Source organism: Ascaphus truei, chromosome 10, assembly GCF_040206685.1.
Source record: "Ascaphus truei isolate aAscTru1 chromosome 10, aAscTru1.hap1, whole genome shotgun sequence".
Lineage (NCBI taxonomy): Eukaryota > Metazoa > Chordata > Amphibia > Anura > Ascaphidae > Ascaphus > Ascaphus truei.
Window position 1 is genome coordinate 12,482,753 of NC_134492.1, and position 130,988 is coordinate 12,613,740.

The 130,988-nt window shown below is 44.5% G+C and overlaps 3 protein-coding genes and 1 long non-coding RNA gene across 11 annotated transcripts; 2 read left to right on the forward strand and 2 right to left on the reverse strand.

Annotated features, from left to right (window-relative positions):
• Positions 1–15,619: 15,619 nt before the first annotated feature.
• Positions 15,620–23,888, reverse strand: LOC142503360 (uncharacterized). Its single transcript, XR_012803976.1, has 3 exons — positions 23,830–23,888; positions 22,319–22,402; positions 15,620–15,731 (listed from the first exon to the last, which is right to left on the reverse strand). It is a non-coding gene; the product is annotated as an uncharacterized LOC142503360 (long non-coding RNA).
• A 9,654-nt stretch (positions 23,889–33,542) lies between these two features.
• Positions 33,543–52,590, forward strand: DEPDC1 (DEP domain containing 1). 2 transcript variants are annotated; one of them, XM_075615843.1, is made up of 12 exons: positions 33,543–33,701; positions 39,033–39,298; positions 43,260–43,416; positions 43,557–43,675; positions 45,629–45,759; positions 46,491–46,538; positions 47,063–47,200; positions 47,851–48,654; positions 49,655–49,827; positions 50,378–50,554; positions 50,928–51,101; positions 51,609–52,590. In XM_075615843.1, exons 1-12 carry the CDS (start codon positions 33,654–33,656, stop codon positions 51,747–51,749), a joined length of 2,376 nt encoding a protein of 791 aa, XP_075471958.1. In that variant the 5' UTR covers positions 33,543–33,653; the 3' UTR covers positions 51,750–52,590. The 2 variants fall into 2 exon arrangements, with proteins under 2 accessions (XP_075471958.1, XP_075471959.1); XM_075615844.1 differs by lacking the exon at positions 47,851–48,654.
• On the reverse strand, positions 46,613–112,877 carry LOC142503520 (biotin-dependent 3-methylcrotonyl-coenzyme A carboxylase beta1 subunit-like). Of its 7 annotated transcripts, XM_075615845.1 has the most exons (16): positions 112,526–112,877; positions 93,910–94,106; positions 91,403–91,581; positions 91,228–91,308; positions 89,387–89,565; positions 88,411–88,603; positions 87,099–87,190; positions 82,214–82,370; positions 80,587–80,709; positions 79,016–79,206; positions 77,033–77,114; positions 76,410–76,489; positions 76,188–76,284; positions 53,032–53,290; positions 50,369–50,598; positions 46,613–48,219 (listed from the first exon to the last, which is right to left on the reverse strand). In XM_075615845.1, the coding sequence occupies exons 1-13, from the start codon at positions 112,816–112,818 to the stop codon at positions 76,251–76,253; spliced, it is 1,881 nt and encodes a 626-aa protein (XP_075471960.1). In that variant the 5' UTR covers positions 112,819–112,877; the 3' UTR covers positions 46,613–48,219; positions 50,369–50,598; positions 53,032–53,290; positions 76,188–76,250. The 7 variants fall into 7 exon arrangements, with proteins under 7 accessions (XP_075471960.1, XP_075471965.1, XP_075471966.1 ...); XM_075615850.1 differs by lacking the exons at positions 46,613–48,219; positions 50,369–50,598 and having other exon boundaries at positions 52,241–53,290; positions 112,721–112,874; XM_075615851.1 differs by lacking the exons at positions 46,613–48,219; positions 50,369–50,598; positions 112,526–112,877 and adding an exon at positions 108,376–108,638 and having other exon boundaries at positions 52,241–53,290.
• RPE65 (retinoid isomerohydrolase RPE65) lies at positions 54,510–70,026 on the forward strand. The gene is given in 15 exon segments (XM_075615852.1): positions 54,510–54,665; positions 55,522–55,604; positions 58,705–58,855; positions 60,632–60,739; positions 60,843–60,984; positions 61,580–61,727; positions 62,924–63,005; positions 65,485–65,617; positions 66,585–66,724; positions 67,201–67,330; positions 68,145–68,259; positions 68,348–68,442; positions 68,568–68,679; positions 69,611–69,729; positions 69,732–70,026. Coding segments are annotated over 15 exon segments (1,803 nt in total). The 5' UTR covers positions 54,510–54,591; the 3' UTR covers positions 69,903–70,026.
• Positions 112,878–130,988: the final 18,111 nt, after the last annotated feature.

A 130,988-nucleotide genomic window follows, 5' to 3' on the forward strand; every position in this document is an offset into this window, starting at 1 on the left:
GTCCGCCGGGTCCCCCGGAACCCCCTGCCGCTGTCCCGCGATCGCGGGACACCAGGGCTCCCTCGGGGAGCCCCTGGACGCGCGTGCAGGGGGCGCACGCTCCCGAAGACGCGTGACCGCGCGTCTATGACGCGCGGCACGCCGAGGGGCGGCCACTAGCAAGCCGGGAAATCTCCCGGCTTGCGGATCTGGCCGCAGTGTAATAAACTGTGTCGCCAGTGTACAAGATGGCGATCATCTGATGGATAGAGCACATAGAGCCTTAGGTCAGATTTGATGACCCTAAAAATGAAGCAGAGATGTGGTTCTAAGACTCCACGAATACGCAACCAAGGACAGGATTATAAAAGGCTGCAGAAACAGAGGCTCCATTGTATTTGAAAACAACCCCGTCCAGATTTTCCAGGATCTGTCCAGGGTGGCAATTGAGAGGAGGAGAGGAGAGAAGGAGTGGCTTAGTGAGTAAAGACACTGACTGGCACTGAGAGTTTGGAACCTGGTTCAATTCCTGGTGTCGGCTCCTTGTGACCTTGGACAAGTCGCTTTATCTCCCTGTGTCTCAGGCACCAAAAACATAGATTGTAAGCTCCATGAGGCAGGGACAGTGCCTGCAAAATGTCTCTGTAAAGCGTACGTAAAAATAACTATACCAGAACATGCAAAAAAAGAGAGGGCTGCAACCTGTAACGACTGTAAACTTGATAAAGTGCATAACCTGCATGAAACGCGTAGGAGGGCTGCAACCCCCCATTTTTATGCCTTCTCAATAAAGTAGTTATTTTTGTCAGACCTGCGTCTCTCTCTCGCTGTGCGCTGCACACACATTGTTTTGGAACCTTTGGATTTGGACACAGCTGCACGCTCAAGGAAGACTGCTGGGGACTACGTGAGTACTCATACCTAAGGGCCAACCTAATGAGGAGGGGAGGGGTATCTGCATGCCCACCCCCTACCTTCAGGGTGCTATAGAGCCTTTTTATATAGGTTTAGAGTGTGACTGAAATCACTGTTTCATTGGCTATATACCCAGCGTGTTTCTCCTTTTCATGAATGGACTATATTATGGGGACAGGACCAAGCACTCGAGCATCACCTCACCTCTACATGTAAAATATTATATAGCCTCTCATTTCAAACAAATGGTTTATTGGCACTCAGGGACCAATGCTTGGGTGGATCTGGAAAGCTCATTTAAATACCCGGTTGGCCTACCTACTTTACTGTGGTGGAACCCCAGGAGTGGGCTTGGGAGACAGCCGGAGCCGGCGGTAATCGGGTTTACTCTGAAAATCTGGCAGCTGGCAAAAAAAAGAAATATAAGATTATGTCAACTCCCTCTAGACTTACGCCCCTGTTCGGTAATCCTGGGTTTTTGCCGGAGTTTCAGGGTCGGGACTTTGAAACCCGGAGACAGAGGAATTCTAGAGATGGGAGATTTATTAGAAATAGATAATGTGCACAGTTACAAAGGAGAATATTTACACAATGTTACTCCGCTGGTATTACACCCCCAAAAGGTTAAAGCAAATGTTTCCGGAGGCGACCGATAGATGTTGGAGGGGATGCGGACAGGTGGGGGACTTGGCACATATATGGCGGTTCTGCCCAGTCACGCAGACACATTGGAGGACAGTTTTGAAATTAATAGAAGATGCGTCGGGAATCGAGGTTCAGATAGACCCAATTTGAATCATTTTGGCTAAGTCTATGGAAGATATAAATCATTACTCAGCTAAATTAATTATGCATATATTAATGGCGGCTAGGTGCGCGGTACAGCAGCGTGGAAAAAAACACTGCCGCCCTCCAGAAGAGGAGGTTATTAGAAGGGTTAATGAAGAGACACCTCATTTTTTTTGATAGAGCCTGGGATCCCTGGGATGTTGGATAGGGGGGAGGCCCCAATAGGATAGAGGATCGGGTAGTGATTAGTGTAGGATATGTCGCTGATAAAATGTTATAAAATTCTGTATGAACTATAACGTGATTATTGTCGATTGTAAGAATTCTGATCGAAAATGGTTGTTCCCCCCCCCCCTTTTTTTATGTGCCCCTCCCCTTCCCATTTATGTTTGAAAATCTTAATAAAAATATAAGTTTAAAAATAAAATACACACAGTCCCCTAGTGCAGGGTTCTCAACTCCAGTCTTCAAGTACCCCCCCCCCCCCCCAACAGGTCAGGTTTTAAGTATATCTCGGCTTCAGCACAGGTGGCTCAATCAGAGGCTCAGTTGAAGACGGAATCTCTGATTGAGCCACCTGTGTTGAACCAGGGACTGATTAATCCACCTGTGCTGAAGCTGGGATATCCTGAAAGCCTGACCTGCTGGGGTCTTGAGGATTGGAGTTGAGCCCCCTGCCCTTGTTTTGATCACAGAACAGAATAACATCACAGATTTCTTGCTCAGAATTCCTCAATTTATAAACAAAAAGCAATTTGCTTAAAAAAAAAAAAAACCTGTTTTTGTTTTAGTTACCGTGAGTGTTGGTATGTGCCAAGATATAATTAATGGTTACCATAATAACAGGGAAGCACACATCTCTTTATACAAACATACACAGTGGAACCTGCAATTATTTTCTAAAAATAAATATATATATATATATATATATATATATATATATATATATATATATATATATATATAGCATAACCAATAGAAAAAAAGATAAGAAAAGTGCTCGGACTCTGTTATCTTAAAGGAGCATTCCAAGAAATATCCTACCTGTGGTTTTTTTTTTTTAAATAAATCCGTTCTGTAGTATTAGATAATACTTACTACGTTTTTTTTTTTTTTTCAAATTCAACTTTTAATGCCATTTTTAATGAGTTTTAATATATTGAGCACACTTTAGCAAGTTTTATTTACCTCCCCAGCAGTGCAAGATCTTTGTAACACTTTCCGGTTTGTGATAATTTGTTGCCAATATTCTCAGCAGTTTAAGTTGCAAACTGTAACAATAGATCATTTTATTTTAGTAATATAAGAATACATTGTAGCTGTTGAGTTACACTGACTGAAGAATTGATTGAAACGGAATTGATCGGCAGTTTAGGAAATTAGTTTTCAATAAAGGTAATCAAATGACGGATATATTAAACAAAAAAAAGATTTATTTTTTTAAGCTGCTTGAATTGTCTCTTTCAAACATAAAAATGGCACAAAATTGAGACTAGAACATACATTAGTCCTGCAGATTGAAATACAAACATGGGAATCCGTGAAGACAGCAGTGAAGAGAAATAGGAAAAAAATATATATATATATAAATATATATATATATATATATATATATATATATATATATATATATATACTGCTAATTAAGGGACAAACTCACATTTCAGATTCAGACCAGTTCAAAGTTCTGCTAGCTGTATTAATCCTGGAGAAAGGCAGCTTTAATGTATCTGCAGGGATATTAGCGGGCTTCATAGATACCATTATAGTGGGCAGAGCTTTAAAAAAACTCATGGGTTTCTTCAACTTGAAAACTGTAGTAGAAGAGGAGGGAGGGAGTAAATGGTGTGATAACCTTTATTGGACCATCAAGTAGTTGATAGGTTACAACAGGGGTAGCCAACTTCAGTCCTCAATGGCCACCAACAGGTCAGGTGGTCAGGATATCCCTGCTTCAGCACAGGTGGCTCAATCCGTGGCTTAGCCTACAACTGAAGCAGTGATATCCTGACAACCTGAGCTATTGAGGACGGGAGTTGGCCACCCCTGGGTTACAAGCTTTCGAACCTCCCAAAAGAAGGACCCTGACCGGTTCAAAAGCTTGTAACATATAAACTACTTGTTGGTCCAATAAAAAGTATCATACCCCCTCCTCCCTCTGCCTCCTGTGTTACGACATGGAAGGACCAACATGCCCCCCACCCTTCTCAACTTGAAAAAGTAACCTATGAGGTTTCCAAAGCTCCGTACAGTATATCTCATGTGTGAAGAACTCGAATGTTGATCTGTTAAAAGGTGCCACAACCGGCAATGAATCTGCATAGTCAGACTAGAACCTGTTCAGCAGAGAAATAACACAAACCTTTTAGTACAAACAGCTACCATTACTTTGTGAAGCGGTCATGGACCGTCAGGAAAGGTCTCAGCTCCACTCACATGATGAAGCTTCACTGCGTATTCAACAGGGAGCAGTGTTCTCAAATACAAATATATACTGTATGTAACGCCAGATACACAAAATAAAAAATGGCGTATAAAAACGCTGTGGAAGTGAAAGAAAGCAAATAATAAAAACGTTGGCGCGTTTCTAAGCTACTCGCTGCTTCCTCGGGGCGATGGGATACTCTATTATAAAATAAATGTTTTAATATAAAACGTTGCCCTGGCACACAGGATGATCTAGGGGCTTGCTCTATCCTAAATGCATTGAGTCTTGGTCTTCTAATCTCTAACGTTGCGGTGAGGGACTGCAAGGAGAGTTTCTGCTGATTGTGCAAAAGTAATAATTGCTTCACTTGTATAAGACTCCAGAGACTCCAGTCGAAATTCATCACCGAACCTCTTCCCCCAATCTCTGCGTATTGAGCACTGACACAGGGTCACATGTAATAGAGAACTATGGGGAATTCCTTTCTCTTACAGCACATGGCAACATGTTCTATATTAAGTATGTCAAATGCAATCATCCTTTGGCGTTTTTGGAGTAAGGATAAACTTTTTCACTTGAAATTAGAAACATTCATTTTTGGTGACGTTTACAAAGTTGCCAATTTTTGTTCTGTGTAGGAGGGAGAGTAAATATGTTTGTTTTTTAGACTAAAAAAAAAAAAACCAGACTAGACTGAAAGAAGAATTTCATTACTAATTCATTTTCAGGAGTTAAGGAAATGAAAATGTGTGTTACAGTAAAACTGAGTAAAGATTTCATTTATATCTTTTGTCGCAGATAAATTGTTACTGCTTGTCAATTTGTGCCCGAATATACTAGTCATAAACTGCAGAATTTAATGGGAAGCAGGCTACATATCCTATTACATATCCTAGGACTGCTCATCTACTTCTCTAGAGTAGGGGTCCACAACTCCAGTCCTCAAGACCCCGCAACATGTCAGCTTTTCAGGAGATCCCACCTTCAGCACAGGTGGCTCAACCAGTGGCTCAGTATCCTTAAAACCTGACCTGTTGGGGGGTATTTAGAATCAGAATGAATGACAGAGATTAAAATGGGTCAATAGATTGCATGACACCAAGAAGCTTTTCAGTGGCTCCTGAAGGTGTCTGGCATGGTTATGCACTGGTAGATAACTGATAACGATAGGTGTTGTACTGCCCAGAATATTCTCTGTGGTTAGTGTATCCACCTTCAGTCCGTGGCTCTTATTATTATCTCATTGATGGATGTTTGGAATCTATGGAGTTCCAACGTTTCACTAGACTGAGAACAGTCTCTGTGTTTCATCAATGTGTGAATAGCGATGTATGATTACATTACCTCGCCAATTGTTACCCGATACAATGACAACATTGGGGCGGGGGGGGGGGTTGGCCATGGTAATCAATTAACTCCATTCTTTGGTTGAAACAAACTATTTATTATTTTGGATTCAAATGTAGTTTATCAATTAGGAGAGTGCCAGTTTGTGGATTATTTAAAGCAAGGTAACACTCGTTCCCTCTCACTCAATATACATGCAGTAACAAATGAGGGAGAGGGAGTGGGGGATATGATACCAGTTATTGGACCCACAAGTAGTTGATGTTACAAGCTTTCCAATCTCTCAGGGTCCTTCATCGGGCTGCCCTGACCCTGAGAGGTGGGAAAGCTTGTAACAGGTCCACTACTGGTGGGTCCAATAACCGGTATCATATCCCCTACTCCCTCTCTTGTTACTACATGGAAGAAAGGACCAACACAGCTCCCCACCCTTCTTTGCTCAATATACATGATATTCTGTTCCCATTACAGCTGCTGAGAAAAATCTTAACCTCTTCCGTGCCACACACGCCAGCATCACTCTGGCAGTTTTCAGATTAAATTCCAATTTCCTACATTTCTGAGACTTTTCCCTCCACACAGAACAGGCTGCCCCACTTCTTAGTATTTATTAGAAACCCTTCTGTCTCCTCATTTAAATATGCATTGAAATAACCTCAGAAAGCAGCAGCCCTCGTGCCTGGAACGTCGCATGTGACCCCATAATATTTTCAAACCTTGGCACATCTGCCAACACGCGGATACAAATTAATTGTTTTACGTGGCATGAAAGCATAATGCACTCTGAAAATAAATGATTGTTCACATCAATTCCCTGAAGCAGCCTTGCTTGTTTCAGCATACTCAGAACAAAGCCAATGTTGGCAATTCCCACTTTTATCATTTTCTAAAGGAAAATATCAAATATATGAGAAATTGGTTTCAAAGCATGTCCTCTGGAACCTGCAAACACAAAAATCAGTCACATTTGAAGGTTCTAGACAAGGAGTGGCCAACTCCAGTCCTCAAGGGTCACTAACAGGTCAGGTTGTGGGGATATCCCTGCTTCAGCACAGGTAGCTCAATCAGTGGCTCAGTCTTTGAAAGCTCAGTGTTTGGCAAAGACTGAGCCACTGATTGAGCTACCTGTGCTGAAGCAGGGATATCCTTAAAACCTGACCTGTTGGTGGTCCTTGAGGATTGCATTATTGCATAGCCTGCATTAAAGTCTGTGAGATGGCAAATACTGAAAATCAGTGATACTGACATCAAAATAAGTGAGATAGAGAGAAAATCAGTTGTTGTGTAGGCAATTAATTGATAACGAACTGATATTTAGAAACGTTGGCCCATACCAAGGAGAAGGGGAGTATGAAAAGGAAGAGGGGTGGATGGTGGATCATGATTGCACTATTAGCAATTGAGATTGGATACGTAAAGGCACAGCTCAGCTGTGATTAATTAGCCTGCTGCAAAAGCCAGGACCGGCATTGCTACTCCCCTCACTTAGGGCCTCATGCAGAGAGCAGCGCTATTTAAAATCTCGCCATTTTCCGGAGAAAATCGCGCAAAAAACAGCTGAAAATGGCGAGGTAGGAAAAATTTTCTATTTGAAAATCTCGCCGCGCGGCTGGCGAGAAACAACATCTCGCCAGTCTGAAAAATATCCGAATTCAGAAAGGCGCGCTCGCCATCTAGCGGCTGTTTTTGGCACGATTTTCTTCAATTTTCTCCGCCAACTAAAGTTGGCAAGAAGCAGGAGCTCGCCAGCTATAGGGGAAAAAAATGCGCGATTTTTTTCTTCCCTTTCAGCTGCGCGCATCTCCTCATTTACAATTCTCCACATGCAGTAATGCTAAAAATAGCGGATTTCGCCCATTTCTGCATATGGAGAATAAAACTCTCCATTAAACCTACTTTTTATTCCCCTCTCCAATTTTAAATAGCGCTGCTCTCTGCATGAGGCCCTAAAAGACTGGTTTAGTTTTATATATGTATTATTAGGATCGCTGTTTGAATTTGTTTGCGACAGACATCTATGAAATCCTTCCATCCAATAGCAGTGACATGTTTAAGGTTGTGTGCTGTACCTGGCTACACAATTTAACAAATGAATTCAACATCTACTAATATTTTTAATTCTGTTGCCAACGTTTAATGGTAAATGTGGTGAGCTGAAACTTGTTTGTGCTCCTCCCTTTTGTGTGATGTCGCTGTGTGTTAAGCAAGACTTGTCCTCTTAATACACAGCGAAAGTACCCTCCCCTTATATGAACGTTGCACTGGCAGGGACTGGGTGTGCGAAGGAGAACCCTTCATTGACATGCACTCTGCTTTTAACACTCCTAGTTGTAGTGAAAATATCTTAATATCCAACTAAAGTTAATTGCTTCCAGGATTATTTGGGGGTGGGAGGGGAGAGTGGTAGGGGTGGCTGCACTGTAAGGAAAACAGCTGTGCTCCCTCTCCCCTGCACAAAGTGATGGACAAGTAGTATGACTACAGGTCACACTTCTCCTGCCTCCAGCTGTTACTCAGCAGTAAAGTTTCAGGTGCACCTCTAACGGTTTAAATGCTTATTACAATCTGCTTAATTGGTTCATCCTCTGGTCTTCCAGAAACACTGCCATCCTAATTTTGTTTCATGTCGTGTGCCAATCAATCTCTTGTGTTGTTCACATTCTGCATTTCCAACAGTTGTTTAGTTCACCACATTGTTTTTGAAAAAGAAATGTAATAAAATCAAATTAGACCACGCTTGTGTCATTCTTCATTTAGCTCCGTCTCATTTCAGGAATATCGGTTGTAAGGTGCTCCTAAAACCGCCAAGGTGATTGCATGTGATTACTCTAGTCTAACATTTTTTTGTCTGCTTATTTTTACATGGCTATTTGTTTACAGTCCTCTGCTATTTAATACTTACTGAATGTACACCCAGGGAAGCGAGAATACTATGTTATTTTGTACCGTGCACATATCCATGGATAACCGGCCAGTACAAAAGATGCATAGTCCTTCTCCACTATTATTTTAAATAAATATTAAGGCAATAGAACACGGACTATGACATACCATATGTGGCTTCAATGAAAAAGGCAAAAAAGCATAGGTACCAATAGACAAGTCAAATTGGCATTTACTAATATCGAGTAATACAATAAGACATTACTAGATACTAAAAAATGTTAAAAAAAAAATAATACTCTGCTATTAAATTAATGCAGAAGCACATTTAGGTAATAAAGCGACAAAAAGTGCAATTAGCTTCCAAAATGATGCAGAGGGACAATTAACTACTAAAAATGCAAAGGGCCTTTTACTACTAAAATGTAATGTTTGCAATCTGTCTCTCATTAATAGCGAAGTTAGTTCTGTGCTTTTTATGGTTATAAATAGTTAGGAAATGCTTTACTACATTACAGCCACAACCTTTCCATGGTGGACACACACACACACACATACACGCACACACACACACACACACACACACACACACACACACACACACACACGTACACGTACACACACACACGTGTTAATCTAATGCCTATCGACCAAAGAGATTAACCAAATCTTAAACCAGTGTCAGGACCGCAAACACAGGGGAGAGATGGGACTGGTGGCGTCCGGCTGCCAGGGCCTCTGTTTAATGCGGGCCCCAGCTGTGGCAGCGCTCCGTTCCCGGCCGGTCGGCACCGGAAGTTGGGCCCAATAATTTATTTCTAAAAATCACTATAAAAAAAAACTGTATAAACTGGCAGCGCAATATAATAAAAATTAATATTATATAGTCCAGGGGCGCTCAACTCCAAGCCCCCCCCCCCCCAACCAACAGGCCAGGTTTTCAGGATATCCGTGCTGCAGCACGAGTGGCTTAGTCTTCGACTGAGTTTCTGAGCCACCTGTGCTGAAGCTGAGATATCCTGAAAACCTGACCTGTTGGTGGGGCTTGAGTACCGAGTTGAATACCCCTGATCTAGTCCACACCTCCTGATGGGTAAAGGCAGGTTAACACGTTTTTTTTGCTGGCGTTGAAGGAAATGGTTAAAATAGCAATGTCCTTGTAACCCTAATGAGACAATAAAAGTGAAGGAATTGAGGACGTTCCTGTGTCTAGATCCTTTGTAGAGAATCCTCAAACAATGAAAGAAAATGACATTGCTAGATTAGAAAGTAGAAAGCACAGTAGTTTCAAAAGCAATTGACAAAGACATTTGTTTTTTGAGCTGCACTGCGAGCGCTTTGACTTGATCGCGGCAGTGGAGTACAGACTGCTTATCCATACATTATTCATTAGATCTTTCAGATTAATTTCATGTACAATGCGTGTGTGCTGCAAGTTCTCTGCGTAATACCTTATCTATGGATTGATTATTTACATCGTATGGAGCTGTCAGAGTAATATTCCAGATGGAACGCTGCATTAGGAAGACGCGCCCTGTTCATCTGAAGTGAAGTGTAAAGGAATAATGACATTGTAAAAGTGAACTGACAACAGAATCTGTTGTTGATGCTATTTTTGATGCATGTGGCACTGTAGCTGCTGGTTAAGGTGAGATGGCTCTTTCGCCTGCTGTTAGAGAAGGGTAAGGACGTGATCTTAGTCACTTAACCCCTGCAGTGCCAGAGATGCGTTCAACATATTGTTTTGCAATACATTGAACGCTGCTTTTTGTGCCAGGGGAGTTCTGCCACATTTTTAAAGTAGTGATGCAAAAGGCTGAGAGATTGCGTTGGGTATTATTAATAAATAGATATACCTTGCCATTGACCTGCATTGCCTTCACATATTTCAAGCAGAAAACAGAACTCATGAGGGGGCTTTAAAGCTGCATTTCATGTAATATTCTACATGTGTATTTTTTTTTAAATAAATCTGTTCTGTACTATGAGAAAATACTTGTAGCATTTAAAAAATATATATATTTAATGTATTATAATGTTACAAGCATTTTTTTATTTCTATAGCAACCATTTACAAAGTCACATCCCCTTCCTCTTCTGAAACAGGCTCTGGCACACCCTTTTTTGAGCCCTGACCTCTCTCTAGTAGTGCACCAATTGTATCTAGTGACTGCCTGGTCACATGATGCCCCCAGGGGCTCAGCGCGGAGCGTCCGCACAGCTCAGCGCGGCCTGTCCTTCTATGGACTCGGCCTTACACTGCAGAGAACTGCAATACCTGCACCCCCTTTGGAGGCAAGTATCTAGAAACAGGGGGTCCCCGGAGCTGCAATTAATGGGATTTATCTCCGTTTCCTTCGATCCTTTATTTAAAAAAAATTAATGGATTGCTCCTTTAATTGTCAATAGCCAATGTAATCTTACATATGTTTGTGGGGTTTTTGCTACTTAAGATCATGTAGATGATTATAATTTTTGTGGAATGTTTTTGGCGGTCCTAAACTTCAGTAAATCCATCTCTCTATAGTTTCAAATGCTGCCACCCTTTACGTATGTATTGCTGCCACCCTTTACGTATGTATTGCTGCCACCCTTTACGTATGTATTGCTGCCACCCCAATACGTATGTATTGCTGCCACCCTTTATGGATGTGTTGCTGCCACCCCAATACGCATGTATTGCTGCCACCCTTTATGGATGTGTTGCTGCCACCCCAATACGTATGTATTGCTGCCACCCCAATACGTATGTATTGCTGCCACCCCAATACGTATGTATTGTTGCCACCCTTTACGCATGTATTTCTGCCACCCTTTACGCATGTGTTACTGCCACCCTTTACGTATGTGTTGCTGCAACCCTTTACGTATGTGTTGCTGCCACCCTTTACGTATGTGTTGCTGCCACCCTTTACGTATGTGTTGCTGCCACCCTTTACATATGTGTTGCTGCCACCCTTTACGTGTGTGTTGCTGCCACCCTTTACGTATGTGTTACTGCCACCCTTTACGTATGTGTTGCTGCCACCCTTTACGTATGTGTTGCTGCCACCCTTTACGTATGTGTTGCTGCCACCCTTTACGTATGTGTTGCTGCCACCCTTTTACATATGTGTTGCTGCCACCCCAATACGTGTGTATTGCTGCCACCCCAATACGTATGTATTGCTGCCACCCCAATACGTATGTATTGCTGCCACCCTTTACGCATGTATTGCTGCCACCCTTTACGCATGTATTGCTGCCACCCTTTACGTATGTATTGCTGCCACCCTTTACGTATGTGTTACTGCCACCCTTTACGTATGTGTTGCTGCCACCCTTTACGTATGTGTTGCTGCCACCCTTTACGTATGTGTTGCTGCCACCCTTTACGTATGTGTACTGCCACCCTTTACGTATGTGTTACTGCCACCCTTTACGTATGTATTGCTGCGACCCTTTACGTATGTGTTGCTGCCACCCTTTACGTATGTGTTGCTGCCACCCTTTACGTATGTGTTGCTGCCACCCTTTACGTATGTATTGCTGCCACCCTTTACGTATGTATTGCTGCCACCCTTTACGTATGTATTGCTGCCACCCCAATACGTATGTATTGTTGCCACCCTTTACGCATGTATTTCTGCCACCCTTTACGCATGTGTTACTGCCACCCTTTACGTATGTGTTGCTGCAACCCTTTACGCATGTGTTACTGCCACCATTTACGTATGTGTTGCTGCAACCCTTTACGTATGTGTTGCTGCCACCCTTTACGTATGTGTTGCTGCCACCCTTTACGTATGTGTACTGCCACCCTTTACGTATGTGTTACTGCCACCCTTTACGTATGTGTTACTGCCACCCTTTACGTATGTGTTGCTGCCACCCTTTACATATGTGTTGCTGCCACCCTTTACGTATGTGTTGCTGCCACCCTTTACGTATGTATTGCTGCCACCCTTTACGTATGTATTGCTGCCACCCTTTACGCATGTATTGCTGCCACCCCAATACGTATGTATTTGTACTAGTTGTTCTCTCTGTGGGTCCTTTTATTTCATGGCTTTTATTCCATTTTTGGCTGTGCGACACTTTGCTACTCCTTGCTGTGCATTGCTCTCTGTGTTTAGAGACGTTGCTTATTCTTTGGGCGGGTACCGGGTATGCTTGTACACACCACATTTTGTGATTTTTTTTTTACTTGACTATAAATATGGGATCTCGGTGTTGAATGGATCACTCCTGGGGACGGAAATGTCGAATTTCCATCATGTTGTCGCCTGCATTGTAATAAACCTTTTGTTTTATGTTTTCTCCTGTGCCAGTTATGTTACAGATTTCTTTTTTGGATTATATCTCTATAGTTACTACTATTATTTTTTACCATGCACGGAACTGTCTCCAGAACATTATTATCTTATTCTCAAAAACAATACCTCTTACCCCATCTATCTCTCTGCATGTTGCCAACTCTCCTGCCCTTTGCCTCCAGACTCCTTAAACTCCTTGTATTCTCTCACATCGACTATTTCCTTCACTCCTACGTTCTTATAGGCAATCTGGTTTCCGCTGTACTCACTCCACTGAAACCGTAGCTAATGACCTTCATGTTGCCAAAGACCAAGGTCATTACACCCTACTTATACATTACTCAGCCTATCTGCTACTTTTGGTACTGTGGGCCACCCTCTTCTCCTTCCCATTCTCCATATTCTTGGTATCCGTAACAAGCTCTATCCTGGATCTCCTCTTACTTCGCCCATTGTACTTTCAGTGTCTCTTTTGCTAACACCTCCTCATCCTCTGTTGATCAATGTGGCTGTAAACTAGGTGTCTGCTCTGTGACCTTTTTCCTTTCTACAAATTCTCTAGGTGACCGTATCACATCTTTTGCTTTCAAATGTCACCTTTATGTTGACACACAACGTTACTTTTTAACCCCATATGGTACACCTGCTCTCTAGACCAAAGTGTCTGAATGTGTCTCCACAATATTATCCTGTATGGCCCTCTAATGATTCAAATTTAACACGTCACAGAGAGCTCCTCATACCTCCTCCCAAGCCTGGCCCTATGTGTTCCTTCTCCATTACTGTCTGTATGTATCACATTTTACTCTATTACATTCATGCTGTCGCTAAAACCTGTCTATTTTTCCTCCATAATACTAAGAAACGCCCTTTTCTCTGTCTCTCCACTGCCAAAAAATTTCACATGCTCCCATTCTCTGCCCATTTTAACTATTGTAATGTTCTACTCTCTGGCCTTCCTGCCTCTCACCTTTCTCTCCTAGATCTCCAAAATGCTGCTGCTAAAGTCCCCACACTATCTCCTAATTCTGTCTCTGCTTGTCTCCTGCTGTAATCTCTTTCAAGGTTTCTCATTAAGTGCCATATTACATACACAATTATTCTCCTTTCTGGCTGTACACTTTGTCTCCCCTCCCACCACACCCCTTATATCGCATTACTATTTTCCCGCTGCTTGTATCGTGCTTTCTGCTGAAGGATTTCTTTGGTCCTACCCCTTTTGTATCCAAATCCCTGTCCCGCCTAAAATCTTTCTGCCCCACGCTTCTGAAATACTTTTCCCCTCAATTTCCACCAAGAACCTTCACTCTCTCCTTTCAAGTCACATCTCAAAACTCAACTCAAAGTATTTCAGTAGCTCCAAAATACTCCTCCATTGCATATATACCGTACTCACCAGAACACCTTCCTAATATCTCCGCAGGTTCACCGTACTCACCAGAACACCTTCCTAATATCTCCACAGGTTCACCGTACTCACCAGAACACCTTCCTAATATCTCCGCAGGTTCACCGTACCCACCAGAACACCTTCCTAATATCTCCGCAGGTTCACCGTACTCACCAGAACACCTTCCTAATATCTCCGCAGGTTCACCGTACTCACCAGAACACCTTCCTAATATCTCCGCAGGTTCACCGTACCCACCAGAACACCTTCCTAATATCTCCGCAGGTTCACCGTACTCACCAGAACACCTTCCTAATATCTCCGCAGGTTCACCGGACTCACCAGAACACCTTCCTAATATCTCCGCAGGTTCACCGTACTCACCAGAACACCTTCCTAATATCTCTGCAGGTTCACCCGACTCACCAGAACACCTTCCTAATATCTCCGCAGGTTCACCGGACTCACCAGAACACCTTCCTAATATCTCCGCAGGTTCACCGGACTCACCAGAACACCTTCCTAATATCTAATATCTCTAATATCTCCGCAGGTTCACCGTACTCACCAGAACACCTTCCTAATATCTCCGCAGGTTCTCCGTACTCACCAGAACACCTTCCTAATATCTCCGCAGGTTCACCGTACTCACCAGAACACCTTCCTAATATCTCCGCAGGTTCACCGTACTCACCAGAACACCTTCCTAATATCTCCGCAGGTTCACCGGACTCATCAGAACACCTTCCTAATATCTCCGCAGGTTCACAGTACTCACCAGAACACCTTCCTAATATCTCCGCAGGTTCTCCGTACTCACCAGAACACCTTCCTAATATCTCCGCAGGTTCACCGTACTCACCAGAACACCTTCCTAATATCTCCGCAGGTTCACCATACTCACCAGAACAGCTTCCTAATATCTCCGCAGGTTCACCCGACTCACCAGAACACCTTCCTAATATCTCCGCAGGTTCTCCGTACTCACCAGAACACCTTCCTAATATCTCCGCAGGTTCACCGTACTCACCAGAACACCTTCCTAATATCTCCGCTGGTTCACCGTACTCACCAGAACACCTTCCTAATATCTCTGCAGGTTCTCAGTACTCACCAGAACACCTTCCTAATATCTCCGCAGGTTCACCGTACTCACCAGAACACCTTCCTAATATCTCCGCTGGTTCACCGTACTCACCAGAACACCTTCCTAATATCTCCGCAGGTTCACCGTACTCACCAGAACACCTTCCTAATATCTCCACAGGTTCACCGGACTCACCAGAACACCTTCCTAATATCTCCGCAGGTTCACCGGACTCACCAGAACACCTTCCTAATATCTCCGCAGGTTCTCCCTACATATCACTTAGATTGTACATTTGTCAGGACCAAGACTCTTCTCCTAATGTTCACTTTAATGTTTGAAGCTCATATTCCCAATTTTGCGTTACATCTCATTCTATTTAGTTGTGTCTATTACCGCTGTGAAGTAGTGTGTACACACGATATGGCGCTAAACAAATATAGGCATACATACATCTGGATTTTGTGTGCTTCCACAACCATATTCTATAACTAGCAAAATATTACCTGCGTCCAGTCCTCCGGGGGGGTAATTTGCACATCTCCAGTGTGCGGCATACTCTGTATCTTCAGTCTCCTAGTAACCTCATGTCTTGTGATACATTCCCTTTCTCTGCAGCTGTGGAGAATTTGTTCAACAAAACACTTCAGCCTAAACACACTAAGCTCTGCAAAGTCAGGGAAAACATCACAGTGTTACCTAAAATAGGATCGGACGTTATGCTACCGGATTTTAACATGGTATTCACAAAGCTAATTGTTTGCAAAAGCAGCGTTCGAAATGCATCTCATTAGAATAGGGAAACGTCACGTTTATTGTAGGATACGGTCCAGTTATCTTCCAGTAATATGATGGCAGTCTTCACGTTACTCCTGGATCTCACATACTTCCTGTTGTCATATATTGTTAGGCTCTAGGTTTGGTGCACATCAGCTTAAATTAATAACAGCTGTTCAAGAGAAGGAGATCCAACAGAAGCAGAACGCTTTAAGGCAGGGGTGCTCGAATTCAGTCCTCAAGGGCCACCAGCAAGGTCAGGTTTTCACGATATCCCTGCTTCAGCACAGGTGGCTCAGTCAAAGACTGGAGCAGGGATATCCTTAAAGTTTGACATTGAGGACTGAAGGTGGCTCAGTCAGTGGCTCCCTGCGTCAGCACAGGTGGCTCAATCAGTGGCTCAGTCTTTGACTGAGCCACCTGTGCTGAAGCAGGGAGTTGGCCACCCCTGCTTTAAAGTGTGTCCAAATAAGAAAGCTTCTGATTTCCCAATACCTTTGTAATCATAGTGCCATCAAAATTGAATTGACCCAGAATTGTCTTTCCTTTCTTCCACTAAAAAATGACCCCTTGCTCTAGATTACACAGTATGAGAATAGGTCACTGTCTGTAGTTTTTTATACATAACATCCCTGTACACTGAAACAATATTGAAAATTAGATTAACCCATTCACTGCAACACAATGTGTTCCTAGGGATGCCATACAGTACATACATACATACATACATACATACATACATACATACATACATACATACATACATACATACAAATACATACATACATACATACAAATACATACATACATACATACATACATACATACATACATACATACATACATACATACATACAAATACATACATACATACACAGGGATTGTCCCTTATTTCATTGACTTGTCCCGGAAATGTCTTTCGGGTGCAGAATTGTCCAGTATGTTAGCACCTTGATGTGAAATGCATGAACTTACAATTATTGTATCTAAAGCCCTCTCCTGCCTTAAACCTCTCACTGACTGCCCCACACCCCTGGAACGCCCTTCCCCCGCAATATCTGACTAGCACCCTCTCTATCCACCTTTAAGACCCATCTTAAAACACACCTCCTAAACAAAGCGTATGGGTAGCTCCGTGGCTGATACTATACACCTCATACATCGATCTTGGCCCCTTGCAGATGCACTTACCTTAACACCCTCCTACTGTCTGTTTGTTCTTCCTACTTACCAATTAGATTGTAAGCTCTTCGGGGCAGGGACTCCTTTTCCTAAATGTTACTTTTATGTCTGAAGCACTTCTTTGTATTATTTGTTATCTATATGATTACCATGTGTATTACTGCTGTGAAGTGCTATGTACATTAATGGCGCTATATAAATAAAGATATACATACATACTGCAATGAACTCATAAAAATGTAATGGATTTCTACTTCAGTGTAATAGTTCCCTTTTCCGATCGATGTCGCCTTCCTAAAGTAATAAAGTTAGGACACTCTCTGGCCATCTCCTAACACCTTGACACCCACCCCTATAGGCGTTACGTTTTCTCCCGCCGCCACTCGTTAGTTTCGCGCACGTTTTTCCCCACCTGGCCAAGCGCAGTGACGATAAAAACCAGAGAATATGGCGGTCACGCGGGAGATACCATTCAGCTCGAAGCGTTTGCACATCATTCATCACATCACACTTTCAAACGGAATTTATGCGTTCCGTATTATAAAAAATTAAATGTGGCTATATAAAGACTTAAAGACTGTAAAATATGTATAATGATTTCCGACTCCGCTGCCATCAAAGAGGTTAAAATGAATGGTTAAAATGTTTTGGTTTTCAAACACCAACCCACAGTTAAGGCTGCATTAAAATCATACCAACAAATATTCTGCTTTGGCATAATCAAGGCATAGATAATATAAAAATTGCAGCAAAATAACTCTTGGGGTTCGACGCTACAATCTTTAAATGAACCCAGGCAGATTAGTAGAAATATTTAGTAGCTGCCGCAATTACCAGTAAAACATTATTGTTTTGTATTTTACGTATTTGCATGTTTCTCAACGACGCGTTTTTTCTTTTACGCCTCTAACCACGCGGCTTTTACGAAATACATTGCGCAAGCTTTTCGTGGGGTTTTTTCCCTGTGCACATTGCTAGGATACAATTACTACAGCCTGTAATAAATGTTTAGATTATTGGATGTTGGGAATATCAAAATGTATGCTTTTGGTGAATTAATATTTTATAGCTTATAGGCCCTGTGTGGGCTGACTGCTCCAGTGGAATGCTCAAGAAACCATGGAAACGCAGAGATATTTTCTCTTAATTGCATGAATGGTTGGCAGATAACAGTACAGAACCATGGAATTAAACTCCTATATCAAATGAATTATAATACATCTGCAATCACGGTGTTTGTTGCTTTATTGGTATCTAAGTTTATTGCTGTAAGCGTGTGCGCAAAATTTAAAACATATAAGTATAAACACCAAGTTAGACACTGTAATCATGATTTGATTAAAAAAACGCTTCTCAAATAATGTGTTTTATACCCTTGCTACCTCTTCGGCCATTGAATAAAATAAACCTGGGTTTCAGTGCTGCAGAATCCTGCAACATTGGCAGCAAATGTATTCTTTATTCAGTACATTAAATAATGACATTGACAGAACACCTCCAGTGCACTGCAGGCTCTTGCAGCTACAACAGCAGAGTAAATAGTGCATGTTACTGCAAAATGTGAGTATGTTTTGCTTTGTTGCCTAGGAAAACTGTATGCAACAATTAATTGTGCCAAAATATTAATTTCTATATGCTTAATGGGAGCAATATCTTTTTCATTAGATAACATTGTTTAATGCTAATGCAGAATAATATTCTGTATACCAAAATATATTGGATTTGGTTCAGATATGTAGAGAACACGCTGCATGGGAAAGGATTGAAGAATGTAAGAATGCAAAGACATGTTATTTATGGGGAAAATAACTTCCTATCTTGGATTTCTTTAATAAGTTTCCCTCTTGGGATTTCTGCTCCCCAACATTCTGTATGATGTAGAAGTAGACAACCCCCTGCTGGTGGCAAACAGAACACACGCACAATGGAGACTCCACTATGCTCAATGTTGTCTTCACTGAAACCAAGACCTTCATTGTGTTAGGTGGCGTCCATGCTGCAGAAGACCGCACGGAGGTGTGCTCGCGCGGTGCGATCAAATTGCCTAAAGGCAAGGATCGCGCCAATAGACTGCGTGTGCGACAGCAGGAGGGGTTCAAACTGATTCCTTGGTGCGACAGCCAGGTCACGTGAGCGGTTCGCCCAATGAGGGCGAACCAGCTCCGTGACATCCCAGACACGCCCCTAGACATGCCCCCCACATCGCATCTACCTTGGCCAGAAGACTCTCCCGCTAGACGCGAGTGATGTCGCGCACGCCACAGCGCGGTCTTCTGCTGCATGGACGCAGCCTTAAGGAGCAGAAGCTAGGCTGTAAACCAGGGCTCTCAAACTCAGTCCTCAAGGGACACCGACCGGCCAGGTTTTATGGATATCCCTGCTTCAGCACAGGTGGCTCAGTCAAAGAGTGAGCCACTGATTGAGCCACCTGTGCTAAAGCAGGAATCCATAAAACCTGACCTGTCGGTGGCCGCTGAGGACTGAGTTGGAGACCCCTTCTGTAAACCATCATTTGGATCCCTATAGGCATACCCTAATTGGGTTATTTCTATAAAGTCCGAAGTTGCCGATCGGACCGTTTTGGGGGGGGAAGGAAATCCATATTACAGCCAAACGGGTCTTTCGGCAGAAACCGGCCTGACCAGCTGCTTTGGACGTTATAGAATAAGGCCCTATGATGGTCATGGAGACTCACGTCACCACTGACTATTCCTCCTTTTACTAGTGACTGATTTACATTTTGCATGTGTTCTTCGTTAGAAAGTTATTCCGTCCAACTACCATAGGGGTGGCCAACTCCAGTCCTCAAGGTCAGGTTAAGGGTATCGCTGAAGCAGGGATAGCCTTACAACCAGACCTAGTAGTGCTCCTTGAGGACTGGGGTTGGCCTCTCCTGACTTACCACATTCTCATTGCAACATGTATTTGCCACGACCCCCACCCAGATTCATTGCAATATTGGGGACATATAACACGCAATATAATAAGATCGCTGTGGGCCCAAAGTCTCAAACCCAGGTCTGCGATAACTAAAAAATCATTCATATCGGTAAACAAAAGTCGCCACTTGCAGCAACTACAAACTAAGAGCCACACTGACCGAAAAGAAGACATACAAAGAGCGTTCGGCAACAGCCCAGCGAATGAATTTAATCTTCAAAATAATGGACACAAATGCGATTCAAGCGATGAAGTGGACACACAGAGAAACAATGTTGGGTTTCCAAACTTCTACTTGCAAGTTTTGCATATGCCCTTTGGCAATATGTATCAAAAGAAAAAAGAGCATTCCCAGTAACAGATTAAATTGCTAATCTTATTATTCACCTAAATACATCTTGCATAATACCGAAAAGGGTGAAGTCTAATTCATACCGTGTAATAAAACCAGCCATCTGTGCTCACAGTAGATTGGCATTTTATTTTTCCTTTTCAGCCAGAAGCAAACACTGATCTAGCCGAAGACATTCAGATAATATTCTACAAGATAAATTAATTTCTGTGTTGATGTTAGATTACGTTTCCTGTGGGTTTTTTTTTTAACACGAGAAGGCATTATTAATCTTTATGGTGTGTAACTTCTAAAGTTCTCTTTTTATGCGTAAAATAAAAATGAATATGCAGTGTTATTAAACTATGCCGAATTGAGTCAACCTTCAAATATTCCGATATGTTTGTCAAACAGATATATTTGTTTTGTCTTTGTAATTTGAGCACAAGAGGTTGAATCCCCAAAAATATGAGAATTGTGGTTCAGCTGCCTTCCCGACATCTAAGGACACCAGTTCATGAGATAATTGTAGTTTTTTAATGCCAGTCTCTGACACAGACATGGTGTGACGGCTTCCTATTGGCTGTCAGAGTGAGGCTGACCCATGCAGCCATTTTGTCTCCACCGTACAAGTATTGTTTCTAGACTTTCAATAATTTGAATATGTGCCTGGTTTTTTTTGCGTGTGCTTTTCTCTACTAGTCATTTAGTTATTTATTGAGAAATTTCCAAGCAGGTAAAGCCTCATGTCAGAAACATACAACTGCAATAAAATAATAGAGATAAAATGTATGGTAACCACAAGTGCTATGTATGTATGTATGTATGTATGTATGTATGTATGTATGTGTGTGTGTATTTGTATAGCGCCATTGATGTACATAGCACTTCACTGTAGTAATATACATGGTAATCATATAAATAACAAATAATATAAAACATGAATAGGAGATGGTTGTATTATGTAGTCATATAGTACATGAAACAAACAGTTACAGTTCTATATTTATTTATTGTCAACATATATAAAAATGTTAAAAAAAACAGACAAAGAACAGAAACAAGAGTAACAGCCAGGATCCGAGGATCAGAGGTGCCAGTCCATATTATTTATCAAGATAGAGAAAATGGCAAAAGCGCTCAAATGCCAGGCCAATAATAATATAATGTCAGAACCCCCATCCAAAGGAATCCGTAATCACAAATATAAAATAGTGATAATGCAACAACAATAATGGGTACTGTCCTCCTGAAGACTGATGGTGGGTAGTACAAGCCCACCCACAAACAGTCTCATTGGCAGGTTCCCCTAAGTTGGTAGAAGTACTCACTTTTCCTTGGTGTGGCTGACTGGCTGTGCTGCTTCCAATGGTGATATGCAGAAGTAAAAAGTAGCCTTGATAAAGAACGCTGTGTCGTTCGAAACGCGTTGGATGGGTCTCATGACACATTAAAGTACCTTTTTACATATTTTGATTCTGGGTCCTTTCCTGCTCCTATTTGGTCTGTGCGCTCCTCCTACTTTTTACTTCTGCGTATTATTTATCAAAAATGTCAAGAGGCAAAAAGATTGGCAAGCCTGAGATGGTAATACATTTACTCTGTTTATGACACCAGAATGAAATGTGTCGCACACAATAAAAATAGAAATCTCCCATTTGACACAGACAATACAGAGCAGGACAGTTATTGACAGCTTGCTGCATAGTGTTAATAGAGTCAGACTTTAAAAGAAGACTATTCCGTTGACAGAGGGATATCTAAGAAAAGAGGCAATCAGATACTCTTAACTAAACCACAGGGATAGATCATGTGTGGACAGATGAGTTAAAGAGCTCACCCAGTGTGCGTGTTTAGAGAAAGAAGGGAAGAGGTCCAAAACCCTGGGTTTCCAACAGAAAGATGAAAGGAAATTGGGGAGGAATTTGGAAAATAAAACACAGATCTGCATTAATGTTCCCCCATGTACCCTCACCTTTGGAAAGATGGGGTCTCATGGATTAGAGGAGCTGGTGGAGCGGTCCCTAGCACCATGCACCTGGAAGGTCTGCAGCAGCGCCTGAAAAAAAAGCAAACCTTTACCAAGGGGTTGGAGCGAAGGGGTTAAGGAAGGGGAGGTAGAGACAAGCCTTTTACAGCTCTCTGAATACAGAAAGAAGCAGGCTTGACTAGACACCATGCTGATGCAACCCTTGAACTGCCAAGGGTCACATATTGAGAGAGAAGGTGGGGAGGTAGATAGAAATAAGGGGAGTGAGCGAGAGTGAAGGGGTGAGCGTGGAGGTGGGGGAGGCAGGGAGAATGGGGAAGAGAGAGGGAGAATGGGGGGAGAGAGGGATAGGGAGGGAAGAGAAGGGGAGAGGGAGTGAGAATGGGAGAGAGAGGAAGGGAGAGAGGAGGGGTGGGGGACAGAGAGAGGAGGGGGGAGAGAAGGGGAGAAGAGTATGAAAATGGGAGTGAAGGGGGAAGAGAGAACTATGAAAATGTGACAGAGGAAAAAGTGACAGCTGTCTCTTATTTTCTGTTGCAGAGCAACGAGTTCTCTACTAGTAAAAATAAAAGGGGGGGCGCGGCTCAGGGCAGTAACACGGCCCCATAAACAGGTGTATGAAGCTCTGGTCGTAATCTCTCATTAACAGACATTTCTGTCTGTACTGATGGGCCACCCATACATTCACTGCACTGGCAAACGATTGCAGGACAGGCCATACGCTCTGAGGTTAGGGCTACCACATGAAAGGATGGATTTGCTGTGGTTGAGGACACCTGCTGCCAACGTTTTACGCGTTTGAGGGGAGGCATAGAAGGTCAGATGTAGTGCTCCCCACGTTGAGGGCCAGATTGGGGGGGGGGGGGGTGTAAACGTGGTCCAAAATGATATCAAAAGGTTGTGGCATTATGCTTGCAGCTGGGTTGCAATGGATAGCGCTAAGGCCGAGCTCATGGTGGCGGCGCGGGCGCGTGCTACCGCGTGCACTCCTGCAGCCCCAGCGATGTGTACACTAGGCTGAAGGAGATTGGGGAGGCAAACGGGGGTGTGGCGAACGCATCACGGACGTGTCACAAAGCTGGTTCGCCCTCATTGGCTGAACCAGCTCATGTGATGCTGACGTCACGCGACTGCAGCCCGAAATCTCAAATTTACTTGTCGGCCCAAAATGTAGCAGCGTCGACGCGCTAAAGCGCCGCAGGCACCTGAGGAACTTACAATAGGAACACAGGTAAGAGTCCTGGACGTGTGTGCGAACGTAGCGACGCCGCCACCGTGTGCGCGGCCTAAGAAAAAAGGGAACCAAGCCGTGGCGGTAGAATGGTACAGCATGGGGGCATAGATGCAGAAAGCTATATACAGCTTGCACCTATTGGCATATTTCCTGGACATATTCAATGCCAACCTACAAGGGGACTTGGCATAACCCTAGTAAAGATCACAGCTGGGAGCTAGGGGTGGGGTTTCGGTTCAATTTAAGTGGTCTTAATTGGTACCTCTTTAGTGGCAGAACTGTTGGTCCAGCTTGATGGGGATTCGCTGTTACTGTAAATGGGAAAAGATTGTCAGGCAAGGGACACCAGCTGGACAGCCAGGCCTGTCTAGGCACACAGAAACAAATTGCTAGGTAGGGGCGCTGGCTGTATGGGTGGGAAGAACAGTGGGTGATAGGCAGGGGCTAGGCAGCTGCCAGGGTCGGTCCGATGCCCAAAACTGCAGTCCTTGTGGTGATTTTCCCTGGTTTTATATTGGCCGGCTCAGGCTCTTTTATTGGGGTACGGGTACAGGGCAGGAGTCGTCGAGGCTGGGCAGTTTTTAATTGTGGGTAGAGTTATTTTCACAGGCTCTGCACACAGCCGAGTAATGCCATGCTCCGTTTGGTCCAATGCATATACAGCGCTATACTCTTAGACTGACATACATTATTTATGAGCAATGTTTTGCTTGAATGGAATGTGCAGCTTGCGAAGACTTGACAAAAAATATGATTAAGTGGGGAAATTGACTGAGTGGAACCATTGCCCAAACCAATTTTTTTTTATATCTTCCAGTGGAATATAGAGATATTTAGCTAGTAACAAGGTCAGATCCCTTTCCAACAAGCTGGGATAGTTCCCAGTCTGTTGGTAAAACAACGTTCCCCCCATGTTGTTGTTTTTAGGATCTATTCATTTAAATGCAACAGAAACCCAATGACTTCAACCAGTTTAAATGCTCTAAGCACTTTTATTTTATTTTTTACAGTTTAAATTATTTTTTTAATCTATTTTTTTTTCTTTACCACTGTCATCTTTTATTTCTTAGTTGATATATGGGAGCTGTATTGCATTACTGATTTTAAAGAATTGTTAGTATAAATATTATCAACACTTATCAGCAAATTCTTCCCTAATGCCTGTGGCAAAACAGCTGGCAATCTTTGATTAATTCCAGCACAGCAGCTCTGCTTCCTTTTGATTACATATAGCGTCTGTACAGTTAGTATGGAGGATGTAAAAAGCAATAGCTCCATCTAGTGCCAGTTTGTTAAAATTGCAGTAATCGTTTCAACTAAGGCCGAGTCCATAGAAGGACAGGCCGCGCTGAGCCGTGCGGACGCTCAGCGCAGAGCCCCTGCATCCTCAATGAGGATGCCTTGAGAGGGGGATCACGCGAGCGTCCGCAGGCGTGCTGAGGCTTTGTAATTTTCAGCCGACAGCCAAGCTGTTTTTCAGCGCGCTGTCGGCTGAAAACATCCAATCAGCCTGAAGCAGCGTCAACGTCACGGCGCCGTGACGTTGACGTCAGTGCGTTGCGGGCGATTGGCCCAGCGACGTCACTGCCCCTCCTCCAACCACCTCCCCCCCCCGGCTCCCTTCGCGCACGCTGGCTCGCCTGCAAGTCCATGGAATCGCGCTGATTTCAGCAGGCGAGCCTCAGCGTCAGCACGGTTCGGAACTCCTCACCCCTCTATGGCCCCAGCCTAAGCCAGGGATGGGCAACTCCAGTCCTCAAGGGCCACCAACAGGTCAGGTTTTCAGAATATCTCTGCTTCAACACAGGTGGCTCACTATGTCTCAGCTTCAGCATAGATGGCTCAAATCAGTGGCTCAGTCTCTGAAGCAGGGATTTCCTGAAAACCTGACCTGGTGGTGGACTGGAGTTGCCCTCCTCGGAACTAAACGATTGGTTCGCTGCACTAAAGTTCCCGCAATTTTTTTCAAGCATTTCACGAAACAGGTAAACATTTAAGCCAAGGCTGTTTGTTGACTTGCAAAGTTTTTTTTTTTTTTTTTTAAAGCGTTTTATTATGCAACCATTAGCACAATTTGCAAATATTCACTAATATTCAACGTTTTGTACATGCGTTAAATCGCTTTTTAAGTAAAATGTTTGCGGGTGGTGTTTTTTATTGTTGAACGTTCATATCTTTTCCACTTTCACTAAACTGGGCAAAGGTTTTATACATTCCGATACAATAAGTATATCACTGTATTGACTTAACAACAGTAATTAAAAAATGTAGAGGGGTGAAGTGGTATTATATGCTTAATCCAGGGTTGTGCAAACTTTTCTGTTTGTGCCCCCCTGTCTGCTCTCCCCTCCTTACCAGCTCTCTGGCAAACACCCCCTCCTCCCCCCCCCAAAAAAAAATCCTGTGCCCCCCAGTTTGCACACCCCTGGCTTAATCAATGAACACGCAGGCTCGGAGTAATCAATCAAGCTGATTCTAATGTAAAGCTAAGTACTGAAGCATTGATGGTAGATAGCATAACCACATGGGGAAAGAGAAGCTGTGGGTAACTACAGGCGAGTATGTGGGGCTAAGGGCAGTATAGGCTAGGATAGGTAGTGAAATTCACTAGAGGAATGAGAAATCCAGGTTTGCCTATAGCAACACATACATACATACATACATACATACATACATACATACATACATACATACATACATCACAGCCACTGGTAGTACATGTGGTATACACAGTATCAGCCTGCATACAGTGTAGAAACAGTACAGGACTGTGCTTGATTTGAAAAGGATCAGCTGATTAGCTGTAACATGGAAATCCCAAGTATGTAGGGAGGGTAGTGAGCAGAAATGAGGACGTGCCAGGTAAAATCAGAGCAATACTGATAGACCAAGGCTACACTAATTTCTAACCTGACTAAGATATCCCTCTTGCTAGTCCCTACAGCTATATCCAACTCCCACCCAGAAATTCTAATACAGAATCAGCAAATGGTCCAAAACAGGTAGCATAATGCTAAAAGCCTCAGGTTCATTTCCCTCCTGCAAGGGAGATTAGTCATGTACATAACTATCCCCCCTGGCAAATAACTAACCCCCTGGCACACAACTACTACTCCCAGCCCCCCAGGCCATACCTTCTGTCCCCCCCACATCCCATTGGGACCCATAGTGCTCTGTGGGTATTAGCAGGTAGAGGGGGGTGGGGGGTCTGCTATCCTTATTTGTCCTGTGCCCCAATATTTATGTTGGCGGCCCTGAATGTGGTTAAGTGATGCCCTGTAGACCAACAATTTCCACTGGTTTACAAAGTAGCCTCCTAAGGGTTTCTGAAGTGTCTCCAAGGGGTTCACCCTTAAAAAATATATATAATGGTAGGTCGCAGGCAGGATTATGGGTTCCTGAGCCTGTGTGGGGACTGCACACTTAGAAAGGTGTGGGTGGTATAGTTGTGAATTACAGCAGGAGCTTCCAAAGTCGCTCCCCACAATGCTTTGCATCCGCAAAGTGTGACTTTGAAAGCTCCCGCAATATATGACAGCTAATATTACCCATGCTGCCTGCACACACTGAGGGGCAGTTTGGGGCCTTATTAAGCGTGTGTGTGTGTGTGTCCTCCCCCCAACATCTCAGGACACCATACTGATTGGGATAGGGCAAACTGTTTTGTTATCAACAGTCTGAGTAGGTAATAGGATTTATTAATTAGGGGTTTGCAGAACAAATATTTTCTAGCAGGGGGTACATAATGTAAACAAGGTTAACTGGAGAATCATTTCAGTAGACAAATACGGTTTTGTAATACTGTATGGTTTTTTTCTGCATTTACCACCTATTTTGTATCATTTCATGGGCAATTGTGTGTACTGTTGTCATGTCATCAAGTTCACCACATCCTTACCACACGGGCAATCAAAGTCCTAGTTTCTCTTACCAATGGGAATCCACCCACTCACCCAACTGCTTCTGTGGCACGTTTAACATTTCTTTAATAAATTATACAATTATTGAAAGAGAAGTTATTTATTTATTTAAAAAATATTTTACCAGGAAGTAATACATTGAGAGTTACCTCTCGTTTTCAAGTATGTCCTGGGGTTAAGTCTAACTCACAACACTGAAGTAACACATGGAACATACAATATAATAATGTCTTTGTTGGTGATTAATTATGGGCCATAAACCAACTTTGGATGGAATCCTGCTGCAATTCTAAAGTGGCAACAGAACGAATTTCAGGAAAATAATTACAATGGCTTCGTTTTGTGTAGGACCAGAAGCTGCTGTTTCACATCATTCTTCCAAGAAAATATAAAGCTGTAGACAATTTTCCAACAATGCATATGAATTCTATTAAACAAAGGGCATTTGTAATATTTATGTTTTGGGTTTCTTGGTTATGTGTTGGTGGGGTTTGGTTCTAATCCTGCCACTTTAATCTCATTCTTGCTTTCAACAAATACTTCTTCACTGCACGGATTTTCCTTCCTGTCAGGGCACATGTGTCCTTAAGCACTGGTACATATGGATGTTTTTATATCAATTAAAATGATTTTGACAGTGTATGTAGCTGTTAGCAACAATCATCACTGACATTTAGAATACCAATCCTGCATTTTTTTTAAATTCCTATGGTACTGTACAAATATTTCTTCTGCTGCTGGAGTGTTTGTGTGAACAGTAAAATGTCAACTCCTACTCACTGATACAATTATGCATGGTGTGTTCTGCCACGTTAAGCAGCTAATGTGGATTTGGCTGCCATTAGACTTTGTAATACCGTGCATTTAATAAAATGAGGTGGAGGCAGAGTTGCTGACAACGGGGGGGGGACCGTTAAGTACTCTGACACCCCGTCCCTTCCCTGCTGACAGGGGCTGCTAACAACACTAATAGGCTAACCTCCACAACTGTAATCCCTCTGCTTACAAACTGTGGGGGTGGGCCTGGAGGGAGCCCCGTACATGTATTCAGCACAAAGCTGATTTATAACTTAAGGCAGGGGTGCGCAAACCTTTTTCCCTGCTCTCCCCCACTGCTCGCACCCCCCTTACCTTGTCTCAAGTGTCAAATGACGCAGTGGGGTCGCATGTGACATCATGTCACGTGACCCTGCGGCGTCATTTGATGTCACTATGGCAACGTGTCGCCCGAAGCCGTCTGAGTCAAGGTAAGGGAACTTAGAGGCCTCGCGCGGTCCCCCCGCATTTAATTTAAATGTTTTGGGGAACAGCACAGGGCTTCTGTAAGCGCCATGCCCCCCCACCCAAAAAAAATCTCGCTCCCCCCAGTTTGCGCACCCAACTTAAGGAATGACAACGTTTACATTTCGGATAATTTTTAGGCTGTGCAAACAATGAAGGTTTAAAAAGATTTCTCTGCAGTTACAGTGTGTATCTATAGCACAGGGCCGCAGATGTGGTGCCACACTGTGTCTGTACAGTATCCCCCTTAGTGCCATTAAGAGCTATGTTATATGACTGTAATAAACCCCAACACATGTATAAACTAATATTATTTACTGCTCAACAGGGATAAGTTACTGCTAAACATATATAAAGAAAAGCATAGGAGTGATTCTTTATACTTTGCCGTCTTCTGTATCAAAAATATGTTTTACACACGTTAAACAGTATATCAAACAGTCAACATCTCATTGTGATACTTTCCATGAATAACTCATGGTTGTGTCATTTCTGTTCACCTGTCCCTAAATTAGTTGCAATTAAAACAGTTCAGAGAGAGTTTATCATAATTTATCCGCTGATAAAATACAATCTATGACAATGAGCGCAAATAAATTACTTGGAAAACAAAGTTAATAGTGTTAAATATCATTAGATACCTACTCAATCCCAAAAGTAGTTAATTGCTTTACTATTATCTAAAGCAAACCATCTCTTTGAAAAGAAACCACATGTCATACAACCAGTTTGCTAACCTTATCCGCAATGTCAATATTAATTGTGCTACAAAAACCACTGTCTGTTTATTGACATATTTGCTTAAGTTCCTCATTGTAATTTACATGTCTAACCGTTCATGTCTCTCTTCTTTATGATCTTTCTAGTGATAAATGTAACCATTACATGCATCTCCCTTTATTCAATTATTGCCTCGGTTATTGATATAATATAACTTCATATATAATAATATTAACATAATGTAACCTAATATAACCCATTGATTACTAATTCATTTAAAATAAAGGTGACGCAAACCTAAGCTATTAATATTGTATTATGATAGGATGGACGATTATTTCTTGGGATAAATATACTATGGTTCTTTCTCATCCAACTTTGAGGTGCCAGGAATAACCCAACATGATTCAATGTAACTCCGTGCAAATATTTTAGTCTTCTGCAATTGGGTAGGAGTTATTCTCAGGTACAACCCCTAATTCTGGATCTCTCATGCCCTTTACACTTTGGGGGTCATTCATTTAACTGCGATAGTTCAACGGGCGTTTAAGTGTGATAGGACCCCCGATTGCCACTATCGCATTTTAATGAATAACCCCTTTTGTTTTTTCTTAACCCCTTTTGCTGCCATTGTGATCAGTAATACTAATATTCCATCTCACTTTACTAGCATTTCTTACATTGCTTACTAAACACGTGTGGTCTGCACAGGTATGCGTTATACCTCCCTTCCCTGGTTCTCTCATTCTGTCACTGATTTGCCTTTGTGTGCCCTTCCATCATGTAACTTAGTTCTCTATCTCTAACATGCCACAAAACCCAAACAGTAGAGCTCAGGATTAATATCACATCAATCAAAAGTTCAGAACTAGGTGCAAAGCGGGTGGAATAAAGACATTTTCTGTTTTACTTAAAGGAGCGATCCCTGCAATATTCTACATGTGGGTTTTTGTTTTTTTTTTGCTTTCTTTTGTTTCAAACAGTTTTTATTTGTTTTTTGAATAACAAAGATGGGGAGTTGATAGAGAATAACAAAAGGAAGGGGGTGGGGGGTGCAACGAAATCCAAACATAAACAAAGCAACAATACCCTTAAATAATACAGTACTAATATCTTTAACAATACTAATAGAAAGTAAAAAAAAAAAAGATATATAGGGTAGGGGGTGGGGGGACAAGAGGCACTATTGGTAATAACCTTAGTCATTTTCTTCATTCTTTGGTTTTGTAATATAGTTTGGTGTATAACTTTAACAATTTTTCCCATTTTAGAAACATTTTTAATTATTTATTTTTAATATCTTCCAATCAGTTTAAATGTGTATATATCTTGTACTGATGCTATATCTTCTGGAAAGTCACTCAATCAGGGACTCCGGATTTTTTTTTTAAATCTCTCCGTGGTGTTATTTATAACTGCCGTCAGTTTTTCCATTTCTAGAACGTGTCACACCTTTTTCCTGAAGTGGTTTTTTTTTTAATAAATAATACTTACTGCATATTTTTTATTATTAGTATTCAACTATTCTGTGCCTTTTTAATGGGTTTTAATATAGTGAGCATGCTTTGATTTCTATAGCAGGTTTTAGCCCACCTCCCCAGCTGAGCAGGATGTTTGCAACACTTTCCTGTTTGTTGCCTAATATTCCCAGCAGTTTTGACGCAGCCACTGGACACAGCCACCAGCAGTTTCGCTGATAAGTTAATTTACGGGGTTCAAGAAGTTAGGGTAGGGGATTGAGGATAGGGGATTTAGGGAAGGGGTTAAGATTTATAGGGTAAGGGGAAGCACTAGTATTTGGGGTTAAGATTAGGGTTTTTGTTTTGGGTACCGGGTAAGGATAGGGACTTTCCTTGGCGACAAAATGACCGTTGGAGAGATGTCCCTGTGGTGGCTATACCCCACCTGCAATTATGTGAATAAGCCTATTAGTTCATCCTGTCTCTGTCAGGTGGCGTATATAGATAGTGGGTCACAAAAAAAAAAGGGGGTGGGGGGTCACTTGTGCAAACTTTTCATGAACACATAAAGGGAATAGCTAGAAAAATTAAAACCCCTCCTAAATCTCCTTTTACCATGATGGCAAACTAACCTATGTTAGCTATGTACATTAATGGTGCTATATAAATAAAGACATACTATACAATACAATACAACCTAAAAATGTTTCGGTTGAAAAATATTTTTTGCCGATTTTTTTTAGACAACAGAGGTGGCCACCACCTCGATTTAACCCCTTACACACGTCACGGCCAATGGTTAATTGTGGGTATAGGAAGGAATGCACCTTTATCAGGTGTTTTTAAATCTTTAGCTTGGTAACTTATTCTGCTTTATCTGTCAAGTAGGAAAGCTACAGGTCCATAGTATTATCTGTGAATGGTCTCGCTTGAAAGATCGATGTTCCAAAAATGGGCTAAAACCAATTGATATGGAAATAGTAATGTTCATCTTAAAAACAATTAAAGCTGCTTTCTAGCTAGTGCAGATCCCTCACTGGATAAGTTCTGATCGACTGGGAAAAGTCTACGGGAGGCACAGACCACTAACGTTTTATGCTACTTTGACCATTATTATGAGAGCTGTATAAAGTTTTTCCAGAAAAATAGGTTCATTAAAACATTTTTTCGCAAGGTGACATTGTGACCAATGGACAGGTAGCGTTGGTCCATGTGACCTTGCTATTTATAACTTTTTTTTTTTTTAATAATTTCCTTAAAAATACATATTTTGCACAAATTTTAGTGGAAACTGTGCAAACTCAAACTGGACAAATTCACACATCTCTAATTATTCCGATTTAACATTTTTGGGATAAACATGAAACGCTGCATTGGGCCGTTTCTATGCCTTAGGGGCTACGGCCAGGCAGGGAGCGAGTGCGCTGGCACTCATACGCAATGACGTCACGCGCTCTGCTCAGCCGGGCGATTTCTGGCCGGCTAGGTGCGCGCACAGGGGGGGGGGGCGTGCCGGGGGGCGCGGCCATGTCATGGAGGTGGTTCGTCCTCATTGGGCGAGTCGGTCACGTGACGCACCAGGGAGCGCGCAAATCATATTTGCTTCCTCTGCAAGCAGCAAAGCGCTGTGCATGCGCGGGCTCTCGCTCACGCTAGCGCCACATATTGCAGCAATGTGTTTCATTGCGGCCAGCACAAGCGGGAGCGCCCCAGCATCACTCTGGACGAGGCCTAAAACAGCAAGTCTGAACCAGGGTGTCGGGACTCTCTCTAGGGCAGGGCTGGCCAACCCCAGTCCTCAAGGGCCAACAACAGGTCTGGTTTTCAGGATATCCCTGCTTCAGCACACTGACTGAGCAACTGATTGAGCCCCTAGTGCTGCTAAAACCTGACCTGCTGGGGGTTCTTGAGGACTGGAGTGGGGAACCACTGCCCTAGGGTGTCATGGCACTTGGTCACGTGCGTGACAATAATCTATTCAATTAGAAAATAAATAGGAGGGTGACAAGAAATAAAACCCTAAAGTAAAAAAAATTAAAAAAAAGAGAACCAATAAATGTCTTTAGGTAAAAAAACAAAATAGGTGGCATAAAACAAAGCTGCATTAGAAATAACAAAGGTGTCACGTGTTTAATGTGTATTTATATTAGCTGAAGGTGCCACCCTGCACACCACTGCCAGACCTGCCCCCTGCCCACCACTGCCAGTCCTGCCCCCCTGCACACCACTGCCAGACCTGCACCCTGCACACCACTGCCAGACCTGCCCCCTGCCCACCACTGCCAGTCCTGCCCCCCTGCACACCACTGCCAGTCCTGCCCCCCTGCCCACCACTGCCAGTCCTGCCCCCCTGCCCACCACTGCCAGTCCTGCCCCCCTGCCCACCACTGCCAGTCCTGCCCCCCTGCACACCACTGCCAGACCTCTCCCCCTGCCCACCACTGCCAGACCTGCCCCCTGCCCTGACCAGAGCGCTCAAGTACCTGGCAGCTCTGCTACCTCTTTGAACAGCTACGTCTCGGCGGAGCACGCTGGTTGGTGGGGCGTGTCACGTGACAGCCCCATTCCGCCAATCACAGGTCGGAGCTCGCTTTTCAAACGCTGTTACTTGCCGTTGGGGCTCTCAGTGTGAGGGGCTCGCGCAGCCCGGAGGCGCACGGGTGTGACGGGGTAAAGGGCCGGCGCCCCCACACACAGCGCCCGGGATGGAGAGCCGCATTGTCACTCCCGGGCCGTACAGGGCCACCAAGCTGGTGAGTTCCCGGGGGTGGAAATCCGCACCGTGTGTGTTACATGCGAATAATAACCTCTTCCGTTGTGGGAGAGGGGCACGCATAGTGTCTGGGGGTGGGAGAGGGGGCACGCATAGTGTCTGGGGGTGGGAGAGGGGGCACGCATAGTGTCTGGGGGTGGGAGAGGGCACGCATAGTGTCTGGGGGTGGGAGAGGGGGCACGCGTAGTGTCTGCGGGTGGGAGAGGGGGCACGCGTAGTGTCTGGGGGTGGGAGAGGGGGCACGTGTAGTGTCTGCGGGTGGGAGAGGGGGCACGTGTAGTGTCTGCGGGTGGGAGAGGGGACACGCGTAGTGTCTGGGGGTGGGAGAGGGGGCACGCGTAGTGTCTGGGGGTGGGAGAGGGGGCACGCGTAGTGTCTGCGGGTGGGAGAGGGGGCACGCGTAGTGTCTGCGGGTGGGAGAGGGGCCACGCGTAGTGTCTGCGGGTGGGAGAGGGGCCACGCGTAGTGTCTGCGGGTGGGAGAGGGGCCACGCGTAGTGTCTGCGGGTGGGAGAGGGGGCACGCGTAGTGTCTGGGGGTGGGAGAGGGGACACGCATAGTGTCTGGGGGTGGGAGAGGGGACACGCATAGTGTCTGGGGGTGGGAGAGGGGGCACGCATAGTGTCTGGGGGTGGGAGAGGGGACACGCATAGTGTCTGCGGGTGGGAGAGGGGACACGCATAGTGTCTGCGGGTGGGAGAGGGGACACGCATAGTGTCTGCGGGTGGGAGAGGGGACACGCATAGTGTCTGCGGGTGGGAGAGGGGGCACGCATAGTGTCTGCGGGTGGGAGAGGGGGCACGCATAGTGTCTGCGGGTGGGAGAGGGGGCACGCATAGTGTCTGCGGGTGGGAGAGGGGGCACGCATAGTGTCTGCGGGTGGGAGAGGGGGCACGCATAGTGTCTGCGGGTGGGAGAGGGGACACGCATAGTGTCTGCGGGTGGTAGAGGGGGCACGCATAGCGTGTCGGGGTGGGAGAGGGGGCACGCATAGTGTCTGCGGGTGGGAGAGGAGGCACGCATAGTGTCTGCGGGTGGGAGAGGGGGCACGCATAGTGTCTGCGGGTGGGAGAGGGGGCACGCATAGTGTCTGCGGGTGGGAGAGGGGGCACGCATAGTGTCTGCGGGTGGGAGAGGGGACACGCATAGTGTCTGCGGGTGGTAGAGGGGGCACGCATAGTGTCTGGGGGTGGGAGAGGGGGCACGCATAGTGTCTGGGGGTGGGAGAGGGGGCACGCATAGTGTCTGGGGGTGGGAGAGGGGGCACGCATAGTGTCTGGGGGTGGGAGAGGGGGCACGCATAGTGTCTGGGGGTGGGAGAGGGGGCACGCATAGTGTCCTGGGGGTGGGAGAGGGGGCACGCATAGTGTCTGGGGGTGGGAGAGGGGGCACGCATAGTGTCTGCGGGTGGGAGAGGGGGCACGCATAGTGTCTGCGGGTGGGAGAGGGGCACGCATAGCGTGTCTGGGGGTGGCGGAGGGGGCACGCATAGCGTGTCTGGGCGTGGCGGAGGGGGCACGCATAGCGTGTCTGGGGGTGGCGGAGGGGGCACGCATAGCGTGTCTGGGGGTGGCGGAGGGGGCACGCATAGCGTGTCTGGGGGTGGCGGAGGGGGCACGCATAGCGTGTCTGGGCGTGGCGGAGGGGGCACGCATAGCGTGTCTGGGCGTGGCGGAGGGGGCACGCATAGCGTGTCTGGGCGTGGCGGAGGGGGCACGCATAGTGTGTCTCGCAGTGACAGTCGGCATATGTTTCTGGGGGTAGCAGAGGTGGCTTGCGTCTCGGGGGGGGGGGCAGAGTGGTCAAGAGGAAAAGAACATGAATGAAAATATTTCCATTTGTTTATTTAATTTCCAGATCTGCAATAATCTCTTTGGACATATTGTTATCGTCACCCGTCGCCCCGGCGAAAGTTATATTTCGCGCGGCGGCGCAGCTTTCCGGGCATTTGATTGGTACAAGGGCCGTCACATGAGGCGACCGCCCTTGAAAAATCTAATTTTGCCGGCTACCAGTTTTCGCATTGTCGCCATCGCGCTTACTATAAGCGCACGCGGCGGCGGCAGCAATGTGTTTGCTTTCGGGCGACGTCGCCGGCACTATAAGCCCGGCCTTATAGTGCCCGCGACGGATGCCGTTGCCACCCGCGAAAGTTGTATTTCGCTTTGCAGGAACGTCGCAAGCGTCCTGGCCATTGATTGGTTCAGAGGCTGTCCGCCTCTGAAATCAAATTTGACTGGCTTCCAAATTTCGCGCTGCCGCATCGCGCTTACTATAAGCGCACGCGACGGCGGCAATACATTTGTTTTGCCTCGCCGGCACTATAGCTGCGCTTATAGTGCCTGCCACAGCGACATCGCATCAAAACAAATGCAGTGCTTGGTCGCGATCGCTGGATGTCATCTCAATTTGATTTTTCCAGCAACCGCAGCGTGATGTCACCGTCGCTGTCTAAGTCAGTTTTATGGGACCTGTCTGTAACATGGGATTGTGCTAAAAAAATTAAACGTTTGATCGCTGCTGTATGGTGGGTATTTTCTTGTTTGTTTTTTCACCTTTTCTCGCCATAACTTGTATGCATCACTATTGAAGTGAAAGTTCTTTAGTGGCACCTACTTCTGATGGGGCAAAACTGGAGAGATGGAGACCAAATGTGAAACGGAAGTGACGTCACGGCTCCCCCCACACGTCTGCTGTCACTTCGCCGCCGCTCCCCCCACACGGCCGATGACATATGCTGTGCGGCGATAGCCGCCGACGCCGCTCCTAACGGCCACCATTCCAGCCATTCCCCCCACACGGGGGAATGAGCGGTAGTCATGGCGACGGTCACGGACCCCACGGCTCGGAGACCTCCCTGTGCTGCCGGGTGAATGAGGAGGACGGCTTTCCCCCGAGCCCGCTCTCCCCCTCCTCCCCCCCAGCCCGCTCCCAAGACTGCACGGGCACTTCCGGTGCCCGCTGCTTGCGAGCGCGCGCAGTCCTGCTGCCGTGATCTGAGGGGAGGTGCAGGGGGTGATGTGATGTGCAGGGGGGTGCGCATACGTCACACACACACGCACTGTCACACACGCACGCACACAGAGTCGCACGCACACACACACACAAGGAATTCACGCTTAGTGCAAATAGCAAATACAGGGGGGGGGGGTGCCGAGCATGCACGTTCTAAGTCAAATTTATTTGCGTTTTGTCAACTAAATTGTATTTTGATTTTTAATTAAAACATCACAAACACAAATACAATTTCTGTGACAAAATTCAAAGAAGTTTCACTTACTATGCGCATGCACAGCACACACAGGTTTCTTTTTTTTTTTTTTTTTTTTTTTTAGGAATTATTACTGAGACTTTGGTAACTGAAGAGAGAGCTAAACAATCTTTCTGGTCTGATCTCACATACACAAGCACCTTTTTTCAGCTGGTTAAATGTCATGTGACAGAAGTGAAACCCAGTGCTTACAACCTGCTGATAAACAAAACTCCTTCACTTCCCTTTTTTTTTTTTAATTTTTATGCTAGGTAAACCATTACAGTGAGTTCTATGGTGAAGAGATTGCGATCTAGTAATTGTTGCCTGTGAGGAATTGAGACAAACATATGAGTGGTGTAGTTAAAACGAACACCTTAGCTGCTGGGTTGTGTGATCTTCCCGGCAGCAGCCTCTATGGAAGCCTAGAATTGCTGCAGACAGGAGACTTCACTGTGGCAATCAGTACATGTTAGTGATGTTTCATGCCCCTTACATTATTCTTGCAGACTTCCATATTTAATTAGCCCTGATCATCAGTTTATTAAAAATACAAAATTGGCATTGCACCTGCAACAGTCAAATCCTCATTGTCCATGTATCTGCCATTTAGGAGAAAGTTGCCTGAATTGAATTTTTAGGACTTTCGTGGTCTTATCGCCAGACCATAAACTGAGACTGTTTGCAGTATGCAACTGTATTAGGAAATCTAAACAGACACAGAAGCACATTGTCTATGCTGTTAAACTTTTTTTCTACTGAACCATGAAAAGGTTTTTATATTAATCAGCAGTTATTGATTGGATATCACCGGCCCTCGAATACATCGATTTTACAGTTCTCACCTCGAGCTTCATCTCGTTGGCGTATTCAGGACACTTGCTCCCGCTAATAATTGAAGCTGCTGCTTCTTAAGGGCATGGCAATGAAATGCGGATACAATCCAACGTAACACCAACCCTGCCATGAAGCTGCTCTACTGAGTGACTTGCTGTTTGACAAGCTGTTAGGTTTGATTGAGTTACAGGACTAATGTTTCTTAATACAGTAGTAGGAATGCTAGACTGGAAAGGGTCTTTCCTACCTGGCCACTATTCAATATGCTGTTTTCCACTTTCTGGATGTGACTGGAGCTGATCTCTTCCCCAGCATGGGAATGACTGCTTAACAGTATATTGAAGAAGGATCATAGTGTGGCAGCTGGCACAAATAAAATGACTGTCCACTATGTAAAAATGACCAGTGCATGTCATTGCTTTGGCACTGTTAGGTCTGTCTTTTAAAATCCACTTTTAGCATGTACAGAAATCCCAAGATATACTGTATGGTCCTCAAAAGTTGTCCATATACCAAACCCTCTTTTCCCATTGACTTCCATTATATAACTGGAAAAAAGATTCAGCCCCAAGGAGACAAAATCCCATTTTTGTTCCTTTGGTGGATACTATATCTTTATGTACATTATTTTCCCTACCTTGAGTGCAATGTGAAAAGGGGACTGCCGTGACCTTGTCACTCTCTCTGTACCTTTGATACGTATTTCGAAGGATGCCTGTAATTTGCTCTTAAAGAAGACACAATATTGCAGCCCTTTTGGTATGCTAATCCATGTCTTCATTTTCAAGCTTTTCTATACCTGTGGGGAATCATCATGTACGAAAAGCACACTGCTGTTTTATTGTCAATTTGTCACAATTTTAAACTCGTTTTATGTTTCTTTTAATTTACTATAATAGCTCAATTTAATCTCCTCTTTGTATGTAATTTCCTTTACACTTCAATGCATCCAGAGTATGTTGCATTGATCTGTTTTTATGTTCCTTCACACACAAGTTTAACTAACATGAATTATTATTATTTTTTTTAAATCTGCAATCGCCATTGTATTGTGGATCTACTGAAATTAGTTTTTCACTTCAGTTTGATTATCTGTCAGCTCTGTCTGATGCTATGAGATTGCGTATTTCAACTGTCAATTGAACATCTGCTTCTTTGATTCTGTACTTGTGCTAACAAGTTAAGATCTATTGGATAATGTTCTTTTGCCTTTTCTGTCTTCCAGTGGAATGAAGTAACAAAGTACTTTCGGGCAGGGATGCCAGTAAGAAAACACCGACAACACTTCAAATCGTGTAGAAATTGCTTCACCGCATCAGAAGCAATAGATTGGCTCCATCAGCTGCTTAAGAGTAATACTAATTTTGGTTCTGAAGTTACAAGGCAGCAGACAATCCAGTTATTGAGAAAGTTCTTGAAGAACCATGTGATAGAAGATCTAAAAGGAAAATGGGGGTCTGAGGATCTGGATGACAATAGTAATCTCTACAGGTATTGTTGAAAGACTTGACCAGTATATTAGATTTTAAACTGGACGCTCTTTAAATGTAAATAGTAGCGCAGTAAATATGCTTGGCCTAAAACTTGTCCCAGAATGATACTGGGCACGTATTTGTACCGGGAAAATACACTTTCAGAAAACTAGATTACACAGATGCTAATCCGTATATGACTGTTTTAGCACCCTTTTTTTGTCTCGCCTCCCCCCCCCTCTCAAAAAAGTGTTTTAAGGATCAATGGTCACATGAGTTTAGTTTAGGCTATAACTAATTGCCTGACATTCCCACTTCAAAGCTACAGTTCAAGCTGTCGTTTTAAAAAATATATTTTTTTTTATTTTATTTTTTCATTCAATATGTGCATCAATACAATCTACACACTGACAAGTGATTAGCTAAGTTGCCGATCGATCCGTTCTCCTGTAATGGATGGCTGAAGATTCGGCTCGGGGTCACTAAATGCATCTTGGTTCCTATTCTGCTGCACTGACAAGGTTCTGTGAGGAAGATCATGTGACCAGGCAGGCACTAGATTCAATTGGCTCACTGCTAGAGAGGGCAGGGCTAAAAAAAAAGATGATGCTGTTTGGGAAGGTGATATGACTTTGTAAATAGTTGCTATAGGAACAAGAATGCGTTACATTAGAATACATTGAAAGTGTCTTTAATTTTTTTTAATTGCTACAAGTATATTCTCATAGTACAGAACTGATTTATTTAAAAAAAAAAATACATGTAGGATATTGCATGAACTGCAGCTTTAAAACGATTCTGTACATCTTTACAAGTGTATTAAACAAATCTGTGGATTTAATTATATTGTTGAGGCGTGGGGGCTGTTATCAAAACTTTGTAAAGGATCTGTTTTGTCATTTTATTTATGTTGACCATTGCAAGGTCTGCAGCTTCTTTGAAGCATGTCCATGTGGTTAACCAAACATCAAGTACAGATAAACCATATACAGGGTGTAAAAATAACATGGAGGTCTGATGCCAAGAATTAAGTTCGTCACCAGAAACCACTATTCGTGGCGTATATATGCTCTAGCTGCATAACAGGGGCGCCAACATAGTTGGCAGAGTAAAGCAGAAAGTTGTTAGCGTACAAACTAATAACGTTCAGCGACTAATAACTTGAAGCAAAAATTGCACTTTGAATTGTACTTCACGTGTTAACGTAGCATACATAGTTACATAGTAGATGAAGTTGAAAAAAGACATGCATTCAACCTATGCTAAATTTAGGCGACAGATACGTTGTCCTGTATCCATACTTACAGTATATTGATCCAGAGGAAGGCAAACCAAAAACCCCAGTAACGTACAGCTCAACCCCATTATAGCACGATCCGCTACAACGCGGATCAGCTTATAACCCGGTCTGGGTGTGGCTCCCGTTTTCAAAGTTGTGGGTTTTTTATTTTTTCATAACATACAAGCTCCACTCACACAGACACAGAGCATGACTACAACATACCCTGTTAGGTAACACATTGTTCCATAGCATGACACAAACTTTAATAGCAGAGAGAGAAATACATAAGTGGGAATACAGCTTTAGGCTGAAGCAGTCGTGTTTTAGGACCATGGGGAAACCTTACAGACTGCTGTCTTTGCAGACCCTCACCAAGTAGAAAAGCTGGTGGTACTGTAGTTGGAAGTGTGGGGAAAAGTGCTTTAAGTATACCGTTCATCCACCTACACCTGATAGGAAAGGTCTTTAGAATAACAAGGTAGCAATTGACACTGCCCAATAATCAGGGCAGTGTAAGAGTTAAGTTATCCAGCAGCTGCTGACCTCACTTATATTGCTGAAGCAAATGCACTGCTGGCCCCTTGGGCAGAGAAGGGGTTAGCAGCCATTTTTACAGGAGAGGCGTTTGCACCGCATAACTGTAATGCACTGCTGGCCCTTCGGGCAGAGAAGGGGTTAGCAGCCAAGGATACAGGAGGAGTTTGCACAGCATACCACCCCCATGGCTGACCCGTGGTGTCGGATCCCCTGCACCTCCGGGTAAGTCTTCTTCCCCTTTTTTTTTTTTTTCCTTCCGCGATTCCAGTTATAACGCGGTCCGTGGACCCTGAGTACCACGTTATAACTGGGTTCAGCTATATCATCCAATTACATCTCGTAAGGGAAAAATAAATTCCTCCTGACATCAAGAATTGGCAATCAGATTACTCGCTGGATCAACATCCTTCCCATATTTACTTATTTGGTATATCCCTGTATAACTTTCCTTTCTAAAAAAGATGTCTAACCTTTTTTTGAACAAATCTATTGTATCTGACCATCAGTCTCCATGGGTAATGCATTCCACATTTTAACTGCCCTTACTGTAAAGAACCCTTTCCTTTGTTGCTGATGAAATCTCCTTTCCTCCAACCTTAAAGGATGCCCCCGAGTCCTTTGTATTGTCCATGGGATGAATAATTCTTTTGAAAGCTCCTTGTACTGTCCCCGAATATATTTGCATATAATTATCATATCCCCTCATAGACGCCTTTTTTTTCTAATGTATATGTAACGGGTTTTCTGAACTGGCCTGACCCCCCCAATCTTATATTGGCCCCTGTGGTCTAACCAGTCCCCATTACAGTGTGATGTCTGGTGGTGCACCTGTTGGCAACAGGACTCCTGGGTCTCCCGCATGATGTGTTGGGGATTGCCAACCCAGACAGGCAGCTGAGGTAGTGTGCTTGAGTCCTACCTAGATCCAGTGCAGCGCCTCCACCTCATCAGGATCCCAGCGTGAGCTTGTGGATGGTCCTGGTGAGGAACTCCTCTGTGGTGCAGCCCCCTGCGTAATCACTCCACACTTACACACGAGGGTAGCTTTTAACAGGAACATCTTTATTTGAACGTTGGGCCAACTGCTCTCCACAATGGGTGAATTTAGCCCTCCATTGTTCACCGTACTTCCCTTTGAAAGGTATAGTCCTCCTAATGTAGGGATTCCCTATCCCCGCAGGGATATCTCCCTGTGACCAGGTCCCTGGTCACAGTTCCAACACTGTCCTTTTAACAGCTTCTTAACTCCATAACTCAGCAACGCACTCTTACTCTCCACTTCCAACTCCCACAACCCTAACTTTTGATCAGTGCTGTGCCTTATGTATCCTCTGGGGGCTGACACAACTCTGACATCACTAACCGTGGAGTCAGAGCCTGTGACCACTCCCATCCATACATAGGGCACCTCACCAGGGTGTGAGGGCAAACCTCCATAATTACTGCTGGCATGCCCATAACTTACCAGGCCTTACTGTCAGCAGGAGAGATGACTGCAGCCATTTTACAGCATGGCTACATATATAAATCTAATTTAGCTAGCCTCTCCTTATAAGTCAGATTGTCAATCCCCTTAATTTAGTGGCTCTTCTCTGCACTCTCTCTAGGTCCATAATGTATTTTCCAAGGAGTGGTGCCCAACATTGAATATGGAGTACAATGTGTGGTCCTACTAATGCTTTGTAAAGGGGCATAATTATGTTTACTTCCCTTCCATCCATTGCCCATTTAATGCAATATACGATCTTGTTTGCCTTTGCAGCTACTGCATGACTTTGGGGACTATTTCTAAGCCTGCTGTCTACAAGCACTCCTAAATCCTTCTCCATCAAGGACTCTCCTAATTTATCACAAATTTAATTTGTACGTCACCTGTTCCTACTTCCCAAATGAATAACCTTACATTTATCTGTATTAAACCTCATCTGCCATTTACCTGCCCAAGTTTCCAGCCTCTCCAAGTCCTTCTGGAGACAAATTACATCCTGCTCTGATTCTACTACCTTACACAATTTAGTATCATCAGCAAAGATGGAGACTTTGCTCTCAAGGTCATTAATAAACAAGTTAAAAAGCTCTCTAAAGCATACATTCTTACTGCACTTTGCTATGTACATATTATGCATGCAAAATTGTTTTATTTATTTATTTTTTCACCTAGGTTTCCTTCTACCTCCCCAATAAAAACTGTCCCGAGTCGTCATCCATTGTGGAAAAGAAGCAGTTTGGAAAATGTCTTCAAAGAGCGAGACGGTATCTTCAAGATGCCACATTTCTCCAAGAGAACACCAAAGAAGCATGACTTGCTGGACTCCAAGGTAATATCACGATCTTTTCATACTGTTGGAAAGGAACCAAAGGAGTTGGATTTATTGTGCTTTCTGCCTGACAATATCCAACTCTGGCGTACCCCAAATTTGAATACTCTATAATCAAACCGATCTTTGTTTTTTTGTAGGAGCAAGAAAACGAGATGATTGAGCAAATGAATGAGGATAAAGGACAATATACAGAGCATGCTAAAGTGCTAAGCAAAGGAGATGTAGAAGAAATCTGGGGAAACATTACTTTGATACAGTAAGATTCCATCTGTAACCCTTCTTTATTTCCCTGTATATGTATATTATGGTGAGGGCTCCCTCCTCCCTCCACCCCGAGTCCACCTTCCTTGTACCTGAGAATATTCAGCCTGCGAAGCACCAGGCTGGATTTATACAACGCAGCGGGACACAATAATAGTACTTTTATAGGTAGGGAACGAAGGAATTGCATGCAATGGCCTTCAATGACAGGAGACCCCAGACAACACTTAAAGCAATATACATACCGTATAACAATAAACCTCGCTGCGCAAATATACCACAGTCACTTGTTCAGTCCCGAAGTGCCAACTAAAAGGGCCCCTGTAGGTGCCTGCACAGCGTTGGAGCTCATGCAGTTGACATGGTTGCAGGCCTGTTAACGTTACAATTGGTGTTGTGCCCAGAGCATTTCGCAAGAATACTGATGTCGTAGGAGCGATCTCCCAACTTTGAACAAAAGCTAGCGCAGTCCCTCTCCTCTCTCATGGGTCTCCCACTCGGCTCACTCCTCCCTGGCTCTCTTGGCACTCCCGTTGCCATGACGTCTCGGCTCCAATGTGCTTATTCCTTCTGCTCTCGGCCATTGGCCATCGAGTATGTCCATCAATACACTTGATACTGGTATGCAGAACAGGATAATGTCTTATATCCACCAGGGGGCAGCGTGTAAACATAAATGTGTCCTTGTGGGGGGGGGGGGTTGCACTTAACAAAGATATGTACATTTGATATCTGCTGGGCACAGGAAATTAAGTAAATGGGATGATTTTGAGGTATAGATGGTTGTAAATAAAACACAAGTCGGTTATGGTGGGTAAAAAAGGGCAAAGATGGAGAACCCAAAAGTGTATGTCTTCAACGGGTCCCCCTAACCTAACTTAACCTGGTTATTAAACTCCCAGGCATGGATTCATGCAAACTAACTTCCTACTCATTTGTATGTAGTGTTCCTAGTGCTTTTGTTTGCTGTATTATACACTATGCATAGTTGAGTCTGAGACAAATATAGAATTGAAAGACTCATGAGCTGTATATATGCAATATAGAATCTCTCTCGTCTGTGTATACAGATATAGCTAGCTTTATTGATCCCAGATGCTAGCGCAACACATCCTGTTGTAACCAAGGATGTCGGTTTCTATAGGATTCAATGGCAGTGATGCAGAATCCATAACCTATCCCACGACAATGCACTAGAGCGGTGTTTTTCAACCAGGGTTCTTAGGAACCCTTGGGTTCCCTGGGCATCCCTAAAGTGTTCCCTGAAATTCTGGTCATTTGAAAATTGTATCAAATACTGAAGAATTTACCATGCATATTATCAGAGTTTCTATTAGAGATGGTTGGGGGACCCTCACAATTTCACTTGGGGTTCCTTAACCCAAAAAAAGGTTGGAAACCACTGCATTATAGAGAACAGCGGAGGTGTTTGTCTGTAATGCATGTACAGTAGGGCCCCGCTTTACGGCGTTCCGCTCATACAGCAGTACCGGGAAAGGGGCCGCCATGTCTGCGCAGAACAGGGGGTACAGAGGTCGTGCATGCGCAGAACGGTGGTCGCGCAGAACGGAGGTTGCGTATGCGCAGAAGGGGAAGTTGCTGGTATGCGCAGATGCCAAAAATTGGCCGTTCCACTTTGTAGCGTTTTTTTTTTTTTTTCCCCTCTCTCTCTCCTTCCCCCTCCTTACTTGGAGGTTTTCTAAACTCCTGCAGTGCCACAGGATCCTGCCACCACCATGGCCACAGATCCTCCAGCACTGATGTATCACGTGACCAGTCTTTTTTGAGCGTTTGGACTGGGAGGGTTCTGCCCTAAAGTGTAGTCTGCGATCGGCACTCGCGATCGTGAAAAGACCCCTCCCAACCCTCAAAAAAAGTGGTGCTGAAGGAATTACAGATGGAGCTATTTTTGATTGCCCTGACTCCACGTTTTCCATTGTTTTTCCAGTCTTCAGAAAATCTTAGCATTGCCATCCCTGGAAGATGTATTAAATCCAGCTCAAATAAAACCTCGTCATATCATGTATAACATGACACACACAAGTAAACATGGAGTTGTTATTCTGCAAGACAAAACAGGTCAGATTCTCATTTATTTATTACTACATATCTGTTCCATTGTGTCCTAATGCATTTTGGATATTTTTCATAAGTCATTGCTTACCGAGTACCTACCTGACGCTCTTTCAAGTACCCGGAAAATACTCTGACCCTGCAGCAGGGAGCATGGACCGGCACCGGGTAATTTCAGGGCAGCTGAAAATACTTCAAAAACTTACCTGCAGCCGGCGACGGAAGGTGAGGAAGACCAAGGCAGCAGCTGGTGGCGGTGGCAGCAGCCGAAGTCTGTGTTCAGCCGTCAGGAACAGAGCACACTGCTGATGCTGGTGGGAGCCGTGGAACCATGTGACCGGAGCAGGAGCGTTCCTATTGGACAGTTGGCTCCTCCCCAGCTGTCCAATAGGAACGCTCCTGCTCAGGTCACATGGTTCCCCTGGCTCCCACTAGCAACAACTGTTTGCTCTGTTCCTGCTGCTCCCGCCAGCTGAACATGCACTTTGGCTGCTGTCACCGCCACCAGGATGTCTGCTGCTGCTCTCACGATGTCGCCGCAGTCCTCCTCCACTCTGCAGGTAAGTTTATGGTACCCAGTAAACGGCAAAATTCAGGACCTGGCCCAACACTAGTACATGCCCTTTATATATGTCCCTAAAGTCATGTAGATGATATTGAATGACTTTCAAATCTTACTAAGTGGTTTTGTTTTTGTGGGTTTTTGTTTTTTAATCTATTTATTTTTTCCTCCCCAGATGACCTTCCTCATTGGGTTTTATCAGCTATGAAATGTCTCGCAAACTGTGAGTCATGCAAAGTGTTTTATTCTTTGTTTGGGGAGAGAGGGGGTAGAAGATCAATAAACAGAGCACCACGCCACCCATAATAATGTTTAATTACATTGTTTGTACTTTAACAACACAACAAAGGCCTAATCAGGTTTCTTGTGTCTAATTCCTGGGACCTGAGGCACGGGAAGCTGTTTTTCAAATAAGTTTCTCCCAAGTCAGATGTTTGTGCCTTAATGGGACAAACTCTTTATCTGACCATTGATTTTTGAATATAGCAAAGATTTGTGGTGTGGAATATTTTTTAAATACAATGTACATCTGTGTCGCTATGCACAAACATCTCTTAGAACTATAACATGTTTCTTATGACTCAAGTAAAATACTATTTAGCATGTAATTTGAATAATGTTTTGCTCGATCCTTATCCAAACGCCTTGACTATAATCTTTATACCTGTATGCTCAGCCTACAGTAATATTTCAAGGACGAAATAAATGTACTCAAGTCAGGTTTTCTTTCTCAATTTTTTTTTCTAGGGCCAAGAAATAATATGAGCCAGCAAACGTATGCTGGGTTTGAACGTGATGTGTTCAGGACTGTTGCTGACTATTTTCTAAGTCTCACTGAGCCTTTACTTACTTTTGAGTATTATGAGCTTTTTGTTAATATTTTAGGTGTGTATTTATTCACAATGGGTTTTTTTTTGTTAAATATATTTAAGTGGTGTATTAGAAAATGTTGTTGCATACATTTTACGCTTTCAATGCTCATGTTAATTTGTGTTCCCATAAAACCTTAAAGAAGGTCTATCTGTCTCTATATATCCTAAGAGTTTGTGTAGGTTTATTATATCTATCTCTATATCCAGACAAACTTTTTTGTGTTCTAGATAATATTTCTACCTCCTGCGGTATGAGGTCCATCATTCCCATATTTAGTACTAAACATGAATATACATCACAAACATGGTGTATACATTTTATTTTTTTGTTTGGGGGGGGGGGGGGCTTTTTTTTATTTAATTGGGTAAACGGTTTTCAGCACACTTATCAACCATACAAGTGCTTTCAAATTCTCTGGACAATATTTAATTTATGGTTGCCCCCGGTTTTAGGTTTTATATTCTGTCATATTGAGATGTTGGCGTCTCCCTAAAAGTTTTGAAAGATTTGGTTTATATTATGAATATTGATGTTTGGCTGCTTGCAACCTCTTAGACACTGCTGTAACACACTAATGCTTTTAAGTGCTGCTAACCATGTTTATGCTTTTTTTCTTTTACTTATTTCTTCCAATTTTTAATTTCTATTTCATTCCCTGATAGTTGTATGTGGCTACCTAACGATTCCTCACAGGCATAACGGGAAGCGTAAACTTCAGAGGGAGATATCTGGTCCACAGCCATCAAAAACAGTACACTTAAGTGATGTTAATTCTTTCAAGTCAACAGAATGTCTTCTTCTAAGCTTGGTACGGAAAGACCTCAGTGAAGAGGAGGATGAAAAAAGTGTATTCTCTGATCTCCCCAAAAAAGACCATATCCTTCAGAAGGGATGTGCAAAGAAAACACAGCAATATAATTCTCGCTGTAGAAGTGCCAGTGCCAATGACCTCATAGGAGGCAGTTGCCAAAATCTTTCTGTTTCCAGGGGTGAAGTTGAAGCCTCACGCAAATTCGGGGTGCGGAGTTGCTCTGTGGAAGGAATAACCAATGCAGTTTATTCAGCGTTAAATGATGGTGACATTCCACAATCCTATTCTCCATTTCCTACACGCTGTGCTACTGAAGAGAAATGCATGCACTCTGGCAGTAACGCTTCCAGTAGCACAGTTGAAAAGGAAGATTTGCATAATGATTACAAGATTTCTAGATCCCAAAGCATAGGAGATTGCCTTGGGACTTGTTATAGTATAAATGCACCAGTTGCTGAGATCACTATAAAACCAAGCCAAACTGCTTACTGTAGAGTGCAAAAATGTGTGATTTCTCTCGGGCAAAGTGAGGCTGCAGAATTGGACATCACAGTAACAAAACGATTGTGTCAGAGTGCAATGGAACTTTCAGATTGCTCTGTTCCTTCAACCTCTTTACTGCCAACTTCTTCCCAAAACTGCCCTGGCACGCAAAGTAAGGTTAATGCTCTTCATTGCATGTTTTTTGGCATGTCTGTTTGCTTCTCACAGCTTCAATCACTAGTCGCTATTTTATTCTTGCATGTTTTGCTGCAGTCTGTTACACAAATTCTAAAACTTTCTTAGGTCGACCTCCGTTTAAGCACTTTTACATTTCGATTGTAAGCAAAACTTATTTTTATTTATTTTTTGGTACAACGGTGTATAGGGCTATTCATTTTATTTCTTTACCAATCCTAAGCAACATTTACCTTGATTGATTTGGACAAATGAAGTTAATGTTACTTTCAGGTAATTTTTATAAATAATGTTCATCCTTTGAAACATTGCTGTACTTGGGGGTGCAGAGTAACTACATTTCATATTAATAACATTGCTTTAACATAAGAGCCGTAATCCTGCTTTTGCACAATGACTTGGAGGAAGCATCTTTAACTGCTATCCGAACGATACATGTATTCCTAAAAACACCTAGTTCTTATCGGAACAATCTGTGTTTTTTAAGACCTATAAAAATAAATTGTATACTCCTATAAATTTGCACAAGTAAGAGTGCATCTTTTGAGACTAGAATATATGGCTATACTGTACATCTCGCTGGAGTTGCTGCCCTGTATTAAAGGGCCATCTTTATACAGTGCTGTATTTGCGGTTGGCGTGATATAGAGATACGATATATATATCTATATACACTCGCACTCTTAACAGGGTTACTACTTTCCCATCCTAAAGCACAGGTTACTTGCAAGTCCCTTTCAAAAGCAGGAGTATTTAACAATGTCCTTTAAAAATATTAATTCTGTCCAATACATTCTGATTGTGTATGTGTGGAAAGAAACGCCTATGGTTGTGTAATTACACACTGGTCTCTGGAATGTTATCCCTAATGCAATGAATCCTTGCAATCGTCCACAAACGATGCATACAATAGAATCCAATGTAATGATCTAGTGCAAACGTCATCATGCTTTTTAATGTGCTCTATACCCATCTAGGTTTGTTGCAGCCTCATTTACACAGGGTTGCGATAGAAGCCTTGCAACTCTGCTGCTTGCTGCTTCCACCGCCAAATCGAAGAAGGCTTCAGCTGTTGATGCGCATGATCTCCCGCATGAGTGAGAACGTGGATATGCCACGGCTTCACGATGCCATGGGAACCCGATCATTGGTAAGTTGTTTTTAAAGTGGCAGCCCTATGTAGCAGGTCAAGGGGGCAAAAATATAAACCACTTATCCGTGTGATACCTTTAGGGTGCGCACCTTTTAAGGAGACGTAAGTCTTATCTATTTTCATCTTGTTGCAATATATATTTCACGTGTCTGCGGGATTCAAGCATAACCACTACTACTTCCGTTTATCTGTTTGGACTAATTATGGCCTCATAATTACTATACAAAAAATGGTATTTAAAAAAATACACAATTTGCATATAAAATTGAGAACTGACAGTCTGATTACCCAACAAAATCAGATAAAGACATTAAAAATTGTCCAAAGCTGTTTAGCAATGAGAATTTCCAGTTAAAAAAATACATTTAAAAACTGTTTGTAGCAATAGAGTACCTTTGCGGTATTACACATCCCACTATCAAATGGTTGGGTTTCGTTAGATTGACTTTAATATGAAGATTTAAAAAATATATATCTATACAGTAATTATTTTAAATGTATTGGTAAGCAGAAGACCCAGTATTGAATGTGTACTGACACGTTTCAGATGATTCAGACGTTTTCCCGATGCGTGTTGTGCTGTGCTGAAGAAGTGGATTTGGATGAGTTGCTGGCTACAAGACTGGTGTCCTTCCTTATGGATCATCACCAAGATATTCTTCAAGTACCCTGTTATTTGCAGACCGCTGTCCAGGATCATATACAATATCTTCAAAGCGTTCATGTATGCTTCATCTTTTATTAGGAAACATCTTTAAAATGTTGAGCCTGGGGGGAAAAATTCAAATATGAACCAGTCTAATGTCCATTTTACTTATGGAAACTTTGTTACTGGAAGGATGGAAACTTTGTTACTGGAAGGATTATTTTGATGCACTGATTAAGTTTTGATAAGTAAAGAAAAAGCACTTTAGTAGTAACATTCATTCGTGTTGTAGTAGCAACAAAAGCTCCCCCTCTCTAGTACATTTAAAACAAATGAGTACTGTAGTTTGTATTAAATGAATATCACTGGCTTGGTACCAGTGGATTTATTAAAACGCCACTATTTCAGCTGTGTAGTCACTGACTTTCGTTTTGTATTTCCTGGTTGACAGGTTAAACAGGTGATTGACGGCGTGTCTGCTTATTACTTCTGTAAGCAGATAAGTAAACAAGAGTTTGAAGAGCAAAGATTTGCTACCTCACAAGCTGCAATTGTGGATCTTTTAGAAAGCATCGTGAAAGACAAGAACCTGGGAGTTAAAGACAGAAAAAAAAAGCTAAAGCAGGTAAGACTTGGGCGTTTTTGTTTCTACCTGATGGGTATAAATGTGGCCGTAGGAGCACCCGCACCCTAAATCCCTACATTCTGTGTGTGAACATTGTTACCCAATCTTTCATGTGACATCTAGAACTAGCTGTTCCATTTCTAAATTGTGGTACACACGCAACTTGTTTTATTTCCGCTCTGGGGAGCCACTAGTTCCTGAGATACTTGCCCTGATGGTTACGCAGGTGTTGCCATGTCTCTCTTGTTTTTGGGGACCCCCCCAAAACGAGTAATGTAGTGATATGATATAAATTCATAAATAATTGATTTCTTGAAACATTCCTAAAGAAAAGGATCTTGTTTTGAGCAAAAATTGTAACAATTGTTTTTGGACTACAGTATGTAATAAACCTACTGGGACAACATGTTTCTTCTAGTCTACAAGCAGAAATGGAAGTACACTGAACCGTGACATATAAAAGGCAGAAACAAGGCAATTTTTTAACCTAATTGTGCATCTCTACAGTTTCAGAAAGAATATCCTGAAATATACCAAAGCCGTTTCCCGACCACCGAAAGCGAAGCAAAACTTTTTGGAGACAAACCTACAATCAAACAACCAATGTTGGTTTTAAGAAAGCCAAAGTTTCGAAGCTTGAGATATTAGCTTTAGACTGTTCACATAGAGAGAACCTTAGTGTGGCAGGAAAATGTGCATTGTGCCTTCTGAGATTTGCTCCCCTAAGAGTTTAATGTTCTGTATCCTGGTATCCCATACGCGGTACGTTTTTAATACTGTTGAGATTTAGAGCTATGAATACTCTGCATTTCTAAGCACTAAGCCACCTTCGGTGCCATGGACGTGAATGGTCCATAAGGTGTGTTAAAGCTTAGCACCGTTTATGAAGTTTTGGCCCTGAATGATTGATTTTTCCAGTTTGTTTTGCTCTAGAATTGACACGGCATTCTGGAATCCATATATTTGTCCTGTTGTTGACCTCATGGCTGACACAGGGACCTTTCTACAGGTCCCATTAGCATCAACCAGTTAGGGAAGCAAATGTTAATATTTAATTGTTTACAAAATAATCATTAAACTGACATCTTGTTCATTCCTTTTTTATTTTTACATAAAATACATCTGAAATGAAGTATTAAACATGTTACCAAAGATTAATGGTCAGATTTACAAAGTTGTATTAGCAATTTTTTCAATGTGCTGCATTGTTAATCTGACTCGTACAAGCAGAACTGCTGCATAATTCTGTTTGCAGATGTCCTATTTGCTTGATTGAAAGCCCTGCCTCTGTGCTCCCATGTAAATGCTGGGCCTGTTTGCACCATTTTTTCTAAACCTCCCAAGTGCCGGAAGTGTGAGAACTGACATTTTATGTTAACATGTCGTCTGTATTTTGTAAAATATGTATTTTTACAATGGAATGTTTACTTACACTCTCTGCTATATTTTGCACTCAAATTGTAAATAAATATTGTTGCTGTTGTATTTATACTTGTCCACGTATATTTTACTGTTTGTACTTCCCTATTTTTATTTAATGATATATATCTCACACACACACTTATGAGCACCGCCAAGAAGTTATGGGCTCATCAGACATTCCCTTTACCAGCTTTAGTCATTTTATTTCGAACAAGCCCATACTATTCTAAAGCCATTACTTTATTAAACCGAAAGTGCTACATAAAATGCATCCATTTTTGTTCTGTGTGAAACACTTAAACTTGAGTGATTTGTATTGTATCATTCTATGATCAGGGAACTAATTCTCAATTCTCCCTCGTTTTATCATTTCTATGTAACCTGTTATCTCTCAAATTTAAATGAACAAAGGCCACCAGGAGTGAAATAAACGATACATCCCTGTTTCTCAACAAGTCTTCTTATTTCCATGGTCTTCTGTAAAATAGTTCAGGTCAGAGAAGATTACCGTATCTCGCTGTTGTCATGTAGCAGTACAGTCCTGATCTCGTTGGGGAGAGATTGGGCAAGTAGGAATGCAGTTGTGTATTTCCGGAATGATTCTCCACTGATTAGGTGTAGACATTGCAGTGAGTTTGGCGGCTGCTGGGAAACTGATCTTAATTTTATCACCGTTTCTGCTAGTCCTACTTCCTTTTAGTAGTCCCGGTCTCTCCCTCCCATTCTTTTATTAGTCTTTCTTCATAGCTCCCAGGGAATAGTCCCTCCTAGGAACAAAGGAAACCCATGATCAGAACCTGTTAAAATAGATAACTGACCCACACAAAAAAAATGTAAGTATAATTTTAAAGAACTTTTACAATTTGTAATTGTCTCCACAGCATCCAACTGCTTTGGAGTTTGTGCTTCGCATCTACAGGTATATAGTAATTTGTGTGGTTTTTCCTCATTGTATTCCTTAATCTAATCTTGACACGATCATTGGTAAAGGAAATAATCAGATGTACTGTACCACCGCATTTTAAGCACTTTGATCAACATAACTTTAATTTGAATTGAAATATATTCAGTAGCTGATGATTGGTTTGTGATCCATATTTGGAAATAGCTAAGGCTTTAAGTGTTCAGGACTTGACCTTTTACTTATATGCAAATGTTTATTTACAATGTCTGGCTTAATCTAATTCGTGAATGTTCTATCTAGGACAAAGGTCTTGGCTCGAAATAAGAAATCGCATAACTAAATCATAAGCCATCTTAATCCAGTTACAAAACTCTTTGTATAATGAATGACCTGAGAAGCAAAGGGAACTTGAATTCCTGCTTCCGACACCCAGCATATAGTGTGTATTTGCAACTGCAAGTCCAGATTTGTTGTAGATTGTGATATATTAAAAAGTATTATAAACATGTTGAAATGAAACAGCTACATGGTTTTCAGAAACCTAATGCGTGTCTAATTCATGTGTATGGTCAACAGAGATCTGAGATGTTTGGAAAGTTCTGTACTCCAGCAAGCCCTACGCTATCATTTCCTCATTGAACTTGCTTTGGTCAATGTAAAAGGTATAACAATTTACAACAGATCCAGGATTAATATAGATAAAACGCTATGAATAATGGATAACTGTAAAGTCCCAATGGAAGCCATAAAAGAAAAAATTGTTTTTAACTTTGTGGATGATGTATGCAGCTTGAGGCAAATTCATATTGCAGGGCACTGGAAAGCAGAGGGTGCCATTGTATGAATTATTTTGTTATCGTGTGACGAGCAATTGGTATGTAAAATCGCATTTCGCACTGCGTGACTGAATTCTTTCCCTCAATTATTTCTTTTAATCCAGTAGTGGTTTAAAAGGATTTAGAACTACAAAAAAAAAAAAAAAAACATCTCAAAGACTTTCCTTGTGCAAAAAGCAAGGGCAAAAAAATAAACTAAGGGAGAAAAAAAATGCATCAAGAGAATTCCAGTTCTCAAAGCCACTTCTGTTCCCTGTTTCCATACTGATTGGCTAGTGCAACTCATTAAGACGATTATTCTCTTGAAAGAAATCAAAAGTCCCTATAAATGCAAGAGGCCCAATTTTCACAACCTCACTTCCAGAGAGTTTGCTTCTTCACAGGAGAGAGAATGTCACATTGGTAAGTAACATTCAGTGAGTGTGTGCGAGTGATGCATCAAACACTCCCAAGTAATTTTTTTTTGTTTTAACAAAACGGATATCATTTGTTTTTATTCTGTTATGAAGAAAATGACCTGAGTTGATTCAGAGCTTTCAAATTTGGAATAATTTAACTCTGCTGTAGCCAACTCTAGTCCTCGCGGGCTTCCAACGGGTCCGGTTTTCAGGATATCCCTATTTCAGCACAGATGGCTTAGTCTTTGACTGATCCACTGGTTGAGCTACCTGTGCTGAAGCAGGGATATCTTGAAAACCTGACTCGTTAGTAGCCAAAGAGAACTAGCGTTGGTTACTCATCTAAGATAGAAATATATAACAGTACCTTTTTTATTTAGCAGAGAAGAGCAGGGAAGCTTTTGCAAAAGCAGCATATTGTAAATCAATGCAAAGTGTGAGAGAAAATATAATTCAGGGCTTCTAAACTCCAGTCCTCAAGCACCCCCATCTGGTCAGGTTTTCAGGATATCCCTACTTTAGTACAGGTTTCTCTTTCAGTCTCTGCTTCAGCACAGGTTGCTCAATCAGAGGCTCAGTCTTCGACTGAGCTGACTGAGCCACCTTTGCTGAAGATGGCATATCCTGAAAACCTGACCTGTTGGGGGGCTTGAGGACTGGAGTTCAGCACCCCTGCTTTAAGCAGTCAAGCGGTAAATGTAACAAAGTACAGTACGTGTAACCTGAAAAGGTGGGTTTGTGCAGCAGCCTAGTGCCTACCAGTTTATGTATTGGAGACAATAACATATTTGCAAATTGTCCATGTCCATTTTGTATGTCTTGTCTCTTGTCTTTAATAACATAAAGTGTGGTTTTTGTAGCGTGGAGCACCCGGCCGCGGGGTACAAGAAGCTGTATGACACGGCAGAGGAGTTGGCTTCCCCAATGACCGCTCATATTACTGGTTAGTGTACTTTGTGTGACAATGTCATACATGAATATGCTTCTCTCGTCGTAAACAGGCATACACGCAGTACATTCTGTATACAAGAATAGTTAGTGAGAGGAAGGTACAGCTAGTGCCACACACACACACACACACACACACTTTCTTCCTCTCCGGTTGCCGGGGGAGAGCAGAGGACTTTGCTAAAGTTCTTACCTTCTCCTTCATGCCGCCCTTCAGCGACGTCGCAGCTTCATTTGACGTGGAAGGAGGAGCTCTGGAGGTAAGTGCCTAAGGGCGGCAGTTTTGTAAATCCGCCACTGGGTGTAACGCCACCATTGGACATGATTTAAACGTAGTTATTTCACTCTCGTCTATCTCCACTCCAGCAAAAGCCCTATGTTGGGGGTCTAGATAGGAGTAACGCCAAGACTGGCAAAATGGTGTGTTATTGGACGATAACGTAACATTATATAATGTAACGTATATAACATAATGTGATGTTAAAGGCCGCCTACTTTTATGTCACCTGAACTGTGAGGATCCAGTAGTGGCAAGTCCGGGGTCAACTGGCAAACTAGAAGATCCTCAAAGTGGGTATGGGGTCAAGGCTCACTCCAGCGGCCAATGGAAAACCTGCAATGTCATGGGTGAGATCATGTGGCTTTCTATAGGTGACGCCGCGGCCATAGGTTTTTTGTTTTTTTAAGTATCAAAAGCGGCAAAAACAAAATGCCTGCAACTCCGCAGCCAGGTGGTCCCCAGACGCTGGAGGAGCGCCGATTTAGCTCCAGGTTCATGTAAGCTTAATCCCTAATGGGATTGCTGCTTTAACTCTATAATAATGATATAATACACACGTGGAATGTGCATATAATGTGCTTCGTGGATACAGCGTTATCTCCGAGAACATAACGTCCCTTCCTGCTTTAGGTAACGTCACGTTATGTTCCCGAATTTAACAACACTTGGTGCATGTAAACCCGGGGTGGGCAACGCCAGTCCTCAAGGGCCACCTACAGGTCAGGTTTTCAGGATATCCCTGCTTCAGCACAGGTGGCTCAATTTGTGGCTCAGTCCAAGACTGACCTGTTGGTGGCCCATGAGGACCAGAGTTGCCCACCCCTGATGTAGACCTTGGGGCTGTATACTTTCAGGAGCAAGCAACAGAAGTATTAATTATGCATGCTCTCATAATTATTGTTCTGCTTGTGATAATTAGGCTTTCAGACCTATATTTTTTTTATTAAGGTCGGAAATTAACATCTGTTGAAAAGGTAGATATGCGAAGTACTTTCATGTTATTGTAACTCTTGCACTTATTTCTAAGCAAAGCTGAACTTTTACCTGCCATAAAGCCTGTCTGGGCATGTGTAGCAGAATTAATGATGTAAGGTGGATTTAAAAAGAAATACCATTGTGATTTACACATCAGTATTTTGAAAAACCCTTACTAGTCATGAAATAACCATCCTATTGAGTTGTAATGTAGCTTAGTAAGGCTGGGGCCATAGAGGGTTGCGCCGCGCTGACGCTGAGGCTCGCCTGCTGAAATCTGCACGATTTCATGCCCATGCAGGCGAGCCAGCGGGCGCGATCGGAAGCGGGGGGAGACTGAGGGAGGCGGGGCAGTGACGTCGCTGGGCCAATCGCCCGCGACGCACCGACGTCACGGTGCCGACATCACGGCGCCGTGGCGTTGACGCAGCTCCGCGCTGATTGGATGTTTTCAGCCGACAGCGCGCTGAAAAACAGCTTGGCTGTCGGCTGAAAATTCCAAAGCCTCAGCACGCCTGCGGACGCTCACGTGAGCCCCCTCTCAAGGCATCCTCATTGAGGATGCAGGGTCTCAGCGCTGAGCGTCCGCACGGCTCAGCGCGGCCTGTCCTAAGGATTCGGCCAAAAAAGAGTCCAGAGGCAGCTAGAAAGTGAAAGGGTTAACATTAAAATCAGTTGGACATTACAATTTTATTAGAATATTACTTGTGATCACAGACACGTCTGCTATTCCCCATTAGCTCTTAGCATACAGTGCTTCCACTGCAGCCAGGGATTCTGGGAAATGACATGCAAATGAGCACACAGTGACACCTTTTGCTTATCCATTTTAACATGGACAGCGCCTATAAGTTTATGCCTGCCGTATTTTATTAAACCAACTCTGTTGAATTTGTAAAAATGTCAAGGAAATATCTCAAAAGGACTTTTAGACACATTTTCTAGTTTACCCACATCACTGGTGGTTTGAAAACATTATTTTTTTTATATATAAATTATTGGCTTTGAAGTATTAATTAGCTGGCCAAGCTCCCTTCATTGTTTTTTTTTTTTTTTTACCAACCCTATATTACTAGTGGCCGGGTTTTATTAAATAGAATTAACCATACAATTAGAGCACAAAATGACCACTTATATAACATATACAAAGAGACGGGGTTAGGTTGCTTGATTTGTTTTGTTTCAATGGCTGCAATGAAAGCAGGTTTGTTAATACGGTAGAAGAAAAATACTGTCACCGTGTAAATAGTCATTTTCTATGGCAAAGTAGTTAAATGAACCGAATTTCACCTCCTTCCTGTAACTGTTATAATAACAGAATGTTTTTGCATGAAACAAGAAGAAACTGCTTCTTACGGGTATCGTAACCATGATGATAGAGAGATTATATTAGTCTACTCCAGGCGTGGCCAACTCCAATCCTCAAGGGCTAACAACAGGTCAGGTTTTCAGGATATCCCCGCTTCAGCACAGGTGGCGCTTTCATTGTTGGTGGCACTTGAGGAGTGGAGTTGGCCACCTCCTTCTCTACTCTTTAGCAATAATATTGCCGTGTTCTGGAGGGGAATAATAATACCTCTGTTATGGATCCATCTTTACTTGTCATTTCATTGGTTCTCTTATCTGTTTGCTGAAGTCACAGCTTTGCATACAGGCAAGTGACAAAATAGCACCGGTTTAACCACTTCGCTGCCAGAGAGGATGTTGCTGGGCCCTCTGACCGTGAACAGGTTAATAATATCTCCTGTGATCCAGCTTGTATGCAGGGCTTGTCGCTTTGATCCAATGTGTATGCTTTATCACATTAATGTATCCCGTTGCTTTTCTCTCTTGTGGTCAGGCAGGTTGCCTCTGTGGCTATCGGGCAGCCTCCTGAGATGTGGACCTGGATTATTTGAAGTTGGCTCTGAACAGTACTATCACTTGTTTGACGGCCAAGCCCTTCTCCACAAGTTTGACTTAAAGGAGGGGCAAGTTACATATCATCGAAAGTACGTGCAACACACACCAGCTAGCAGGTCTTTAAACCTCTATAGTGCTAGGGGTCTTGTAATTCTGTGTGAAGTCATACGCCCAGCTCCACTTACTCTCCACAGCGTCTCTGGACTTACCCTTTTCGCCCTAAGTGGGTATTTAATGCAACTCTGCATGAGTTATCAGAGAGGTGTGAAATAATAAGAACATTGTAAAGATAATATGAAGGCTGTTGGGAGTTGCTGTATAACTGATTGCTGCATTAGTGGAATCATTGCTGCGTTGTGTACTCTTTTACAAACACACACTGGTACAACAGTGAAGAATATACTGTGTGCTCAGTGCTGGATTAAGACCCTCTGGGGCCCCTAGACACCAAGACTGTGGGGGCCTTTCCTCGAGGCAACCATCCTCCTGCAGTGTTATGACATTGCGGCATTGTGGCATCGCCATGACAATGTGACGCTGCAGGTCCCTAGGCACGTGCATAGTGGGTATTCCGGCACTGCGTGTACTTGATACTGTGTGCGCTGGTGGCATTCTGCCCGTGGATTTGTAGTGTGACAATAAAAGCATGTGTTACATTCTGACACAAACTATAACATTTCTCAGTATTTTGTCTGAATCTGTTATTACTTTGTTGTACCTGAAATACAACGTGCAAACAATAGCTGATACTGCATCACTAAATCTAAAAAATATATATAATAAATACAATTCTGAACATAAAACGATCTATATCTCAATACCGCATCAGAACTAGGTTAATGGAACATGCATACATCATGAAACATGATTTTCTTAATACCTTGCTTCTGTATGTTACCATAGTAACCTATAGACTGCATTATGCTTCATTTTAACCTCCCGGACACATAATATTTAAAACGCTTATATGTCCTGGAGGAAGCATCAGGTAAAAAATGAAATAAAAGCTTTGGAAAGGGCAAGCAGAGGTCTTTTAAAATTAAATGCATAAAATTATGATCAGTGTGGACTGTGACTCTCAAAATAAACATAAAAAAAAAAATCTTATATAAACTCAGGGGGTCCTCCAGAACTGGACCTCAACACTCAAAGCTAGGAGACCACCACGATTTCCAGGACATATAATGTATACATTGCCGGTACTTGCAAGGAAAAATTTGTCTCCGGTGTCACCCAAAGACGGCTGAGGGGCCACCCAAACAGAAGCTGCAATGTCATCTGATGCTGTCACAGGTTTCTATTGGTGAAATTAAATATCTCGGGTCCCTGTAGCTTGGAGAGCCCAGGGCCCAACTCCGGGGGACCCCTTGTGTCAAATAAGAGGTGTGTGTGGTTTTTGTTTTGCTTCAAGCGTCGATCCAAATTGGACATTTTGTTTTCCTCCTTTTCCGTTTTACACATGAGATTGAAGCAGGGGTTCTCCGGAGCTGAACCCCATTAATTTCAGCTCCGGGGACCCCTGCTTCCGGAGATACTTACCTCCGTAGAGGGTGCCGGTAGTCGCTCTGGCTTGCTAGCGGGGTTTCACGTAATGCTTTTCAAAGCTTCCGCACCCTGCGGGCCAATAGGAAGCCGTGACATCAGCCAGCGCGACTTCCTATTGGCCCGCGTGATGCAGGAGCTTTAAACTTGCAGGAGGTACCGGCACCCCCTTCGGAGGGCTGTATCTCGGGAAGCAGAGGGGGGCAGCAGCTGAAATTAACGGGGTTCAGCTCAGAGACCCCCTGCTTCACACAAAAGAAAAATAGACTGCTTGGATTACTGCTTTAAGTGAAATAAGGAGAACTTTTCCGTTTTGTTTGTAGGTTTGTGCGCACTGATGCTTATGTCCGAGCAATGACGGAGAAGCGCATTGTCATTACAGAATTTGGCACTTTTGCGTACCCTGATCCATGCAAGAATATATTTTCCAGGTAACACAAAACCAAAGCTATCTGATAAAGTAATGTGATTATATTAAATTACAACACAGTCAGGGGGAGAGATAAGATAATATATGTTCACTTTTCTATGTAGGTTTTTTTCGTATTTCAAAGGCTTGGAAATTACGGATAATGCCCTGGTTAATGTGTATCCGGTGGGGGAAGACTATTACGCCTGCACGGAGACCAATTATATAACAAAGGTTAACCCAGAGACCCTGGAGACCATTAAAAGGGTATTTGCATTTACCACATGATTATTGAAACGGTTGAAGGTGATTGTGCGTTCATTCTTCAACAAATAAACCAGTTATACAAACTGGTCTCTTCGAAGCTGAATCGCTGCAGCTTCCTGTGGGTCATACTTAAGATGGCTGCATTACTTCTTTGCATAATAATAAAATTAATTCAGCAGTCTAGTGTTTATGTTTAATTACGAAGTAGCTGTTGACTAACTGTGAGAATGCATCTAAGGCAGCCATGGAAATTACTGATGCAAGCTACAGGGCAGGAGTTGACATCATTCGGTATTTTAAAGTATAGACCACGAGTGGCCAACTCCAGTCCTCAAGGGCCACCAACAAGTCAGGTTTTAAGGATTTCCCTGCTTCAGCACAGGTGGCTCAACCAGTCCCAGCTTCAGCACAGGTGGCTCAGTCTTTGACTGAGCGACTGCTTGAGCCACCTGTGCTGAAGCAGGAATATCCTTAAAACCTGACCTGTTGGGGGTGCTTGACAACTGGAGTTGGCAACCCCTGCCTTATATGGTGACAATGACATCTGTAATTAAATGTTTATTTCAAGAATATCTTTACTAATACCATTGTGCAGGTGGATCTCTGTAACTATGTCTCCATCAACGGAGTTACAGCCCATCCTCACATCGAAAACGATGGCACCGTGTACAATATTGGGAACTGCTTTGGAAAACATTTTGCTTTTGCCTACAATATCGTCAAAATGCCTCCTCTTCAAGCAGGTGTGTTCCTGTTACAGTAACCTGAGACACTTCCCACCACTAGGGCAGGCGTGAGCCCAGCTATGGAGGGATTAAGGGATTATCACTATGTTATAAAGTTAGGCGGTACCCGCAGGAAGAGGGAGGATGCCCGTAATACAATGCTACAGGGGAATTGTTCACTGTGTTTTCAAGAGTCCCAACAGAGTGAAGAATCATTTATTGCTGGCGGAATGGGCAGTTTTGGTCACCAAATGGGAGATTTGGTGTAAAAATACATACTATGTGAATGTAAACTGTTTTTGTTTTTTGGTATCCTTGTATGTATGATTTTATTTATATAGCACCAATAATGTACACAGCACTTTACACAATGACAATACCAGGTATATAAATTGCAAACCAAGGGGATAAGCGCAACAGGTAAATGACAACATAAGGTAAAGGGAGACCCTGCCCGCAGAGCTTACAATCTATCCTTCAACCTGAAGCCCCACTTAATCATTAACAGATATATTAATATTACCCACCATGGGCTACCATACGAACAAGGGGGGCAACTGCCCTTTTTTGAAACTCAGCTTTATTTCTCTACCTCTATTTATTTGCTACCCTAAAATCTAACTAGGATTAACATGTATCTGTTGTTGTTTTAAACGACATGCCATAAACTGCCCGATCTTTTCTAAGCAAGTAGCCATTCAGGATTTATGGCATGAAAGTCGCGTAATATTGGCCTCCATCCCCCAGATAAAGAAGCAGCAGGCAGTAATTAAGGATTTAAGGATTTATTTATAAAATGTGTTACCAGGAAGTAATACAGTTAGAGTGACCTCTAGTTTTCAAGTATGTCCTGGGCACAGAGTTATGATGACAAATACATGGTTACAAATACATAGTAACATAAGTGAGCAGGGTTATACATTATATACAGGACATTGCATGCACAGTAAGAAATAATATATGTTGTAGGCGTATGTAACAGTTACAGACCAGATTAAAATGTGAGACGGCTTTAGTTTTGAAAGAATTTAGACTGGTGGTGGTTTGGGGAGTCTCTGTTAGATTATTCCAGTTGTGGGGTGCACAGTAAGAGGAGAAGCGGCCGGATACTTTGTTGAGCCTTGGGATTTGCAATGCATTGAGTTTTAATCAAAAGCTGCCCCCCTCTGGGGTGTAGAATGATATCAGTTAACACAATATTTTTTATATTTCAGACAAAGAGGATCCAGTAACTAAAGCAAAGGTTGTTGTTCAGTTCCCTTGCAGTGAGAGGTTTAAGCCCTCCTATGTTCACAGGTAACCCACATCCATGTTATGTTCTATTGAGCAATGTCACATGTTCGTGTTCATTAGTAACAACAAAATCAAGTGTGGTGTATTGATCCAGAGGATAACAAACAAAAACAAAAAAACGAGTGACTCTTTATCCAATTTTTTGAAGGGGAAAGATAAATTTCTTCCTGACTCCAAATAATGTCAATCAGATTACTCCTTGGATCAACATCTTTCCCATGTTAACTTATTTGATATATCCCTGTATACCTTTCCTTTCTAACAAGATGTCCAATCTTTTTTCTGATATCTATTGTATCTGCCAACACAGTCTCCATGGGTTAATGAATTCCACATTGTATCTGCCATTACTGTAAATAACCCTTTCTTTTGTTGCACTACTAAATCCTCGCGAGCATGCTAAAAACATCTTCCGCATGTCTAAGTACAAAACACAACTGGTTTGCCTTTCTGTTTATGGTCAGAATTAAGTTAGGATCCAGCCTTCAACTGCAGCTCTGCAAGTGTGGATTGGAATGGTATTATTTAGACATTAAACACATACACAGCAGTGCATTCAGTAGTATAACACAATAATTGAATTAATTAAAACAAATAATTGAGAGATCCTACCATCATTGTATCACTCCTGGTGGTGCATGGTAGATACAATTATTTGTATTTTTAGCGGCAAGACATTTGAGATCTCGTTGTAAAGAACGTGAAAGGTTGCACTTAACATGCAACATTGCAATGTGTATTTGTAGCATTTGATTCCCTTTGCACATACTAGGGATCAGTGCAGTGTACTAAAAAGTGGACATTCAAAAGACGAAAAAATCAACAGAGCAGCAATCCAAGGAATCCGAATGTGAAAAAATAAAGTATAGTATCATTTAAATCCTCACGTAGGTATAACAAATACGCTACTTTTTTTGCATTCTTGAGGAAACGTAGTGGGAGCGCAGAACACACAGGAGAGGGGTTTTCTTTATACTCACCTGATGATCTACACTATGTTTTATTTGATCTAATTCGGTTTCCTGAGAATTCTTTGGAGTGTGTCCTCGTTTATTTTTTGTCTTTTGAATATCCTCTTATATGCTGCAATCGGGGTCACATCAGCGTGATCAAGTTTCCAGCGTACAAGCCGATCATGGAGGAGGCGCAAGGAGATGCCTTTTTGATGATTTTCACAACACACTGAAGAGTACATTGCCAGAGCACTGTAATTAGCTAACTATTATCTACTACAAAGTGGAGTTCATCATAGAGTACTGTATGTAGCATTTTGTATTGATGTAGCTGGTTACTTTATAGTGGTTGTTGCCACTTTGGTGTCATTTGTGTCAGCTTGCACCGAGTAATGGTTATGGCTGTGGTTTTTAAAAAAAATTTGATTAAAGAACCCTATAATTATATTGTGAAATTCTGCGGAACCCCAACCCTCTCTAATAGAACGTCTGAGATCAGATGCATTGTAAGGAACCCCAACCCTCTCTAATAGCGCGTCTGAGATCAGATACATTGTAAGGAACCCCCAACCCTCTCTAATAGCACGTCTGAGATCAGATGCATTGTAAGGAACCCCAACCCTCTCTAATAGCGTGTCTGAGATCAGATACATTGTAAGGAACCCCGACCCTCTCTAATAGCGCGTCTGAGATCAGATACATTGTAAGGAACCCCAACCTTCTCTAATAGCATGTCGGAGATCAGATGCATTGTCATGGGAGGCATTTACTGATGCACATAGGATAGTATTATGTAACAACTTAGATTTGACATTTTTGCAATCCTTAGTTCTGTTTTATTTAAATTGACATGTTACATCAATGATATCAGACTTAAAAACACTAATGTACTTTGATTTGTAAACATGCTTTGTTTGTACTGAACAAAAATATATGGCATTGCAATAGTTTATAAACACGCAGCCCAACATAAACTCCTACTGTATTTCCAGGCTGTATAAAGATTAATAACCAATTAGATGTATGTATGTCATTAAGATAATCGCTTTGTTCTGTGAAGGGCATACTATTTTTATTCATCTTTTTGTGCCATCTAAAACTCCCAGAGCACAATATTGCGTTATCTTCACAGCCAAATCATTATTTTAATACAAAACAGGAAATGGAGTGGGAACATATTTTCCTGATGAATAATGGTTATTCTGAATAGCCGGCAATAGATTTGACTTGCTCATATGAGTTGAACATTTTTTTTAAAAAGACGTTTGCTAACACGCTTGTTGAACATCACTAATATTTTTAAATTTTTATGTCTCAAAATGCTTGGTATACTTTTCACTGTTGGTGAATTAATTGTACTTGAGTATTTGCCCTGCTCATACCTGGCAGTACAAAACAAGACAACAAGTTGCTGTTTTAGCAAGGGAAATAGCTTGCCTTCCACAGCCTCATCTAACCAATATATGTTGTGCAGACTTGATTCTCTGAAACAGAACACATTTTCTGGTGACTTTTCGTTTCCCTCACAGCTTCGGTATGACTCCAAACTATTTAGTCTTTGTAGAGCAACCAGTGAAAATCAACCTGCTCAAGTTCCTCTCTGCATGGAGTATTTGGGGAGCCAACTACATGGATTGCTTCGAGTCACATGAAACAATGGGCGTGAGTGTGAACCGTTTCCCGCCATGTTCGCACTGTTAAATTAGGTGCATGCAGTGATTAACACGGAGCTCTCAGGGAGGGGGGGAACTTTCGCTGGGGTTTAGGGTCGCAAACTTTTTTGTTTTTTCTGAAACTTGACTGATTTTTTTTTTTTTTTTTAAATAACGGGTGAAAAAATGCAAAATAAGCAGGAAATGTTTTTCTAATTTTTCAAACATTTACAAAAATTGGAGAGGTTTTTTAATTGGAAAATGCAAAAATGCAAAGTTTCGAAAAAATAAAATGGAAAAAAATTCAAAAGTGAACCTCCCTCTGGTTTTGTAACAAATCTAACTGATTTGAAAGTTCATCCGTTTGACTCAAAGTTCGGAACAAACGTTGAAGTTCGCGATCTTCAGATTTCGATCCTATGAACCTGCCACCTGTCAGATCTCAGACTTATAAGTAAAGCATAGTTTCAGAGTTTAACACGGTTATGTTACATTACAAGTGATCGCAGTGTTTGTAATGGGTCAGCCAGGCGCCCTCTGAAGTCTTGACTTGGGCTCCGGATTATTGAGCATTGAGGAGGGTGCTTTCATCCTGTCAAAGGGGGGTCAGTCAGGTGGTGGGTGAATGCCTGTTGTGTGGCCACACTGCCCCGCCAAACCTGGACAATAATCCCAGCTCCCCCCTCCCCCATGTCAGTGGCCTTGGCCCTGTAGTGTAAACATTGATTTATTAGTGTGCTGCAGTTTCCAGTGTTTGTGACAGAGAACATCCACACTATTAATGTTTAATTTAATATAAAGCATCCACACCTCTCTCAATGTGAAGAGTTTAATACACAGTGACCAGTGCCTGGAATACAAGGGTACCCAACTCTCTTGAAAGACTTTCCCTAATTTGTTGCCATACACTAAGCAGCCAAACAATTAGAAACACAATGGAACTACTCTCTCTGAAAGTGGTTTCTTTTTTACCTTAGGTGTGGATGCACGTGGCAGAAAAACATACAGGAGAATACCTCAATATCAAATACAGGACATCAGCATTCAACGTATTCCATCACATTAATACGTATGAAGACAATGGCTTCCTCGTTGTGGACCTGTGCTGCTGGAAAGGGTAATATCACGTCTATATGTTTTATGTAAGATTGTGTATTATTGTGTTCATCCTTACGTACAAAGGGGGGGGGGGGGAATAGATACAATGCCTGCCTCTGAACTAGAGTAGTTGGGCCTTCACAATTCTTTATAAACAAGCCATATGGAACGAAGTGAGTTGTGTGATCTGTTACAGGTGGGAATAATCTATCAAAATGATAGCTGGAATAGTGCCGGGGCTCTCAACTTCAGTCCTCAAAGCCCCTCAACAGGTCAGGTTTCATGATAACCCAACTTCAGCACAGGTGGTATCAATCAAAGACTGAGCACCTGTGCTGAAGCTGGGCTATTCTGAAAACCTGACCTGTTGTGGGGTCTTGCAGACTGGAGCTGAGAATCCATGGATTATTGGATACATCTTTAATTTACAAGTAAGCATTATTACAACGGGACCTTCATGATTGAATACCCACTTTGTTTTTTTTCTCTGTGTAGGTTTGAGTTTGTTTACAATTACTTGTACCTGGCTAATTTACGTGAAAATTGGGAAGAAGTGAAGAAACAAGCTCAAAAAGCCCCTCAGCCAGAAGTGCGTAGATATGTTCTGCCATTAGATATTCAGAAGGTATGTGTTCCACACACCGATTGATTTTGGAAAACACTTATGAAATCCTTTGCTTGCTGGTATTTCTGCATTGCATTGCTCGGAAATATATTGATACATAAAAGGTTATTCCTTTTATCCATGACAGATTTATGTTTATGTACATGCTTTGCTGCATTAACAAAACTGCCTAAATTAGGATTCTATATTGTATATTAGTTATTTGCAATGTTACACAACATATTTCTTAACAAGAATGTCAAGTGTTATTTCAGCGGTGATCTAAATTTCAGCATCTACAAATGCAGTTTTTAAGATTTATTCATTATAAGTTTACAAAATGGCTCTATATAAGAGTTAGCTGTATAGGAGTAATAGCATAAAATGTAGACGTTATTTGAAAGCTGAATTCGCTTAAATACGATTGTCTACATTAATGCGTAGAAGTCCGTGTTTAATAAGTGTCGTGGTTCCAAAAGACAATTTACTTGAATATGCCATAAGCTGCTTTACGGGCTGAAAGGCATTTTATTGATAGCATGGATTAGTAAATATGGGTCATAGTCCTCGTGGGAGAGAGAGCTTGAGGACTGGAATTAAGCACCCATGTGTTAGGGCCTATATCTACAAAGCAGTAAAGTGCTGTTTACTAAGTGACTGGGCTGTTAGGTGTCTTCCAACTTCTAGAATCGTACCATTTTGTAAATCCAGCTATAAGAAAAAATGAGTTTGCTATAATTCCCTTTTTACTTGATAGAACTGAAATGCACATGGAGAGTAATCTTCGTAATATGCTTGTCTCCCCTTTAACCTGATGTATGTTTGTTAATTCTAGAGTGACACCGGTAAGAACCTAATAACTTTGCCCTACACAACAGCCACCGCTGTGTTGCGCAGCGATGAAACCATTTGGCTAGAACCAGAGGTTCTTTTCTCAGGTCCTCGCCAAGGTAGGAAACTTATTGAAACTTTATTTGACACCATGGAAAAGAAGCCAAAAAAATCGCAGCCACTGATCTGTTGCCCTTATCCCAACAGCCTTTGAGTTTCCACAAATCAATTATAAGAAATATGGTGGGAAAGCGTACACATACGCATACGGACTTGGATTGAATCATTTCGTGCCAGACAGGGTAAGCAAAGGAAATATTGCATTAGTGCAAAATGTTGCCGTTTTATAAATGGAGCAGCATCCTTTCCATATGATACATGAACTTATTTAAGATGACGGACATCTTTTCCTTGCGCTATTTTCTAGCTTTCTAAGCTGAATGTTAAAACCAAAGAAACTTGGGTTTGGAAGGAACCGAACTCATACCCCTCTGAGCCCATCTTTATCTCCAGCCCTGATGCCATGGAAGAAGACGATGGTAATAATTAACCCTTTAGTACACATTATTTATTTGTAGCTCAGTTAGAAATATGGCAATTGGCATAGAAAGTGGATTCAAGTGTGTTGAGCTTGTTTTGGCACATTTTCTCCCCACAGTTAAAAGAGCGATTCATGCGCTTATTTATTTATTTTAATAAAAAAATTTTTAACATGGGGTTGAAGCAAGGGAGTCTCTGGAGCTGAACCCTGTTAATTTCAGCTCCGGGGACCCCCGGCTTCAACGTTTAAAATTCCCGTGTGACACGGGCCAATAGGAAGGTTGAACCTGATGACGTCACAGCTTCCTATTGGCCCAGAAGCTTTGAAACTCTGTCATTATGTGAACAGTGCTAGCTGAGCGGAGTGGCTACCGGCACCCCATATGGAGGTAAGTATCTTCGGAAGCAGGGGGTCCCCGGAGCTGAAGTTAATCAGTTTTATTTCCTGAGACCCCCTGCTTCAATCCTATGTTAAAAATGTAAAAAAATTAAAAATCGCCCGCTTTGATTGACGCTGTAAAGTACTCATTGTTGTCTGATTAAATAAAAAATAAACAAAGCAAAAAGGTTTTACCTCTTAAATGTGTCACTGCCAGCAGGAATATCTGAAATGTGTTTGTCACAAGACTTGCGATATTTTGTATGATTCTGTGCAGATACTGGCACCAAATCACGACAAACTCCTTCATGCTCAGCTTGCCCGGTCAAACTTGAACCATAGGCTTTCAAGTTTAGTAACATAATATAGATTGTATGAGCATTTAAAACAAAAGATTTGCTTTAAACACAGTGACAGCTTTAATTTTGACATCTTTACAATATTCAATCAATAGACAATTGTGGTTTAAAAGGCTATAGCTCCCAACATTAGAAGCAAATTATTTCATACTCAATGTGTAATTAAAAGACGTCTTTGATTCTGCATTTTAGGAGTGCTGCTAAGTGTAGTTGTTCGCCCTGCAGTGGGACACAAGCCAGCGTTCCTCCTGATTTTGGATGCAAAGGACATGAGTGAAATTGCTAGAGCTGAAGTTGACACCAACATTCCAGTGACATTCCATGGAATGTTCAAAAAAGCTTGAGCAGAAATCTGGATCACATTAACAATGGACCATCGACATCTTTAACTCAGGTTCTAGAAGTGATGCATGTACAAAGTACAAGTCAATGGTTTGTCTTCCCAATGTGTCATTTATTTGCATGGATTCTGTGCGACTCCTGAGGCAGAAATAAATTCATCAGAAATATGTACCCAGTAAGTTTCAGAATAGAGTCACCGCTGCAGCATTTTCAGAAGTATAGTTCTTGGAATAAATGTCAGTTGAAAGAATAAAAGCAAAAAGTAATCGGGAGATGTGTGAATTTATGTAAAGTATTAACTGAATGCCGAGTGAAACTCATTTTGAATTTGTAATCTCCGTATGACACTTAACCTGGTTATCGTTACGGGACTAATCTTGTAGAATACAAAAATACATACAATATCTCCATTAATTACATGCACAAAAACTGCATTGATGTGTCATTTAGTTTAAGTAATGTTTTTCAATTAAAAAAATATATATATTGTACGTCATTACCTCAGGCAACCAACTGCTTTCAGCCATGTTCACAAATGTGCGTGTGAATGATTTATATTATAATTTGTATAAAACAAATTGCTCTACTCTGGATATGGAATCCTCAAACAAGTGAAACAATATGAGATATGCATAGTTACATAGTAGATGAGGTTGAAAAAAAGACCTATGTCCATCAAGCTCAACATATGCTAAATTTATATGACCGACTAGCTGAGAGACCCGGCGTTGCCCGGGATGTAATGTTCCTGCTCTCCTCCCCTCTCTCTCTCTTCCCCTGTCTACCCCCTCTCTTCCCCTGTCTACCCCCTCTCTCTTCCCCTGTCTCCCCCCTCTCTGTTTGTCCCCCGTTCCCATCAATCCAGCTCCCCCCCCTTTACAGTTCGTGTGTCAGTCAGTTTGTTGTGTGTGTGCCCCCTTCCCCCCCCTCTGCTTTTTCCTCTGCCCTGTCACGAAGGGGGGGTGGGGGGTGGTTGTTGATACCTGCTCGCGCTCCCGGCTTCCCGGCCTGGCCGCTGGTCCGGGCGCGGGGGTCGATACCTGCTGGCGCCACCTCTGCCGCTGGGGGGGTGGTTGTGGGGTGGTGATAGCTGCTGATGCCACCCGGTTTCCTGGCCCGGCCGCGGGGGGGGGGAGGGGGATGATGAGGTACCTGGCAACGTGTGAGAGGCGGCGGTTACGGCTTCCCGGCCCGGCCGCGTGCGGGGGGATGATGAGGTACCTGGCAACGTGTGAGAGGTGGCGGCGTCGGTTACTCGGCGGGAGGCGGTGTGTCGAGAGGTGAGGTGGAGGAGGGGGGGCGTGGGGAATGTGGGGAGAGGTGAGGCTGTGGCGCCGAGGAGCGTGCGCCACTGGCCGTGGGTAGCGGTGCAGAGGCTGGGGTTTGCTGTGGGTGTGGGGGGGAATGTGGGGAGAGGAGAGGTGAGGCTGTGGCGCCGAGGAGCGGGCGGCGCTGGCCCCACGGTGCAGAGGCTGGGGTTTGCTGTGGGTGTGGGGGGGGGAATTTGGGGAGAGGTGAGGCTATGGCGCCGAGGAGCGTGCGCCGCTGGCCGTGGGTAGCGGTGCAGAGGCTGGGGTTTGCCGTGGGTGTGGGGGGGGGGGGAGTGAGGGAATGTGGGGAGAGGTGAGGCGGCGGCGGCACCGAGGAGCGGGCAGCGTGGGTGAGTGTGACCAATGAGGCGTGCGGTCGGGGCTGCTCCACGGACCAATCTGATTGGCCAGAGGGTGAGTGACAGACCAACTGACCAATCAGATTGGCCTTTGGGACAGACATACAACGTTTTGAAAAATATATAGATAGATACGTATCCTATATTTGTATTTGCAGTATTTTGATCCAGGAGAAGCAGGGCGGCAGAATTTGGGTGGCAGCAGATTTCTAACTCTGCAGGGGGATTTCCCTGGCAGGGAGAGAGCAGGGCAGCTTCCTCAATCCAGATTGGCTGCTGCTGGGTAAGGCAGCCAATCAGGAGGAGGTATGTGGAGCCAAGCAGAGGAGGAAACAGCATGGATCAGAGAGAGGTGAGGGTGTGTGTTCTGTCCCAGGAACAATGCGGTCAAGTGAGTTGATGCAGGCAACTTAACTCAATGCCATATAAGGAGACGCCTTCTTATTTACTGAAGTGTTTATTGGGGCACAAAACAAAAAGGGGAGGGAGTACTGAGGGAGGGGGTTGGGAACAATGGAAGGCAAGGGGGGCTAGTCATGGCAAATGGGATATTTAAATAACAGTAACTTTACCAAAAGAGCTGAGACCTGAGACCTGTGCAGCAGTGAGGCATGGACTGAAAATACAGGATATGGCATGGGTCACAGGGGAAATAGGAGTAGGACTGCACCAAATGACAAGGGGAGGAGGAGCAGTCCAAGTCACAGGGAAGGTTGCCAGGACAACTGGGGAGAAACCAGGAAATACTGTAACTGGAGGCGTGTGTGTGTGTGTGTGTGTGTCAGTCAGAGAGAATGAGAGAGGGAGAGTGACAAGGAGAGAGGGCGAGACGAGAATGACGGGGGAGAGAGGGGGGAATATGTATGAATGTTAGAAAAAATCTATTAGGTATGACATTTATATTTTTCAGTTAGATAGAATTAAAATCTGAAAGTTAATTGTGGGTGTGACGGAGGGGGGTGCGGAATCTGAAGGTTCGTCTAGGGCGCTAAATACCTTTGCACTGACCGGCCCTGAGAGTAAGGCATAAAAACACCAGTGAGACACGATATCTCAAAAGGGGAAAAATTCCTTCCTGACTCCGAATAATGGCAATGGGGTTCCCCCCTGGATCAACATCCTTCCCATGTTTACTTATTTAGTATATCCCTGAATACCTTTCCTTTCTAAAAAGATGTCTAACCTTTTGTTTTGTTTTTTAAAGATATCTATCGTATTTATCATCACAGTTTCCATGAGTAATGAATTCCCCATTTTAACTACCCTTACTGTAAAGAACTCTTTCCTTTATTGCTGGTGAAATCGTCTTTCCTGCAACCTTAAAGACGCAATACTACTTTCCTATTTTATTCCGCTTATGTATAAGAATAAGAATGTATAATTCTACATTATTCATTCAACTGGCAATCATTTGGTGCTCCTGTTATTCATCTGTACGTATCCTAATTGAGTGCCTAACACAGGCCTGCACATCATGCGGCCCGTCTGGCCTCTCTGTGCGGCCCGCGGTGACTCTGGCCGGGCGCCAGTTAATTAAATAAATGTAAAAAAAAAAAGTTTAAAAAAATGGCGGCGATTCATCCCTCCTCCCTCCCTCTCCCTCCCAGCCCCCAGGTTTTGCGGTGCGCGGGAGCAGCAGCAGCATGAGGAGGATGCGGCAGCCGTGTGGTTTTTTTTCTTCAATAGCAGGCTGCTGGGGAGGTCAGAGCATGCCGGGGGCGGGGCTTAGTACCGGGGAGAGAGGATGTGCTGAGCTGATCTAAGAGGTGTGTGTGTGTGTGTGTGTGTGTGTGTGTGTGTGTGTGTGTGTGTGTGTGTGTGTGTGTGTGTGTGTGTGTGTGTGTGTGTGTGTGTGTGTGTGTGTGTGTGAGAAAAACGGGCTGGGGGGGGGCTGGGCTGATGACATGTGAGGGGCAGGGGGGGGAAGTGATGTGAGGTGCAGGGGGGGGGGAAGTGAGTGATGTGAGTTGCAGGGGGAGGGTGTGATGTGAGTTGCAGGGGGAGGGTGTGATGTGAGTTGCAGGGGGGGAGAGTGTCATATTGAGGGGAGGGGGAAAGAGTGTCATATTGACGGGAGGGGGAGAGTGTCATATGGAGGGGAGGGGGAGAGTCATATTGAGGGGAGGGGGAGAGTGTCTCATATTGAGGGGAGGGGGAGAGTTTCATATTGAGGGGAGGGGAGAGAGTGTCATTAAGGGGAGAGGGAGAGTGTCATATTGAGGGAAGAGAGACATGGGGGCGATGCTGACTTGTGGGGGGGGGATGCTGACATGGAATGGGCTGGGGGGATGTGGAGGTGGGTATTGTATGTTTTATGTGGAGGGGGGTATTGTGTGTTTGATGTGGAGGGGGGTATTGTGTGGGTGAGGGGGAGAGATGGGGGTATGAGAGATAGATGGGGAGTATCGTAAAGATTGATAGTGAGGGGTTCTGGGGGAGATATGAGGATGATGATGATGAGAGGTGCTGGAGGAGAAATGATGATGATGATTTAACACGTGCGGCCCAAATTTTTTTTCCTTGGAGCAGTTCGGCCCTTCTCACTTTATGAGTTGGGCAGGCCTGGCCTAACATAATAGCTGCTTCAGTCAGTGTAACTCAGCAGCTACAATGTATCCTTAAATTACTACGGTAACTATCGATTGTTACAGTTTGCAGCTCATGCTGCTGGGAATATTGGCAACAAATTATCCCAAACAGGAAAGCGTTGCAAAGATCTTGCACTGCTGGGGAGGTGGGCTAAAACCTGCTATAGAAATCAAAGGATGCTTTAAAACTCATTAAAAATGGCATTAAGGGGAGGGCATAGGAAGGACTTTGCGCTGAACAGGCGCAGGGTCTGCTCTGCCCCACAAAAAAGGGATATATTTAGGCATAAATACCTCTCAAAAACACCAGTATCAACCGCAATTTTGGCGAAGGGGGGAGAAGATTAACCCCCGGATTGGCAGCCCGACTTGAGCTCCCCAGCACCCAGACCGCTGCTCAACAGGCCACGGGAGAATCAGCTACTGCCGAGATCCCCCAAAGCTCTCAAGATGGCCGCCGTCCGCGTGGGGCCGGCCAGATTCAAGCCCAGCAGTATAGCCTCATCCGGACGGAGAACACAGACGGGGACGGATGTCCCTGAGAAGGCAACGGAGTGTGGACGTGCTCCGGTGCAATCGAAGGCGAGAGAGGGGAACATTTCTATTAAAATGTAGTCTTGGGCTCTCTCAGCTTGTAATACTCCAAAACCAACCCTACTCCACGGCCAGAGGACAACCTGGCCGCCTCCCCCGGCCCATTTTCATATATCATGCTTTGGAATCTTATATGTTCCTTTCCACCACCCTGGTTCCCCTAGAGACAGATCCCATAATGTGCGAAGAGGCTGCCCCAGAACCCTCCCGCAAACCAAATTCTGATATGCATATGTAGAGTACTAAGTTTTTGAAGCTCCCCCCTGCCCAACTCCCTTTTATTTTATTTCCCCAACACCCCCCTCCCCCCCCACATCACCCACCCAACAATGTTATATTTCTGTATATCTCTGTCTTAATACCCAATAAAAAATTTAAGTTGGGGAAAAAATGGCATTAAGAGTTGAATAAAAACAAACAAAAAAAGTCACTATTATCTGATACTGCAGAACTGATTTTAAAAAACCCCACAAGATTTCACATGCTTTGCTGCTTTAAGTTAAGGTAAAGACCGCGTGTTTGTACTGCCCTTGGGATAAATAGTTCTTTTGAAAGCTCCTTGTATTGACCCGGAGTCAATAGTGCCCTGTAGCATTATGTTGCTAATGAAGGCTAAATCTACCTTGTAACTGGATGAAAGTACTGCCCATGTGAAAAACAAGTACTGTTGTGTGCTGAAGAGAGCATCAGGAAGAATGAGGAGGCATTTGAGAAACCAAGACTTGTTTTGCCCAATACCCTTCATAACGCTGGAGTGTAACCCAACTCACAAATCACTACATCAGAAATAAGTTATCCGTTATCCAGTGTTTTTTAACCCTATAATTATATTGTGACATTCTATGGAACTCCGACCCTCTCTAATAGTGTGTATGAGATCAGATGCATTGTAAGGAACCCCAACCCTCTCTAATAGCGCGCCTGAGATCAGATACATTGTAAGGAACCCCAACCCTCTCTAATAGCGTGTCTGAGATCAAATACATTGTAAGGAACCCCAACCCTCTCTAATAGCGCATCTGAGATCAGATGCATTGTAAATTCTTCTGTATTTGGTACAATTTTCAAATGACCTGTAAATTGCAGGGAACCCTTTAAGGACTCACTTGCTGAAAAACACTGTTCTATACTATGAAAGCAGGAAAGCAAACACCTGTAGATGGTATAGGGCAGAAGTGCACAAAGTGGGGGGCGCGGGAGAATTTCCAGGGGGGGCGCGGCGGCTACAGAGGTCTCACGCTCTCCCCCAAGGCATTTAAATTAAATGCCAGTGGGACCGCGCAAGGCCCCTGCAGCTTCTTCTAGCTGATCTTCAATGCCATGGTAACCGGCGTCAAATGCCGCAACGAGGTCATGTGACGTCACGTTGCCATGGCAACGTGACATTTGACGCCGGAAACGAGCAGGAGGGGGGGCGCATGCCGGGAGGTGAGCAGGCAGGGGGACGCAGGATCACAACTTTGCGCACCCCTGGAATAGAGTACACTCCTTTGACCACATTTTGTTTCTTATAAATTAACCGCTTTTAGCCTTTTTGAACATTGAAGACAAATGTTGCCAACATTTAAAATCTGACCTTGTTAAATGTCCCAGATGAGGAATGTCAGAGAAACAAATAAGGTGCTTTGTAGGCATGTGCTTATAGGCCTTCATCCGCTGGTTGTATGTTATTTCTTTCAAATAAATACATACATACAAAAAGAAAGGAGAAAAATACCATTCATTATAAACCTTTAATATATTTATATTTACACACACATTTGGAAATATTATCTTGGCAAAAAAAATAAAACCTTACATTCTGAACAGGGGAGATGCTTGGAAAGTGGTCGTTTTATACTTTTGTTGATTGATAATATTCAAACACATGCCAATTACCTAGTTAAAAGAAAGATTACTCATTAGTCCTAACAATAATAAATAAAGAAGTGGGCAACTACACGGCAATTTGAAATCGTGGTGAACAGCACATGGCTGCAAAATAAAACCACTTTGCAGATTAAAGGATAGCCTGGGGTGGGGGGGGGGGGGGTAAAAGGAAGGGCAGGAAGGTAATTCTCTCCCCCCACACCCCCTGGGCCAGTCAGATTGAAAAAAAATCAAGGGGCAAGCGGAGCAGTGTCGGTGTGCAGTGCACAGATTTGGCTAGCAGGTGGCACTGCAGAGCCCACATCAGCTTCCCCCCAGACTGGTGTGTGATGCAGGTGTGATGTATGTAATTGGAACAAATATAGTGCGTTTGTTCATGATGTGTGCATCTGGTGTGTATCTGGACTGCGTCTGTGGTATCTGTGCACACATATGTATATGGTGTGTGTGTCACCTGATTCTTGAGCTACAATTTGCCAGTCCCTGACTGTAGCTTCCCAATTAAAACATCATATACATTATGGGCTTGCAAACCTTGCAGAAAACACCTACTTTTCTGGAATCTTGAGGTAAAATGACTCCGTCATCCCAGAGCCTCGCAGATGAGTAGAATGCTGTACTTTCCTCCTTCAACCTAAGGAACACGGGCCTGTCATGTTCGATGCATAAATAAGGTATATCTCAGCACTCATTGTCTGGCAAAGGCTCAACACTCTTTCAAATGGCAACAAGTCAAGTAGAAGTTAACCCGCCGGCTCTAGGACACCTCATACCACAATAAAACTTTTTGGGGACCTGTCCCTTTGTAGGTGTGTCACTGTTTGTTGTCACTACCGGTGTTACCACCAAGTTCTGTATCCTTTTCTAAAATGTGCAGTCTGAGTAAGTACATTAAATGGAACATGTACAAGCATTCCGGCGATAGTAATGTACCTAATATGCAACAAATTGTTTCGCTAACTTTTGGTTTGTTCTTAGAGAAAGGCATGTTACTCCAAGCAGCTATTATTTACATGAAATGAAGTAATGTTTCTAACTGTGCCCCTGGAGGTTACCAGGGGTTTCCACAAGTAAACACATTACATTTTTTAACATACTATAATTTCCTGTATATTAACACTAGCTAAAGTGCCGGCTTCGCACGGGCTGCAGGACTCTGGGGTCATCTTTTCCATTGCAGACTTGAAACTGACTCAATGGATAATGGCGCCTCTTTATCTCGATCAATAATTCCACCTTCCAGTGAGTGAGGCTGCACCTCCAACCCCCACTCACGGAGACTCCCACCCCAACCCCCACTCACTGAGACTCCCACCCCAACCCCCACTCACTGAGACTCCCCAACCCCCACTCACCGAGACTCCCACCCCAACCCCCACTCACTGAGACTCCCACCCCAACCCCCACTCACTGAGACTCCCCAACCCCCACTCACCGAGACTCCCACCCCAAATCATAGTGACATCCACCCTCTTAACTGACACTCCCTCAGTGACCTCCCCCCCCCCCAGGGACACACACCCAATCAGTGACCTTCCTCACTTACACCCCCACCTCTCCCTCCCTCTTCGGCCTCGGTCCCGCTGCACTCGTTGGCGCGGGCGGCCATGTCGTGAGTTCCCCACCAGCAGGGGAATCCTCGCGAGCCGGTCCCGGTCCCCCCTGGCGGCACAGCTGACTACACGCTGTGGCGCGTCAGCCGCTAGGGGACACAAGAGAATGGTGTTTCCTAGCGTTGACGCGTCACGTGGTGTGGCTGTGAGCCAATGGGGAGAGGAGGCTTCGGGAGGAGGAGAGGCTTCGGGGAGGAGTGTGGAGTGAAAGCAGGTGAGTGCCTGTCTGTGTGTGTGTCTGAGTGTGTGCGTGCCTGTCTGTCTGTGTATGTGTGTGCCCGAGTGCCTGCCTCTGTCTGTGTGTGTGTATGAGTGCGTGAGTGCCTGCCTGCCTGTGTGTGTATGTGTCTGAGTGCGTGAGTGCCTGCCTCTGTCTGTGTGTGTGTGTGTGTGTATGAGTGCGTGAGTGAGTGCCTGGAGTCCGTGGAGGGAGGGGGGGGGAGAGTAGCGGGTCCCTCCGCTCAAGCCACGCCCCCCCTCCCTGTCAAGCCTCCCACTCCCGCCCACCTCCCACTCCGGCTCCCGCTCCCTACAGACCGCATATCGCGGTCTGTGTATCTCAGCGCACCGCCTGTCTGCAGTGCGGGTGCGCTGACTCTGGGAGCGGGGCCTTAGCCTAACACTCTTCCCTCCCTCTCTTTACACCCCCCCCTCTCTCCCTCTTTTACAGGATATTATTGATGGCTTCATGACTGGTAGGCTGGCGTTCCCCAGAGTGAGAGGAAAAGAAAGTATTTTAAGAGGTGTACTAGAACATCTGATGTGTGAACCAGTGTGTGTGTAACTCACGAGTAGCCCACATTAATGAGTACAAGTACAACTAATTAATGACCTTAATGTCCCTATTCCAAACCCCAGACATAAGTAGCCAATAAAGATGGATTTGTAGGGGTTTGCACTTGTATTGTACAAAAAGAAATACCTTACAGGTAATATAGTGAAACCATTTACATCATGGTATTCATACTTCTCCGATCTTGTCTTTAATTCCATTTCCTCTGCGGTGAGATCCTCACCCGTCTGTGTGTATGCTGATGCATTGCGGGGATCCACAAGGGCAACTCTTGCGTTCGGCCAAAGGAACAAGAAGTTTGGATCAAACGATCTCCCGCACTATATAATGAGAAATAAGAGACGCAAAATATAGACTTCTGTTTGTAAATGTAATGGTGAAAAGCAGGATGTACACCGGTCTGTGTGCTCACAAGTGATATTTGCTAAATGTAATGCACGTCCATCCAACAAGACTAAACTATCCTATGTACCTATAGCGACCGACTGTACAACAAACAAAAAGCTGAAGAGACCTTTAATGTGTTTCAGGCCTAAGCTGGGGTATTATATTTGTAATATTTGTAGCCCTGCATGGCGGCCGGCTTGATAGCGGGGCCACTGCACCGAGCCCTGCGCTCCCCCCCCACCCCCAAAAAAAACCATTGAAACTGATTGTGGGGGGCCTCTGTTAGCTCCGGCATCCTGCTCCTGATCTCCAGCATCTCCTCCTTGGGACGACACAGGTTCTAAACTCCAGTCCTCAAGATCTCCACCCCCCCCCCCCCCCAACAGGTCAGGTTTTAAGGATATCCCTGCTTCAGCACATGTGATTCAATCAGAAGCGCAGTCGAAGACTGACCCTCTGAGCCCCATGTGCTGAAGCAGGGATATCCTGAAAACCTGACCTTTTGTGGGGGATTGAGTTTGACCACCCCTGCCTTATAGCACCCTGCCCATGTCAGAGAATTGATAGAGATAAGGGGTGGGGGGCAGGGGGAAGAAGAGAGCTCTGTCTGTGCAAGCATTTACTGATCAAGCAATGAGAGGAATTAACCCCTCCCAAATATGACTAACCAAATATTTAAAAATACTTATAGGTGTCAAATTTGGGTAAAAATAAAAAGGTATTATTGATCATCTATGGGGAGACCCTTTAAACAGGTCACTGAATGTGTGTACTTTGGTCCTAAAAGGGATTGCCCCTTCAAGGTCATTCTCTGGTTCTGTATTTCTTAATGTTTATATATGATAGATAGATAGAATAGTAGAAGGGGTTAAATAATGGGTAACGGTGGGGTGCAGTCTGTCTAAACACAATAGGTATTATATATAGAACAAAGACACTCCATAGTGAAGGAAAAAGTCTAATTGTATCAGACTTTCTTGAGAAAAGCTCCCAAGGGAGCAGAAACCGAATACAATTAGCCTTTTTCCTTCACCATGGAGTCTCACCTGCCTTTTTGTTCAATATATAATACCTATTGTGTTTAGGCACAATGCACCCAACTTTTGGGCATTATTTAACCCCTTTTGTGATTGGTGTAAAAGAGACAGCAATGGAAACCTTGTCCATGTTATTTACATTACAACTCTAGCGACAAGTTCAGTCTTCAAAACTTCCTTTCGGCGCACCAAGCACGCCAAAGTCTTGGGTTTCAAATAATACTGCCTTTTAATCAGGATTATAATAGGATCAGAAAGAGAGGATGGGATTCCTACCATTGCAAAGCTTTCTCCTCCATAGCAGCCACCAATAATAAATGTAATTTTGGGCACAGAGGCACATGCAACAGCAGCAATCATAGAGGCGTGGGCTTTTAATCGTTTGGCGTGTTCTTCTGCCTGCAATTAATTGAAATTGAAGTTAAATATTTTGGCAGCGAGTAGCTTTTTTTTTTGCTATAAAAAGTACAAACAAGAGAGTGAGTTTGTGACTGAACTTCAAAGCAGCAGAATACAGATCTGACCTACAATATACAACATACAAATTCATAGTTACATAGTAGATGAGGTTGAAAAAAAGACATCCATCCATCAAGTTCAACCTATGCTAAATTTAGACGACAGATACTTTATCCTATAACTATACTTACAGTATATTGATCCAGAGGAAGGCAAACAGAAATCCCCAGTGAAATGTCATCCAATGATATCTCATAAGGGGGAAAATAAATTCCTTCCTGACTCCAAAAATTAGCAATCAGATTACTCCCTGGATCAACATCCTTCCCATGTTTACTTATTTGGTATATCCCTGTATACCGTTCCTTTCTAAAATGATGTTCAACTTTTTTTTTTTTAAAGATATTATTCTAATAATAATATGATATCTATTGTATCTGCCATCACAGTCTCCATGGGTAAGGAATGCCACACTGTAACTGCCCTTACTGTAAATAACCCTTTTCTTTATTGCTGGTGAAATCTCCTTTCCTCCAACCGTAAGGGATCCCCTGCAGTGAGCCAGGAAGCGAGGAGTCACCGGGGACAGCTAGGAAGCAGGTAAGGGGCTGGTGAGAGGTGCGCGCCCGCCAGCTGTAGCGAGGCCTAGCCTTATCTTTTTGTGGCTGAGAGAGAAGTTCCAATTATGAAGTGGTGTTTTTCCCCCTATGACGATGTGGAGAGGAGCGTATGAGGGCATCATGCCTGTAACAGGTCCTGCTCAGCACACCGTGACATCACACAGAGGAAACGAGCTAAAGGGAAGAATGTAACGTGTAAAATCGTTTAGGAATAATTATAGGTGCCAGGTTATTTTAAAGGCATCCATCACCCAGCTTCAGTCCCTGAAACACCACTCCAAAATGGGTTTCATGTGGTCCTTGGGGAGACCGCAGAGCCTCTAATACTAGCGAAAAGAACTTAGAATCTCCAGTATATGAGTTTAACTCAGTTATACAGTGATCAACGTTTCCGTGCTTAGCACACCTTCCTCGGTTACTGAATGCCGTCAGAAACACACGAGATGCCCGTGTCTGCCCATTTTCCCATTTGCTGTAAGATCCTATTTGATAGGATAGCCTGATATTTACCCCAAACATGTGTGAATTCTCTTACTGTGGTGGTCTTAACTCAAGACCTCCCCACAACAGGTCATGTTTTAAGGATATCCCTGCTTCAGCACTGATTGAGCCACCTGTGCTGAAGCAGGGACTGATTGAACCGTCTGTGCTGACGCAGGGATAAACCTGACCTGTTGATGGGACTTGGGGACTGGCGTTGAGTACCCCTGCCTTAGAGTGCATCTCACCACCCCAACATTGCGAGTCTCTACTACAGACAGTCCTAGCGAGGGGACCTTCTGATAAACTAGCTGAACTGTAAATTGGTTCTCTACCAGTTTTACCTTCAAGATATTTGTTGCCGCCAATTCCCGAGAAGCCGTATTCTGAAGAAACAGGAGCGGAATGCCACGCTGGTTACAAATCTGCACAAAATGGCTTCCCTTTAGTGCGGCATCATGGGTCAGCTCTCCATTATTAGCTGCAATTCCGAGCAAATGTCTGACAAGAAAGAAACACAGCTTCATTGGCATTTGTGTTAGATTGTCTCATCTGTTCTGTTTCCTTCATGCGCCCCCTGTCTCCTCTCTGGCTCGCCCCTCCACCCCCCACGGCTCTGGCGTCTGGTTAATGATACCTTCAGGGAAGCGCGGGGCCTCTGTAACAGTCGCCCCCCCCCCTCAAAAAATCTCGCACCCCCCCCACTTGTGCACCCCTGCCATAGAATACCAAGCCAATGGGAACCTAAACAATACCTAAAGAAAAGAACCGCCAATACATTTCCGTTTTTCTATAACATTTTCCTCAAAAACCTTTAAAGCTGCAGACCCAGCAATATCCTACGTGTTGTTTTTATAAATCAGTTCTGTACTATGAGAAAATACTTAAAATAAATGTTTTATGTATTCTAATGTAACAAGCATTTTTTGTTTCTATAGTAACCATTTACAAAGTCACATCCCCTTCCTCTTCTGAAACAGGCTCTGGCACACCCCTTTTGAGCCCTGCCCTCTCTCTAGCAGTGCACCAATCGTATCTAGTGATTGCCTGGTCACATGATCTTCCCCACAGAACTTTGCATTTTGGTCCTCTTCTGCTGCACTGACGGCCATTTGCTGAACCCCCGAGACGAATCTTCGCCGATCGATCGGCAACTTAACTAATTACTTATCATTGTGTGGATTGTATTGATGCGCATATTAAAGTGGGAAAAAACATCACATAAAAAAAAATGGCAGCTTGAACTGCGGCTTTAAGGGAAATATATTACCACAGAAACTCCACCAGCACACACTGTCTCACTGGGCACAATTTTGCCGCAATGAAAGGCGGGAGGGATTTTATCTGCCAACTGAGTGACTGTAGTGGCTGAAAAGTGTTCTGCTCATCAGTGAATCCGATCCTGACCTTTCCCCTAAGAGTACAATTATAGAGGGGTCACCTGATTCTGAGAGTGGAATGGAATGAAGTGTTATGCGTGCTGTCTGTCAAGCAAGTAACACACAGATTCCAAGTCACAAGGAGTTCATTATATAGCGAGGTTATTGAATATACTGTATTCTACTTGGACCTAGTAGGTGTCAGACTTTTACCCCTGTACCTGATCAAACACAGCAGACATTTCAGCTCTGTCCCATGCCCCTGAGAATTCCACCTTTAAATTCCAAAAAGGGCTATCTGTCGCCCATATAAACATCCGGAGCCTGCTGCCCAAACTGGACGAACTAAGGGCATGCTGCCTTATGCATAAACCCAAAGCCATCGTTCTTACAGAAACATGGCTATCCCCTAAAACCCCTGATTCAAATATCGCCATTCAGGGATACTCCATTTCTAGGAGAGATAGGTCAAAGAGAGGAGGTGGGGTGTTATTTTATATTGCAGACACATTACAATTTACACTGTTAAATTGTCCCCCAAGCCCACCCTCTTTTGAAATTCTAGTTGGCAAAATCTGCCTCCCCTTTTCTAAGCCCATCTTGCTTGCTGGCATCTACCGCCCCCCGAAAGCCCCTCTACAATCCTTCACTGATATCACCCAATTTCTTGGCTCCATTTCCTCTCTGAATGAGAAGAGTGAGCTGCTAGTTCTTGGGGATTTCAACTTCAATTGGCTTGACCCTAAAAACCACAAAATCCAGATACAACTCAAGTCACTTAACCTATCGCAACTCATTTCCCAACCCACACGAATAAACCTGAAATTGCATAACCATTCCTTGCTAGACTGGATTCTCTCCTCAAACCCCTGCAGAATCCAATCCTCTGTCATCCTTCCGGACATTTTCAGTGACCATGCAATAGTGTACTGTGTAAGGAAAATTAAACCGCCCCATTCAAGCCCTAAAGTTCTCCTCACTAGAACATTTAAAAACTTTAACCCACAACAGTTTCTGGATGACCTTACCAACTGCCCATGGCACAGAATCGATTTAATTCCCGACCCTGATTCTGCGCTCTACTATTTCCAATCTGAGTTCTTAAAACTCATACTGCGATACCCATGCTCCACTACGCAAAATAAGGGTACGGGGGGCCCACCTTCCATGGGTTACACCTGACCTTATAGCACTCTACCAGTTCAGGGATGCCTTGTGGAAAAGCCACAAAATAACTGGCACCACCAAGGATCTCAATCACTACAGATGCATGCGGAACATGTGCACAAGGCAAACAAGGCATGCAAAAGCCCAATATTACTCTGACAATCTCCACCAGAATACATCAAACCCAGCTAACTTCTGGAAGGTTATCAACAATATATTCCAGCCTCCTAACCATCAACAACCAAGTAATATCACTAAGGGGGATATTACTCTGACAAACCCCACTGGCATTGCAAATGCATTCAATGATTACTTTGTGGGGTGTGCCACTAACTTATTAGCGAAACGCAGCCCAAACCACAAACCTGAATCTCGTCCTGGGAGTGCCCCTATAGTCCCACCCCCTCCCAATACTCCCCACAATTTTCAATTTGGCCCAGTATCTGAAGAGGAGATTATACAAGCGCTCCTCAAACTAAAACTAAGCAGCCAATGTGGACCCGACTTACTACAATCTAGGTTCCTACGACTTGGTGCCCCAGCCATTGCCAAACCAATTGCGTCCATAGTCAACTCTATCCTGTCTGCAGGCCATATCCCTAAGACCTGGAAAACTGCCAGAGTTGTCCCAATCTTCAAAAGTGGGGACAAAAACACTGTCTCAAACTACAGGCTAATCTCACTTCTCCCAATTCTATCCAGTCATGGAAAAATGTGTCCACTCCCAATTAAGCGATTTCTATACCAAGACAAATTTCCCTAGCCAATTCCAATCTGGCTTTCGTCCCAAACACTCCACCGTAACTACCCTGCTAAAAGTTTGCAATGGAATCCAGTGTGGAATGGAACGGGGACAACTCACTGGTGCAGTATTCCTAGATTTTTCAAAGGCTTTTGACACAGTTGATCATGCTATCCTGCTTAACAAACTCCAGAGCTCTGGAATAGGGAAGCATGCTTTAAACTGGTTTCAGTCCTACCTATCAGGAAGATCCCAACATGTGTCCATCTCAGGCTCTAACTCCAACCCCCTGGATATCACCGGTGGTGTCCCGCAAGGCTCTGTTCTGGGGCCCCTACTCTTCTCCGTGTTCATTAATGATCTTCCCACAGCTTGTAAGGAAGCCTCAATACACATGTATGCAGATGACACAATCCTATATGCACACAGCCATAGCCTCTCTGACCTTCAACACATACTTCAGTCTGACTTTTTGAGACTCGAAAACTGGATTTCCCAAAACAAACTATTTTTAAACACTGACAAGACTGTAACAATGGTATTTGGGACCAAGACTAAATTTGTAAAGCTTCCAGTGACTGAGCTCCTGATTAGAACCAACGCTAACACCACCCTAACACCTGTCACTAGTTTAAATACCTGGGCTTATGGTTCGACTCCCACTTAACATTCGGGATGTACATTGATACCCTGACAACCAAGACCTATGCCAAACTAGGGGTACTTTACAGGAACAAATCCTCCCTAAGTCTCCTGGTCAGAAAGCGTATCGCACAGCAGATGCTAATGCCAATTATTGACTATGGAGACATAGTATATGGCTCGGCTCCTCAAACCCACCTTAGCAAACTTGACACCCTCTACAATTCAATTTGTCGTTTTGTTCTCCAATGCAACTACAACACACATCACTGCGAAATGCTCAAAGAACTAGATTGGTCAACACTAGAGTCTAGGCGCAAAGTTCACCTTTCCTGTCTTGCCTTTAAATTCTTCATGGGCAAGCTACCCAGCTACCTGAATAAGCTCCTCACCCCTACCACTTGCAGCACTTATCATCTGAGATCAGACTCCAAAAGACTGTTCATGGTCCCAAGGCTCAACAAAGTATCCGGACGTTCCTCCTTCTCCTACCGTGCACCCCAAAACTGGAACAACCTACCAGAGACTCTCACATCCACCACCAGTTTAAGTTCTTTCAAATCTAAGGCTGTCTCACATTTTAACCTGGTCTGTAACTGTTTCATACGCTCATAATATATATTTTCTTTAACTGTGCACGCAATGTCTTGTATATAATGTATACCCTGTTCATTTATGTAACTGTACTTGTAACCATGTATTATTTGTTTTACTCTGTGCCCAGGACATACTTGAAAACGAGAGGTAACGCTCAATGTATTACTTCCTGGTAAAATATTTTATAAATAAATAAATAAAGAATTCTTCTGCAACAAGCGTGTTACATCTGTGGTGTTAACCCAAAAAGTTAATAAAACCTATAAAGCGGATGTCTATATGCTTTTGTGGCCAACTCCAGTACTAAAGAGTTACCAACAGGTCTAGTTTTTAGGATACCCATGCTTCAGCACAGTTGGCTCAATCAGTGGCTCAGTCAATCATTGTCTTTGACTGAGCCACCTGTGCTGAAGCAGGGATAGCCTGAAAACCTGACCTGTTGGTAGCTCTTCCGGACTGGAGTTGCCTACCCTCGGTCTATAGACTTCTTTGGCACTAAAGGAGTTCATCTAATTTATTTTAGCAATTTTAAATAAGTTCCCCGGCATTTTCTCATGCGTTTCCATATTTTTCTTAGCGTCAAAAAATGACTAGAAATGAACAATTAAAAAGTAGACTGAAAACTGATAAGGGCAGACATATATACTACTTGATGTGGGATTATATTCATCATGTAAAGGTTTCGGAACATTTTGAACATACCCTCGAACAGAAGCGAATCCAGTAACCAATGTTGTTCCGTAGTCGGCTTTGAATTCCAGGAATCTGCTGCCATCCACCAGGCGGCTAAGAATCTGCAAATATACCAGTCCTGTTTTATACAGAGAACAACACATATACCCCAGTAGCACTGGAGGTTTAACATGCGTTTGATATCCCTAAAATGATATTCAAGTTATTATGTATTTATGACAAAATGATGATGCTCGGGTTTTATGATTATTAAAGTGGTAGGAATACTTCTAACATTTCCATGTCTTTTATAATAAAGGGATCACACTTCCACAGTGCAGTGATATAGATAGATCGCTACATATATACATACATACATACATTCATTATATCATATTATATAAATTACAGTGATTTTTAACCGGTGTTTCATGAAACATTCCCAGGGGTTCTATTTAAAAACAAAAGTGGTAATGACAGATATTTTATTATACTTATAAATGTAATGTTTAGACGAGATTTAATGTTATTTTGTAATAGTATATGCAAAATAGAAAAATGCTAGTTTATAAATAAAAAAACCACACTCCCATTTTACAGTGATAGAAGTTTTCGGTGCATATTATAAGGAAGCCGGGGTTTCCCTGGAATTACAATACATTCCTAAAGGGTTCTGCAGTTAGTAAAAGGTGAAAACCTCTGATATAATAAATTCAGGGGGTGAGAGCTCCCTCGGTTTTCTCCTCCGGCTGCCGGGGGCCTCTGTGCTCTGCTGTGGCCCCAGCTCTCCTCAGCTGTAGGGCTCTCTCATGACATCACCCTCCCTCTGCACCAGTGCACCCAGAAGTCTGGCTCAAACTTCCGCACCCGCCCGCGGAGCACCAGCTCCCCTCCGCCTGGGACCGGAAGCCTCGCCATACGGTAACATTCTTCAGGGGGCAATTGAGTGAGAGAGAGGGGTGGGGAAGGGAATTGAGTGAGAGAGAGAGAGGGGTGGGGAGGGGAATTCAGTGAGAGAATTGAGTATGAGAGGGGGGGGGAAATTGAGTGAGAGGAGGTTAGGGGGAGGAATTGAGTGTGAGAGGAGGGAGGAGTGGAACTGCATGAGGAGGAGGGAGTTGGGGGGGTATTGAGTTAGAGACGAGGGGGGGAATTGAGTGAGATAGGAGGGGCAGTAGAACAGTGGCCCACTGAAAAAAATTGTGCCCATTTATTGGCACGCCTGACAAAAAGTCGGCCACCCCTATAATAAATAGTACCACCGTCCTTAGGATTTCAGTGTCCAAGTACTGTATACACTTTTGTTCTGTATAATGCAAGTGATCCAAACACACGCTCTTACCAGTTTAATGTTGAGCGTGCAGTTGTAGTCTCGAGGTGCAAGACCCACAAGCTCATCCGCATCATATAAGGGGTCGTCATACTCTGCGGGTTCTTCAGGCAGAACCTCAAAGTTTAAGGTTGAAATAATACGTCGGGCGCACACGTATGCGTCTGCTTCTGAAGACGCAAAATGATCCACACACCCACTGACTCTGAGGAAGAGGTGGCACACGTGACACACGTGGCACACGCGGCACGGAGGCAAAGTGAGCAAGGAATATCATCATTTCTGGAGAGGTATGGCAGGAAATGTGCAGTAATGGGTTGTGTTTCTGCCCCGCAGCAAAGGTGGGGGAGGCTTATTAATGAAAACATTGCCAGATGATATACAATATTAGAATATATCGATGCAGCTGCCGGTAAAGTGCAGTGTGCAGCCGTGCAGACTTTCACACTAAAAACGAGCCGGCATTTATCTTCATCCCCGAAAAGGAGACAAATTAGCAGAAAGAAAATTCATTTTTCCTGGACAATGCATTTACAGAGCCAACTGCTTTTTAAGAAGAAAGCAAAGTTATTTTAACAACATTTCTAAAATGTTTATGGATTACATCAGGGGCGGCCAACTCCAGTCCTCAAGGGCCACCAACATGTCAGGTTTTAAAGATATCCCTGCTTCAGCACAGGTGGCTCAATCAGTGGCTCAGTCGTTGACTGAGCCATGTGTGCTGAAGCTGGGATATCCTGAAAACCTGACCTGTTGGTGGTGCTTGAGGGCTGGAATTAGTTACCCTGGGTATACAGTATATTAGAAGGAGTTACAAACAGATTAAATAGATAATAGCAGTTTAAGATGGTAAATAAAACAGTACCGGTGCGAATTACCAGCAAATTGCCATGGTACTTTGAGCCCTGTTCCTATTTCTTGCTGTATCACTCAAACTGTGAGATACAATTATTCCCCATTCCAGTGAAGAAAAATGTCAGCGAGTTACCTGGAATGCAGCTTTGCTCCTCCCAGCTCCTCTGAGGAGACATCCTCGCCTGTGGCAGCTTTAACCAATGGTGGTCCAGCCAAAAATATACTTCCAATCTTGTCTACGATAACAGTCTCTTCGGCCATAGTAGGAATATAGGCTCCACCAGCCGTACACGACCCGCACACAACAGCCACCTGGTTTATGTTTATATATTGTACATTCATCAGGGTGGATTATTCATACAAAGTCTGTAACCAACCCTACTGCGCTCCAAATGTGATCTCCTCAACTTTGCTTTATAACAGCAGTTACCGCTACTGGAACCCAGCATTAGGGAAGTGGGCAAATTATATATAAGTGGCCGAGAAGGTGTCTGTGCTGGTATAAATTGGACACACATAAAAAGATCTTAATTTAATCTGACATTCTCCTCGGGCAATGTGACAGAAAATGTCAGGGAGTGGCAATATAGTGGGGTTGTAAACAGATTTGGGGTTCAAAGCAACTTTACTATAATAATCCCCAGGAAGAAAAGATACACACAGGGGGGGTGGCTTCAGGATGTAGAATTTGGACAGTCACTAACTCCTCTTGCTGGCCCTTCCGACAGCGTAAGGGTGAAAGGGGCGTTACCTCAACATTTTTTGGGGGTCGTTTTTAATAAATACAGCAGTTCTATACCTTTTAAGGCAGTGCCATTAATCAAGTTGACAATCGATCCGGTCTTCCGTTATCGATTGACCAAGCTCCTGCTTCCCCGGGCACCCAATATGGCCGCCTATTTCACAACAGGAAGTGCTGTGCTTTTCTAAGTAGTTGCTATAGAAACCAAAGGGAGCTTAATGCATTAAAACTCATTCAAAGGAACATAAAAGAGTGAAAGGAATATAAAAAAAAAACATGCAGTAAGGTTTATAACACTACATAACTCAGTGGTTGTGAACTCCAGTCCTCAAGGCAAGAGCCCCCAACAGGTCAGGTTTGCAGGATATCCCTGCTTCAGCACAGGTGGCTCAATCAGTCCCTGCTTCAGCACATGTGACTCAATCAGTACCTGCTTTAGCACAGGTGGCTCAATCAGAGGCTCAGTCTTCGGCTGAACCACCTCTGCTGAAGCTGGGATATCCTTAAAACCTGACCTGTTGGGGCGGCTTGAGGACTGAAGTTGAGAACCTCTGACATAACAGATTTAAAAAAACACATATAGGATTTTGAAGGTAATTCTCCTTTAAGGTGCAATTACCATTGTATTTATGTTCTTTACAAATTGGAACCGTTGTGTTCTGATCTATGATACTGTATAACTGTTATTACTCTCGTCAACCCCCAGTTCCGGAGATCTGAATGTTACAATGTCTACTCTCCTTGGAATAGAACAAACTTCGGTTCTTTTTGCAGGAAAGACCCATATTAGTGCTGGCTTCACTGGGACGCATTAGTTCCTCAAAGAAAGATGTGGAAACCTACAGTAACATTGTAAAGGATTTACAAGGAAGCGGACTACACCCAACTTTGATAACAAAGGAGTGCACATATTCAATTATTTGGGAGCCCATATTTAGGGCTATTTTACTAAAGCGGTACTGCTCCATATAACACTATCCATCGCCAGAAGATACCTTATAACCCATTCACTTGAATGAGCCATACGGTGTCTTCTGGCGTAGCAGCACTTAGCAAATATGGCCCTATAAGTTCTGGGCAATGTCTCTTCATCAAGGTGTTTCTAAGTCTGGAAGTAGTTTCCATGTGTTTTATTAGAATGAAATAACGGAAAAGAAAAACAGCACTGTCCCACATGAACCCCAATATATGTTAGTGTAACGTGACATACTTGTGTATTCCAGGAAATGTACCTGAGGAATTTTCATAGCGGACATCATGGCTTCATTATAGAATGTTCTCCCACCATGATTCCGGTCAGGGAACAGCTCTGCCTGTTAAGGCAACACGTAAAATCACATGAACATGTTACAGTATCAATGAAAGAATATACATATAAAAAGGGGGGTCTTTGGCGATCATTATTACCTGAAGAGGTAAGAAACCCCCTCCGCTATCGACGAGGTACACAGCCGGAAGTCTGTTCTGTATGGCTATGTCTTGAGCTCTCAGCTGTTTCTTCACTGTAATTGGATACGCAGTTCCACCTTTCACTGTTGCGTCATTGGCAATAAACACACACCAAACGCCACAGATCTTTCCCACCCCTACAAGAAATCCACATTAAAAACATAGTAGATTGGAGTTGAAAAAAAAAGATCTAAAACATCTGGGACAGGCAGAATAGCTTCGGTAAAAATGAATACGCTACCCAGGATGCTGTATTTATTTCAGGTACCACTCGGTACGGTCCCACAAAAAGATATTAAAGAGATAGAAAAAGAAATAACAAAGAAAGCCAAGAATAAAGAAAAGCATTATGGGGACACCAACAATACTAGGAGGTATGTCTCAACCAGATTTAAGGAAATACTATGAAGCAGCTAGGATAAGTCCCCTGATATACTGGTCAATGGAGGAGGGAGTGAGGCCATGGGTGGACAGAGAAAGAGCAGAGGCTCAGATGAAGGATATGGCGACGCTACTATGCTTAAAAAATGGAAACGTGGCCTGAATGTATCAGGGCACAACCGGTGATTTTGCATTCACTAAAATGATGGGATTAAGTCTGTAGGGCTAAATCTGTTTCATCTATCCCCTCACCTTTGACCCCAATTCTGTCTAACCCAGGGTTTGTTCCGGCTCTCCAATCAAAGGTATATAAGATATGGAGAGAAATGGGTCTGAAGTGACTTTGGGATGTGGTGAAATCAGATGGGATTAAAACTCTTCAGGAAATAAAGGATGATTTTGATAAACCAGACATGCATTAATATCAGTATTTCCAGATAAGGCACCGTGTCGCCTCAATACAACCTACACAAAATGTTTTTAGACCCCTCACAATTTTTGAGAATCTACACTCAGCAAGTGAATATCACAAAGGCACAATTATACCACATTTTGATTGCACAGAAAGTCGAGCAACCAAGTAAAAATACTCTAGACTGGGAACATGATATCGGGCGATCATTGGAGAGGGGCGAGTGGCTGGAAATAGATGAGCGATCAGCCAGCGCATTTAGGTGCTCGGCAGGCAGGGAAATCAACCTTAAGATATTACATCGGTGGTATTACACCCCAGCTAGACTCCATTTGTTTTCCCCGGTTTCCTCCCCTCTGAAGCTGCGGCCAAATAAGCTCGTTTAAACATACGTGGTGGACCTGCCCCAAGACGGTATAATTCTGGAGAAAAATTAAAAAGCTAAATCAAGAGAGTCACGGGACTGGACTGCCCATGGGACATGGAAACAGTGTTCATTTTAAAACCAATGGAGGACTTGAGAGAGGAACACAGAAAACTAATGATACATATATTTTCCTCGGCCAAAGCAGTAATAACTGGAAACAGATCGACCCACCGATAATGGCAGAGGTAAAATCAAACTAAATTATGTTATGGAAAAACTCACCAGTTTAAGTCAGGGTAGATATGAAGGTTTTCTGAAGATGTGGGAACCATGGGGAATGTACTGGGAAGCAAATGATTAAAGGATTCTCTACTGGTTTTGTCGCTAATACAATATTATGTAACTGTATTGCGAACCACGCCGAAATGTAAATATATATGCAACAGAGTATAAACGAATGTACCGAAAATAAAGAAAACCTGGAAATTAACCCCCCTCTCCCCCCCCACCATCCCTAATATAACTTGTTAAAAAAAGAACAATTAAATACAAGTTAAATTTATTTTTTTTAAAAACCATAGAAGATATAATTAGTAATATGTGTTAGTAAACGCCCGTCAGTCAGTCCTGTTAGGCCTCATTCAGTCATGAGAAGTCAGTATCAGGGGCCCTATACACTTCAAAGCAGTCACGGCATTTAAAGTCACAATTATTCCTCTAATACCTTATATGTTTGTCTACACCGGGGATGGTTAACTCCAGTCCTCAAGTGACACCAGCAGCTCAGGGATACATACAGTACTGTATGTGACTGTATCATGTAATCAGCACCATCGTAACAGAGGTGCCATTATATTGTTGCATATACAGTATTAAGTCTATTTTGGTGGCATCGGTCAGATCTGGGTGTATAAAAACGGAGTTCTCAGTGGTGTATTGTGTAAATCATGGGCGGCCACCGGCCGTCCTCAAGGGCCACCAACAGGTCAGGTTTTCAGGATATCCCCGCTTCAGCACAGGTGGCTCAATCAGTTGCCCAGTCAACAACTGGGCCACAGGGATGTCATGAAAACCTGACCCGTTGGTGGCCTTTGAGGACTGGATTTGCTCACCCCTAGTCTGGGCCTTTTAATATTCCACGCGCCTGACTCCTGGTGCCTTTATATTTAAACCCAGAAGCAGAGGGGTTCCGATATTGTTTCATCTCTGCCCCAACTTAACGTGTTGCCGACCAGAGCGTAGAATCGCGACGAACAATTCTAACAAACACGACTTCAGGTTAGACGTATCTGGTTAGGGTCTCACCAGTCAGGCACCCGGCAGCGGGGACGTCACCATAGAGAAGGCCAAGGCCCGCAAACGGGGACAGCTCTAGAAAAGGCTCGTTATCCAGAAGCCTTTGCAACCTCTCGCGGACTAGCAGCTTTTTATTTCTCTGGGTATGCCGCAGAACTGCTCTCTCGCCACCTCCTAGTTTCACCGTCTCAAATAATTCTACATACCTGTGAAGAGAACGAGCGGTGTGTTTGGTACGTAACCCAGAAGAATATTACAATGCTTCCTGGGCTAGGCTGTGTTATTAAGTGCTCAATACTATTAATATTAAACTTCACAGGCTATATTCAAATGCAAATTAGTTCATATAAATCTACTCTACTTTCAGCTGCCCTTTCAACAAACGGAAAACATGTGAAAAACAAAATGTTTTCAGAATCTGTTATTTTGTCATCTTTTTTTCATTATATAATAACTCCAAGTGCCTTCTGTTAACCAACTGACATCAGAAAGAAACAGGTTTATCTAATCCTAGTTTCAAAACTGGACTGGATGGGAAATGTTAAAACCTGAACGCAGCAAAACATGCCGCGGTGAAAGGAGATCTGTATTCTTACAGGCACTCGCCCAGTCCAACCACACCACTCCCACCACCCCCCGCTCCCACTGCCCCACTCTCCCCCTTCTATTCCCTCTTCTCCCCATGTGTTTATCTCCCTCCTGTCTCTTACCCCTTCTCTTCCTCACTCAGTCTCCCCCACTTCCCCCTCTCTACTCACACTCTCTCCTTCCTCTGCTATCATTCAACCCCCCACCCCCTCCTCCTCACACTCACTGCACATCTCCCCTGGCCATGCACACACAATTCCACACAATCCCCAAAACAATAATTACCCGCACAATATACACAATAATATTCCCCCCCCACAATATAATACCTCCATTACCCCTCCCCCCTACAATATAATACCCCCCAACACACTTACACACACCCTGGCGGTGAGGTGGACGTTGGGTCCAGCCTTCCTCTCCATCTCGTGCCTGCATCTCCCCAACAGCAAGCCGGCTCCGGTCAGTGATGGAAAAGCCCTAATATGGGCATATCCATATCTGGGCATATCCATATTAGGGCATACTACATCACTGAACAAACCGGCTTCTGCTGGGGGAGACGCGCTGAGAAGCAGGGAGACGCGCTGAGAAGCGGGGAGGCGCGCTGAGAAGCGGGGAGGCGCGCTGAGAAGCGGGGAGACGCGCTGAGAAGCGGGGAGACGCGCTGAGAAGCGGGGAGACGCGCTGAGAAGCGGGGAGGCGCGCTGAGAAGCGGGGAGGCGCGCTGAGAAGCGGGGAGACGCGCTGAGAAGCGGGGAGACGCGCTGAGAAGCGGGGAGACGCGCTGAGAAGCAGGAGACAGAGGGAGAGGCAGATTAGTTTTAGTTTCATTTTAAATCCCCGATAATTCATACCGGCATTTATTGTTTTAGCGGCGCTGTGTGCCGGAACGGCCTGCGTTCCCCACTGAAAACATACAGCACTGCACAATTTTTTTTTACAGGATTGATGCAGGGGGTCCCCGGAGCTGAACCCCATTAATCTCAGCTCAAGGGACACCCCGCTTTCAGAGATACTTCCGTATTGGGTGCCGGTATCTCTGTTGAGTTTAAATGTCCGAGACACGTGGGCCAACAGGAAGCTGCAAGGGATGATGTCACGGCCCCCGATTAGCCCACGCGACGCGAGACATTTAAGCCGCCCTTTCGTTAGGCGCATTAGTTCCCGGGCTGCAGAGATACCGGCACCCCCTATGGGAGGTAAGTAGCTCTGGAAGCAGGGGATCCCCCGAGCTGAAATGAACACAGTTTAGCTCCGAAGACCCCAAGCTTCAATCCTGTAATTACAAAAAAACCTATTAAATTGCGCAATGCTACATGTTTTGCTGCTTGAAATGAGGCTTCCACCATATAATAAAGGGTGGAAAGGACAGTTTAATTCGATAGTCCAATACACTTTTTGCTGAAGCGGTCCCATAAATGTAGAACCAGGTGGCAACCTAACGCTTGAGCAACAACAACAAAAAAAAGAGATGAGAGCTCAGTCCGGAACTTCCAAAGACTCGTATATTGGAGCCTGGTGACTTTGGCTCGGCAGAAACAATGTTTCTATTAAGAAGTGAAACATGCGCAGTAATTTAGACAATGTTTTTAATTACCGGGAATAATACTGAATGTCCTTAAGGGAACTAGTTTAAAGGAGCACTCCAAGCCTGCAAATTATTTTGCAAATGTTTTCATTTTTATTATATAAACTTGAAGCCGGGGAGTGAACCCCATTCATTCCAGCTCAGGGGACCCCCTGATTCCGGAGATATTTACCTCCGAAGTAGGTGCCGGTAGCCGCTCCGGCTTAGCAAGCAGGGCTTTAAAGTTTAAAGCCCCCGCGTCACATGGTCCAATAGGAAGCCGCACCGAAGACATCCTGGCTTCCTATTGGCCCGCAGCATGCGAAATCTTTGAACGGCGGCCTTTACGTGATCCCTGGCAGTCGAGAAGCGCTGCTACCGGCACCAAATTCGGAGGTATCTCCGGAAGCAGGGGGTCCCCGGAGCTAATATTTACAGGGTTCAGCTCCGGAGACCCCCTGCTTCAACCCTTGAATTCACATACTTACAAAATGTTTTGCCTGGGAAGATACACATCTCACCAAACTATACAAGGAGCATAAATCCCAACAGCAGAGACTCCCCTAAAGTGACATTTTCGGACAGTGCTGGTTGTTTGAGAAGGAGCCTGGTGTAAAAATAAAGAGCTTCCAGCTTTCTTACATAACCTTGAGGAAATGAAAATATCACTTGTGAGCACATCCACATCTGAGACAGATCTGCAAATCTACTTTTCACCATCATCTCTTAGCATACAGTGATTTCAATGCAGCAAAGGACTCTGGGAAATGACATGCAAATGAGCACACTGTCACTTTTTGCCTCATATCCATTTTGGCACAGCCTGGGTTAAAGTGCATAACCAGTGAACCTCCTCACAGACCTTTTGGGGGTCATCAGGGCAAGGCTGGTTATACTGGCTTTGCAATTTGAAGCTGGGTTAGGTTTCAACCACACATAAGTTATGGTGGGTAATAAAAAGTGACAAAAAAAAACCTTTACCGTACAGTGTACAGCAATTGTGAGCACACTCCCATGTCCCAGGCGGGTCTGCAGTCCGGCTTTCCACCATTCACAGACTTCTAGAAGGGGATCTTACCTGATAAGTGCTGGGTTTTCTTGTAACAAGTTAAAATGTGGAATTCTCCATTACCCATGGAGGCTGATGGCAGATACAATGGATTTGTACAAAAAAGGTTGGACATCTTTTTAGAAAAGAAAGGTATACAGGGATATACCAAATAAGTAAACATGGGAAGGATGTTGATCCAGGGAGTAGTAATCTGATTGCCAATTGTTGGAGTCAGGAAGGAATTTATTTTTCCCCTTATGAGACATCATTGGATGATATGTCACTGGGGTTTTTTATTTGCCTTCCTCTGGATCAATAAGTAAGTATAAATATAGGATAAAGTATCTGTTGTCTAAATTTCGCATAGGTTGATGGACACGTCTTTTTGCAACCTTATCTACTATGTAACTATGTAACTACTATGTAACTATCTGCTCAGATAAATGGGTAACATTTCCAAGAAGGTATACATCTAAATCGAACGGTTTTGTTTAGTTGGATGTTTCCTTTTTACTTTGGGAGGGGTGCGTAAGACTAAAGAAAGACTTTGTTTATTTTTAAAATGATTATTTAGGAGGCGCAGCAACACCACAAATGAGTCATTTCCTGTTTTTTAGTAGTTCAAAAGATTAATGTGAATCAGGACGGGGAAAAGAAGGATTTCACCAACTAGTTTTATTAAAGCTTTGAAAACGGGCGAGTCTGCGCCTGCCTCAGTTCTTATTTAAAGCAGGTGCCAGGGCCTGTTTTTATTGGCAAATGAAGTCACGCTCTGTACTACAAAGCAGTCTGGAGATGACTGCGTCGCAAACATGTTTATTAACTTTGCTAGTAAACTTTGCAAACACTTTACAGCTGCTGGGCCTGCAACACGATGCTCCGAAGTGCCCTGCAGACCTGTAGGAATTAATATGCTAAAGCCAAACTGCAATTTACTGTGAAATAAGTGGCTGATTGCTGTAAAGAGAACTGGTTTTAGTTATAGCAGCAATCCCGCCTACTCATTTTAAATATGTGTACAGGCATACCCAGCTATACGGACATATTTACAATAGCACCATTCCCCTGTGTCCCCACGCTTGCTTCGCAAGTACGGACACTTATTCTGCCCTACAGACCGCCGCAGTTGTGTGACGCGCTGATTCCCCTCGCCCAATTGGAAAACGGCAGCTCGCGCATGCGCATGTGAGTTGGACACAGGCATGTCCTGAACAGCAATACCGGCTCCCTACCTCTACCTAAGTGAAAAAAGGGAGTGCTTCACTTTAAGTACATTTTCGCTTTACATACACGCTCTGGACCCATTGCGTACGTTAATGCAGGGTATGTGTGTGTGTGTGTGTGTGTGTGTGTGTATGTGTGTATGTATGTATGTATGTATGTATGTATGTATGTATGTATTGTGACAGAAACCAGGGGATGGTAATAAATTCCGTATATAGGGCTCCCAGGATACTAGACAGTTTCTATCCTGTTTGGCCTGGGAGTGCAGCCTTATAATACATACACTCCATCCCACAGTTTGGCAAGCGCTGGAACTGAGGGATGAGAGATCCAGACCAGAGTTTGTCTGCTGCCTGATTTCTGTCACCTGTCATGCTAATTAGGAATCAGGTATGAAAGACTGATTTCCTGTTTGCTCTGGTCTCCCCACAAGAGCCAGGAGGCTGGAAGGCTGCTGAACTACAGAGGGGAGAAGCCTCTTCCCCAAACAGGTTCAATCTTTCTGTTCATTTGTGTAAGACTGCAAAAGTACCGTGTTTTGATGTTGGAAGTGGAAAAGCCACTTCCAACCCTGAGTCAGGGATATCTAAGTTAAGTTATCGCTCAGGTGAGCAGCTTTTGTTTTGATCTGTTTTCTGTTGTATGCACTGTGGCAGTCTCAGTGCCTGGGACTGAATAAACCAGGCATAGCCTGTTTAAAGGAACAGTACGTGACGCCTCATCATTTAACCTACCCTAAAAGACCGTGTTCTAAACAGTCCCGGACAAACGACGGAGCCCCGGAGTAAGCCGTTTGTCACATATGGTGGAGAATGCGGGCAGAGCACTAGGGGGTCTGCGGGTTGAAGAACTTTGAAAAAAAAAAAAAAAAAAAAAGTTTTTTCATCCTCTGCAAAGAAGATGGAAGACGTGGTGGGTGCGCTGGTACGCAATGTCGCTGCCCAGAAAGACGTGAATGAAACCCAGCAACAGCTGTTAATAGCCCAGCAAGAAACTAATGCAAACCAGCAGCAGACGAATGCAGCCCAGCAACAGCTGCTAATAGCCCAGCAAGAGATTAATGCCAACCAGCAACAGGCGAATGCAAACCAGCAACAGACGAATGAAGCCCTGCAAAACGCGAATGCAAACCAGCAAGAGACAAACCGCTTGCTGAGAGAGGAGCAACAGCGGTTCGCTCAGGGCTTACAGCAGGAACTCGAGATCCTGAGGGGGACTATCAGTAACCTTCCACTGGCAGCGGCAGCCCCAGTTCCGAAAATGACCAGGGCAAGCCACTACCTTCAGAAGATGGGACCCTCGGATGATGTGGAAGCCTATCTTCTCACGTTTGAACGCACGGCACAGAGAGAGGGATGGCCAGAAGCTGAGTGGGCTGGTCTAATCGCACCCTTCCTAAGCGGCGAACCCCAGAAGGCTTACTTTGATCTAGAGCCAGCCGAAGCTAACGTCTATGCAAAATTGAAGTTCGAGATCCTCGCCCGCCTCGGCGTAACCACGGCTGTTCGCGCCCAAAGGTTTCACGCATGGTCCTTCACGATGGATAAAGCCACCCGAAGCCAGATGTATGACCTCATCCACCTCGCCCGGAAGTGGCTACAACCCGAGATCAACTCAGCCAGCCACATCGTGGAACGGTTGGTCATGGACCAGTTCTTGAGGAAACTTCCCTCTGCCTTACGCCGTTGGGTCAGTCGGAGTGACCCCCACAATGCGGATGAGCTTGTGGCCCTCGTAGAAAGGTACAATGCAGCAGAAGAGCACCCGCAACCCACAGTCGTGGAGCAACCCCACTACCCGAGGTTCCAGGACTCTTCCAGAGACGGTAAAAGGGTACCGGGGTTAAGGGGCGCTGAAGAGCGGCGACCACCTTCACGCAGCACCAGCAACAGTGGTTCGCACACAAAGGGCAATAGCCAACATGGGGAGCCGGGAAAAGGCTCTAAGTGGGACACAGACTATGTACCTAAATGTGTAAATTGTCATGAGAGGGGCCACACAGCAAAAATCTGCCCACTAAATGATGAGCCCATGCAATGCAACAGCGTGGAACCTTATTCGCTGTTGTCCCAATGTATGGGCCCTAGCCCAGAGGACCCCTTGAATAACCATCTGTGGGCATTTGTAAAGGTTAATGGTAAGAGGGTTCGGGCACTTCTTGACTCTGGGAGCATGGTCACACTAGTGTCCGAATACCTCTTGCCCATTAAGAAGAAACAGGGAAACAGTTCACAAAGAGTGGCAATTTGTTGTATACATGGGGATAATCATGAATATTCCACTGTTGATGTTTTTTTTGAAACAGAGTTTGGTTCTTTAGATTTCAAGGTGGGTATTGTACCCAAACTGGCACATGATGTGTTAATAGGGACTGACTTTCCCCATTTTCTAAAAATGTGGTCCCCCGCTCAGAATAGCGCCCAGAGTTCAATAGCGGACCATAACGAAGTATTAGAAGAAACAAATCCTTTCCCTTTTTCAGAAATGGAGGTTGACGAGGGCCCAAATAAGAAGGGGGAAAAGGAGGAGTGCTGTAAAATTCCCTTCCCCATCACTACTTTGGTAGGGAATACCCCAAATCAAGATGTTGAGCAGACACTTACCACCCCAGAACCGGATAAGACCCTCGCTGACCTAGAGGTCAGTCCTGGGAGTTTTAAGAAGGCCCAGTGGGAGGACCCCACATTAGCGGTAGCAAGGGGAAATATACGGGACCAGAATAGTACTCCTGGCCAACCAGATAGGTCACTTGCTTACCCCTACTTCGAGGTAGAGAACGACCTAGTATATCGGGTTGATAAAAGGAAATCAGTTACAACTAAACAATTGTTGGTACCACGGACATTCCGTAACGTAGTATTACACCTCGCACATAGTCATCCATTGGGGGGACACCTAGGGGTGGAAAAGACAAAAGAAAAGGTTCTCCGAAGCTTCTATTGGCCTGGGGTTCTGGCAGAAATTACGAATTATTGTTCCTCATGCCCAGAATGTCAGATCACCGCCCCGTTCAAGGCGTACCGCAGCCCATTGGTACCCCTTCCCATAATAGAGGTACCATTTGACCGGATTGCTATGGATCTAGTAGGACCCCTAATAAAGTCTGCTAGGGGACATCAGCATATATTGGTAATATTAGATTATGCCACCCGATATCCGGAGGCAGTTCCCCTACGTAGCACCTCAGCTAAAAACATAGCAAAAGAGTTAGTAGTTCTGTTTTCCCGGGTCGGGATTCCTAAAGAGATTCTATCTGACCAGGGAACACCATTTATGTCCCAAGTAACGAAAGAGCTATGTAAACTCCTAAAAATCAAGCATCTCAGAACCTCAGTCTATCATCCACAAACAGATGGTTTAGTGGAAAGGTTCAATAAAACCTTAAAGAGCATGTTACGCCGGGCGGTTGATAAAGATGGGAAAAACTGGGATTGTTTGTTACCGTACCTGTTATTTGCCATTAGGGAAGTTCCCCAATCATCCACAGGCTTCTCCCCGTTTGAACTATTGTATGGCCGACACCCAAGGGGCTTACTGGATATAGCCAAAGAGACTTGGGAACACGAGGTTACCCCTTACAGAAGTGTAATAGAGCATGTTGCCCAGATGCAGGACCGCATTGCTGCAGTCCTACCCATAGTGAGGGAACACATGGAGAAAGCTCAAGAAGCACAGAGGAATACATATAATAAGGGTGCTAGGGTCAGAATTTTTTCTCCAGGTGATAGGGTACTAGTTCTGGTTCCCACCGTGGAGAGTAAATTCCTTGCTAAATGGCATGGGCCATATGAGGTCTTGGAAAGAGTGGGAGAAGTAAATTATAAGGTAAGGCAGCCAGGTAGGAGGAAACCTGAGCAAATTTACCATATAAACCTACTCAAGCCCTGGAAAGATAGAGAAGTCTTGTTAACCCTAGTACCCCCAGGTCCGTCAGAGAATCAAGAAACTGACCCAGAGGTTAGCATAGCTGAAACCCTGTCTGTTCATCAGAAACGAGAGGTTCAGAATTTAGTGAAAAGAAACAAAGAAATCTTCTCTATACGGCCAGGTAGAACTAGCGTAATTGAACATGACCTAGTCTCTGAACCGGGGGTCCGAGTTAACCTTAAACCGTACCGAATCCCAGAGGCCAAAAGAAAGGCTATAAGTTTAGAGGTTAAAAAAATGCTAAAACTAGGTGTAATTGAGGAATCCCAAAGTGGGTGGAACAGCCCTATAGTCTTAGTACCAAAGCCAGATGGTACAACAAGGTTTTGTAATGACTACCGGAAACTAAACGCGGTGTCAAAATTTGATACTTATCCTATGCCCAGGGTAGATGAACTTGTAGAGAGACTGGGCAAAGCCCGATATCTCACAACCCTAGACCTAACAAAAGGGTACTGGCAGGTTCCCCTCACAGAAAGGGCAAAAGAAAAGACAGCCTTCTCAACCCCAGACGGCCTCTTTCAGTATAAGGTGTTGCCTTTTGGCTTACATGGAGCTCCCGCCACATTCCAAAGAATGATGGATAAAATTTTAAAACCACATGCTCGGTATGCTGCCGCCTACCTGGATGATGTGGTAATCCATAGTGAAGATTGGCAATCCCACCTTCCAAAGGTCCAAGCTGTGCTTGACGCAGTCCGGTCTGCTGGACTAACTGCTAACCCCGCTAAATGCACTATTGGTCTGGAGGAGGCCAAGTATCTGGGATATTCTATTGGCAGAGGTTTACTCAAACCCCAAACACTCAAAGTGGAGGCGATACAAAATTGGCCAAGGCCAGTTACAAAAAAACAAGTAAGGACCTTTTTGGGGTTAATTGGGTACTATAGAAGGTTTATTCCCAATTTTGCAACTAAGGCAACCCCACTAACTGACCTCACAAAAGCAAGAGGACCGCTAATGGTAAAGTGGTCCCCCGAAACCGAACAGGCCTTTAGAAGCCTGAAAGAAGCTCTCTGTGCCCAACCAGTGTTGGTCACACCTGACTTCTCCAAAGAGTTCGTAGTCCAAACCGACGCATCTGAGGTAGGGCTGGGGGCGGTACTCTCCCAGGAGTCTCAAGGTGAGGAGCACCCCATCCTTTATTTAAGTAGGAAACTAAATCCCCAGGAGAAAAATTACTCCATAGTAGAGAAAGAGTGTCTCGCAATAAAGTGGGCTGTAGAGACGCTCAAATACTACCTGTTGGGGAGAAAATTCCGGTTGGTCACAGATCATGCACCCCTTACCTGGATGTGTCAAAACAGGGAAAAGAATGCTAGAGTGACCAGGTGGTTCCTAAGCCTACAACCCTTTAAATTTTCTGTGGAACACAGGTCAGGGCACAAACATGGCAATGCTGACGGGTTGTCAAGGATGCACTCCCTAATATCCATGGTCGCTCATCCCTCGAGGTCTGAGCTGGGGGGGAGGATATGTGACAGAAACCAGGGGATGGTAATAAATTCCGTATATAGGGCTCCCAGGATACTAGACAGTTTCTATCCTGTTTGGCCTGGGAGTGCAGCCTTATAATACATACACTCCATCCCACAGTTTGGCAAGCGCTGGAACTGAGGGATGAGAGATCCAGACCAGAGTTTGTCTGCTGCCTGATTTCTGTCACCTGTCATGCTAATTAGGAATCAGGTATGAAAGACTGATTTCCTGTTTGCTCTGGTCTCCCCACAAGAGCCAGGAGGCTGGAAGGCTGCTGAACTACAGAGGGGAGAAGCCTCTTCCCCAAACAGGTTCAATCTTTCTGTTCATTTGTGTAAGACTGCAAAAGTACCGTGTTTTGATGTTGGAAGTGGAAAAGCCACTTCCAACCCTGAGTCAGGGATATCTAAGTTAAGTTATCGCTCAGGTGAGCAGCTTTTGTTTTGATCTGTTTTCTGTTGTATGCACTGTGGCAGTCTCAGTGCCTGGGACTGAATAAACCAGGCATAGCCTGTTTAAAGGAACAGTACGTGACGCCTCATCATTTAACCTACCCTAAAAGACCGTGTTCTAAACAGTCCCGGACAAACGACGGAGCCCCGGAGTAAGCCGTTTGTCACAGTATATATATATATATATATATATATATATACTAGCTGAGAGACCCGGCGTTGCCCGGGATGTAATGTTCCCGTTCCTCTCTCTCCTCCCCCCTCTCTCTGTTTGTCCCCCATTCACATCAATCCAGTCCCCCCCCTCCCTCCCTCCTTTACAGCTTCATGTAGCGTGTGTGCGTCAGTCACTGTGTGTTTGCTCGCGCGTCAGTGAGTCTGAGGCAGAAACACAAACACACACAGACTGACTGACGCACACACAGTCAGTGTGTGCCTCAGTCAGTGTGTGCGTGCGTCAGTCAGGCTTTGTGTGCGCGTCAGTCAGTGTGTGCGTGCGTGCGTGAAAGGGAGGGGGGGGCGTGAAAGGGAGGGGGGGGGCGTCAAAGGGAGGGGGGGGGCGTCAAAGGGAGGGGGGGGGCGCCTCAAAGGCATGGATTCCTCCCCCTGCATTTCCTGCAGTGGACAGGAGGGGGGGGGCAGTGGACAGGAGGGGGGGGCAGTGGACAGGAGGGGGGGGCAGTGGACAGGAGGGAGGGGGCAGTGGACAGGAGGGAGGGGGCAGTGGACAGGAGGGGGGGGCAGTGGACAGGAGGGGGGGGGCAGTGGACAGGAGGGGGGGGGGCAGTGGACAGGAGGGGGGGGCAGTGGACAGGAGGGGGGGGGCAGTGGACAGGAGGGGGGGGGCAGTGGACAGGAGGGGGGGGGCAGTGGACAGGAGGGGGGGGCAGTGGACAGGAGGGGGGGGGCAGTGGACAGGAGGGGGGGGGGCAGTGGACAGGAGGGGGGGGGCAGTGGACAGGAGGGGGGGGGCAGTGGACAGGAGGGGGGGGGCAGTGGACAGGAGGGAGGGGGCAGTGGACAGGAGGGGGGGGGCAGTGGACAGGAGGGGGGGGCAGTGGACAGGAGGGGGGGGCAGTGGACAGGAGGGGGGGCAGTGGACAGGAGGGGGGGGCAGTGGACAGGAGGGGGGGCAGTGGACAGGAGGGGGGGGGCAGTGGACAGGAGGGGGGACAGGAGGGGGGACAGGAGGGGGGACGCAGTGGACAGGAGGGGGGACGCAGTGGACAGGAGGGGGGACGCAGTGGACAGGAGGGGGGACGCAGTGGACAGGAGGGGGGGGCAGTGGACAGGAGGGGGGGGCAGTGGATAGGAGGGGGGGGCAGTGGACAGTGACACACACACACACACACACACACACACACACACACACACACACACACCTCAGTTGATGCGCCCTTTCTCAGTTCCGTTTGGCGCCGGAGGTGGGGAGCGACACCTACCTGTACTTCCGGGCGCCGCCACCGTCTGACTCGGCGCCGCGAGGGAGGAAGGGGGTCCGCCATCTTACGCGCCGCGTGGCAGCTGCGGGAAGCGAGGTGATTTGGAGCGGGGAGGCGGGAAGCGAGGTGATTTGGAGCGGGGAGGGGTGATTTGGAGCGGGGAGAGGTGATTTGGAGCGGGGAGAGGTGATGCCGCTGGGGAGGGGGAAGAGGTGATGCCGCTGGGGAGGGGGAAGAGGTGATGCCGCTGGGGAGGGGGAAGAGGTGATGCCGCTGGGGAGGGGGAAGAGGTGATGCCGCTGGGGAGGGGGAAGAGGTGATGCCGCTGGGGAGGGGGAAGAGGTGATGCCGCTGGGGAGGGGGAAGAGGTGATGCCGCTGGGGAGGGGGAAGAGGTGATGCCGCTGGGGAGGGGGAAGAGGTGATGCCGCTGGGGAGGGGGAAGAGGTGATGCCGCTGGGGAGGGGGAAGAGGTGATGCCGCTGGGGAGGGGGAAAAGGTGATTTGGAGAGGGGAGAGAGGTGTGTGTGTGTGTGTGTGTGTGTGTGTGTGTGTGTGTGTGTGTGTGTGTTTTATTTTTTTGGACCTTTGGCCCGTCACTCCGCCTCAGGCCAATGAGAGGTGTGGGGGGCGGGCCAAGGGGGTGGTGTGAGTGTGTGAGGCCAATGAGAGGTGGGCGGGCCAAGGGACCAATGAGATTGCCGCTAGGGACACCGGACATCCAGCAGGCAGGCATGCATGCAGGCAGGCAGGCAGGCAAACAAACATACAGTGCTTTCACTAATATAGTATAAGATATATATATACAAATATAGCTGTATGCTCATCTGCATGTCTTAGGCAGGTCTGCAACCCCGCTTTTCCCCATTATCACCCAGCATACAGCACTTCCACTGCAGCAAGGGATTCTGGGAAATGACATGCAAATGAGCATACAGTGTCACTTTTTGCCTCAATAACCATTTTTAACATGGTTCTCTATAGGCTTAAGCTTGCTGCATGGTCACAGCTTTGAGCACAGCCAGGGTTAAGGTGCATACCCAGAAAACCACCTTAACCCTGGCTGTGCTCAAAGCTGTGACCATGCAGCAAGCTTAAGCCTATAGGGAACCATGTTAAAAATGGTTATTGAGGCAAAAAGTGACACTGTGTGCTCATTTGCATGTCATTTCCCAGAATCCCTTGCTGCAGTGGAAGTGCTGTATGCTGGGTGATAATGGGGAAAGGCGGGGTTGCAGACCTGCCTAAGACATGCAGATGAGCATACAGCTATATTTGCTTTCCTGTGGAGGGTTTTTGTCACTTTTTTTACTCACCATAACTTAACTATATATATATATATATCAAAAAATAAATAGATGATACCGTTCTGTTGTTAACGAAATGCTTTTTTTTTGTGCGAGCTTTCGAGATACACTGATCTCTTCTTCCGGCGATGTTACAATGAATGAAGCAAGGATAACTTAAAAACAGTGTCTCTTGGAATGTTATCTGTGCTTCTCCTTCCCCCGGTGTGGATGTGTTTTATGGTTAGAGGTGTCAAAGGGTAACTGAAAGCAAGTAAAGAAAGAGTGTGTATGTGTATCAGTGTGAATAAAAATGAATGGAGAGCCCACAGTATAAACAGTGCTCTACACAAGGTGTGTGTGGAGTGAGAGGGATATAAATGGTGTGGGTGGGTGTGGAAATGTGAGAGTTTGTAGCACAACTAAAAGTGTGTGTGGATACTATGTGGTCCCTATTGGTGTATATGGATGGAAAAATAAGGAGTATTAGTATGTGTGAGAGACAGCTGTGTGTGCATACATATAGCACAGTATGTACAGACATGGCCTTTAGCGCTCATGGGAAGAGAGTTCGCAAGTGTCAGTAATGACTCCTAAAATTTCGATCTCTGTTTAGGCCACTGCTAAGTGTCCCGAACAGTTGCATAAATTTGTATTCATGCAACCGTCTCTCTTTCGGGGTTTTAAGATTACCTTTGAGTATGGCAACCCTCAGATCGTTCATCTTATGGCCAGAGTCAGAGAAATGTTCGCCAACAGGACTGTCTCTTGTTCCACGTGTGATGCTGTGGCGATGCAGGTTCATTCTCTTGTTTAGCCCCTGTCCTGTCTCACCTATGTAGTAGCAGCCCCCTGGGCATTTCATGCACATGATGAGGTACACGACATTGCTGGAGGAACAGGTGAACCCTCCTCTGATTTTGTATTCCCGATTCTTGTGTGGTATTTGTATTGTGTCCGCTGTGTAGAGCATTGCGCAGGTTTTGCATCTTGGGTCCTGGCATGGTTTTGTCCCGCATTCAGTTGTACTGCTGAATACTTTACTCCTCACCATAATATTCTTGAGATTATGGGCCATAATATTCTTGATTATTGAAGCTCGGCTAACACGGTACTGATACCTCTACATGTATATATATATGTATATATATATATATATATATATATATATATATATATATATATATATATACTGTGTATAAATGTGCTCATTTGCATGTCATTTCCCAGAATCCCTTGCTGCAGTGGAAACACTGTATGCTGGGTGATAGTGGTGAAAGGCAGGGGGGTGCAGACCTGCCTAAAACATGTGAATGTGCTCACAAGTGATCTTTTTATTCTCTCTCTCATATATATATTTATTTATTTTTCCCCTTTCAGCACTGGAAACTGTCTCTTCGGAATCTGAACCAGATTACTTTTAGTTCCAGGAATCCCCTGGGTCCCTAGATAGTTACCGCTGTAGTTTCCGGTGATAACTCCCTCCAGAGAGATTAAAATGGCCACCAAATCTCACTGGGCCAACAGGAAGTCTCAACATCATATGTGTTGGCTTCCTATTTGACGGCTGTTTAAATATCCAGGGAGAACTCGGCTAGCTGCACCGGTAAGCCTTTCGGAAACGGGGAAGTCCCCGGAGCTAAAAACTAATGCTGCTCCGGAGGTGGTCTGCTTCATAGCTACCAAATGTTAACCCAGGACCGTCCCAGTTAGCAAAGGCCTAAATAAAAACACAAGTAGATCAGTAATGTGAAGCACATTCCTGCAGTACCAGCAGCCCCCAGCCCAGCCAGCTGATGGAAGCCTCCTGCCGGTGGCTGCACCGGAGAGATACGCCAGGAATTTGGCAGCCTGAATTTCCATAGCCTGCAATTTTCTATTCTTACTGTATCTCCAAATCAGTGCACAATTTAAATTGAGGGATTGAACTACTAACTTAAGCCATTTATTTTTGTATTTAGCACTTGTGCTGTGTACAGTATAGTAGAAAAAAGGTAGGGAAAACCCCAATATATCGAGGCCACTAACCAGGCACTATGGAGTGTGTCTAGGAAAGAGGGTTTGACGCCTGTATAATAAGTAATGATGCAGGTAATGAAGGCAATAATGGGGCACCTCCGATACTAACAAGGGGAGTGGGGTACTGGAAAACCGGAAGAAGTACAAGGGGACACCTCACAGGGGGGCGCCCCCAAGTAAATCACAGCCCGGCTACCAATATAACCTCACCTGTCTCCCCTGTGTACCGCGTGGAGGTCCCTTGAAAGCCGTTCCTGTTGCCAGCTGCAAGCTTGATCCAGAGGCTCTGTAGGCTAGAATCCCGCTTGCTGACGTCTGTGTGCTCCAACCGGATATGACGTCACAGGTAAAAAAGTAGAATTCTTCCGAGGTTCACAGCACCTTCACTCAGCCAATCGTATGAATGTAAAAAACTTTATTAGCAACCAGCAATGTAGATCATCAGAGTGATCATGCTGTTGTACATTGCTGGTTGCTAATAAAGTTTTTTACATTCATACGATTGGCTGAGTGAAGGTGCTGTGAACCTTGGAAGCATTCTACTTTTTTACCTGTGTACAGTATAGGCTTTACAAAGAATCCCTTTGTTTGAGGGGGGGGTTGATTTGCAATGTGTGTTGCAGCCCCCCCCCCCCTCTGGCAGACAAAGGGCAGACAAAGGGGTAAGGCTAAGGCCCCGCTGCCTCAGACCACGCGCCCGCACTGCGGACAGGCGGCGCGTGGAGAGGCACTTGACCGCTATCTGCGGTCTGTAGGTAGCGGGAGCTGGAGGGGGGGGGGGGGCGTGGCCAAGACGGGTCGGGGGGCGCGGCTAATGTCACTCTCCAGGCTGTGTGTTCCCCGCGGATGTCACAGCTTCCCCTCCCGCCACCCCCCCTCCGTCTCGGGGAGAGACAGTGAGACAGTGAGCGGATCTGTGCCCCGTCACCCCCCTCAGCAAACACGGGGAGAGGGTAGCCGCCTCCCTCCCCGTAGCCGCCACCCTTCCCTCCCCGTAGCCGCCTCCCTTCCCTCCCCGTAGCCGCCTCCCTTCCCTCCTCATTGGCTGACTGCTGCACCACGTGACGCGTCAGCGCTTCTGATCACCAGAAGCTTGCAGCATCGGCCGGCTGACGCGTCACAGCACGAAGGAGCAAGCGGGGACCTCCAGACTGAAGGAAAGGGGCTGGTGGCCACAGTGGGGCCTCAGCCTTAGGATAATTAGGAGTGACCCAGTATGTATGTATGTATGTATATATATATATATATATCTTTATTTATGTAGCGTCATCTAGGTACATAGCACTTTACAATACACGTGATATAATATTATAACGCATAATCGGAATAAGTTCTTCAGACATAAAACAATAGGAAAGGGAGTCCTTGCCCCGAAGAGCTTACTATCTCTTGGGTTACACCTGACCTTATAGCACTCTACCAGTTCAGGGATGCCTTGTGGAAAAGCTACAAAGTAACTGGCACTACACCAAGGATCTCAATTACTACAGATGCATGCGGAATATGTGCACAAGGCAAACAAGGCACGCAAAACCACAATATTACTCTGACAATCTCCTCCAGAACACATCAAACCCAGCTAACTTCTGGTAGGTTATCCACAATATATTCCAGCCTTCTAACCATCAACAACCAAGTACAGCTGAACCCCATTATAACGCGGTCCTTGGGGTCCACAACCCTGAGACCGCGTTATAACCGGGATTGCGTTAAAATTTCACCGGCATCTAGATCTCTCTCCTCATTGCAGATGTCAGCTCTCTCCTCTCTTCATAGGGCTGTGTCCACGCGCTCTTCTCTCTGCAGCTGACAGCTCTCGTGCACGGTGTAATTTTCTTTTTTTTTAAACATTCAATTCAATGCTTTATTGACTAACGGACACATAAACACACCATGTGGGAATTGAACATGAATACATTTTGTATAATACACATGCAGTGATCGAACTCAGGACCTTCCACATACTGATACAAATGCCTTACCTCTTACCTCTAAAGTCTACACCATAGGCTTGGTGTGACAAGATATACCCTATAAAATATATGTATCCTCTACAACACATTGCCACCGTGTACTCACATCTCACAATCCCTGTGGTGTAGAGGTACAAACCTTACCTAGCATATAAAAGGGCCTGGGTTCGATTCCTGTATGATATGGTATAAATTATAATAAAACATTGAAATAATAATTTATAAAAATGACGAAGCACACGGCAGCAGCGAGGAGAGCATGTGGACACCGTCATTTGAAGTGAGGAGAGAGATCTAGATGCCGGTAAGAACTCGCGCAGCAAAATGGAGGTTTTCAAATAAGGAGCCATGCTCAGACCTCGTTATAAGCGATTTTGCGTTGTAGCGGATCACGTTATAATGGGGTTGAGGGGGAAATTACTCTGTCAAACCCCACTGACATCGCAAATGCATTCAATGATTACTTTGTGGGGTGTGCTACTAACTTATTAGCAAAACGCAACCCAAACCACAAACATGAACCTCATCCTGAGAGTACCCCTATAACCCCACCCCCTCCCAACACTGCCCACAATTTTCAATTGATCCCAGTATCCGAAGAGAAGATGACAGAAGTGCTCCTCGGTGTTCTTCAATGCAACTACAGCACACATCACTGCGAAATGCTCAAAGAACTAGATTGGTCATCACTAGAGTCTAGGCGCAAAGTTCATCTTTCCTGTCTTTTCTTCAAATACTTTCTGTCAAGCTACCCATCTATCTGAACAAGCTCCTCACCCCTACCACATACAGCACTTATCATCTGAGATCTGACTCCCAAAGACTGTTCATGGTCCCAAGGTTCAGCAAAGTATCCAGCCGCTCCTCCTTCTCTTACCGTGCACCTCACACCTGGAACAACCTACCGGAGACTCTCCCAGCCGCCACCAGTCTAAATTCTTTCAAAACTAAGGCTGTCTCCCATTTTAATCTGGTCTGTAACTGTTACATACGCCTATAATATATAGTATCTCTAACTGTGCATGCAATGTCTTGTATATAATGTATACCCTGTTCACTTAATGTAACTATGTATTTGTAACCATGCATTATTTGTCATCATATCACTGTGCCCAGGACATACTTGAAAACGAGAGGTAACTAACTCTCAATGTATTTCTTCCTGGTAAAACATTTTATAAATAAATAAAATAAATCTAAGTGCCACTGGCTTTAGGCGTGTAATATAGTCCTGCGCTATGTGGGCGCTCGCCTAGCATTGCGCGCGCGTTTAGTTGCTAGGGTGCAAGCGATGATGTGCGCGGTTAGGGGGCGTGACTGATGTCACAGCATTAGGCTGCGCTGTGATTGGTTCACGGCGTGGCTGCAGTGCGAAAATACAATATTATTGTATTTTCCCAGGTCTGCCGCGCCACCGCTCACGGCCGTGCGCGCGCGTCTGAAGTATAGCAACTGCAGACTCATACCCTGCAATTATAATTGACGCGAGCGCGCACGGTAGCGCATGTGAGAGGACTATATTAGACGCCTTACAAAGCATTGCGTTCTGCTAGGAAATTGGTTCACCTGCAGGCAAAGCTCTGCTGCATTGTGGGTGTTTGACACTTTTACTTACCTCTGTCTACAAACCTCGCTGTTCCTGGTGTTTGCTTCATAGACATGTCTATAGATCGGCCTAATGCTCCCATCTATGACAGGGTAGGACGGGGCCCCCCTCCCGTGCCCTGCTGCCTTATTGCTGGAGCTGCTGCAGGGCAGGGCTGGGGCAGGCCTCCCCATGACATGCAGCAAGTGTCTGTGCCAGGCCCACCTTGCCATGAATGAGACTCCCGTCTGCCCCCTGTAACAGGAAGACCTCCAGCAGATCCCACCTAGTACATGGCATGCACTGCAGAGCAAAGTCTGCATCACACCCACAGGCTGAAGGGCAGGCCCTAAACCCCTGCACCCCCGCCTCCTCCTGCTCATGTAGCTGTGGGTTCGCATGAACAGATTCACCACAGGCGGGGAGCGTGGTGTTACTGTGTTCACGTTACTCCCACTAGATGGCCAGAACTTTTTTGAGCAGGACCGTGTGCAATAATAGGCTTGTCCTCTTACAGGTGCAATCCCACATAGTCAGACACAAAACATACCTCTGGCCTGCCTGAACAAATCAAACAATGCTAATAGCAAAGGTTTGGCTACTTTCATTTTTGGGGGGGGAATTAGTTACAAGTTGAATGTGTTAGAGGTCTCTGAAGGGGGAAGAGGTTGTCAATAAAGTGATTTCTTTATCCCACCCCTGTCCTTATCAGAGAGCCAATAATGATAAGGGGAGCTGGGTTAGGCCACGCTTACAGTGCCGTCGCCGGCGACGCTGACGTCACGCTGCGGTCGCTGGAAAAATCAAATTGAAGTGACTTCAAGAGATCGCGTCCAAGCCGTCGCTCCGTCGCATCGTGCCTACTATAAGCGAACGCGACAGCCTCAATACATTTGTTTTGACGCGTCGTTGCTATCGCTGTCACTATAAACACAGCCTAAGGGGGGCTTTGTCTGTACAAGCGCTTGCTGAACACACTGTGACATCACACAGTGACATCACGGAAGGGAGCAGCCAGAGGAAATCAAATCCCCTCCCTTAAATAAATAAAAAATACTTCTAGGTATCAGATTTGGATACAATATGTATCCATCACCCAGGTGACACCCCTTAAACATTGGAATTAGTTCACTTTGGTGCTAGGAGGTGTTGGGGGGGGGGGGGGGTGCTGCCGCCCCTCCTGGAGTTATACATGTTAATGTATGTATGACACTGATTTGGTATGTACAGCACCCCACCCAAAAATATTTCCTGTACTCCTGTGTTTTATTTGTTTGTTTGTTTTTTAGCAAAGATAAACAGTGTGTAAATGTACTACCCAAATTAAATACATTGGTCCTCTTGAACCATTATATTTTCTTATGGGAGCTCTGAAACTCTGCCATTACATGAACCCTGCTAGCCGAGTGGAGCGGCTACCGGCACCCCCTACGGAGGTAAGTATCTCTGGAAGCAGGGGGTCCCCCGAAATGAAATTGATTGGGTTCAGCTCCGGAGACCCCAGCTTTTACTGCCGCTTTAATTTGTTATTCAAAAGGTCCCAAAGTCTCCCGTAGTCTGTTCATAAAGCAAGTCCTGCTGTTTATTCTCACATTCTACACTCTACCAGCAGCACAGAGCTGCTTTCCATGCAGACTACAAAGGATGTTAGCAGAAAAGCTGTCATTCTTTTTTTTTTTTAAAGTGTGTGTGTGCCGAGCACACGCATTGTAAGTGAAACTTCATTGTCTTTTGTCACATACATTGTGTTTGTGATGGTGATGTTTTTCATAAAAAATTTTAACACAATTTCAGTGACAAAACGCAAAGAATTTTGACCTAGAACACGTGCTCGGCACCTCCCACCCCCCCTCCAGTTTTAGCTATTTGCACTTCTATATTTATACTAACACTGAATTCCTTGTGTGTGTATTTGTTTGTGACCGTGTGTGTGTCTGTGTGTCTCTCTGTGTGTGTCTGTCTGCGTGTGTGTCTTTGTGTGTGGTGTCTCCGTCTCCCTGTCTGCAGAGTGGTGTTGGCACTGCGCCGGAGGCCTCTTCGCAGGCGCGCTGGCTAAGGATCCCTCTGCGTATGCGCCAAGGCCCAAGGTCCATTCTCCCGACGTCATGACATCACTTCCGTGATACGTTTTCATCACCAATCACCAATCACGTTTTCCCCATCAAAACTCTGTAGGTGCCAGCACAGAAGCTTCACTTCAGACATGTCTCAGACAGGTTCACAGACCTGCTTTTCCACATGGTCACTCAGCAAACAATGTTTCCACTGCAGCCAGGGATTCTGGGCAAATAGGAAGTCATTGTGTCACTTTCCCCTATAAGCGTATACGTGCCATATTACACAGATTCTTGTTTCCTTTTTTTTTTCCCGCGGAGCTCGAGTAATGTGCTCGAAATCACGTGACTCGGGTGCTTTGGCTTGTGACTGTCTGCCCAAGGTCAGACAGGTCCTTTTTCAATCCCTAAGTTCTTCAGCCAAGAGGTCCAGGAGATCTTTAGGGTTCTGGTACTTGATGCCTTCCTCCATTCGGAATCCGAGCATCCTCTTCTTGGCCATAAGGCCGGCAAGAATGTCCAAGACAACGATTTTCAGCCTATGCTTAGTAACCACAAGTCTTTTACTCTCTGGGAGAGATGGTGACTTAAACCAAATAAAGGTATGAGAGACAAAAGCAAATAATACCTGCTTTGTGATGTGCTGTGTGTAAAACTGCATGAGTGTATAAGCCAGGCGGGGTATAAAACTTCAGCAACTTCCTAGCCTAATGGCCGTGTATTGACAGGGAAATACCATGTCACTGACAGACAATAATACTTGGGATCGGATTGCTGATCTCACTCACAAACACACAAACACCAACTGATAGTAAAGAATAGTTTATTGAAATACGTAGCTGCGGACAGTATTGGACGTCAGGATATCACACGCAAACTGTTTCGCCAGAGATCACCCACACCTTAGGCCTTGTCCAGGGTGGCGCTGAGCGTGCGCGCGCACTCACGCTGGACACGTTGAAACAATGCACGTGGCCTGCGTGGGCAAGTGCGCCTGCTCGGCGCTCAGCCGCTTGCCGAGCAAGCAAAATTGTTTTTGCTGTTCGCAAGCATGTCACGTGAGCGGTTCGCCCAATGAGGGTGAACCAGCTCCGCGACGTCGGGGCCGCGCCCCCAGACCCACGCGCACCTAGCCAGCCAGGAAAAGCACGGCCGAGCAGGGCGCAGCGCTGGAGCGCCAGCGCGCCTGTTTCCACCCTGAGGCCTTACACAGGTGCCTGGGGATTAGAGTTCATATTCCTGGACCCACAGCATGACTTGACCGTTGTCCTTGTTCACAAGCGAGGTTCCTCCCTCCCTCTTCCCAAAACAAACTTATGTACCATTATCACCTGAGCAGGGGGGCAACGCACTCACTAAAAAGTTAACCTCTGAGTGCCGAGAACCTAACTCAGAAAAGAGGAAGTCTCTTCTGTGCGGACTGAAAAAAGATTTGAGCGGTGAATCTGGAGCAGGCAGGAGAAGGGAGGGAACCCGCCTGTAGCTCACATTATACATTCTCAGTCTATGTAAGCAGAATTTCAGCCATCGTAGACATTTTAGCAAACAGCAAGAAAAGTTAACTCATTATATGCCCGAGATTATACAACTAGGCCATGAGAACCAAGATAAATTGTATTCTCCTTACAGGCCGAGTAGTGTGATCTGTGTGTTTATCTGTATTTGCTGTACGATGTAGGGCTTTTGTAACTTTTTGTCTCACCATAACTTACTTTGGGTACCTGGTTTGAAGCATACTAATGTCAGGGGGGGAGGGGGGTTATCAGCCAAATTAATTTACCATGTGGCCTAATTATTTTCAGACTAAAATACACTGTTTCAGAAAAACTAAAGATGGCGTATGCAGGCCCCCTCATGTACAGTATGGGAAAGAAATCTTTCAAACATAACCATGGAAGGAGAAGTGCACCTTTAGCTCCTCTGTGACTGCGTTTTACTCCTGGTAAAAGAACCGTTTAGGTAGGTGCCGCAGAGGGAAGTTCTCTGCGTCCTGGCTCATTACATCACTTGAACACTGACTGAGCGCTGGTTATTTGCTATCGGTAACACTTCGCTTTAGGGGGCTCAGAGAAATCAGAATATATCTCACATTAAAGCGATGAATACCTAGCTCAATGTATTCGTTCACAGCAGGAAGTCTAGGGAATAATCGGGGTGAATTCCAGAGAAGGCTCTTTCTTTCTGCCTCACAGCTGGTGGCGGGGGATATTTCTACATGAAAGCAGCCCTGTCAGTTTCTATCATCCTTACTTGTGAAGTTAAATTCCAGAGAATGAATTGGCCTAATTTGGTATCCACCCACCTCCCCCACCTCACCCTCTCCCCCCTCCCTCCTCTCCCCCCTCCCCCACACACACAACCACTGAGCTCCACTCTCATTCTTAAATGCAAGCATGTCCCGTTTGTACATGACCTGTTATGTTTTAGCGCATGTGAGAAAATCACCAGATACAATATAAGCCTGTAGGGCAGGGGTGGGCAACTGCAGTCCTCAAGGGCCACCAATTGGTCAGGTTTACAGGATATCCCTGCTTCAGCACAGGTGGCTCAATCAATGGCTCATTCAATGGCTCAGTCATAGACTGAGCCATCTGTGCTGAAGCAGGGATATCCTGAAGCCTGACCTGTTGGTAGCCCTTGAGGACTGGAGCTGCCCACCCCTGGTGTGCTATAGTTTTTGTTGTTGCTGTAGTTTTCAGATATCTAGGAGCAGGCACGATCATTTTGGGGAAGAGGAAAAAATGTATAGGCAGTGACACCTTTTTTTTGTATATACCGTACTTTTTATTGGAAATCTTACAGTAATATATATACATTTCTTACATTTTACATTTGCATGGATACATTTGCACTTTGTATGTATTGAGACAGTTTTAACCTTTTGTGTCCTACTTCTGTAAGTAGCACTTTTTTATATTTTAAAGAGGCAATCCAAACGGCACTTTAAAAAAAATATATATATATATTTGTTTTCATATAAGCAGCCATTGATTACCTTTATTGAAAACGAATTACCTAAGCTGCTGATTGATTCATTCTCCTGTGATTGATAATCACAGATCCTGCTTCCCAGGGCTCACTAAATGGCCGCCTTTCAGTTTCAATCAATCCTTCAGTCAGGGTAACTCAGCAGCTACAATGTATTCTTATATTACTAAGGTAACATTATCTATTGTCAAAGTTTGCAGCTCAAACTGCTGGGAACATTGGCAACAAATTATCACAATTATAAGTGTTGCAAAGATCTTGCACTGCTGGGGAGGTGTGCTAAAACCTGCTATTGAAATCAAAGGATGCTCAGTATATTAAAACGCATAAAAAATGGCATTAGGAGTTGAATAAATAAATAAATAAATGTAGTAAGTATTATCTAATACAGCTGTGCGCAAACTCCCTGCAACTGCGCCCCCCTTAACCTGTTGCCTCCTCAGTCGTGCCCCCCCCCACTTCTAATGATGCGTCAAATGACGCTGTGGGGTCATGTGACTTCACGTGACCCGTGGCGTCATTTGACGTCACGTCTCCATGGTAATGGGCGTCATTTGATGCCAAAAAATGTCCTCTCCATAAGTCCATTGAGGGGATGTATGATGTAGCCATTGCTGAAGGATTAGCGGCCGTGGCGATGATCTGCCCGAGTTTGTTGGTTACATTTGTGTCTGTTTTTTCCTCATTTCTTCCATTTGCTTGATCCATGAGTTTGAAGATCATGTATTCTAAATGTAGAGGGATGTTTATGCTTAGTCTTTGCTGAATTTCCTGACTTGTGTTCAAAACTGTTGAATCGCAGGATCATTCCATAGACGATGTAGTAGGTCTGCCACGGGGTTTTGCTTTCAGTCTACATTTAGGAGCAGTATATGTTCTGTGTATTATGTTGTAGTACATTTCCTGATATATTGATGATGGGATTAGCTTGAGTGAGCTTTCACATTGCCATAGGATATCGTCCATATTCATATTTGGGCTGTCTATTAGCCAGGATCCTATACCTGCTGTATAATTGTCATATTGTTTTGTGTTTTTTTCAGACAGTTGTATATATTTGATATAGAAGTTTGCCCGTGGCTCGCCATATGGATAAGGATATCTAAGGGATTGTCTTTCTGCTTTGCTGATAGACTATTGGCTATCTACACCATGTAATGTATGGCTTGCAAAAAAAATATCAATGCAAAAAATATATGAATGAGATATTCCAAATGTTTCTTTTAGTTCTTGGAATGAGTGGATGGGTGGGGGTCTCGCTTCTGCAGGAGTTTCCCGATTTTTCATCGCTGAAATGTCTACATTTGTGGTAAGGATAATATTGCAAGCTGTGTAACCGTGTTCGTTTCTTAGAATACCTGTATCATATTTAGTAGATAGACATTTATTGGCGGCTGTTTATCACATCTCCAAAATTGGAACAAAACAACACCAATAGTTTATAAAGGAAAAATAGCTCACTGGATGCAGTATTATTCTTATGTCCTTTGATAAATATGCTGCTGTCTTGTTTTAGAATTACACAAGTTATGGATCCAGAAACTTCGTCTGATGAAGAAATCTTTGCACTTTCAAAAGCTTCTGTATAAGAAAAGCCGGTAGTATTGTTATGTTGTAGCATCAAATTGGATCACAGCCGACAACCTTAGCCAGAAACAAGCAAAAAGCCTGCCGCATGTTTAACACACTTCTCAAGTGGTTCCTTACAGGATGTCATTTGTAATCATCATTTGGGAGAAAATAAATTGCAGGAAGGAGGCTGTCTAATTATCACAGCTACTATTAGGTCTATTCTAGGGGAATTCCAAGTAGCTTATTGATGGTGAGCTTTATTTCTGTGCTGAGTAACATACAGTGGAAGAAATAGAAAGGCTTTGTTCAGATCATGGTCCCAAGATTCAACAAGGAATCCGTCTCATCTCCTTCTGTTACCGGGCACCTCACGACTGGAACAACCTACCAGAGACTCTGCAGTTTAAGTAATTTCAGGACTTCAGCTGTCTCACATTTTAATCTAATCTGTACCTGTTACATACCCCCATAACAACTGATTATGTCTAATTACCAATGATATGTCTGTAACTTGAATGTATAACCCCTGTTCATTTACTGTAACCACGTAGTGTTATCATAACCCTGTGCCCAGGACATACTTGAAAATAAGAGATAACTCTCAATGTTATTTCCTGGTAAACATTTTATACATAAATACTAAGGCCGCGCGTATAGTGCCCGTGACGACGACACGACATCGCCCAAAAACAAATGCATTGCCGCCGCCGCGTGCGCTTATAGTAAGCGCGGCAGCAACAATGCGACGCGAATTTTGGTAGCTGGCAATATTTGATTTGTCAAGGGCTGTCGCCTCATGTGACAGCCCCTGAACCAATCAAATGCCAGTACGCCCGCAACGCCGCCGCAAAGCAAAATATAACTTTCGCTAGCGGCGACGGGTGACGTCACCCGTCGCATCGCTCGTCGCGGGCACTATACGCGCGGCCTAAGCTGGCACACAAACGCTACCTTGACCTACACTCAGATCTGTTCCAGGTTTAGAGTGACCTAAAAATTATTCCGTGGGAATTGTGGTCATGGCGTTAGTGTTTTTGTGTGATGTGTTCTGCCACGCGCCTATTGTAAGAAGGAGCACACGATGTGATTAACCCCAGGAAAACGAAGATATTACAGGCGCACTGCTCTCTCTTCCCACATTGTTGTTAGTATTTGTGAGTAAAGGAGACCCCCCTCAGAAATGTGCATTAATTCGGAAAATGTTACATTTGTGACAGTTAAATATTCCTAATCTATTTGCAATATGGTTAATAGGGTAAATATCGGGGGCCTAATCGCGGTGCCTCTTCTACACCTGGGAAGGTTGTGTGTTCCAGTCGGGATCTCAGGCCGCCATGTCAGGAGCTGCGCGGGGCTCACAAACGCTCATTATACAAGCGCTGTGGGGCTCAGGATCAACAAGAAATGGGTCACAGCGTTTCAGGAGGCTCCTGGTAAGCTGTTTCAACGTCTCTGCGGTACCTCGTGTTACACATGTTCAGTGTCACATTTCCCGTTAGGCCCGGGCCTAAGGCGGCAGCATTTTGGGACGGCAAAAATTTCCACCCCCAATCCCGGCATCAAACGACACTGCGGACGCCCCCACCGTGACGTCACACAGCGCCTGGTTGCCATGGCAACGGGACGTCGCGCCGTCAAATGACGACATGACGTCACGTTTCCATGACAACGTGCCGCCGTATGACGTCACTTTGGTGACATCGCGGCGTCAACTGACTCTGGGATTCCAAAGGAGCAGGAGGGCGACACCAAGGAGGCGTCAGACACGGGCAAGGGCCTGGGGGCGGCAAATTTGGAAATCCGCTGCTGCTTATGTATGTATGTTTATTTTTAGTTATATAGAAACATATTATTTGGCAGCTGTAAAACCGCAGACCCGATTTGGTCCTTAGCTTTCTTTTATAATTAAGTTAGCTTTGTGTCTGTCGCACGCATTTTTTTAACTCCCTTACTGTATTCGTCTCTCCCAGCTCTGCTGGGTGGCAATTCCATGGACCCACAACCCTTTCAGTGAAAAAATACTTCCTCATTTTTCCTGAGACGGCCACCCTACAGATTCACAGCGAGACCTCCTGCCACTTCTCTCTCTCTATTAAATGCTTCCCCCCGCGGTTTGCTGGAACCCTTTGTGTAGGCCAAGAGTGTACTTTAATAATAACATGTTTAATTAAAAACATTGTAACATATATGTGTGAGAATTCAATGAGGCACCCTGCTGAAATGCTGGGTCACAGTTCCAAGTTATCCTGTAATATTAATTGGTTTGATAAAGAAGTATATTCTATAGTAAACACATCTGTCCTCATGTTGCCTTTCCCAGATTTGTAGAAGAAGCTGGGCAGACAAGACGTTCTAATAAAACTGACTGATACCACCCGGAAAGCATTTCCAAAAACAAAGCGCACTGCTACAATTCATCTCTCTCATCCAAACATATTTCTCCTGGGACGTGATCGAATGAGAGAAGGAGAACTCAAATCAGGGGAATACTGTATGTCTTAGCATGTACAGCACTGAATGCATTCATTTAATACAGGGGGGCTCAACTCCAGTCCTCAAGACCCCCCAACAAGTCAGGTGTTCAGGATATCCCTGCTTCAGCACAGGTGGCTCAATCAGTCCCTGCTTCAGCACAGCCAAACGAAGAAGCGGTGCACTGAGGTAAGTAGAGAACCACACGCAGCTCTAACAAAAAACGACTAATTTATTGAAAAAAAGGGAACAAACATCATGAAGCTAGGAACCTCTTACGCGTTTCATCCCGCAAGGGACTTTGTCAAAGTCCCCCCCTGTCAAAGTGTCAAAGTACCCCTCCCCCAGCCTGCTCCACTGGCTTAAAACGCTTGTTTAGAGTGATAGTTATATGCTGCAGACGTGTGCCATTATGTTCTAAGAATAAGACATTCTACGCTTTGGCCCTTGAGCACTAGCAGCAGAATTCTTCTGTGTTCCCCCTGCTTCAGCACAGGTGGCTCAATCAGTCCATGCTTCAGCACAGGGGGCTCAATCAGAGGCTCAGTCTTTGACTGAGCCTCTGATTGATCCCCCTGTGCTGAAGCTGGGATATCCTGAAAACCTGACCTGTTTTGGGGTCTTGAGGACTGGAGTTGAGCCCCCTGATTTAATAAATCATTACTGTAAATACAGTAAAACCTTGTTTTCTAGATAACTCTTAGGAATCACGGTTAACAAGATAACAGGTCCTCCACCTTCCTCTCTCAGGGACCACAAACAGGTCCTCCACCTTCCTCTCTCAGGGACCACAAACAGGTCCTCCACCTTCCTCTCTCAGGGACCACAAACAGGTCCTCCACCTTCCTCTCTCAGGGAGCACAAACAGGTCCTCCACCTTCCTCTCTCAGGGACCACAAACAGGTCCTCCATCTTCCTCTCTCAGGGACCACAAACAGGTCCTCCACCTTCCTCTCTCAGGGACCACAAACAGGTCCTCCACCTTCCTCTCTCAGGGACCACAAACAGGTCCGAGATTCCAAAAATGAAAAAAGAACATGCATGTTCCCCCAACTTTATTCTAATTCGCTCAAGACTGCAAACTCCTGAAAATAACCATTAATACTATTACATGAAGCAATAGAAATTAGCCAGATGAACATTTACGTATTATGTGCAGGATATTCTGTTACCAGAACACAGCTGAACAATACTGACAAAGCACAATGAAAAATAATACATTGTAACAGAGGAGACCTTGACAGTATTGCAGTGTACTGCAACGAACGGGTCTTAGAAATATATATACAGGAGGGCCCCACTAATACGGTGGGTTCCGTTCTGAGGACCCGCTGTAAAGCGAAAATCGCCGGAAAGTGGAACCGGCGATTTTCGTTAGGTGCGTATGCGCAGACCGGTAATGCGCCGTTCTGCGCATAAGCAACAGAAGGAAACTCCTCCCTTCCGCGCATGCGCGACCCCTGGACGGCCCGGTCTTCGCATGCACGACCCGTTCTGCGCACGCGCGGACATGGCGGCGACGGTGGCGACATGGCGGCCCCCTTCTCGGCACCGCCGTATCGGCGGATCGCAGAAAAGCGGAGCGCCGAGAAGCGGGGCCCAGCTGTATAGCAAATAAAAAGATCACTTGTGAGCACATTCACATTTCTTAGACAGGTCTGCAAGCCTGCCTTTCACCATTATCACCTAGCATACAGTGCTTCCACTGCAGCAAGGGATTCTGGGAAATAATAAGCAAATGAGCACACCGTGTCACCCTTTTGCCTGAAATCCATTTTTTACATGGAACCCTTATAAACTAATGCTCGCTGTTAACACAGCTTTTAGGCACAGCATGGGATTAGATGCAAAGCCAGTGAAACCATTCACAGACAGCTGGCAGGGTTGCAGACCTGTCTAAGACATGCAAATGAGCATACAGTAATATTTCCATTTGCTATATGCTTTACTGTGGAGGGTTTTTGTCACTTTTTTTTACCCACCATAACTTAACTAAGTGTGGTGAAACCTATCCCTGCTTCATCTTTGCATAGTCAGTATAACCAACCCCACACTGAGGAAACCCATTAAGGTCGAAACGGCTGTCTGTGGGTGGGTTTACGGGCTATGCATCTTAACCCTGGCTGTGCTCAAAGCTGTGACCATGCAGCAAGCTTTAGCTTATAGGGGACCATGTTAAATGGTTTTGAAGCAAAAGGTGGCACTGTGTGCTCATTTGCATGTCATTTCCCAGAATCCCTTGCTGCATTGGAAGCGCTGTGTGCTGGGTGATAATGGTGAAAGGCGGGGTTGCAGACCTGTCTAAGACATGCAAATGAGCATACAGTAATATTTCCATTATATATATTGCAAATAAGGCTGCGCCTATAGCGCTGGCACGCATCGTTGCGTCAAAACAAATGCATTGCCGCGATCGCGTGCGCTTACAGTAAGCGCGACGCGACGGATTGGTCGCGATCGCTGGAAGTCATCTCTATTTGAGTTTCCAGCGACCGTCGTGTCGCCGGCACTATAAGCGTAGCCTAAGATGTTTGTTGCTCCAGTATTATGATTCTAATAAATGCACAAATAGTTTAAATATTGTTCAAAATATAATATATGTTCAAACGTTTCTCTTCATGAACCCCTGAAACACTTTTCTGTTGAAAAATCCTAATTTGTCAAAGCAAAACTACATTTCGCTCTTCGTTACCCATGTGCAGTATAACCGCGCTGGCTGCTGCGTGATAAGGGAAATGCTCTGACTTCCTAAAGCGTAACTTTACAAGACATCATTGCAAACATCTGGGCGCTTGCCAGGAAAAATGGATCTCATTAAATATTTTTCGAGATTGATCGGCCTATAACATTTGATAATGAATATCAAGGTCAGCGCTGCACAGTTCTTATTCTTTGCAATAAAACACATTCACTGCAGTTTTAACAACTACTGTACCTACTGATATGAATTGGGATAACAGGCTTACAAATAAATCTCAGTGTGACTGCAGAGTTGCTTGTGTATGTCTGCAAATGTATCAAGTCATATGTGATCTGTGAGATCCCGATCGCTCCCATCTTAAAAAAGGATCTCTTTTTTTTTAGTTTTTATACAGAGCATGATATTCCTGGGGTCTTCTATCATCAAAGTAGGATCCTTACTAAAAATTGAAATTTAAAAAAAAAAAATCTAACCATAGAAACATAGAATGTATTTTTTATTTATAAAATATTTTACCCGGGAGAGAAACATATTGAGGGTTATCTCTCCTTTTCAGGTATGTCCTGGGCACAGAGGAAAGTTAACAACATTACAAGTTACACTTATAAACATGTTAAAGTAGGAAGCAGCCGAAGTCTTGAAGGGACTTGGACAGGAAGCGGGTTTGAGGGACTCAGTAAATTGTTCAAGCTGTGGGCAGATGATCGGTACGAGAAGGAAGAGCGACCGGATTCTTTATTCAGGTTTCTGGAGGCGGATCTAAGGAGGGAAGTACTGTGTACAGGGGGGGGGAGGGGGGGTGAGAAGCCGGCTCAGATAATTCAGTAACTTGCCTAGAAAGTATTTGAAGGTGAGACAGGAAAGATGTATGCATTATGTCTGATCTCAATTTGGCAGCAGATAAGAATCACTGATTGCAGTAGTCTGACCAGTTTTCTATCCATTGCAAAACCTCAGACACCAATTGATCATTGGCTTTCTGTTATATTTAGCATATACATTTTAAGTTATGGTGGGTGAAAAAGGCGACAGAAAACCTCCACCGTTAGCATATAGCCAATAAATAATATCACTTGTGAGCACGTTCACATGTCTTAGACAGGTCTGCAACCCTGCCTTTCACTAATATCACCTAGCTTACAGTGTTTCCACTGCAGAAAGGGATTCTGGGAAATGACATGCAAATGAGAACACAATGTGTCACCTTTTGCCTGGAATATCCATTCACATGGAGCCCATTTATATTTAGGACAGCCTAATGTCTATCCTAAGCAGATTTGAATTCACTTATTTTATTAGCCTCTGCCACTTCTGCTGGGAGGATATTCCACAAGTCCACCCCCCTTTCTCTGAATATGGACTTCCTCCTGACCATGCCACATGCCAAGTTTAGAGCATGACCTCTTGTTCTAGCACAGTTGTTTTCAACCTTTTTTTAGTTAAGGAACCCTATGTGAGATTCTGAGGAACACCATCATCTCTAATACCGTGTCTGAGATCAGATACATTGTAAGGAACCCGAACCCTCTCTAATAGCGCGTCTGAGATCAGATGCATTGTAAGGAACCCCAACCCTCTGTAATAGCGCGTCTGAGATCAGATGCATTGTAAGGAACCCCAACCCTCTGTAATAGCGCGTCTGAGATCAGATGCATTGTAAGGAACCCCAACCCCCTCTAATAGCGCGTCTGAGATCAGATGCATTGTAAGGAACCCGAACCCTCTCTAATAGCGCGTCTGAGATCAGATGCATTGTAAGGAACCCCAACCCTCTCTAATAGCGCGTCTGAGATCAGATGCATTGTAAGGAACCCCAACCCTCTCTAATAGCGCGTCTGAGATCAGATGCATTGTAAGGAACCCCAACCCTCTCTAATAGCGCGTCTGAGATCAGATGCATTGTAAGGAACCCCAACCCTCTCTAATAGCGCGTCTGAGATCAGATGCATTGTAATTTCTTCTGTATTTGGTACAATTTTAAAATTACCTGTTGTAACGCGTAGCTCACCACAAACGAGGCGCGACCGCGGGGCTGAGGTAGGGATTGGTATAGAACGCCGACCACAACCGCGAGGGCGCGTCTAGAGTGTAGGATGGTCTTGCAAGCCGGGTCGGAGTTATAGAAGACAGCGTAAACGTGGTACTTGCCGGGTCTAGGAGTGAGAAGTAGCGGATCGTTGGGGCACGTAGCCGGGGTCAGGATTGGAGAGAGTAGAGTCGTTGTAAAGCCAAAGCCAGGGTCAGTGCAGGAGAGTATCACAGGGTCCAAAGTCCAAAGCAGGGTCGGGCACAAGAGAAAAACAGGCAAGGCAGGGTTCAGGATTGCAGCGAGATGCAGCGTCACAAACCAAGGTTATGCTCGGCAAGGACTGGAAGTGCAGACCGGGTATATAAAGGACCTCCCACCAATGGGAGGCAACCAGGAAGCAGTGGCACCCTCACCGATAGGCTGCTGGATCGCGCAGGTGCGCCCTATTGTGCAGCAGATTAGGAGTGGAGGGGGGGCCATTAGTGACTGCGCGCGTGCAACCCGCTTATCAGACTGGAGACCCGGTCACGCGCCACTCTTGCGCGCCACGACACCCGCATCAGTGCGGGGGCGGGACCCGAGCGGAGATGGGAGTCCCGCGCATTTCACACGTTTTCCTGCTTTAAATTGTAGTTGCCACACACTCAGCTTTTCCTTTAATGTACACAAACCAGCAACCATTATGTTTAATACACCTTCAGTATCAACCCTATTGCAGATGTTAGGCTTTGCGGGGCCCAAAGCATTAAAAAAAAAGGGGGGGTGACTTACCGAAACGAGCTGCCCTCCCACGGCAGCGTCGTCAAAATACATCATGTGACATGGCAACTCGACGCTGCAAAAGGCGGCCCGCGGCGGAGAAGGTAAGAGAATAGATGGACGCGCACACACACACCTCTCTCTCTCTCTCTGCCGGTCTGCGGGCCCCGCGCTCCCTCCTCTCAGCGCCGGGATCCAACTTCCAGTCGTAGGGTGGAGCAAGAGGAGGGGAGGCCCCGCGCTCCCTTCTCCAGCTCCCCCCCCCCCCTCTCCCCCGGTCGGGTGAAAGTTGGATCCTGGCGCCGACAGGAAGGAAAGGACGGAGCGTGGGGCCCATGGAAGCGCGGGGCCCAAAGTGGCACGGGGCCCAAGGTGGCCTTCTTGCTCGTCTTGCCCTGAAGCCAGCACTGAAGTCATACTGTCCCTTCTAGGCCATCTATAATGTTACAGATATTAAAGAGCATCAGTCCCAGTCCTAGCACAGTCCACTGCCACCTATTCCCTCAACCAATGTCTTATCCATTCAACAGCCTTAGAATCCAGTCCCAAGCACTGCAACATGTTCATCACCAGTCCCAAGCACTGCAACGTGTTTATCACCAGTCCCAAGCACTGCAACGTGTTCATCACCAGTCCCAAGCACTGCAACGTGTGTATCACCAGTCCCAAGCACTGCAACGTGTTTATCACCAGTCCCAAGCACTGCAACGTGTGTATCACCAGTCCCAAGCACTGCAACGTGTTCATCACCAGTCCCAAGCACTGCAACGTGTTTATCACCAGTCCCAAGCACTGCAACGTGTTCATCACCAGTCCCAAGCACTGCAACGTGTTCATCACCAGTCCCAAGCACTGCAACGTGTTTATCACCAGTCCCAAGCACTGCAACGTGTTTATCACCAGTCCCAAGCACTGCAACGTGTGTATCACCAGTCCCAAGCACTGCAACGTGTGTATCACCAGTCCCAAGCACTGCAACGTGTTTATCACCAGTCCCAAGCACTGCAACGTGTTTATCACCAGTCCCAAGCACTGCAACGTGTGTATCACCAGTCCCAAGCACTGCAACGTGTTTATCACCAGTCCCAAGCACTGCAACGTGTTTATCACCAGTCCCAAGCACTGCAACGTGTGTATCACCAGTCCCAAGCACTGCAACGTGTTTATCACCAGTCCCAAGCACTGCAATGTGTTTATCACCAGTCCCAAGCACTGCAACGTGTTTATCACCAGTCCCAAGCACTGCAACGTGTGTATCACCAGTCCCAAGCACTGCAACGTGTTTATCACCAGTCCCAAGCACTGCAACGTGTGTATCACCAGTCCCAAGCACTGCAACGTGTTTATCACCAGTTCCTAGCACTGCAACGTGTTTATCACCAGTCCTTGTGGGACAGTGCCAAAGTCTTTACTAAAAGAAAATATTTTGCTGCTTTTTCTTTCTTTGGAAATGAATTACAAATCAGATTTTCTCCGGGGACATACCCCCTTTTTCTTTTCTTTTTTTTTTGCCTCCAGGAATTTTCGGAAAGCTCATTTACTAGGAATATTCATGAGTTAATTCACATGAGTAGGAACAAGATCAATGCATAACAAAGATACCTCTTCTAATTGGCCTCACTGCTTTCAACAGCAGTCGTCCACCGCAAGCTCCGAGCTGCCAACTTCTCATTGAATTGGCCAAAAAATATATAATTTCTGCTTTGTTCTATCCAAAATGTTTGTCTACTCCTGTGCATTCCCGTAAGGGGTTAAACGGGTGTTCCTATTCCAACAAACGAATCTATTTTGCTAGATGGTAAATGTTGGCTTGCTCATACACTGCGTCCTCTTGAAGTATTGGATGAGGTCCAGCTCTGAAGAATTCTCTCATCATCTGCAAAGTCAGGTCAGGAATGCTAAAGCAGACGTTAAGCATTTCATTCTATGCTAAAGGTTCACTTCGGAAGTCTACATAGCTCTGAAAACTTGATTACAAAACAACATGTTCTAGCAATGGGACATGGCTTAGATTAAAACTGACAGTGTTACTGGCAGATATCATAAATTCGCTATATGGGCAAAATCATGGAAGGTATTAAAATAGGCTGCAAAATGAGTAATCTATGCAGAAATATCTTTCCAAGTGTAAGATATTTCAGGGTCATTAACACCTTAGATGTGGATATTTATTGAGCTAAGCTACGTGTTGATTCTACGTGTGCCTCACTCGGTAGATGTATTTCTACGCCAAGGTGTATGTCTTTAAATAGGGTAGGGTACATGAACATATTATATTATTATAGGGGGTATATATCAAGTGTCGTCAACTGGCACATTGCTCCAAAAACAGGTGCACATTGCATCATTTTAATTTTGCATTATTGTACCAAGGTGCTTCGCTCTCATTTTCCTCCGCGTGCGCCAGTGGGGCCTTGAGAAGTGGTGGTAGGAGGAGATAGGGGAGGAGATTGTCAATGCAATATTATGAGATTTTAACGGGTGTTCTTTTCCTTTCTCTTCGCGTCAGATACACCCATCAGGTCAGAGGTGGTGTTAGCCTCTGCTCCTGAGGGATCAGCACACGTCGGCAGAGCAGATTTCCATAGATGAGAATGTGGGGATCTTTGTTTTGGATAAAATGGCATCATAATGATACAATTCTTCCGTCGGATAAACTGATCAATTTACTTGGTGATAAAAGACATGATAATTCTGATTGTTTGTAATATTATTTAACCTTTGTGGCGTGTTTGCGCATTTACAGTTGTCAGTCTGTAACAGTGACTGTAGATTTGCTGGATTATATTTAATTGTTCTCTTTATGACGGCGAATCTAGGCAGACATCTGACCTCAGTACTTGTATTGGGTAATGAGGTTCGAGACATGATCTCACTGCAGTATTTTTGTTGCGTCAGAAAACATCCATCAGTCGTGCCCTTTTGTATCTTGAATCAACCTTGCAACAATAACAAGAACTCATTGAATCCTGCAGACAGTGATACAGAGCAAAGGAGTGTTATTAAAATTCGCCACCTGTAGGTATAGGTATGCAGACAATCCACAATGGGTGTTCCTGCTCATCATGACCACTCATGGTGTATAAGGCTGCGTCCACGCTGCCGCTGACCGCTGGCGTGGTCAGCACAATCAATTTTAATTTGTCCGGCCATGCTCACACGGCGCGTGCTCATAAGTGTGCACGTACGCACACGGGCGCTTGCCGAGACAAATTAAATTGACTTTCAGGAGCACTGAGTCACATGACCTCCTCAGCCAATCAGCGCCAGTCAGTGTTTTGGCCACGCCCCCCGCTCGCGACGACAGAAAAAGTTGCCAGACACGCGAACGCTCACGCTTGTAGAGTTGATGATGTCACCACACTCAAGCATGCGCGCGGTCCGCGGCACAGGGGACGCAGCCTAAGGCCTACAATATAACTAAACCGAGTTCAGAGATGAAATGTATATAATATACCAAATATGAGATACACTCAATATTGAATTCAAAAAATATTCTGTCTAGTGATGTCAAGACGTCTGGATCTCAGAATATACTGTTTGTTAGCCAGGTTCTGATTCTACTGATTTCCAGAGTTTCTGTAATGTTGACAGTTTTAGGAACACATCAAAAATATAACATTAAACTTTTAAGGGGCACAACCTACCAATGTAATTGGTATCCTTAAGTCTATTCATCTTTTAAGCAACATTTTCACTATGTTTTCTGTAAAAAAAAGAAAAAAAGCGTGTTTTCCTTTTCAGTGGGGAAGATAGACTTGTTACATTTTTCACAAGTTTACTTTTATTTTTGGAGTCCTATATCATAAAAAAATAAGGAAATGTCTCTGTAGATAGTACAGACATACCCCGGTTTAAGTACACTCACTTTAAGGACACTCGCGAGTAAGGACATATCGCCCAATAGGCAAACGGCAG

Coding starts and splice junctions, on each gene's coding strand:
- DEPDC1 (XM_075615843.1), top strand. CDS start 33,654: ATGGAGAGCCGCATTGTCACTCCCGGGCCGTACAGGGCCACCAAGCTG. Junction 43,417..43,556: donor ATGACTTGCTGGACTCCAAG/GTAATATCACGA, acceptor GTTTTTTTGTAG/GAGCAAGAAAACGAGATGAT. Junction 43,676..45,628: donor GGAAACATTACTTTGATACA/GTAAGATTCCAT, acceptor TTGTTTTTCCAG/TCTTCAGAAAATCTTAGCAT.
- LOC142503520 (XM_075615845.1), bottom strand. CDS start 112,818: ATGCAGACTTTGCTCTGCAGTGCATGCCATGTACTAGGTGGGATCTGC. Junction 89,566..91,227: donor CCGCTATGAAAATTCCTCAG/GTACATTTCCTG, acceptor AACATAAACCAG/GTGGCTGTTGTGTGCGGGTC. Junction 76,285..76,409: donor GCATCTCCCCTGTTCAGAAT/GTAAGGTTTTAT, acceptor TTTATTTGAAAG/AAATAACATACAACCAGCGG.